General features: G+C 44.4%; 2 protein-coding genes across 4 annotated transcripts in view; both read left to right on the plus strand.

Annotated features, from left to right (window-relative positions):
- Nucleotides 1-1,260, plus strand: part of LOC132405706 (magnesium transporter NIPA4-like) — a 32,958-nt gene extending 31,698 nt beyond the window's left edge. For both annotated transcript variants that reach the window (XM_059990736.1, XM_059990737.1), the window contains one exon: nucleotides 1-1,260. This exon is cut by the window's left edge and continues 1,213 nt beyond it. The gene's annotated coding sequence lies outside the window, so the exon portion shown is untranslated.
- Nucleotides 1,261-17,181: 15,921 nt separating this feature from the next.
- hmmr (hyaluronan-mediated motility receptor (RHAMM)) lies at nucleotides 17,182-117,642 on the plus strand. Of its 2 annotated transcripts, XM_059990742.1 has the most exons (22): nucleotides 17,182-17,262; nucleotides 19,012-19,110; nucleotides 27,088-27,161; nucleotides 30,122-30,178; nucleotides 32,158-32,346; nucleotides 34,046-34,132; nucleotides 41,367-41,478; nucleotides 43,958-44,023; nucleotides 48,284-48,357; nucleotides 49,863-49,949; nucleotides 53,387-53,487; nucleotides 55,637-55,723; nucleotides 65,301-65,479; nucleotides 66,360-66,496; nucleotides 67,678-67,892; nucleotides 76,334-76,450; nucleotides 79,101-79,259; nucleotides 79,923-80,060; nucleotides 98,805-98,907; nucleotides 104,456-104,632; nucleotides 115,009-115,162; nucleotides 116,406-117,642. In XM_059990742.1, the coding sequence occupies exons 1-22, from the start codon at nucleotides 17,217-17,219 to the stop codon at nucleotides 116,423-116,425; spliced, it is 2,478 nt and encodes an 825-aa protein (XP_059846725.1). In that variant the 5' UTR covers nucleotides 17,182-17,216; the 3' UTR covers nucleotides 116,426-117,642. The 2 variants fall into 2 exon arrangements, 1 of the variants encoding a protein (XP_059846725.1); XR_009515949.1 differs by lacking the exons at nucleotides 17,182-17,262; nucleotides 19,012-19,110; nucleotides 27,088-27,161; ... (16 more) ...; nucleotides 104,456-104,632; nucleotides 115,009-115,162 and adding an exon at nucleotides 115,208-115,346.
- The last annotated feature ends 11,127 nt before the right edge of the window (nucleotides 117,643-128,769 follow it).

Genomic DNA, 128,769 nt, shown 5'->3' on the forward strand with positions numbered 1-128,769 from the left:
ACAGTTTATTACCATTCAACCGTACACATGTACACCAAAGAACAACGTTCCTCTGGATCAGGGTGCACAACACCGTACATATAACTCACACACAACCGTACACATGTACCCCAAACGAAACAACGTTCCTCTGGACCAGGGTGCACAATACCGTACATATAACTCACACACAACCGTACACATGTACCCCAAACGAAACAACGTTCCTCTGGATCAGGGTGCACAACACTGTACATATAACTCACACACAACCGTACACATGTACACCAAAGAACAACGTTCCTCTGGATCAGGGTGCACAACACCGTACATATAACTCACACACAACCGTACACATGTACACCAAACGAAACAACGTTCCTCTGGACCAGGGTGCACAATACCGTACATATAACTCACACACAACCGTACACGTGTACACCAAAGAACAACGTTCCTCTGGATCAGGGTGCACAACACTGTACATATAACTCACACACAACCGTACACATGTACACCAAACGAAACAACGTTCCTCTGGATCAGGGTGCACAACACTGTACATATAACTCACACACAACCGTACACATGTACACCAAACGAAACAACGTTCCTCTGGACCAGGGTGCACAATACCGTACATATAACTCACACACAACCGTACACATGTACACCAAAGAACAACGTTCCTCTGGACCAGGGTGCACAACACTGTACATATAACTCACACACAACCGTACACATGTACACCAAAGAACAACGTTCCTCTGGATCAGGGTGCACAACACCGTACATATAACTCACACACAACCGTACACATGTACACCAAACGAAACAACGTTCCTCTGGATCAGGGTGCACAACACTGTACATATAACTCACACACAACCGAAAACGTGTACACCAAAGAACAACGTTCCTCTGGACCAGGGTGCACAACACTGTACATATAACTCACACACATAACACATAAAGTAATACAACCACAAATAAAGCAGATAATAATAAAGTCACACATCTTTGGAATGTGGGAGGAAACTGGAACCCACGCAGCCATAGGGAGAATGGACACTGACCTGGGGTTGCGGACTCGGTAACGTGTCGTACTGACTGCTGCACTAGGAGTGTGACGGATAGCCTGTCGTGACCTGGGTGGACACCGCTGTTGTGTGATGGAAGAGGTAGTCACTAAGACCAGGCAGAGTTTGCCAGTGGAGTGCTCCTCTGTCAAATGCCTTGCAGTTCTCCAGCACCCCCCCCCACCAAACCCTTCCCAACACCGTGAAGACCACCACCAGCAACAGGGAAAGTAGCAGCTGCTGGTGATGTCACCACACACAGGTTCAAGTTGAAGTTTATTGACGTCTGACTGTACATATATACAACCAAATGAAACGATGTTCCTCTGGACCACAGTGTACTGACAGTGTACACATGGCATATAAACCTAAATATTACCATAAACAAGTCACAGCATCAGAAAACAGTAAACAGCTTGCTGTCCTGGTAACAAAACCTTGGTGGTGACAGGGTATTTATTCACTGGTCTCACAGCCCGAGGGAAGAAGCTGTTCCCCAGTCTGGCAGTCCTAGTCCTGATGCTCCTTCCTGACGGTGATGGGTCAGAGAGATTGTGGGATGGGTGGGTGAGAGGCATTGTGCCCTTTGTCTGTAGAGCTCCCGGTAATCACAAAAAATACAGAGATCCTAGTTATCTGAGGGTGCGAGAATCTGCGACCAGTGAGGAGAGAGCAGGTTCATGACTGTTTGACATGGTTTCAGGTTCAAGAGTGTCTGGACGTGACTCTGGGCTCACGAGGGTCTGGACGTGACTCTGGGCTCGAGTCTGGACGTGACTCTGGGCTCACGAGGGTCTGGACGTGACTCTGGGCTCACGAGGGTCTGGATGTGACTCTGGGCTCGAGTGTGAACGTGACTCTGGGCTCACGAGGGTCTGGACGTGACTCTGGGCTCGAGTGTGGACGTGACTCTGGGCTCGAGTGTGGACGAGACTCTGGGCTCGTGTGTGGACGTGACACTGGGCTCACGAGGGTCTGGACGTGACTGGGCTCGAGTCTGGACGTGACTCTGGGCTCGAGTGTGGACGTGACTCTGGGCTCACGAGGGTCTGGACGTGACTCTGGGCTCACGAGGGTCTGGACGTGACTCTGGGCTCACGAGGGTCTGGACGAGACTCTGGGCTCACGAGGGTCTGGACGTGACTCTGGGCTCGAGTCTGGACGTGACTCTGGGCTCACGAGGGTCTGGACGTGACTCTGGGCTCGAGTCTGGACATGACTGGGCTCGAGTCTGGACGTGACTCTGGGCTCGAGTCTGGACGAGACTCTGGGCTCACGAGGGTCTGGACGTGACTCTGGGCTCGAGTCTGGACGTGACTCTGGGCTCACGAGGGTCTGGATGTGACTCTGGGCTCACGAGGGTCTGGACGAGACTCTGGGCTCACGAGGGTCTGGACGTGACTCTGGGCTCGAGTCTGGACGTGACTCTGGGCTCACGAGGGTCTGGACGTGACTCTGGGCTCGAGTCTGGACATGACTGGGCTCGAGTCTGGACGTGACTCTGGGCTCACGAGGGTCTGGACGTGACTCTGGGCTCGAGTCTGGACATGACTGGGCTCGAGTCTGGACGTGACTCTGGGCTCGAGTCTGGACGTGACTCTGGGCTCACGAGGGTCTGGACGTGACTCTGGGCTCGAGTCTGGACATGACTGGGCTCGAGTCTGGACGTGACTCTGGGCTCGAGTCTGGACGTGACTCTGGGCTCACGAGGGTCTGGACGTGACTCTGGGCTCGAGTCTGGACGTGACTCTGGGCTCACGAGGGTCTGGACGTGACTCTGGGCTCGAGTCTGGACATGACTGGGCTCGAGTCTGGACGTGACTCTGGGCTCACGAGGGTCTGGACGTGACTCTGGGCTCGAGTCTGGACGTGACTCTGGGCTCACGAGGGTCTGGACGTGACTCTGGGCTCGAGTCTGGACATGACTGGGCTCGAGTCTGGACGTGACTCTGGGCTCACGAGGGTCTGGACGTGACTCTGGGCTCGAGTCTGGACATGACTGGGCTCGAGTCTGGACGTGACTCTGGGCTCGAGTCTGGACGTGACTCTGGGCTCACGAGGGTCTGGACGTGACTCTGGGCTCGAGTCTGGACATGACTGGGCTCGAGTCTGGACGTGACTCTGGGCTCGAGTCTGGACGTGACTCTGGGCTCACGAGGGTCTGGACGTGACTCTGGGCTCGAGTCTGGACGTGACTCTGGGCTCACGAGGGTCTGGACGTGACTCTGGGCTCGAGTGTGGACGTGACTCTGGGCTCACGAGGGTCTGGACGTGACTTCTTGTACTGCAGCATTCCACCAGTTTCAGTACGCCAGATCTATGGATACTGACTTTGAAAAAGATGTTTAATCAGGTTTGTTATCACTAAAATACGCTGTGAATTTTTTTTTGTTTTGTGGCAGCAATGCAGTGCAATACATAAAAAATTACTGTTGGTTACAATATGAAGTATAAATTAAATAAGTATTGCAAAATAAAGAGAAAAAATAAAAAAACTTCAAACTACAAAATACATATAGAGTGCTGCAGAAAAGTGTCAGTGAGGTAGTGTACGTGGATTCATTGTTCATTCAGAAATCTGAGTGCGGGGGGGGGGGGCACGGAGGATGGAAAGAAGCTGTTCTTCACATGTCAGTGTTGTGTCTTCAACCCGTGCCTTACCCTCGAAGGTGGTATTAATGTCTTTCATGATGGATGTCACCGTTTTTGAATCATCAATTTAGAGAGAGGCCCTAGATCGGACTGATATAAATTGGTTTGTACTTTTCTATTGTAAATGTATTTTTATAATATATTTTTACTGACTTATCCTGTACCTACTTATGCATTGTGATTCCTTCAGTGCTGAGTGCATTTTAACAGTCAATTCTGTAGGACAGAGTCACACCATGAATGGAACAGTAACAATGAATGTCTCTGGCATGATGTTATTAAAATCTTTGGACAGCATAAAAATGTTCCTGGTTGTTAACTTAAAAATAAACGATTTGCTCTCGATGGCAGCCAGCAGGTCTCCAAGATGTCTGAACGTTGGCCATGGTTGGATGTTGCTGGGTTCTGCGGGATCCTCCATCACGGGGTTCGGGGTCCCTTTATCTGCCACTGCCCACTGCTCGTCATTTGTGGGTTCCCGGCGTAGCAACATCAGAATCAGCTTGATTAGCACTGACGTGCCATGAAGTGCAGCAATACATAGCACACTGTGGATTATAATAAGAAACATATAAATAATAATCAGTACTGCAAAAAGAGAAAAATATTGAGGAAGTGTTCACAGGTTCACTGTCCATTCAGAAATCTGATGATGGAGGGGAAGAAGCTGTTCCTGAAGCATTGAGTGTGTGTCTTCAGCATTCTGTTACACCTCCTTGATGGTAGTAATGAGAAGAAGGCATCTTCTGGCTTGAGGTATTGGGTTTGAAGATGTCCGCAGTGCTGGGGAGGGTTGGATCTGGAGCTGGCTGAATCTATAACCTGCAGTTTTTTCCGCTCCTGTGCAGTGGGCCCTCCAAACCAGTTGGAATGTTCTCCGACATACATCTGTAGAAATTTGCTGAGGTCTACGGCATTACCAAATCTCCTCCTAATGAAGTATAGCCACGGCTGTGCCTTCTCGTAATTGCATCGTAGGTATATAGGATAGATCTTCAGAGATTCTGTCACCTGGAACCTTGGAGCTGCTCACCCCTCGATGAGGACTGTAGTGTGTTCCCTCGACTTCGCCTTCCTCAAGCCCTTTGTCTTACTGATACTGGTTTAACAGACAGAGGTCATAGGGAGGGGCCAGTGATCTGGGGAGAAGGTGGGTCGGTGGGATAGCGTGTGGTTGGTTGGTGGGGATGGGGTTATGTGGGGTGAAGGTGGGTCAGAAATACAGGGATACAGGGGGGATATGGGGAGAAGGAGTTAAAGATTAAGGAGATTTTTAAAGATTAGCTTTACTTGTCACATGAGGCGGCACGGGGGCAAAGTGGTTCGTACAATACTACAGTGCCAGCGGCCCATGTTCAATTCCCATGCCTCCTGTACATTCTTGCCATGACTGTGTGGTTTCCTCAGGCGCTCCCGTTTCCAAAGACATATCGTTTGTTAGGTAAATTGTCCTGTGCTTAGGCTCAGGTTAAATAGGGTGTTTGCTGGGTGATGTGACACAAAGGGCCATTGGGCCTGTTCCGCACTGTATCTCAGTCAATTAATGCATAAATGCAAAGAAATCCAGCGTTTGCCTCAATGACCATCAGTGTGGGGATGTGCTGGGGAGCAGCCTGCAGCTGGCACTGTGTTTCCAGTGCCAAATGGCACTGCCCACAGCTCACTAATCCAAACCCAAACACCTTTGGAATGTGGGAAGAAAGCCACGTGGCCACAGAAAGCGTTGGGAATTGACTCTGAGATCACCGGTGCAGTGGATCATTATGTAAACTACATAATGTTGTTGGGAATGTGAGAAGGTAGGTCTATGGAGAGGTGGATGGGGTTATGGATGTTTGAAAAAAGAGCATCAGGGGAAAGTTTATGGCGGATTGTTGGGCCAACGGGAGCGAGGTGTTATGGAGCTCAAGGTAGTGGCTGAGGATGGGAGATATGGCAGGGGGTGTGGATGTGGCTGAAGGTGTGCTGGTGAGGATGGCAGAAATGGCAACTACACGAAATATGTTTGTTTGTGGGGACTGAGGGCACAGCCTCAGAATAGAGGGATGACCATTTAGAATGGAGATGAGGAAGGGTTCTAGCCAGAGGGTGGTGAATCTATAGCACTCACTGTCAGAGACGACTATAGAAGCTAAGATATTGGGTACTTTTAAAGTGGAGGTTGATAGGTTCTTGACTAGTCAGGGTGTCAAAGGTTACGGGGAGAGTGGCGTCAAGAGGGTTAATAAATGAGCCATGGTGGAATGGTGGAGCAGACCAGGTGGCCTGCATCTTTTGTCTTTATTATAGGCCTTCAGCATGGCTACTTATAATTTGTTTCACAACTAAACACGGAAGGTTATCCTGAGTGTGTGCAGGTCTGTGTGTATCCTGAATGCACCAACTCCCACAGGACTGTGACCTGCAGCAAGCACATCATAAACAACTATCTACACATACTAAATCTCCACGGGCCCCAATGATGATATTGTTTCCATCTTTACAAAATCCCATTTAAATAAACTTCTACACCTGGAGTTAGTGAGCTGTTGGCCCAAAGCATAGTGGCACTTGTTGGTTGCCCCAGTGCAATCTTCACTGACATGATTTGATGCAAATGATGCATTTCACTGCATGTTTTGTCATATGTGTGACAAATAAAACTAATCCTTAATCCTTCCAAACACATCAATTCACCATAGAACATAGAATAGTACAGCACAGTACAGGCCCTTCGGCCCACAATGTTGTGCTGACCCTCAATCCCTGCCTCCCACATAACCCCCCACCTTAAATTCCTCCATATACCTGTCTAGTAGTCTTAAACTTCACTAGTGTATCCGCCTCCATCACTGACTCAGGCAGTGCATTCCACGCACCAACCACTCTGAGTAAAAAACCTTCCTCTAATATCCCTCTTGAACGTCCCTCCCCTTACCTTAAAGCCATGTCCTCTTGTACTGAGCAGTGGTGCCCTGGGGAAGAGGCACTGGCTGTCCACTCTGTCTATTCCTCTTAATATCTTGTACACCTCTATCATGTCTCCTCTCATCCTCCTTCTCTCCAAAGAGTAAAGCCTTAGCTCCCTTCATCTCTGATCATAATCCATACTCTCTAAACCAGGCAGCATCCTGGTAAATCTCCTCTGTACCCTTTCCAATGCTTCCACATCCTTCCTATAGTGAGGCGACCAGAACTGGACACAGTACTCCAAGTGTGGCCTAACCAGAGTTTTATAGAGCTGCATCATTACATCGCGACTCTTAAACTCTATCCCTTGGCTTATGAAAGCTAACACTCCATAAGTTTTCTTAACTACCCTATCTACCTGTGAGGCAACTTCCAGGGATCTGTGGACATGTACCCCCAGATCCCTCTGCTCCTCCACACTACCAAGTATCCTGCCATTTACTTTGTACTCTGCCTTGGAGTTTGTCCTTCCAAAGTGTACCACCTCACACTTCTCCGGGTAGAACTCCATCTGCCACTTCTCAGCCCACTTCTGCATCCTGTCAATGTCTTTCTGCAATCTTTGAGAATCCTCTACACTATCCACAACACCACCAACCATTGTCATTTGCAAACTTGCCAACCCACCCTCCTACCCCCACATCCAGGTCGTTAATAAAAATCATGAAAAGTAGAGGTCCCAGAACAGATCCTTGTGGGACACCACTAGTCACAACCCTCCAATCTGAATGTACTCCCTCCACCACAACCCTCTGCTTTCCGCAGGCAAGTCAATTCTGAATCTACCTGGCCAAACTTCCCTGGATCCCATGCCTTCTGACTTTCTAAATAAGCCTACCGTGTGGTACCTTGCCAAATGCCTTACTAAAATCCATGTAGATCACATCCACTGCACTACCCTCATCTATATACCTGGTCACCTCCTCAAAGAACTCTATCAGGCTTGTTAGGCATGATCTTCCCCTCACAAAGCCATGCTGACTGTCCCTGATCAGACCATGATTCTCTAAATGCCCAAAGATCCTATCTCTAAAAATCTTTTCCAACAGCTTTCCCACCACAGGCGTAAGGCTCACTGGTCTATAATTACCTGGAATATCCCTACTACCTTTTTTGAACAAGGGGATAACATTCACCTCCCTCCAATCCTCCGGTACCATTCCCGTGGACAACAAGGGCATAAAGATCCTAACCAGAGGCTCAGCAATCTCTTCCCTTGCCTCGTGGAGCAGCCTGGGGAATATTCCGTCAGGCCCCGGGGACTTATCCATCCTAATGTATTTTAACAACTCCAACACCTCCTCTCCCTTAATATCAACATGCTTCAAAACATCAACCTCACTCATTTTGTCCTCACCATCATCAAGTTCCCTCTCAGTGGTGAATACCGAAGAGAAGTATTCATCGAGGACCTCGCTCACTTCCACAGCCTCCAGGCACATCTTCCCACTTTTATCTCTAATCGGTCCTACCTTCACTCCTGTCATCCTTTTGTTCTTCACATAATTGAAGAATGCCTTGTGGTTTTCCTTTACCCTACTCGCCAAGGCCTTCTCATGCCCCCTTCTTGCTCTCCTCAGCCCCTTCTTAAGCTCCTTTCTTGTTACCCTATATTCCTCAATAGACCCATCTGATCCTTGCTTCCTAAACCTCATGTATGCTGCCTTCTTCCACCAGACTAGATTTTCCACTTCACTTGTCACCCATGGTTCCTTCACCCTACCATTCTTTATCTTCCTCACCAGGACAAATTTATCCCTAACATCCTGCAAGAGGTCCTTAAACATTGACCACATGTCCATAGTACATTTCCCTGAAAAAACAGCATCCCAATTCACACCCCCAAGTTCTAGCCTTATATCATAATTTGCCCTTCCCCAAATAAATGTCCTCTCTGATTCTATCCTTTTCCATGATAATGCTAAAGGCCAGGGATCAGTGATCACTGTCCCCCAGATGCTCACCCACTGACGGATCTGTGACCTGACCCGGTTCGTTACCTAATACTAGATCTAATATGGCATTCCCCCTAGTCAGCCTGTCAACATACTGTGACAGGAATCCATCCTAGACACACTTAACAAACTCTGCCCCATCTAAACCTTGGAACTAATCAGGTGCCAATCAATATCAGGGAAGTTAAAGTCACCCATGATAACAACCCTGTTATTTTTGCACCTTTCCAAAATCTGCCTTCCAATCTGCTCCTCGGTATCTCTGCTGCTACCAGGGGGCCTATAGAATACCCCCAGTAGAGTAACTGCTCCCTTCCTGTTCCTGACTTCCACTCATACTGACTCAAAAGAGGATCCTGCTACATTACCCACCCTTTCTGTAGCTGTAATAGTATCCCTGACCAGTAATGCCACCCCTCCTCCCCCTTTCCCCCCCCCCTCCCTTTTAAAGCACTGAAATCCAGGAATATTGAGAATCCATTCCTGCCCTGGTGCCAGCCAAGTCTCCGTAATGGCCACTACATCATAATTCCATGTATGTATCCAAGCTCTCAGTTCATCATCTTTGTTCCTGGTGCTTCTTGCATTGAAGTACACACACTTTAGCCCTTCTACCTTACTACCTTTACACCCTTTATTCTGCTTCTCTTTCCTCAAAGTCTCTTTATATGTTAGATCTGGCTTTACTCCATGCACTATACTTGCAGCTCTCACATGACCTTTATCCTCCTCCACCTCACCATCTGCTCTAGCACTCTGGTCCCCCTCCCCCTGAAAATCTAGTTTAAACCCCCCCCAGAGCAGCACTAACAAACCTTCTCGCAAGGATGTTAGTCCCCCTCCAGTTCAGCTGCGACCTATCCCGTCGGAACAGGTCCCACCTTCCCTGGAACAAAGCCCGATTGTCCAGAAACATGAAGCCCTCCCTCCTGCACCATCTCCTTAACTGCGTATTTAGCTGCATTATCTTCCTATCTCTAGCCTCACTAGCACGTTTCACAGGTAGCAAACCTGAGATTGCAACCCTAGAGGTCCTGTCCTAACTCCAACTTTGCACCTAACTCCCTAAACTCTCTTTGCAGGACATCCTCCTGCTTCCTACCCACGTCATTGGTCCCTACCTGGACCACGACATCCGGCTGCTCACCCTCCCTCTTGAGAATACTGAGAACTCGATCCGAGATATCGCGGACCCTGGCACCAGGGAGGCAACAGACCATCCGGGATTCTGGATCTCTTCCAAAGAACCTCTTATCTGTCCCCCTAACTATCGAATCCCCTATCGCTACTGCTCTCCTCTTTTCCCTCCTTCCCTTCTGAGCTGAAGGTCCAGTCTCGGTGCCAGAGACGCAACCACCGCAACTTGTTCCTGGTAGGTCGTCCCCACCAACAGTATCCAAAACGGTATACTTATTGTTGATGGGAATGGCCACAGGGGTGCTCTGCTCTGTCTGTCTGCTCCCCCTGCCTCTCCTGACAGGAGTCAGGAGGCAGGTAACTGTGTGACTGTCAGATTCTCTGCCATTGCGTCTTACGGAATGAAGTTGGGATGGGGAGGTGAATTTGTTTTTACTGGGATATTTTCTGTGGGTCTTGGTGTTCAGTGCAGGCAGGAGCCACAAGCGACAGTGAGTGCTGGCTCCGGTAGTTGGTGAGACTGGAGTTTGATGCTGAGTGTCACGTCCTTATCCAGGGTGATCAGTTGCTGTCATCGGTGAGTCCTGGGGACATTAGTGAAGGTGCATTGTAAATCTGCAGTTTGATGCCGAGTGTCACTGCGAAGGCCGCAGTCTGATGTCTGTGAATCGGCGAGCCTGCTGGAGGCAGGTCTCGACCTGTCCTGGGGTTGGAACACTGTGTGGGTGGGAGGGGGCAGTAGGGCAAGCTTTGCTGTCATTCCCTCGTTGCGTAAGCTGCTGAACATTGTACAAAGGCTATGTGGCACCAGAGTGTGTGCTGACACTTGCACCCAGAGTATATTGGTTCTTCGTCCCAGGTAAGTATTCAGAAGGAACATGCGCAGTCCATGGCAACCGTAGAGGCATTCCGGGACGGTTGGGCTCCTGAGGGGTAATTGCCATCATTAATAGAGATGGAAACATTTTGGTTTAATGCGTATTGTCTGTTTGCAGCGAAGTAATTGTGTTAGTCGCTGTTTAAAGATATTTTGAATGGAAAAAAAGAGTGTATTGGTTGTCATTACGAATGTTCCGATGTGCGTGTGATGCATGCTATGTTTCTGCAGCTAGAGGCATTTCCGAGTTCAATTCCGGCAGATTTCTGTAAGGAGTCTTTGACACGCTCCATGTACAGTATCTGGGTGTTCCCTGACTGTTTCATAACGAGTGTCTGTACACCCCCTGTTGTGTAAGGAGTCTGTGTACACACTTCTGTTGTGTAAGGAGTCTCTGTACACACCCTGTTGTGTAAGGAGTCTGTGTACACACTTCTGTTGTGTAAGGAGTCTCTGTACACTCCCCAATTGTGTAAGGAGTCTCTGTACACTCCCCGTTGTGTAAGGAGTCTCTGTACATCACCCTGTTGTGTAAGGAGTCTCTGTACACCCCCCATTGTGTAAGGAGTCTCTGTACATCACCCTGTTGTGTAAGGAGTCTCTGTACACCCCCATTGTGTAAGGAGTCTCTGTACATCACCCTGTTGTGTAAGGAGTCTCTGTACACCCCCATTGTGTAAGGAGTCTCTGTACACCACCCTGTTGTGTAAGGAGTCTCTGTACACTCCCCAATTGTGTAAGGAGTCTCTGTACACTCCCCGTTGTGTAACGAGTCTCTGTACATCACCCTGTTGTGTAAGGAGTCTCTGTACACCCCCATTGTGTAAGGAGTCTCTGTACATCACCCTGTTGTGTAAGGAGTCTCTGTACACCCCCATTGTGTAAGGAGTCTCTGTACACCACCCTGTTGTGTAAGGAGTATCTGTACACTCCCCAATTGTGTAAGGAGTCTCTGTACACTCCCCGTTGTGTAACGAGTCTCTGTACACCACCCTGTTGTGTAAGGAGTCTCTGTACACCCCCATTGTGTTTAAGGAGTCTCTGTACACCCCCTGTTGTGTAAGGAGTCTCTGTACACTCCCCAATTGTGTAAGGAGTCTCTGTACACCCCCATTGTGTAAGGAGTCTCTGTACACCCCCCATTGTGTAAGGAGTCTCTGTACACCCCCCATTGTGTATGGAGTCTCTGTTCACCTGTTGTGTAAGGACTCTCTGTACACCCCCATTGTGTAAGGAGTCTCTGTACACTCCCATTGTGTAAGGAGTCTCTGTACACCCCCCATTGTGTAAGGAGTCTCTGTACACCACCCTGTTGTGTAAGGAGTCTCTGTACACTCCCATTGTGTAAGGAGTCTCTGTACACCCCCCATTGTGTAAGGAGTCTCTGTACACCCCCCATTGTGTATGGAGTCTCTGTACACCTGTTGTGTAAGGACTCTCTGTACACCCCCATTGTGTAAGGAGTCTCTGTACATCACCCTGTTGTGTAAGGAGTCTCTGTACACCCCCATTGTGTAAGGAGTCTCTGTACATCACCCTGTTGTGTAAGGAGTCTCTGTACACTCCCATTGTGTAAGGAGTCTCTGTACACCCCCATTGTGTAAGGAGTCTCTGTACATCACCCTGTTGTGTAAGGAGTCTCTGTACACCCCCATTGTGTAAGGAGTCTCTGTACACCACCCTGTTGTGTAAGGAGTCTCTGTACACTCCCCAATTGTGTAAGGAGTCTCTGTACACTCCCCGTTGTGTAACGAGTCTCTGTACACCACCCTGTTGTGTAAGGAGTCTCTGTACAACCCCATTGTGTAATGAGTCTGTGTACACCCCCTTGTTGTGTAAGGAGTCTCTGTACACCCCCCAGTGTGTGAGGAGTCTCTGTACACCGTTCTGTTGAGTAGGGAGTCACTGTACACCCCCATTATGTACTTAGCCTCTGTCCACCCTTCTGTTGTGTAAGGAGTCTCTGTACACCCCCCTGTTGTGTAAGGAGTCTCTGTACACTCCCCAATTGTGTAAGGAGTCTCTGTACACCCCCGTTGTGTAAGGAGTCTCTGTACACTCCCCAATTGTGTAAGGAGTCTCTGTACACCCCCCATTGTGTAAGGAGTCTCTGTACACCCCCATTGTGTAAGGAGTCTCTGTACACTCCCATTGTGTAAGGAGTCTCTGTACACCCCCGTTGTGTAAGGAGTCTCTGTACACTCCCCAATTGTGTAAGGAGTCTCTGTACACCCCCCATTGTGTAAGGAGTCTCTGTACACTCCCCAATTGTGTAAGGAGTCTCTGTACACCCCCCATTGTGTAAGGAGTCTCTGTACACCCCCCATTGTGTATGGAGTCTCTGTACACCTGTTGTGTAAGGACTCTCTGTACACCCCCATTGTGTAAGGAGTCTCTGTACACCACCCTGTTGTGTAAGGAGTCTCTGTACACCCTCATTGTGTAAGGAGTCTCTGTACACTCCCATTGTGTAAGGAGTCTCTGTACACTCCCATTGTGTAAGGAGTCTCTGTACACCCCCCATTGTGTAAGGAGTCTCTGTACACCCCCCATTGTGTATGGAGTCTCTGTACACCTGTTGTGTAAGGACTCTCTGTACACCCCCATTGTGTAAGGAGTCTCTGTACACCACCCTGTTGTGTAAGGAGTCTCTGTACATCCCCGTTGTGTAAGGAGTCTCTGTACACCCCCATTGTGTAAGGAGTCTCTGTACACCACCCTGTTGTGTAAGGAGTCTCTGTACACTCCCATTGTGTCTGGAGTCTCTGTACACTCACCAATTGTGTAAGGAGTCTCTGTACACCCCCCAGTGTGTAAGGAGTCTCTGTACACCGTCCTGTTGTGTAGGGAGTCTCTGTACACCCTCCTGTTGTTTACAGGGTCTCTATACACCCCCCATTGTGTATGGAGTCTCTGTACATCCCCATTGTGTAATGAGTCTGTGTACACCCCCCTGTTGTGTAAGGAGTCTCTGTACACCCCCCAATTGTGTAAGGAGTCTCTGTACACCCTCATTGTGTAAGGAGTCTCTGTACATCCCCGTTGTGTAAGGAGTCTCTGTACACCCCCATTGTGTAAGGAGTCTCTGTACACTCTTCTGTTGTGTAAGGAATCTCTGTACACCCCCATTGTGTAAGGAGTCTCTGTACACCCCCGTTGTGTAAGGAGTCTGTGTACACCCTCATTGTGTAAGGAGTCTCTGTACACCCCTGTTGTGTAAGGAGTCTCTGTACACCCCCATTGTGTAAGGAGTCTCTGTACACTCTTCTGTTGTGTAAGGAGTCTCTGTACACCCTCATTGTGTAAGGAGTCTCTGTACACCCCCGTTGTGTAAGGAGTCTCTGTACATCCCCCGTTGTGTAAGGAGTCTCTGTGCATCCTCATTGTGTAAGGAGTCTCTGTATATCCCCCGTTGTGTAAGGAGTCTGTGTACATTACCCCCCCCCACCCCCGTGCTGTGTCTGGGTGTTGCTATGTGCTCCGGTTTCCTCCTTCATTCCCGAAATGTACTGGTTAGGTTAATTGGTCATTGTGCAGTTAATCGAGTTAGTCTTAATCAGAGCTGGGGCAGTGTGACTTCTCGGGCAGGGAAGGTCTACTCCATGCTGTAGCAATCAAGCTGAAATCTGACAAAACAAAGTGGTGGAAGAACTCAGCCAGTCAGCCCACATCTGTGGAGACTTTAACCCTGATGAATGGTCGTATCCCAAGTGCCCACCATCCCTCTGCCTCCACCATCCAGACCACGTCCTCTTCTCACCGATGTCACCAGGGAGATGGTACAGGAGCCTCAGGACTCAAACCAGCAGATTCAGGAACAGTTAATACTCTTCAAACAGAGGGGATAACTTCACTCATCCCATCACTGAAATGTTCCCTGAACTTATGGACTCACTTTCAAGGACTTTTCATCTCATGTTCTCAATATTTATTATTATTTGTTCCTTATATTTACTGTGAATGCCTGCAAGAAAGTGACTTTCAGTAGTGTATATATGTCCTTTGATAATAAATTTGCTTTGAACAGATGCTGCCCAACCTGCAGAGTTTCCCTGGCTGATTGTTATTTCTGTGGATCACAACAGCTGAGATCCCTGGAGTCTCAGCCTGCTCTACATGAACGCAAACTCACTGCCACAGACACCCGCTGACTTCTTCATAGCCACCGAGCTGAGCTACGAGTCATTTGGCTGTGGTAAAAGCACTCCTCTGCAGGAGTGCTTCTAAAGAGGAAAACCCATCGTTGCACTATCTTCAGAGCTGACAAATGTGGGTCTGGTGGTACGAGTAGTTATCACAGCTCAGGTCTTCCTTTGGTGCAGTAGATAACGATGACTTCTGTGCCCTGGCATGGCCTTTGCTCTCCACAGAGCTTTACAGTACCCCCTTCCCGGGCAGTGCATCTCACTATTGATCTCATCCGTCCAGTCACCAGACATGACTTCACATGCGAGGACAGGCATGTCCCTCGCTCAGTGCAGAATGACCTACTCTCACCCAGTTTAGCCCACCTGTCAAGGTGGTACCCGGGAGTGGCCACCATCACGTGCAAACAGCTACAAGGAGTCTCAAAGGAGAACTGTGTCTGGTGGGGAGCTGGATAGATACATCCCAAAGAGGAAGACATACTCTAAATACAGCGAGTCCCAACTGTGCCTGACAAGGGAAGTTAAAGCAAACGTAAAAGCCAAAGAGAGGGCATATAATAGAGCAAAAATTAGTGGGAAGTTAGTGAATTGTGAAGCTTTTAAAAACCAACAGAAGGCAACTAAAAACATTCATTAAAGATGAAATACGAAAGTAATACCAAAATATTTTTTTCAGATGTATAAAGGGTAGATGAGAGGTGAGAGTTGATACCAGACCCCTGGAAAATGATGCTGGAGTGGTAGTAATGTGGGGATAATGAAATAGGAAGTGAATTGAACATTATCAGTCTTCACTGTGGAAGACTGGATCGTGATGTCAGGGGGCATGAAGTGTGTGAAATTACCATTACTACAGAGAAGGTTCTTGGGAAACTGTAAAGTCTGAAGGTAGATAAATCACCTGGACCAGATGGTGTACACCCCAGAGTTCTGAAAGAGGTGGCTGAAGAGATTGTGGAGGCATTAGTAATGATCTTTCAAGAATCTCTAGGTTCTGACATTGTTCCGGAAGAATGGAAAATTGCAAATGTCACTGCATTCTTCAAGAAGGGAGTGAAGCAAAAGAAAGGAAACTACAGGCCAGTCTGGCTGCAGCGGCTGGGAAGATGTTGGTTTCGATTATTAAGGATGTGGTTTTGGGGTATTTGGGGACATGTGGTAAAATAAGCCAGCACGGTTTCTTCAAGGGAAAATAATTTCAAGAGGACTAGAATATAAAAGCAAGGATGTAAATTTGAAACTTTATGAAACACTGGTGTGGAGCAATGTGAGCAGTTTTGGGCCCCGTATCTGGGAAAGGATGTGCTGAAACTGGAGACGGTACACAGGAGGTTCTCAAAAACGATTCTGAATTGAACGTCTTGTCATATGAAGAGCATCTGACGGCTCTCAGCCCGTATTCACCAGAGTCCAGAAGAATGGGAAGAATGGACGATTGAAACCCATCGATTGGTGAAGGGCCTTAATAGAGTGGATGTGAAGAGGATGTTTCCTCTGGTGGGAGAGTCTAAGACCAGAGGACACAGCCTCAGAATAGGAGGGTGTCCTTTTAGAAAGGAGATGAGGAGGAATTTCTCTAGCCAGGGAGTGATGAATTTGTGGAATTCATTGCTACAGGCAACTGTGGAGGCCAAGTCTTTATGTATAATTTTAAGGCAGAGGCTGATGGATTCTTGATTGGTCAGGGTATGAAGGGATACAAGGAGAAGGCAGAAGATTGGGGCTGAGAGGAAGAATGGATCAGCCATTTGGAATTGGAGGAGCAGTCTCGATGGGTCAGATGGCCTAATTCTGCTCCTATATCTTATGGTCTTAATAGCGGAGTTTAAGACCAGAAGGTACAGTTTCAGAATAGAGAGACTTTGAATTGAATTTATTTAAATCTTACATCTGTCCCACAACGTGAGGGCGTAAAAATCTTTTGATATGACTCCTTCGCATTGTACAGGTATGTAAATCTATAAGTCTGATGGCTTGCAGAAAGAAGCTGTCTTGTAGCCTGTTGGTCCTGGCTTTAATGCTGTGGTACTGTTTGTCAGACTGAAGCAGCCAAAACAGTTTATGGTTGGGGTGATTGGTGTCCCAGATGACCTTCCAGGCCTTGAAATAAGGACGAATCTCATTAGCCAGAAGGTGGTGAATCTGTGGAATTTGTTGCCACAGACGACTGTGGAGGCCAAGTCATTTAAAGTGGCTTGATTGGTCTTGATTAATCAGGGTGTCGAAAGTTGAGAGCTTCTGCTGTACTGTTCCGTTCTGGACGGCAGGGGGCAACAGAGAGCGCGGGCTGGGGCGGGGCCACGGTCTTCCCAGGTATGTGGGAGGACCCTTAACACCACGTGACGAAAAGCAGCTCCTCTGATTGATCAATAGAATCACGCGAGAGAAATTCAAAGTGACGGCGGTTGGCTCCGGCAGAATCGCCACCGGGACTGGTACAATGTCGTTCCCCAGAGCGGCGCTGAGACGGTTCAACGAGAGCGTGGGTGAGTCCGGGGCCACCTGAATGCATTTGCCGCTACCAACACTTCCCCCTGATTGCTGTGAACAGGTGCTGGTCGTTGCCGCTCATGCTGGACAATATTTTAAAAAACCACAATGTCGAGGTGTAGGAGATGATGAGAGACATAACCCCAGACTTCTTCCCAGGGTGGCAATGGCTAATTCAGGAGGGCGTGATTTTAAGGTGATTTGGAGGAAAGTAGGGGTATGTCAGGATAGGTAGTTTTACAGGGACTTGTGGGTGTGTGGAACACAGTCAGGGCTGGTGGTAGAGGCAGGTACATTGAAACATTTAAGAAACTTCTGTTGGCACATAGATGATAGAAAAAGGAGGGTTATGTATGAGGGAAGGGTTGGATTGATCCCGAGTAGGTTTAAAGGTTGACACAACATGGTGGGCTGAATGGCCTATAAAGTTCGTCCATCTTCATTGATGAAGACCTCAACACCGTTAGTACTTTTTACAAGATCAAGTTGCTAGCTTGACACTGAACCCACAAGGGAACTGGCCAGATTTGAACTCTGGACCCTTTGCCCTGAAGTCCAGCGCTGATGCATTACACCACCAGCTGCTTATGATGGTGTCAAGACTAGCGTGTGATTTGGATTTAGGTGAGGGAGAACTGTGCAGTGTCAGTCTCACTCTTTCTGCCCAATTCCCATCTGGATCCAGTGGCAAGACTAGAGTGGAGATGAGACTAGGCATCTTCTGTCGTTCTCTACACGTTCCATGACGCTTGAAGAGACCGCCTTCTTGACCGTTGGACCTTCCATTGGTCTTGTCCATTCAATCCACCTTCACATGCTGGGATAGGCAACTCCCTTTCTCACTGAGGGTTTGAGACCCGTTGGCTACCCTCATCTGGTTCAGCTGTCGAAGCCGCTGCCTGGGGTGTGGCCGCTGTTGCATGCAAACGGCTATGAAGAGCCACAGGTGAGAGCTGAGTGCCAGGTGGAGACCAAAGGTGGACAAACCATCTAAAAAGGACGTGACATGTTTCCCTCCCCCCCCCCCCCCACCAGAGGTGCTACCCCAAAATGGCCTATGCTGTGATAGTCAATGTCAAGTTTTTCAGTGTACAGTGATGGTATTAAGCAGCTGGCTGACCCCATCAATAGTTTTGTACAGATTGGCTGAGTACATGCTGCCGGACCTCTGTGTTTGGATGTGCTTCTTGGCATGTGTGTTTATCCGGAGGGCCATGTGTCTCCTGGCTGGTGTGGCAGTGTGATGGAGGGTTATGCAGAATGTACTGTACATTGGCCAAGCCTACATGTAAGGTGCTGGAAAACGCCATCTGGACCTATGAGAGACAACAGTTAGTGATGCTATGCTGTGACAGGGTGTGATGCAGGTCCTCCCCCTGTTTTCATTCTGACTCCCTACTTGCCCATTCCCTTCCCTTCTCCTGCCTGTCACCTCCCTGTGGTGCACCCACTTCCCTTTCTCCCACAGTCCACTCTCCTTTCAGACTCCTTGCCCTTTATCTTTTCCATTCATCACCTCCCACCTTCTCACTTCTTCCTCCCTGGCACCCTTTCCCCTTCACTTGGTCTCAGCGTCAGCTAGCTTGTCCTCCTCTGCACCCCCCCAATCATTTTATTTTGGTGCTTGGAGTCTCTCCCCTTCCTTTCCAGTGCTGACAAAGGGTCTCAGCCTGCAACATAATTCTGCAGTTTTGATGCGGGTTGTGTGAGCTCTTGCTGATGTGGATGTCCTTTCCCTGTTTCAGGTTGTGCCCCTGCACCAGGCCATTATGATGTTAAACAGCTGGAGACTTCCAAAGGTCCTGTATCCTTTGACAAAGCAAACCGTTTTAAAAAGGAAAAAGGTAGGTGTGTATTTTATTGAGTTCATTGTGAGTACCCTTTGAGTGATTGTGTGCAAATGGCTTGATAAAGGAGATCTGTCTGCAATAGTGTACTGGTTAGTCATAGAGTAATAGGTTACTACAGCACAGAAACAGGCTCTTCAGCCCGTCTAGTCCATGCCAAACTATTAGCCTGCCTAGTCCCATCGACCTTCACTCCATGCTCCACCCATCCATGTACCAATCCAATCTTCATTTGAAGATAGGCAGCTAGAAGAGTAGTCAGAGTGAAAGTGGGATGGGGGAAGGGAGAGGGAGGGAATTACTGGAAGTTGGAGAATTCGATTTTCATACCAAAGAGCTGGAGACTACCCAGACGGTAGATGAGGTGTTGCTCCTCCAACCTGAGTTTGGCCTCATCATGGCAGGCCGTGTATGGACATATCTGAATGGGAATGTGAAGCAGAGTTGAAGTGGGTAGCAACCGGGAGATCCTGTCTGTTGTTGCGGATGGAGCGGAGGTGCTCGACGAGGCAGACCCTCAATCTGCGTTGGTTCTCACCGATGTAGAGGAGGCCGCACTGGGAGCACTGAATGCAATAGATTACCCCAATAGACTCACAAGTGAAGTGTTGCCTCACCTGGAAGGACTGTTTGGGGCCCTGAATGGTGGTAAGAGAGGAGGTGTAGGGACAGGTGTAGCACTTACACTTGCAGGGATAAGTACCAGGTGGGAGATCTGTGGGGAGGGACGTCTGGACCAGGGAGTCGTGGAGGGAGCGATCCCTATGAAAAGCAGAGAGGGGTAGAGAGGGAAAGATGTCCTTAGTGGTGGGGTCCTGTTGAAGGTGGCAGAAGTTATGGAGGATAATATACTGGATCCGGAGGCCGGTGGGGTGATAGGTGAGGACAAGGGGAACACAGTCCCTGTTGTGGTGACGGGAGGATGGGGTGAGGGCCGAAGTGTGGGAAATGGAGGAGATGCGGGTGAGGGCATCATTGATGACGGCAGAAGGGAAACCATGATTCTTAAAGAAAGAAGACATTTGGGATGTCCTGGAACGGAAAGCCTCATCCTGGGAGCAGATGTGGCGGAGACGGAGGAACTGGGAATAGGGAATGGCATTTTTACATTTGGCAGGGTGGGAAGAGGTATAGTCAAGACAGTTATGGGAGTCAGTGGGTTTATAGAAGGTGTCAGTGGACACTCTATCTCCAGAGATGGAGACCCACTACCACCCCGCTATGGGAACCTTACGAACCAAAGATATTTTAATGCCATTAACTAAATGATCGCTGCTTAAAATCAACAAAAACAATGTTGATTGTGGCAATCTTCTTGCTGGATTCCCTGTAGGAATTGTGGTTGCAGGTCGGGGATACAATTGTGTTTAAGCAAACTGGATTTTCAACTCCCAAAACTGTCTATCTTGCTGGCAAATGCACAGTCTCTAGTAAATAAAATCGAAGAGCTAGGGTGATGTATTAGGGACAATAAGACTGTGTGCATCCTTTGTTTCATGGAACAAACTGCTGGTTAACCCCTTCTGTATGGAACGCAGCAATTCAGTTTGATGAGTTTATGATACACTGTCAAGATGGGTCTATTGAGTCTCTCAAAAGCAAAGGTTGCGGTGTGTGCCTCATGATCAACTTGGCGCACAAGTATCTGAGTAATGTCCTGATTCTACTCACCAGACCTGGAATATCTTGCAAATAAGTGCCATCCATTTTACCTGCTGCGGGAGATTTCTGTGATCAATTTGGTAGTGGTATACATTCCACATCAGGCCAACGCCAAGCAGGCTTTAGATGAACTGAGCAATGGGGTCAAAGTGCACAAAACAGCACACCCAGACACCTTCACTGTCATTTTGGGGTTTTAACCAAGTCACTAAACAATTACCATCAACAAGTCTCTTGCAGTACCAGAGGAGACAACACACTGGACCATTGCTACACCACCATCAAGAATGCCTTCCGTGCTGTTCCACACCCTCACTTCGGGAAGTCTGATCACCTGGCTGTACTTCTACTCCCTGACTGAAGACTCCGGTACCTGATGAGAGGACCAGGAACATATGGACGAGAGAAGTAGTAGACAACTTGCAGGGTTGCTTTGAATCAGTGCACTAGACTATTCAGGGGTCCATCTTTGAATCTGAATGAGTATGGTGTAGTTGTTACCAACTTCATTAAAACCTGTGTGGATGAGTTTGTGCCCACAAAGACTTGCTGTACCTTTCCAAACCAAAAGCTGTGGATGAACCAGGAGGTTTGTTGACTGTTGAGGGCTTGATCTGTGGCATTTAAGTCTGGTGACATAGGCCTGTACAGAAAACCAGATATGACTTGAGGGCTATTTCAAGAGTGAGGAGACAATTCTGAGAGCAGTTGGAAGCGACATCGAATGCAAGTCAACTCCAGCAGGGTTTGCAAGACACTATTTCCTGTAAAGCGAAACCCAATAGTATGGATATCAGTAATGCTTCACTACCAGATGAACTTATACGCCAGGAAGAATACAACTGCAGCTGTGAAGATCCCTGCTGCACCCAAAGGCACTGTGATCTCTGTCTCAGAGACCGATGTTAGACTGTCTTTAAGGAGGGTGAACCGATGGAGTACTTGGTAAGGCTCTGAAAACTTGTACTAAATAACTGGCGGGAGTATTCAAGGACGTTTTCACCTTATTCAAGGACAACCTTACACAATGTCAATAAGATGAAAGAACTGATTGTAGACTTCAGGAAGGGTAAGAAAAGGGAACACAAACTAATCCTCAGAGGAATCAGAAGTGAAGAGAGTAAGGAATTTCAAGTTTCTGACCATCAAGATCTCTGAAGATCTAACTTGGTCCTAATACCTCTATACAGCTATAAAGAAGGCAAGACGGTGGCTATATTTCATTAGGAGTTCAAAGAGATCTGGCTTGTCGATGAAAACTTCTGTAGATGGACTGTGGCGAGCATTCTGACAGGCTGCATCACTGTCTGGTATTCGGGGGGGGGGGGGAGGGCTACTGCACAGGACTGAAAGAAGCTACGAAAAGTTGTAAAATTAATCAGCTCCATCTAGGGAACCTGCCTCCATAGTACCCAAGATGTCTTCAAGCAGCAGTGCCTCAGAAAGGCAACATCCATTATTAAAGACATCTCTCATAGAAACAAGGTGCAGGAGTAGGCCATTCAGCCCTTTGAGCCTGCACCACCATTCAGTATGATCATGGCTGATCATCCAACTCAGAAGCCTGTACCTGCTTTCTCTCCATACCCCCTGATCCCTTTAGCCACAAGGGCCATATCTAACTTCCTCTTAAATATAGCCAATGAACCAGCCTCAACTGTTTCCTATGGCAGAGAATTCCACAGATTCACCACTCTCTGTGTGAAGTTTTTCCTCATCTCGGTCCTAAAAGGCTTCCCCTTTATCCTTAAATTGCGACCCTTCGTTCTGGACTTCCCCAACATCGGAAACAATCTTCCTGCATCTAGCTTGTCCAATCCCTTTAGAATTTTATACGTTTCAATAAGATCCCCCCTCAATCTTCTAAATTCCAGTGAGTATAAGCCTAGTTGATCCAGTCTTTCTTCATATGAAAGTCTTGCCATCCCAGGAATCAATCTGGTGAACCTTCTCTGTATCCCTCTATGGCAAGAATGTCTTTCCTCAGATTAGGGGACCAAAACTGCACATAATATTCTAGGTGCGGTCTCACCAAGACCTTGTACAACTGCAGTAGAACCTCCCTGCTCCTGTACTCAAATCCTTTTGCTATGAATGCCAACATACCATTTGTTTTTTTCACCGCCTGCTGTACCTGCATGCCCACCTTCAATGACTGGTGTACAATGACACCCAGGTCTCGTTGCATCTCCCCTTTTCCTAATCAGCCACCGTTCAGATAATAATCTGTTTTCCTGTTCTTGCAACCAAAGTGGATAACCTCCCATTTATCCACATTAAATTGCATCTGCCATGAACTTGCCCACTCACCTAACCTATCCAAGTCACCCTGCATCCTCTTAGCATCCTCCTCACAGCTAACACCACCGCCCAGCTTCGTGTCATCCGCAAACTTGGAGATGCTGCATTTAATTCCCTCATCTAAATCATTAATATATATTGTAACCAACTGGGGTCCCAGCACTGAGCCTTGCGGTACCCCACTAGTCACTGCCTGCCATTCTGAAAAGGTCCCGTTTACTCCCACTCTTTGCTTCCTGTCTGCCAACCAATTCTCTATCCACATCAATACCATACCCCCAATACCGTGTGCTTTAAGTTTGCACACTAATCTCCTGTGTAATCACCCTATGCTCTCTTCTCATCAGAAAGGAGGTACAGAGCTGTAATTCAGCAACAGCTTCTTCCCCTCGGCCATACGATTCCTAAATGGACATTGAACCCAATGAATACGACCTCACCTTTTTTAATGTATATCATTTCTGTTTTTAAATTATTTTTAATCTTCAATATGCATATATACATTGATTTATTTCTAATATTATCACGTATTGCATTGAACTGCTGCTGCTCAGTTAAATTTCCTGGCAAATGCCAGTGATAATAAATCCGATTCAATTTTATTGAGCAAACACGAGGAAATCTGCAGATGCTGGAAATTCAAACAACAACACACAAAATGCTGGTGGAACACAGCAGGCCAGGCAGCATCTATAGGGAGAAGCACTGTTGATGTCTCGGCCCGAAACATCGACAGTACTTCTTATAGATGCTGCCTGGCCTGCTGTGTTCCACCAGCATTTTGTGTCAATTTTATTGACATCTTTCCTGCAGGTAGATGACCAAAACTGCACACAACACTCCAAATTAGATCTCACCAATGTCTTATACAACTTCAACATAATGTCCCATCTCCTATACTCAGTACTTTGATTTATAAAGGCCAATGTGATAAAAGCTTTCCTTGTGACCCTATCTGTGTGTGTTGCCACTCCCAATGAATTCTGGAGCTGTATGCCTTTGTTCTATCGTACTCCTCAGTGCCCTACTGCACACTGTGTAAAACCTACCTTGGTTGGTCCTCCCAAAGTACAGCTGCTTGCACTTGTCTGCATTAAATTCCATCTGCTATTTCTGAGCTCATTTTTCCAGCTGCTCCAGATCATGCTGACATGGACTCTTTTTTACATTGTTTTTTTGAAGTTATTTCTTATTGCTACTGATGGTAATTTGAAAGTACTGTACTGCCACAAATAGCATATTTTACAATATTTGTCAGTGGTAATAAATCTGATTCCACTTATTGCTCATCCCCACTACCCATGAGAAGGGAGGGGGTGTTGAGTCTGATTCTGACCATTCTCCTGCCATTGTTACACAGTCCTTCACAAAGTCTGTGAGCAGCAGACTCATTGTGAGTACTGGGAATGTGGTCCTCTTTTGTGTGTCGCTAAGGATTTTCTCACTGTCAACAGGCAGACTTGAGTGAAGAATTCCAAATATTAAATGAGGAAAAAATGAAAAATAATTATTTCACACCATCCTCAGACTGCAAGTGTAAATAAGTGAAGTAAAATTCACCATTTACATTTTAATGATCAGTGTTCCCATTCATTAAGGCCATTGGCCCTGTGCTGGCTCTCTCTCAGGGCAACTTCCAGTCTGCTCAACCATCCCCTCTCAGCCGTTTCTCTATAACCTTTCACATTTTTCTCCAAAGCTCTCTTGGAGCCATTGTGGGATCTGCTTCTGCCATATCAAGGCAAGGATGTAATACTGAGGCTGTGTAAGGCCTTGGTGAGAGCACATTTGTGGTATTATGAGTTGTTATGGAGCATAAGATAACTCTTCATGCCTGACCAATCAGGAATCTATCAAATTCTGCCTGAGTATACCTCAAGACTTGTCCTCCACAGACACCTGTGGCAAAGGTATCTACAAATTCACTACTCTCTGGCTAGAGATGTTTCTCCTCATCTCCTATGCTGACCATGCCTGGAATTTCCCTACCACATAGCCCTCTATTTTTCTAAGCTCCATGTACCTATATAAGAGTCTCTTAGAAGACCCTATTGCATCCGCCTCCACCACCGGCAGTGCATTTCACACACCCACCACTCTGTGTTTTTAAAAAAAAACTTACCTCTGACATTTCCCTGTATGTAATTCCAAGCACCTTAAAACTATGCTCCCTCATGTAGGCCATTTCAGCCCTGGGGTGGGGGTGGAAAAGCCTCTGACTATCCACAAAATTAATGCCTCTCATCATCTTGTACACCTCTATCAGGTCACCTCTCATCCTCTGGCACTCCAAGGAGTAAAGGTTGTTCACTCAACCTATTCTCATCAGGCGCACTCTCCAATCCAGGCGACATCCTCGTAAATCTCTTTAGAACAGAGATGAGTAGAAATTTCTTTAGCTAGAAAGTGGTAAATCTATGGAATTTATTGCTGCAAATGGCTGTGGAGGGTATGTCATTGAGTATATTGAAAGTGGAGATTGATATGTTCTTGATTGGTCAGGGCACCAAAGGTCATGGGGATGAGGCAGGAGAATGGAGTTGAGAGGTATAAAACATCAGCTGTGTTGGAATGGCGCAGCGTGCTTAATGTGCTGAATGGCCTATTTCTGCTACTATGTCTTATGGCCTTATTTGCATTCAGTGGCTGCAAAGCCCAGCAACGTTGCATGACCAGGGTAGGAGCTAACCTGGAGCATTTTCCATTCCTCTGCACCACCCATGTGCAGAACTTTAGGATATGCTGGTGCTGTAATTGCTGACCCCGGCAGTCGTCAGCACCTTCTGGCCTGCTATCACAGCGCTGAACAAGGCAGTGTGTTTCCAGTCCTATGCAATTTAACTTGATAGGTAATCTGACCTCAGTGATTCTTGCCATTGCTAAACACATAATGGATTTAAATGAAGTGATTATCTGACATGGGTGGTTATCCTGGAGTTAGATGCAGCAAAAAGGCCTTTTAGTCCATGAAAGCTGTGTTGACTATTAGTCAATTATTAACATTAATCTTGATTGTTTTGTTGGCATCTATTGTCTGAATGGGGAGTGTTCCACCAGGATGTCTGGTTAACATTTCTGTCCAGATTCTGCCATTCTTTGCAAAGTCATCAATTCCAACCTGACAACTGTCATCAGGATCCAATTTAAGAAGGTGACTAAGCCATTCGGTGTTATGAAAGTTCACAAATCTGCTGCTTTGCAATAATTTCAGTTCTAGGGAATTTGGTACATAGTGTTGGTTGATTGTTGTCTTGTGTATCCAGATAGTGACAATCCTTTGCAAGCCATCCAAACAGTACATCAAGGTAGTTAAACGTTGCAGCTTACAATTGAAATGTAAAGGCGTAGAATGATTATTGTATAGAGGTGGACTTGCTGAGAGCGTCGTACAGACTGGCCACGCTCCAATACCAGCCTGCATCAATATTTACCCAATTGTTCAATTTTAGTAGGTTGCATCCTTTATTAGCGGCCCTCCCCATCTGGGACATGCCCTCTTCTCATTCTCGCCATCAGAGGGAAGGTACAGGAGCCAGAAGACCCACTCTAACATTTTTAGGAGCAGATTCTTCCCCTCTGAAGTCAGATTTCTGAATGGCCATTCAACATTACCGCCATATTCCTCTTTTTCACATATTTTACATTATGTAGTAATTTTATGTTTTGCCCTGTACTGCTGCCACATTTCATGAGGTATCAGTAGTAATAACACTGATTCTGATTAATTTATATCTGTACATTATGCTCGTTAATTGTGTTGGATGTGCATTTGTAGTGGCAAGTGTTAGTTCTTGAGCAGCAACATCTTTCCTCTTGCTTGCTCGATTGAACTATCTGTTCACCGTTCTGTCCTGAACAAGTGTGAGTTATGATGTCAGTTTGTGTGAGAGTTGGCTGTGTGCAGACTTGAAGAAGGAATTGTTCTGAATGGACGGAAAATGGAAATAAATGCAGCTACTTGGGCGTCATTGTTTTGCATTGCAGTCCTGATGAGCATTTTTCTGTTTCCAGATGCAGGAAACCAGGTGTCTGTTGAAGTTGAGAAAGGACTGATATCACCAGCAAGCTTGAGGAAGAATCTTGCAGTTAGTACAATGGATTAATTCAAATTAAATTTCATGAAAACTTGCTAACTTTGTGTTTCACAGGCTTTGGTGCTTTTGTTTAGCTTGTGACTGTTGAATGTTTAAACAAAATTAATTTTTCCAATTTGAATGTGGGAAGTGTGATTGTCATTTCATTCTAACCGTGCCCGCCCCTCTGCTGCTTAAGTGTGCAAAACAGGACAGGCACCTCCAGCAACGCTGTACCCATGTTGCGGGTACTGATGTTGTCACTTTGGCCTGATCCTGATGTCCTTGGTGTACCAGTAATTCTGGTCTGGCAGCTGTGGTGCTGGAGAAACTATCCACATTGTAATCTGAGACGTGAGTGGTTCTAATGATCACTTGTGTCACCTTACCTGTTCACAGTACAGTCGGCCCTCTTTATCCACGGGAGATTGGTTCTGGGACCCCCCGTGGATACCAAGAAACGCGGATGCTCAAGTCCCTTATTTAACCTGGCTCAATGCGGTGGTCTTTAGGACCCAGTGGAACCCCAGACCTTATTTAACCTCTATCATCAGTGTGGTGGACTTTAGGACCCAGTGCAGCTCTGAATCTGCAGGGTTTCTGTTCACGAAAATAATCACGATCATGATTGAAAATAAAGCAGAAGTAATAAAGCAATTGGAAAGAGGTGAAACGTCATTAGTCATTGGAAAAGCGTTAGACTACAGTCGGTCACCGATTGGAACAATTTTAATGGAGCATTTGAAAGGCCCTGCCCTGAGAAAGCTACAATTATTACTAAGCAAAGCAGTGGTTTAATTATTGAAGTACATATGTTTCTTAAGTGATTTATATGCATAGAAAGGTAAAATATATACAACATACTAAGACAAACGTTTTAATAGCAGGCTACGTAATATCGGATGTACCTGACCTGACTTCAAATCCGACTTAAAAGACAGACTCAGGAACGGAAGTCGTTCATAACCGAGGGACTGCCTGTACTTTTAAATCATCTCTAGATTACTTATAATACCTAATACAATGTAAATGCTATGTAAATAGTTGTTACACTGTATTGTTTAGGGAAAAATGACAAGAAAAAATTGTCTATACATGCTCAAACAATGAGTGCTGGAGAGAGAACTTCCGGGTTTTCCTGATCCGCGGTTGGTTGAATCCGCGGATAAGGAGGGCCGACTGTAGTTTCTATTTGTCGTTGGGATACGTGAAATAGCTCTTTATTCTTCCAGGAGGGACTATTTATTTATTTATTTATTTATTTAGTGGTACAGTGCAGCATAAGCCCTTCCATCTTTCGAGCCACGACGCCCCAACGGCTCCTGACAAGTTCGATTAACCCTAACCTAATCATGGGACAGTTTACAGTGACCACTTAAGCTATCTGGTACGTTTTTGGACTGTAGGAGGAAACTGGAGGAAAAACCACACATTTCATGGGGAAGATGTACAGACCAATGCCAGGATTGAATTCCAAAGTCCTTAGCACCCTCAGCTGTAATAATATCACACTAACTGCGATGCTGCAGTGAGATCCATGCAGAGATTTTCATGATCATTATGTACCATGTCATATGACGTGGCCCGTCGTGGTCTTTCCAAGACCATGATTGTTCTTGGCTGATTTTCCTACAGAACTGGTTTGCCATTGCCTTCTGGACGGTGTTTTTACAAGATGGGTGACCCCAGCCATTATCAGTACTCCTCAGAGATTTGCTGATAGAGATTCGTGGCAGCCGTGTTTGTATAATTAGGACTTGAGATATGCACTAGGTGCTTATGGCAGTCCACCACCTGCTCCCATGCTTCATGTGACCCTGGTTGGGGTGGGCGGGGGGGGGGAGTGTGGGTGCTAAGCAGACGCTACATCTTGCCCAAGGATACCATGCAGGCTAGTTGAGAGATGGAGTGTTGTATATTGCCACCCATTTCAAGGTACAGCATGGAAAAGGCCATTCCGGCCCAATGAGCTGTGCCACTGGGCTTATTCTGTCCTAATCGTGTGGCTCGTTGGGTTGGAATAGTCCTTTTTAACCCTAGCCTAATCATGGGACAATTTACAATGACCAATTAACCTACTAATTGGAGCATCTTTGGACGGTGGGAGGGAACTCGAGCTCTTGGAGGAAACCCGCACATTCCACGGAGAGGACGTACAGAGGCCAGAATTGACCACAATTACAGAGGATGCCAGAATTGATCTTAGAACCCTGACACCCAGAACTGTAATAGCGTCATGGTAACCACTACTCTACTGTGGCAATTTATAGAGCCTACGAATGTGTCTAGAAAGCCAGCATGCTAATGCAGCTGGGAGCTAGGTGAAGCATGCTGAAGCTGATGTGGGTAGCCACATTCCTTGCTTCTATTGTTCATGCAAACAACATATTTCACTGTACCTGTGATTAGTAAACAAATCTGAATCAGCCAGTTATTGTGGCCTCATGGTGCCTGCACATTGCAAGTGTAGGTCAGATCGACAATCCTTTATATTTGTCATGTTTGCTTCTCACGATGGCAAACCTCCAAGGCCCTCCCTTGTGGCAGTCATCTCCAAAGGGTGAGATTTAAAAATTAGCTTTATTTGTCACATGTACATCGAAATATGCAGTGAAATGCATCATTTGCGTCAAATCAATCCAGTGAGGATCATGCCTGGCAGCCCACAAGTGTTGCAAAGCTTCCAGCACTAACGTAGCATGTCTACAACTTACTAACCCTAATGTGCACATCTTTGGAATTTGGGAAGAAATGCCATGGTCACAGGGAGAACATAAAAACTTCTTACAATGGCGGAAAATGAACCCCTATTGGCGATCACTGGTGCTGTAAAGTGATTGCATGATGGTTACGCTGCTGTGCTGCCTATCTTGCCTACATGGGGTTAAGGTAGGTTTTGATTATCTGTTGTCTTTAAATGTAGATTGTCTATTCAATTTTAATAACTATTCTGCTCTTTGAATACCATCCAGGCCAAGGATGCGAACCTGGCTCTTGAACTTAAGAAGCAGAAGATGTTGGAACAGGAGGCAAGTCAAGCATTAATGACTATTAGAATTTACAGAAACGTGTAATATTGAATCCTCGTCTCTAATTACAGAGAGAGAGTAGTTGGAAATTTTTTAAAACAGTGCTGAAGCACAAATGGCTAACTTTAGTCCTTGGGCAGCTTGTAATACCAAACACCATACTGCAACAACAGCCAGTGTTCAGTAGTGTTTGATTTTGATGTTTTTTTTTAAATCAAAAGTTCTTTCTGAATTCAGGAAAGAGGCATAAAATTTGTTACTTCATGATCATTTTATTAAGTGTTAATAACACAAAGAAGTTGAAACCGACATTGCTTGAGGTTTAACAAAAGATGGTGCTGCCTTGCGGTCAGCTATTTTATACCCATAGATAAAAATTTCATTCCAATTTGTAGATAAGAGTCGACCATTAAGAAATCTTTTTCTTTCAAATAATGCAGCACCAAGAGAAGCTTCTAGATCATACCAGTGTAACCACGAGGGGATTGAGGCCTCTGGTCGAGGTTGACCATGGATGTTGTGTCCCAGCTGTCTATGTGATACACAAACCAGGGCAGTACAATATGGAGAGCAAATTGCTGGCCATGTTGCAGGCTCCCCCTTTCCACATAGCTGATAAATCCAAAGTATTAGCAGTGCCCAATAATGTTTTGGCTCCAGCAGCATCACAGGTCTCAGCTTTGATTTCAACATAAGACTGCCTTAGAGATTCTAGTTATGAATTTTTCCACTGGGTTTACTTCTGAAGCCTCTATGAGGAGGTATAATCACAAGGCAGTGGAGGTTTGGATCAGAAAGTTTATACTACGTACTCTTCCATAGATGTTGCCTGACCTGCTGAATTCTCCCCATCTTTTAAATCTACTCAGTTTTTTTCTCCAGTCCTGCTGAAGGGTTTCGGCCCAAAATGTCGACTGTACTCTTTTCCATAGATGCTGCCTGGCCTGCTGAGTTCCACCAGCATTTTGTGTTGAATTTACAATCCAAGCTCTTATAATCAAACTTCAATGTTCTTTAGTCTGTAGAAGGTGGTTTCTCATACATGGATCAGAATTGTATTTTGCTTCCAAAACTAACTTTGATGCAGTACCTCCTCGTATAATAAAATATCTTTTGGGGGAAGAAAGCTTCCAACTGTTTGATCAGAACTGTGTTCAGTTCTGGTTGCCTCTGGAAGACTACCAAATGTTAAAAGGAGTAGATGGTGGATGTGGAAAGAATGTTTCCTATGGTGGGGATATCCAGAACTCCAGAACTAGAAGACACAGCCTCAAAATTGAGGAGTGACCCTTTTGAACAGAGGAAAGAAGGAATTCTTTTGGCCAGAGAGTAGTAAATCTGTGGAATGCTCTGCCACAGACTGCAGTGGAAGTTATTCCTTTCCGTATTAGTCAGGGCGTCAAAGGATATGGGGAGAAGGGCACGTGAATGGGGTCGAGTGGGATATGAGATCAACCATGATGGAATGGTGGAGCAGACTTGATGGGTTGAATGGCCTAATTCTGCTCCTATCTATTATGGTCTTGCAGGAAGGATGTGGAAGCTTTAGATGGCTGCAGAGGTGATTTAGCAGGATGCTGCCTGGATTAGAGAGCATGTCTTATGAGGATAGGTTTAGTGAGCTAGGACTTTTCTCTTTGGACTGAAGGAAGATGAGAGGTGACTTGATAGAGGTGTACAAGATGATAAGAGGCATAGATTGAGTGGACAGCCAGAGACTTTCCCCCAGGGCTAATACGGCTAATATGAGGGGGCATAATTTTAAGTTGATTGGAGGAAAGTATGGGGGGTATGTCAGGTAAGATAGTGGGTGCATGAAGTGCCTTGCTGGGGATGGTGGTAGAGGCAGATACATTAGGGGCATATAAGAGCGTCTCAGATAGAAACATGAATGATAGAACTATGAGGGCTATGTGGCAGGGAAATGGTTGGGTCAAAAGGCCTGTACTATTCTGTAATGCCCTATGTTCTATCTGCAGATCCGGTGCCTACTGCAGCAGCGTGGGGAACAGGATAAAAGGCTCCATTCTCTGGAAGAGGAGTTGAAAAAAGTTGAAGGCAAGTTGGCTGCCGTTGTGAGAGAGAAAACATCGCTGACATCTAACGTTGCTTCTTTGGAGAGACAACTCTCCGAGCTCCAGAAAGCCAATGACTTGCTCAAAACTAAGGTATTGCTGTACTCAATGACTCTTCCTGTTCCAGTTTTAGTTCTATTGGCATGCACTCGAGGGGTTATGAGGACTCCAGTGCACTGCTCATCTGCAGTTCACATTTAAGGAATGTTGTGTCCAGTGCATCAGCACTTTGATTACATGATATTGCACCCTTGTATTTATCGTCAGATACAGTATGTTGGTCTTTATTTGTGTGTAGCCATCACCTTTTTTCCAGGGTGGAATTGGCTAATGTGAATGGGACATGTAGAGGAAATTATAAGGGAATGTCAGAGTTAGTTTTTTTACACAGAATTGTAGGTCTGTGGAACACACTGGCAGGGCTGTTGGTGGAGGCAGATGCATTAGGGACACTTAATAGATTCTTAGGTAGGTACATGGATGATAGAAAAATGGAGGGCTATGTAGAAGGGAAGGGTTAGATTGATCTTGAGTTATTTAAAAAGTTGGCACAATATTGTGGGTCAAAGGGTCTATTGTGCTGTACTGTTCTGTTTTCTTAGTCTTGGGTACAACTGAATGCTAAACCACTGTTGTCATAACTGAAAGCCTGAAATGAAACTTTCTGTTATCGTAGTGTCTGAGGTCTCAGTTTGAACTGTCCAAAGTGAGAGCTTCACCAGTGGAATAGGGTTCTGAGCTCTTCCCACACACAGATGGTCAGTGATAATTGGTCATTTGGTGATGTTTAAATCTGAGCACTACTGGTGTGTAATATAACCATATAACAATTACAGCACTGAAACAGGCCATTTGGGCCCTTCTAGTCCATGCCGAACACTTACTCTCACCTAGTCCCACTGACCCGCACTCAGCCCATAACCCTTCATTCCTTTCCTGTCCATATACCTATCCAATTTTACTTTAAATGACAATACCGAACCTGCCTCTACCACTTCTACTGGAAGCTCGTTCCACGCAGCTACCACTCTCTGAGTAAAGAAATTCCCCCTTGTGTTACCCTTCAACTTTTGCCCCCTCTCAACTCATGTTCTCTTGTTTGAATCTCCCCTACTCTCAATGGAAAAAGCCTATCCACATCAACTCTATCTATCCCCCTCATAACTTTAAATACCTCTATCAAGTCCCCCCTCAACTTTCAACGCTCCAAAGAATAAAGTCCTAACTTGTTCAACCTTTCCCTGTAACTTAGGTGCTGAAACCCAGGTAACATTCTAATAAATCTTCTCTGTACTCCCTCTATTTTGTTGACATCTTTCCTATAATTCGGTGACCAGAACTGTACACAATACTCCAAATTTGGCCTTCCCAATGCCTTGTACAATTTTAACGTTACATCCCAACTCTTATACTCAATGCTCTGATTTATAAAGGCCAACATGCCAAAAGCTTTCTTTACCACCCTATCCACAGGAGATTCCACCTTCAGGGAACTATGCACCATTATTCCTAGATCACTCTGTTCTACTGCATTCCTCAATGCCCTACCATTTATCATGTATGTCCTATTTGGATTATTCCTAGCAAAATGTAGCACCTCACACTTATCAGCATTAAACTCCATCTGCCATCGTTCAGCCCACTCTTCTAACTGGCCTAAATCTCTGCAAACTATGAAAACCTAATTCATTATCCACAATGCCACCTATCTTAGTATCATCTGCATACTTACTAATCCAATTTACCACCCCATCATCCAGATAATGTTCAGCTGTTACTTTTTTGCCTTCAGTTCTGTGATGACAGTACCAAGAAGAAGATCAATGCTCTGTGCTTGGAGTTGATCGAAGTGAAGAACAAGACTGATGCCAAGGACAAGGTAATAACATTCTGTTTGTCAAAGAGAAAATAAATCTAGAAATTCTACCTCACACTAAGGGAAATAGCAACTTGAATATTTTCTGCTAGAACCAAACCTTTGAGGTGCAAAACAGCCATAGCCTCTCTCGTTGCTGTCTCTGATACTGAGCTTTCTGAAGGTTGCCTTGGTCTGATGTGTGATATGGGTGGGCAACAGCTGAAGTTAATTTCCTGAACTGATTGTTGCTTTCTGCACTAAAGTGAGTCGAACTATTGAGTCTTTGTCCTGAACTCTCTGAGTTCTTGCTAAACTCGGAGGGTAGACCGTGCTCAGAAATCTTGCAAAGTATTCCAAAGTTGTGATGTATTTGTAAATCTCTTTTCTAATTCCCCAGGAAGAAGTCCTGAAGGTATGAGTGATCTGGATGTGTATACTAACACCACTCTCAAATGATTTAGAACTTTTTTCACTTGACCTTAGAGTATCTGTAAAATCTTTCACAGATTTATTACACTTTTTACAATAACCTCCACTTTGGCCTTCCCACCACTGCTTGCTGTATTTTCCAACTTCTATTGATGTACGGTCTCTAATGTTACACAAGGTAATTCATTGATCACATGTCTGCAAAAGGTTTAAAATATCATCCTGTCAAATTAATGACTAAATGGGAGACCACTTATTGTTTCAACTGAAGTATAACTATATAGAATTATTGGGCATGGGAAAGAGGGAATTTAACCCATTGAGCCTATTTGCTCAAACAGTAGATCCAGCTCATAAACACACAAGATTCTGCAGATGCTGAAAATCCACATCAAAACACAAAATTCTGGAGGAACTCAGCAGGTCAGGTAGCATCTAATGAGAGGAATAAAGAGCTGATATATTGGGTTGACAGGTGAAGGATCTCAGCCTGAAATGTCCCCCCTCCACAGATACTGAGCTCCTCCAGCATTCTGTGTGTCTTCCTCAGAAGATCCAACTGCCCCATTCCTCTTGCTCTTTTCCCAGAGCAATGCAGTTCTGTTGTTGAGTGCCATTAACTAAGAGGTTTTTCTCCTCTCCCTTGTACAGCAACTCGAGGTGAGGGATTGGAGCCTCTGTTTATCGATGTGTTGCTCTGACAGTAACTATAGCCATTGTTTTGCTGTGTACGGTGACAGGCCTGGAGTAATGTAGCAACAATAGCATTGCTTGCCCTCCAGAAAATCTTCAGATTTTATTTCGTTCATTCAGTTCACATTTTCTGCACTGACTGTTCTGAAACCTGGGTGATTGAAATTTGTTCTGGGTTTTTTTTGGTTGCTATTGAGATTTGGGTTTAGAGTTTTATTTATTTATTTATTTATAGCAATGACAACTGCCCAATGGGCAAAAAGATCTCAAAGTATGTATATGTTAACATATACTACCTAGAAAATTATTTTCTTAAAGGCACTTAAAGGAAAATAAAGAAATACAATATATTTTTTGTAGCCTGGGGAAAAGTACACACTCAGGACAACAAATACTTTTTTGGGTTTTAATTCCTTATCTGTTTTAGATGTCTAAGTGCCAGGAGAGGGTCTTAAAACAAAACGAACGACTTTACAATCAGGTCCTGCCATTACAATCTCCGTTTAACCTTCGATCCACACACTTGTGTATCGACGGCTTGCATATGCAGTATAAAAATACATGAAGAAAACCGCACCAAACTAATACAGTACTAATACGGTAGTGGCAATTCTGAAGGAACACAATACAAACAACATTAGAATCCCACCAACCCTGTACCTTATAAACAGCAGAGTGAAAATGTAAGCGACTACATCTCATCTAAGACATCTACTGCTTAACTTTCAAACAGACTAAACATTCACGTTATGCTGTTACATTCACAGTCAGTCATGATACAATAAAGTTAGATAAAAGGTACACTTCAGCACAACTTTACAAGATATTGCCTGGTAGTTAAATTACAGGAAGACTGACCTGCTTGGCCGGTGAGGAACTTTGCACAAGTCACGCTATCTAGCGTCGAGTCCTTTACTCGTGAAAATCTAAAGCATCCACATGTAAAACATGTCAAATTACCGATATTCTCGATTCACCAACAAGCATAAACGAATTCACATGGATATTGTAAATTAATGCTCACCTTTCCTCACCAAGCCCAGTATCTCTGGGAGGAACTCAATTCCAATGCCCCACCAGCTTCAGCAGAAAACAAAATGGTCTCCCCACTATCCCGCGCGTGCGTAATGATGTCACCGCTTCCACTTAAAGGCACAGACAACTATTCTAGCATTACCCAGATGGATGCCTGAGTAAACACTTTCTAACGATAATGAATAGCATTCGATGGTCACCCAGTTACATAATTTATGAAAAACTGTACTTAGACTGACAAACAAAAATGGGTAAGTGTAAGTAAACAAAATACTGAGAAAATAAGTTATAGAGTACTTGAAAGTGAATTTGTAAGACTGTGGAATCAGTTCAGTGTTGAGTGAAGTCGTCCACGCTGGTTCAGGAGCCTCTTGGTTGAAGAGCAATAACAGTAACTGAACCTGATGGTGGGGGACCTAAGGCTCCTGTATGTTCTTCCCAATGGAAGTAGCAAGAATAGAGCATGGCCTGTGTGGGGAGGGTCCTTGCTGATGGAATGTAGAGCCAACTGCATTTCAAAGAGAACCATGAATTATCAGTGGGTCGTTTCCACCCAAACAGGTGTCAAATGGAATTGTCTGGAGAAGTGAGATAGGATATTTGAGGAGGAGATTGTTTCCAAAGGTTTCAATAAGACCTTGTCCAAATGCCTGAAAAATGACAGGGAAGTAGATGATGGTTAAAAATGTCACAAGTTATTTGTTGTCTTCATTGGCCATAGCACAAAATACGAGGAGTGAGGCCATACTTGTCATGTGTTAAACATTATTTAAGCCACAGGTAGGAAGCTATGGTTCTGCTCTCCCGATTGAAAGGTGGATGTGATGGTGCTGAATGCAGAGGTGCAAAGATGTTACCAGAGTTGATATATATATATATGTCTGGATTGGGATGGTTTACTTCATATTTAGAATTGCTTTGTAGATTGTTAAGGGAACCTTTCCTTTCATTGAGTGGTCAGTAAATGGGGGCTATTGATTTCCATAGTATAAAGGAATTAAGATGAGAGTTTGCCTTCATTGTCATAGTGTGAGATACGTAATAGGACTTATCCATGGTGTGTCTTCATTGTCTTCATGGTGTGTGGGGCATAACGAGACTTATCCTGTGGTGTGACCTTCATTGTCTTTGAGTATGTATGGCAAAATGGGACTTGACCCTTGAATTGACTTTATTTCCTACATCCTTCACATACATGAGTAAAATTCTTTGTTATGCCTCTGCCTGGAGCTGGAACAAGCACCCTCTTGGCATCTGATCTGCACACAGCTCTGTCTCCCTATGACTGGTAGCTGTTGGACCTACTGAGTTCCTCTGGCATTGCAGCATCTGCGGTGTTCTGTGTCTCTTCAGAACTGATAGTTTTAAGTAATGAATACTTGAGTTTGCGCCTATCAGAGAGATTCTCTCTGCTCTCGTCATCCTTACCAGTAATCTACCGTGTGCAGTTAGATTCCCTGATTTAGAATTCTGATGGTGTTCTCGACCTGAAGCGTCAAATCTCAGCACTTGCTGTTTAGCAACCTGAATGTAGATTCTCTTACTTTGGCTCTCTGAGGTTCCCTTTCACTCAAATTATTATTTGTTATATCTGTGTTATAGATTCTCCTTTATGACTTGTTACTACCAATTGTGTTTAATAAGCAGAGAACCCTTTTGGACAGCCTCGTTCAGCTCCGCTGTGAAAATCTTTTCTATGAAATGCAATAAGCATATATAGCAGTTTATCTCTGACAGGAGAGCACACATCAGAGTACAACAGTCTGTTTTATTATTTCATACACTGTTACGAACTCCGTAACTGGGTGTCTTACCAGCAGATAGAAGTGTCCATTGGACTCTGGTGATACTATTTTCAACAGTATTTATTAGTAAAAATACACAAAAATAATACCAATGCAAATATACAGATAATATACGTCATCAATACTAAACCTAAAAGTGCAGGTATAATAATAATCAATAAGAAATAAGCTATCATTGTCTAGGGGATAATGAATTGTCAGATGGAAATATAAAGTTCAGTTCATGCAGGCTGCGGTAGTTGTTGGTCACGGTGTTTCAATTGTTAGAGAGAGAGAACAGTAACAATGTTATGAATGTACCACAGCTCTGAGGGGCTAAAGGGTGCGGGGTAGCCCCCTCCTTTGTGAGAATCGCAAGATCACTATTGATTAGGATCAGGAGACCCAGGAAATGAGAGAGAGAGACGCGCGGAATGTCTCGTTCCCTGGCGATATAAAGCTATGGGACACGGCCATTGTCTCTTGGAGACGAACTTGTGTATTGCAGTACTGTGCTACATGGAAGCCCTCGGGCAAAGTGGGCTGGTTGAGGGAGGGATTGCATCACCCCCAACCTGATTGACATCTGCGACCCTGTGAGTCAGGATAAAAGAGGGTCTGTGAGAACAGCCCCTCAGACGCACCAGAAGAAACGCTAGCGTCCCGTAATAGCGGAAGCCAGTAGGGAGGAGGCCATGTGCGTTCGTTTCCATTTGCTCCGGAACCGGTGGCTCTTATCACGGGAGACTGGCTTTTAGCTAACAACGGGGAAACCAACTCCCAAAAGACTCGAAGGATTGGCATCATAAAAGAACTGGGCAAGTTTAACCCGCCTCTCTCTCCAACCCAAAACGCTGCAGCTTGAATGAACTAACAGTGACTTTTATATTTCCATCGGACAATACATTATCTCCTAGACAACGATAGAGCTATTTCTTATTGATTATTATTATACCCGCGCTTTTAGATTTAGTATTGACGACGTATATTATCTGTATGTTTGCATTGATCTTATTTTTGTGCCTCTTTATCAATAAATACTGTTAAAAATAGTGCCATCAGACTTCAACGGACCTCTCTATATTTGCTGGTTACCCAGTTACGGGGTTCGTAACAACAGCTATTGACTTGCCAACTTTTCTTTACGATTTTGATCTGTCGATGCGTTGTTGTTGTGGTCATTCATGTATGACCCCTCCGTTCTTTAACTGGACCATTCTTCCGTGGCGGACTCGTCACCCAGGCAAGGGTGGACACACACACAAGCCCCCACCGGTCTCGCTAAAAACACTGTGAGTTAAAATTTACCGACCCTCCGTTCGGTTTCCGGTCTCCCACCCTGTCTTGTGGGGGTTCTGATGCTCACTAGCGTTTCTCCTGGTGCGTCTGAGGGGTGTTCCCCAGACCTCACTTTTATCCCCACTCATGGGGTCTCCGGTGTCAATCAGGTTGAGATGATGTAACCCATCAAACCAGCCCACTCTGGTTGCCCCCTGAGGGGTTTCAATGAATAGAACAGTACCAAGTACACAAACCTTCTCCAAAAGACAATAGCAGTAATCAATGGTTCCGTCCCTTGTTTGTTAGGAGGAGACATTCCACCTTAGCTGTGCCTCTGTCTCATTAATTTTCATGAGCTGTTATCAATAACAACTGCCCTGGCAGAGTCCTGTGTCTCTCTCACTTCCTTGATAACAGCACTGGAGTAGTAACGATTTGAGATTCTCCAAAAGGGGGGGGGGCATTGGCAGTTCTGTACCCTTCTGCCCATCAGAGTTGTGTATCATTCGTAACAGCACTATTATTGCACAATGGTAAATTATTGTGTATATTCTGTTCTTTATTACTAGTTATTATATTTATTATTGCTAAATGTGTTTTTAAATATTGTTGCTGTAATGAAATAACTTTCCACTCAGGATCAATAAAGTATTTATTATTATTATCATTATAATGTTGAATAATTCCCTGCCACAGTGAAATGGGCTCTTGCCCTCACAATCTACCTCATTATGATCTTGTACCTTATTGTCTGTCTGCACTGCACTTTCTCTTTAGCTGCATTCTGTTACTGTTTTTCCTTGTTCTATCTCAATACAGTGTAATGATCTGATCTACATGAACAGTGTGCAACACAAGCTTCTCACTGTATCTCACTGCATGTGACAATAAACTAATTTACCAATTTATTGGGCAATCACTTATTTCAGCTAACACACAAAATTCGAGCATAAGCCCATAAAAATAGGAGCAGAATTAAGCCATTCAGTCCATCAAACCTTGTTCCATCATTCAATCATAGCTGAATTTTGTGAAACCTATATTCCCATCTTCTCCTATTACCTTAACTGCCTTACCAATACACCCAATGACTTGGCCTCCTAGCCTTCCATAGCAACGAATTACAGACCCATCATCATCTGGTGGAAGAAATTCCTCCTCACCTCAGTTCTAAAGAGACATCCCTTTATTCAGAGACAGAGTCCTTAGAACTCAGACTCTATGATAATGGAAACATTCTCTCCCATCCACTCTATCCAGGCTTTTCAGTATTCAGTACGTTTCAGTAAGACCACCTGAAAGCTTCTGAACTCCAGGTCCAGAGACATCAAGCACTTTATTAGTGCGTAGTAAATGTTTGTTATACCGGGCTACTTGTCCTGGCTCTGAGTAGCAACAATACACAGTTTATTATATGGCATCTGCTCTGCCTGTAACCCCAGGAAACTACAGACAGTGGTGGACACAGCTCAGCACAGCATCACAGAAACCAGCCTCCTCTCCATGGACTCTGTCTGTATCTCCTGTTGGCCCAGTAAAGCAGCCAGCATTGTCAGACTCCACCCCTTCTCGGGTAAAGTCTTTTTTTTTCTTTCTTCGGGTAGAAGATGCAAAAGTCTGAAAGCACATACCACATGCACCATCAGGCTCAAAGACAGCTTCCACCTCACTGTTATCAGAACATGGAATGGACCTCTTCTATGATAAGATGGACTCCTGACCTCTCAATCTACCTTGTGATCTTGTATCCTAATGTCTGCCTACACTGCACTTTTGCTGTAGCTCTGGCATTTTATTCTGCATTCTATTACTGTTTTCCTTCGTGGTACCTCAATGCATTGTGTAATGAATTGATGTGTATGAACGATAAGCAGGACATACTTTGCATCATATCTTGGTACATGTGACAATAATAACCCAGTTTGTCCTGGGATGCCCCTCTTTCCTTGCTCTTCCTGGTTTTGTTGCATTTTATCTGTAGCTTTGTTATGTTTATTAACTTAAATACATTGATATTTCAATCCTATGCACAGGAGATCAGCTACCTTCAGATCAGTTTGGAAAGTCAAGTGAAACTCTTGCAGGCTGATCTGGAAGCCTCCAAAGCCACAGCGGCTGCATTGCAGGAAAGAAACCGATCAGTGGGCAAGTACTCAATCCTGTGTTACTCGTGTTCTTCAGTACAAAGGTTTTGAACTGAGTGGTCTCTTCCCCCAGATAAAGTGCTTATAGCCAGAGTTTAAAACTGTTCTTTAGCTTATATTTTGTTTTGGAAGATCCTCTCCAATCCAGCCAAACCCGAGATTGAGATGGCTCTCCCACCTGAAACCCTGGTTTGTGTGATGCTGTGCAATTTGCTCCCCTGTTACAACTCAGTGTCATGAGATAGCAGAACATACACTGCATACCATTAAAAGTAAGATATAGGAGCAGAATAGGCCATTTGGCCCATCAAGTCTGCTCTGCCAATCAATCATGGCTGATCCTTTTTTCCTCCTCATCCCCACTTCTCTCCGCAGCCTTTGATGCCGTGTCTAATCAAGAACCTGTCCACAGCTGCCTGTGGTAATAAACTTCACAAGTTCACCACCCTCTGGCTAAAGAAATTTCGCTGCATCTCTGTTTTAAATGGATACTCTTGTACTGTGAAGCTGTACTGATTGTGGATGATCAGCCATGATCACATTGAATGGTGGTGCTGGCTCGAAGGGCTGAACGGCCTACTCCTGCACCTATTGTCTATTGTCCTAGACTCCATCACCATGAGAAACATCCTTTCCACATCTACCATGTCTAGGCATTTCAACATTCAAAAGGTTTCAATTAAATCACCCCACATCCTTCTAAATTCCAGTGAGTACAATCCCAGAGCTATCAAACGTTCCTCGTATGATGACACTTTCATTCTTGGAATCATCCTTGTGAATCTCCTCTGAACCCTCTCTAATGTCAGTACGAGCCCAAAACTGTTCACAATACTCAAGGTGAGGCTTCACTAGTGTAACACATCCCTGCTCTTGTATTCTAGACCTCTTGAAGCAAATGGTAATATTGCATTTGCCTTCCTCACCACCGGCTCTATCTGCAAGTTACCCTTTGGTTGTTCTGCACAAGGTTTCCCAACTCTCTTTGCATCTTAGATTTCAGGATTTTTCTCCCTGTTTAGAAGATAGTCTGCACATTTATTTCCATAACCATGCATTTTCCAACCTTATATTTCATTTACCACTTTATTGCCCATTCTCCTAATTTGTTTTCTGCAGTCTTGCCTGTTTCCGCAACACTACCTGCCCCTCCACCAATCTTTGTATCATTTGCAAACTTGGCAACAAAGCCATCGATTTCATCATCTAAATCATTTAGAACCAGCCTAAAAAGAAGCGGTCCCAACACCAGCCCCTGTGGAACACCACTAGTCACTGGCAGCAAACCAGAAAGGGATCCTTTTATTCCCACTCGCTGTCTCCTACCAATCAGCCAAAGCTCTAACCATGCTAGAATCTTTCCTGTAATACAATGGGCTCTTAACTTGGTAAGCAGCCTCATGTGAGGCACCTTGTCAAAGGCCTTCTGAAAGTCCAAATATACAATATCCACAGCATCCCCTTTATCTATCCTACTTGTAATTTCCTCAAAGAATTACTACAGGTTTGTTGGGCAGGATTTTCCCTGAAGGAAACCATGTTGACTGTGCTATCTTGTCCTGTGTCACCAAGTACTCTGTAACCTCTTCCATAACAATTAACTCTAACATCTTTCCTAACTAACTGATCTATAATTTCCCTTCTGCTTTCCTCCTTTCTTAAGAGTGGCACCATGCCAGAGTCCAATGATTTTTGAAAGGTCATTACTAATACCTCTGTCTGATGCTACCTCTTTCAGAGCCCCAGGGTGCAACTCATCTTGCCTGGCTGACTCATGTACCCTTGTGTCTTTTAGCTTTTTGATCACCTTCTCCCTTGTAATAGTAACTGAACTTGTTTCTTTTCCCTCACATCTTTCAACATCTTGCACACTGCTGGTGTCTTCCACAGTGAAGACTGATACAAAATACTCATTTAGTTCATTAGCCACCCCCTTGTCCCATGTTATTATTTCTCCGGCCTTATCTTCTAGTGGCCTTGTATCCACTCTCATCTCTTTTTTTTTTTACATACCTGAAAAAGCTTTTACTATCCACTTTGATATTGTTTGCTTCCTTTCCCTCCTAATGACTCTTAGTTGCTCTCTGTAGGGTTTTAAAAGCTTCCCAGTCCTGTCTTGCTTGTAGCTTTTGCTTTGTTGTGTATCCTCTTTTGCTTTTACATTAGCTTTGACTCCCCTTGACAGCCGTGTTTGTACTATTTTGCCATTTGATTATTTCTTCATTTTTGGAATACATCTATCCTGCACCTTCTAATTTTTCCCAGAAAATCTTCGTTTGAGGTCCATTCCAGTGGGTTGAAGAGGCTGTGATTTAAATCCTAGTTTGTGGTTTATTTCAGTGGGTAGGTGATGCTGAGATCGAAATTCTAGTTTGTGTGTCTATTCTAGTGGGGAGCAGAGGCTGTGATTAAAATCCTCATTGTATCCTCACTCTGTGTAGTTATGTCAATTAACTGTACACTCTTCATTCTTCCTGTAGAAGAGATGCACCAGGCAACAAAATTCCACAATGATGACCTAGAAAAGGAAATGGACAAATTCCATGGTAAGTAAAGTCATAGAGCATGAAAACACAGCAGCAGGCCTTTTGGCCCTTCAAGTCCATGTCAGACTGTAATTCTGCATGGTCCCATTGCCTTGCATGTGGCCCATAGCCCTCCCATCCATGTGCTTGTACAAGCCTAATGCTTGAGATGCTCTGATTCCATCTGCTTTAACCACTTTTCCCAGCATTGTTTTTTCCAGTTGATGTATGAGAAGCTTCCCTATCTACCCAAACTTGCGTTTCTTGTCTGTTCTGGCATGTGCTTTTTGTGAACAACTACAGCTTGGTCTTTAATCACCGGAAGGGTGGTCTTTGTGAGTAAAGGTACTTCACTGATGTCGATGCTTCTCCAGTCTTGGGCCTGCTGACATTATAAGCAAGAGCGATCTACTTCCATGTACCAGCTATCCTTGTCCTCTTTCAGATGGCACCATGAAGAAGGCTGGTGAGTATCAGGCAGAGACTGAGAAGATTGATCCTGGCCACAGTACCATCTTCCTCTGCCTACGTGACTTCTGAGAGTGAAGAGTTTTCCCAGCATTCAGTCAAGTTGTTTTGAGCTCTGAGACAGTTTCTCTCGTGTACTCTTCTACCTTCTGACCTTGTAACTTATTGTCTGCTTTTCATGCACTGTCTGATAGCTAACACTGTGCGCTCATTATTTTAGCTGGTCCTACCTCAATGCATTGCTGTAATGAATTGGGCTGTATGGATGACAAGTTCTTCACCTTGGTACATGTGAAAATAATAAACCAGTTTTATCCACATTTGACTGGAAATTCAGTGACAGTGTTTTGATCAGCATATTCAGACAGAACTGTCAGTTTCTTCCTGTTTTCATGTGGTTATGTTGAAGAACTTAAGCAAGCAATTAGGGCTGAAGGAGCCATGAAATATAATTGCAAGCAGGATCACGAAGAGCTCATGGGCATTTTACTTCTATATTGGAAACCGAGGGGAAGTTGTGTGTGGAGCTAGAGAAAATGGCTGCAATCTTTCCTGCGTACCTTGTCAATGAGAAGGACATGCATGATGGTGAGAATGTTGATCTTCTCGAGCAGGGGTTCCTGAGCTTTTTTGTGCTGTGGACCAATATCTAGCAGTTAAGTGCCTTCCTTTTTACCTACTGCGGGAGATTTCTGGGATAATTTTGGTAGCAGTATCTATTCCGCCTCAGACTTTAGATGATCTGAGCAATGGGTGTGCATGAAACAGCACACCCTAACACCTTCTCTATAGTTTTGGGAGATTTTAACCAGGCCAGTCTGAAAAAAAAATCACTGAGCAATTACCATCAACAGATCACTTGCGCTCCTAGAGGAAATAACACACTACACCACCATCAAGAATGCCTACTGTGCTATTCCACGCCCTCACTTCAGGAAGTCTGATCACCTGGCTGTACTTCTACTCCCCGAGTACAGGCAGAGACTGAAGACTGCAGCACCAGCAGTGAGGACCAAGAAGGTATGGACAAGGAAAGCACAGGAGCACCTACAGGACTGCTTTGAATCAGTTGATTGGACTATATTCAGGGATTCATTTTTGAATCTGGATGAGTGCTGCAGTTGTTACCAACTTCATTAAAACCTGTGTCGATGAGTGTGTGCCTACAAAGCCATGGATGAATCAGGAGGTACGTTGTCTGCTGAAGGCTACATCTGTGACATTCAAGTCTGTAACAGGAAACCCGGTATGATTCACGGGGGGCTATCTCAAAGGCAAAGAAACAATTTCAAACAAGGTTGGAGGAGACATCAGACGCACGACAACTCTGGCAGGGTTTGCAAGACAATACTTCCTACAAAGTGAAACCCAGTAGCATGAATGCAGTGATGTTTCACTACCAGATGAACTCAATGTCTTCTATGCCTGCTTTGAAAGGGAGAATATAACTACAGCTGTGAAGATCCCTGTGAAGATCTGTCTCAGAGGCCGATGTTAGACTGTCTTTAAAGAGAGTGAACCCTTGCAAGGCAGAAGGCCATGATGGAGTACCTGGTAAGGCTCTGAAAATCAGTGCCAACTATCTGGTGGGAGTATTCAACGACATTTTCAACCTCTTACTGCTACGGGTGGAAGTTTCCACTTGCTTCAAAAGGCAACAATTATACTAGTGCCAAAGAAGAATAGTGTGAGCTGCCTTAAGACTATCACTTGGTAGCACTCATATCTACAGTGACAAAATGCTTTGAGAGGTTGGTCGTGACTAGACTGAACTCCTGCCTCAGTAAGGACCTGAACCCATTGCAATTTGCCTCTCAACGCAATAGGTCAACGGCAGATAAAATCTCAATGGCTCTTCACACAGCTTTAGACCACCTGAACAACACAGACCTCTACACCAAGATGCTGTTCATCGACTATAGCTCAGAATTTAAAACCATCATTCCCACAATCCTGATTGAGAAGTTGCTGAACCTGGGCCTTTGTACCTCCCTCTGCAATTGGATCCTCTATTTCCTAACTGGAAGATCACAGTCTGTGATGACATCTCGCTGACAATCAACTATAGTTTCCAAGTCCTTCCTGTAGTGAGGCGACCAGTGTCGAGCACAGTACTCCAAGTGGGGTCTGACTAGAGTCCTATTTAGCTGCAACATTACCTCTTGGCTCCTAAATTCATTTCCACGATTGATGAAGGCCAATGCACTGTATGCTGCCTTAAGCACAGAGTCAACCTGCTCAGCTGCTTTGATCATTCTATGACTTGGATCCCAAGATCCCTCTGATCCTCCACACTGCCAAGAGTCTTACCATTAATGCTATATTCTGCTGTCATGTTTGACCTAATAAAATGAACCACCTCACACTTATCTGGGTTGAGCTCCATCTGCCACTTCTCAGCCCAGTTTTGCATCCTATCAATGTTCTGTTGTAACCTCTGGTAGCCCTGCACACTACCCACAACCCCCCCCCCCCAACCTTTGTGTCATATATTTATTCCCATTCGGGAAAGACTAGATTCTCTCAGAATGGCTTTGTGCAGGGGAGGTCCTGTCTCTAGTTTGATTTCATTTTCTTGGGGAAGTAACAGATGACTGAAGATAGAGCAGTGAATATTGTCAATATAGACTTGGTCAAATGCTTTACTGAAGTCCTTTGTGGCCAACCGGTTCAGAAGACGAAGTTCCATGGGATGCAGGTAAATTGGCTTGATCATACACAGGTTGTGGCTGAGGGTAGATGTTCCTGACTGGGGGTGGGGGAGGGTGGTGTGCTGTGAGCAGTCCTGTTATGCAAAGGTTCTGGAGTCCCTGATCTGTATACAAATGATGAAACTTGATTGTCAAAGTTTTCAGATGACATGACAATTAGAGTTGTAGGTAGTGAGAAAGGTTGTCAACAGATACCATCAACAGGGTGTTGACCCTTTGGGAATGAGGGCAGAGAAATGGCAGATGCAGTTGAATCCAGATAGATGTGAGGTGATACACTCTGGAACGTCAAATACAACAGAAAAAACAAGGTATATGCTTAATGGAAGGACCCTTTAGCACTGTTGATGTACAAAGGGTCTTTGGTGCCTGTCCGTGGCTCCCTGGCAGTGGCAACACCAGAGGATAGGGTGGTAATGAAGTAATAAACTTCTGATTAAGCCTCATCTGGAGTATTGTGTGCCATTCTGGTCACCTCATTACAGGAACAATGTGGCAGCTTTGGAGAAGGTGCAGAAGAGGTTCACCAAGATGCCAGCTGGACTGGAGCTGTAAGGAGAGGTTGGACAACTTGGATGAGGAGCAACCTAATAAGTGAACTCATTTTCAAGAACTCTATCTCTTGTTATCAAAATTTATTGCTTGTTTTTGTTTTCTATTTGCACAGTTTGTCTAATGCACATTGTTTCTCTGTTTTCCTATGTGCTGTCTTTCATTGATTCGATTGAGTTTCTTGCGTTTACTGTGAATATTTGTAAGAAAATGAATCTCAAGTTTGTATATGGTGACATGTTTGTATTTTGATAACACATTGATTGGTTGATAGTAATCCCATTTCTTAGGATACAAGTGTCAAATGCCATAGTGCACAGGTTAAGCTGAGAGAAGGAGTTGTTTTTAAATTGGTGTGGTACATGCCTGGAGCACGGTGCTGAGGTAAGTGGGGAAGCAGATGTGATAGTGTGGAGGTGGTTAGACATGTGAAGAGAAAGGATGTAGATGATACACCAATGGGGTTGTTAGATTGACGTGATGGTGAGCACGGACAGTAGGCTGAGGGGCCTATTCCTCTATCCTACCATTATGTTTTCTTTTTGTACAGCTCTGACTGAAGAATTACGTGAAGAGAATAAAGTCCTGCAAGAATATTTGGAGAAAGCCAATGAAAAAATTCAGGTACTTGAAGCAGATTATTATGTAAATGGTATAAAATTGCAGCATGCTGCTGCAGAGGGACTTGGGAGTGTTTGTGCATGAATCACCAACGGTTATTTTGCAGGTGCAGCGTGCTATCAAGAAGGCAAATGGCATGTTGGCATTCATTGCTAGAGGGATTGAACTTAAGAGCAGGGAGGTTATGCTGCATCTGTACAGGGTACTGGTTACGCTGTACCTGGAGTACTGCGTGCAGTTCTGGTCTCCTTACTTGAAGGAAGGATATACTGGCTTTGTTTGTGGTGCAGAGGAGGTTCACCAAGTTGATTCCAGAGATAAAGGGATTAGACTATGAGGAGAGTTTGAGTCACCTGGGACTGTACTCGCTGGAATTCAGAAGAATGAGAGGAGATCTTATAGAAACGAGTAAAATTATGAAAGGGATAGATAAAATAGAAGCAGGAAAGTTGTTTCCACTGGTACGTGAGACTAGAACTATGGAACATTGCCTCAGAATTCGAGGGAGTAGATTTAGGATGGAGATGAGGAACTGCTTTTCCCAGAGAGTGGTGAATCTGTGGAATTCCCTGCCTGATGAAACAGTAGAGGCTACCTCAGTAAATATATTTAAGACAAGGTTGGATAGATTTTTTGCATAGTAGAGGAATTAAGGGTTATGGGGCATAGGCAGGCAGGTGGAGGTGAGTCTATGGCCAGATCAGCCATGATCTTATTGAATGGCAAAGCAGGCTTGACAGGCCAGATGGCTGACTCCTGCTCCTATTTCTTACGTTCTTATGTTGGACAATTCATGGATAGGAAGTGTTTGGAGAAAGATGGTCCCAGTGTAAGAAAGTGAGGCTACCTCAGGAAAGGACCTAGTTTAGCAATGGGACTCTCTCGGGATCTCTCAGTATTATACTGCCCTATGTATTATGTAGATAGTTGGGATGCAATATCCACGGTCAACCCTGACCAATGGAGGGTCTCAGGGTGTGTATCTTTTTGAGATAGGATATTGATTTCTTTGCTTGAGGCATAATTTCATAGGACTAAATTGGGATTTACCCTCGGTCGTGCACTTACTGAAACAACAAGTGCACCTGAGGATAACTGAGGAACTATGGAAAAGGACAGGAATGAAAGTCTAAATGATGCAGAGGGTTCAGAACATGTCCCTGTGAGTAAGGATTTTATTACATGGATGGATTGGCGGTGTTGGATTGCTCATGGAATAGGGAGATAGGCAGTGTATTTAAAGTCGTGGAGATGGAGGTCGTTCCCATTTGAGGAAGAGTATCACTAATGTCCAGTGAAGGCAAACAGAAAAAGGTCCAAAATGATGTGAACACTCTTCAGCTGGCACATGGTTTTATAAACATTCACAAGGGAAATGGATGAGTGTAGGAAAGGAAAACATTTCCAAAGTTGAAGAGAGGTCAGGGGATGCGATTATTGATTAGAGTCAGAACTTTCTTAACGTACCTGAAAGCGGCTATGTTGTGATTCTTTGCTTAAACCTACAGGATCTTCAAATAGAACTGAGTTCCAAAGTGAGTGACTATGAGAATAAATTACAACTGCTGTCCACTGACATGGAAGAAAAGTGCTCGGTAAGGTTATCCTGTTAACAGTCTTGCAGTCTGTAACTTGAGGGTACTGTAGCTGAGACCTGTGGAATGTGCTGCTTCTATTTGTTATTTAGAGATATAGTGCAGAACAGTGAGTCGTCCAATGAGTCACGCTGCCCAGCAACCCACCTATTTAACCCTAGCCTAATCACGGGGCAGTGTACAATAACCAGTTAACCCTCTAATTAGTGTGTCTGGACTGTGGTCATGGGGAGGATATACAAACTCTTTACTGGGACATGGGGATTGAACTCAAAACTCCAGAAAGCTGAAATGGCATTGCGTTAATCGCTACTCTAGCATGGTGCCTGGTGATTAATAAACCAGGAGGTTGCTTGTTAAATGACCAAGTAGATTATTGCTGTAGTCATTCTGTAACCATGTTAGCACAGAGCACACAGGCTTTATGCAACTTGGGGGAAAATTCCAGTCAGCTAACTGGAGTTGTTAAAATTCTTTATCTCACCCTACCTGGTATCCGGGTTCAGTGGCTGAATTTACAGTTTTTGTAATGAACCCCAAAGGCCCTTGGTGTGTTGAAACGCTGGACACTTCCTCTGTTGACAGTTCTTCACCTGTGTAGGATTCTGATGTTTTTAATTCAAAGTCATTTTAGAAGTGAGCGAAGAGGCACAAAAGCTGTTGCCTCAGTCATTTTATGAAGATTTAGTAGAACAAAGAGAAATTGAAATGGACAGTGATAGAGGGCTACTCAGTGAAGGGAAAAACAAAAAGACAAGATAGCACTGGCTTATGGTCAGCTATTTTCATGCCCGTAGATAAGGGAAAATTCCGTTCAGATTCACAGATAAGATTGTCAGATCTCAGTTGTTTTTGATTCCTGAGTTCTTTTAGGAGTTCAGGAATAAGCAAGAAACTTTGATTCTTTATGATTATTTATTTTAAAGTTTAAACAAAGATAGAGAGCATGTGAGGAGCTGTGAAGCAAAACAGATTCAAAAGATTGAATAAGGTGCTTTTGAAAACTCTTATCACGTTTATAATTAAAATATAGATAAGAAAATCCAATGAATGACTACACAGTTATAACATGAATAATCACACAAGGATTGGAGCGCTTACCTCATGAGAATAGGTTGAACAAACTTGGCCTTTTCTCCTTGGAGCGACGGAGGATGAGAGGTGACCTGTTAGAGGCATTTAAGATGATGAGGGGCATTGATAGTGTAGATACCCAGGGCAGAAATGGCTAACACAAAGGGACATAATTTTAAGGTGCTTGGAAATGTGTACCGAGGGGTAAGTTTTTCACACAGGGTGGTAGAATGCACTGCAGGAGGCAGTGATGGAAGCAGATACAATAGGGTCTTTTAAGAGCCTCTTGGATGGGTATATGGAGCTTAGAAAAATAGAGGGCTATGCACTAGGGAAATTCTAGGCAGTTTCTAGAGTAGGTTATGGTCAGCACAACATTGCGGGCCGAAGGGCCTGTTATGTGCTGCAGATTTCTATGTCCTGTGAAAATATGTGAACATTTAGCTAATTACAAATGAAAAGGAGTGATGAGCCATTATGTGACTGCTATACAGCCTTCTGTCAGTAAGTGGAGAGGAACTGCCAAATACAGTGAAAAATACTCAAGTTTGCTGTAAAAATACAAATTATATCAGTAAGAAAGAAACTGTGATAAAAGCTAAATTTTAGTCTTGCATTAATTCAACTAATATAAAGAGTATTTAAAAAAAACACAGCAGATTCCAACAGTTGACCAATGAGATATCAACCATTAAATATAATGCAATACCAAGAGATGCTTCCAGAATCATACCAAATAGCAACAAGGGGACAGATTGAGCAATTGCACGTATATACTGTCACCACTAGGGAGCATAGTAGGCAGTTAATTATATTGTTACATGATTATGTAAAATAAAAGTAAACAATTGTAGACCATAAGGCATAGGAGCAGAATAGGCCACTTAGTCCAAAGTCTGCTCTGCCATTCAACCATGCCTGATCCTTTTTTTTAAAACCCCTTGCTCAGCCCCACTCCTAGGCCGCCTTCTCTTGGTAACTTCCGATGCTCTGGCCGATCAAGAACCTATCAACTTCTGCCTTAAATGCACCCAATGACCTGGCCTCCACAGCTGCTTGTGGTATAAAATTGCACAAAGTCAACTCCCTCTGGTGAAAGAAATTTCCCCGCATCTGTCTTAAATGGACACCCCTCCATCCTGAGGTTGTGTCCCCTTGTCCTAGACTCTCCCACCATGGGGAAACATCTTTTCCACATCTACTCTGTCTAGGCCTTTCAACATTTGAAAGGTTTCAATGAGATCTTCTTTCCCCCACCCCACCCAATCCTTCTAAATTCCAGCAAGTACAGGTCCAGAGCCATCAAATGTTCCTCATATGGTAACCCTTTCATTCCTGAAATCATCCTTGTGAACCTCTGAACCCTCTCCAATGCCAGCACTCTTTTCTTAGATGAATCTAAACCCGTTTACAATACTCATGATGAGCCTTCACCAGTGCCTTAGAAAGCTTCAGCATCACATCCCTGCTCTTTTATGCTAAACCTCTTGAACTAAATGCTATGTTTGCATTTTCCTTCCTCGCCACCGACTCTACCTGCAAGTTAACCTTTAGGTTGTTCTGTACAAGGTCTCCCGAGTCCATTTGCGTATCAGATTTTTGGATTTTTCACCCCTTTTAGAAAATAGTCTGCACATTTATTTCTACTACCAAAGTGCATGACCATGCATTTTCCAACATTATATTTCATTTGCCCATTCTCCCATTCTTCCTTCTGCAGCCTACCTGTTTCCCAACACTACCTGCCCCTCCACCAATCTGCTATCATCTGCAAACCTCTTAACAAAGCCATCTATTCCATCATCTAAATCATTGATATACAGCATAAAAAGAAGCAATCCCAATACCAGCCCCTGTGGAACACCACTAGTCACTGGCAGCCAAGCAGGCAAGGATCCTTTTATTCCCACTCGCTGCCTCCTACCAATCAGCCAGTGCTCTAACCATGCCAGTAACTTTCCTGTTAATGCCATGGGCTCTTAACTTGGTAAGTAGTCTTATGTGGCACCTTGTCAAAGGCCTTCTGAAAGTCCAAATATACAACATCCACTGTATCCCCTTTATCTATCTTTCTTGTAATCTGCTACTAAATGAATTTCCCTACAGCATTAGGAATAAAAGTCTTAACCAGGGCATTACAATTGTTAAACTGTAAAGAAAATAACAATTAAAAAGTTTAATCTAAGAATTAAACAAACTAATCTGAGACCAAGGAATGTTTAATGATTCAGTTTACTGACCAAGTAATCTCTGCTAGCAGCTGAGTATTCTGCAGTGGGCTAATTGCTTGATCAGAAAGGCCTTTGTTCATGTGGGGAGTCCATGCATACCGGTGTGTTATAAATTAATAATTTGACTTTCAGACCTTAACAGACAAACAGCAGCAGACTGAGAGGGATCACATGGCAGTACAGAAGCTTCTTGAACAATCAGTAGAAGATATCGCAGATCTTCAGGAGAAACTGTATGTACCAATCGATTGATGTTGTGAAATTGACCAACCACAGAACAGTACATCCATTCAGTCCACGATGTTGTGCTGACCTTTGAACCTACCCTTAAGACCAATCTAACCCTTCTCTCCCACTTAGCCTTCCATTTTTCTATGATCCATTTGCCTCTTTAAGAGCTTCTTATATGCCTCTTTTGCCACCCTATCATTACCTCCAAAGAGCAGTGTTTTCCACATATCCAACACACTGTATATTTTTTAAAAACTACCTGAACCTCTGACATCTCCTCCCAACCCCCCCACATGCTTTTCTCCCAGCACTTTAAAATTATGCCCCCTTATATTGGCCACTTCTGCCCTGGGAAAAAGTTTCTGGCTGTCCACTCGATCTATGCATGTTTCTTATCATGTACACCTCCAAGTCACTGCCTCATCTTCTTTCACTCCAAAGAGAAAAGTCCTAGCTCACTCAACTTGTCCTCAAAACATGCTCTCTAATCTAGGCAGCATCCTGGCAAATCTCCTCTGCAGCCTCTCTAAAGCTTCCACATCCTTTCTCTAATGATGAGACTCTGTTAGTGATGCTGACAATGATCGTATGTGTGTACAGACCTGTTCTTTAACACGACTGCAAAACGTTTGTTGGGCTTCTTGCTCACCCTGTGAGGGGCTGAACAGAAAGCTGCTGGGTTGCTCTCTAGGCTGTTTGAGTTTCAATTGGGACAGGTGGTTGAGGGAGAAAATCATAAACAAATCAGATTCTGCAGATGCAAGAAATCCAGGGCAACACGTACACAAAATTCCCCCTCTGCTGGTGGAGGGTGGTTTCCCCTTGGTGGAATGGTCAGACTTTGAGGTGTGTGTGTCGTTACCCCAAAGGAGTGGAGGTGGGGGGGAAGAGAGAGTTTGTAATGCTGCAGTGGAATGGTCTGAGAGCTGTTGAGGTGCGTGTGTATGTTTTACCTCAGAGGAGTGGAGGTAGACAATAGACAGTAGGTGCAGAAGTAAACCATTCGGCCCTTCGAGCCTGCACCGCCATTTTGAGATCATGGCTGATCAATTACTATCAATACCCTGTTCCTGCCTTGTCCCCATATCCCTTGATTCCCCTATCCATAAGATACCTATCTAGCTCCTTCTTGAAAGCATCCAGAGAATTGGCCTCCACTACCTTCCGAGGCAGTGCATTCCAGACCCCCACAACTCTCTGGGAGAAGAAGTTTTTCCTTAACTCTGTCCTAAATGACCTACCCCTTATTCTCAAACCATGCCCTCTGGTACTGGACTCTCCCAGCATCTGGAACATATTTCCTGCCTCTGTCTTGTCCAATCCCTTAATAACCTTATATGGTTCAATCAGATCCCCTCTCAATCTCCTTAATTCCAGCGTGTACAAGCCCAGTCTCTCTAACCTTTCTGCGTAAGACAGTCCAGACATCCCAGGAATTAACCTCGTGAATCTACGCTGCACTTCCTCTACAGCCAGGATGTCCTTCCTTAACCCTGGAGACCAAAACTGTACACAATACTCCAGGTGTGGTCTCACCAGGGCCCTGTACAAATGCAAGAGGATTTCCTTGCTCTTGTACTCAATTCCCTTTGTAATAAAGGCCAACATTTCATTAGCCTTCTTCACTGCCTGCTGCACTTGCTCATTCACCTTCAGTGACTGATGAACAAGGACTCCGAGATCTCTTTGTATTTCTCCCTTACCCAACTCTACACCGTTCAGATAATACCATTCAGGTGGGTTTGTAATACTGTCAGTGGAAAGGGCTGAGAGCTGTTGGTATCTCTGTCATTACCCCAGAGGAGTGGGTGCTCGTGAGTGAGGGGCTGCCAGTAAATGAAAGCGTCAGGTGCTAAACTGTAATTCCCAGCTTTCCAGCAATACTTACAGTACACATCTCAGTGTAGTGTTGCGTCACACTACAGTAAACTTCACACTGTAAAAATCATAGTTGTGACTATGACAGTAATAATCCTTTCAAATAAATCAAAGGATACCCTCTAAATGCAAGTTATTTTGTGCCTACTGCAGTTTCCACAAACTTTAAAAGGTGTGAAATTGTCTGTGATGCTGAATGAACTAGCACAGTATGTGCTGCTTGTGCATGGTAAATGACTTGTTTTAAATCAGTACTGTTTTAACTTGACCCAGAGCTGTGACTGAGCAAGACAAACAAAAACTAGAGAAAGTCAAAGCTGAAGTTGAACTGAAACTCTCCTGCTGTTTGGAAGAACTCAGGTACTTGGGCTTTTTGAATATGTCAAAACTTCAATTCATTTACATAGCAATCTGAAAATAATGCTGAGCAAACTTTATATTGCCTTCAGTTTCCTTAAGGTTTTATGACTATGATTGAACCTACTGATGGCAGGCATATTTGTTCATATGATTTTACATCTCCATCTCCATTTAATTTTGTATGAAGTGAACAGACCTGAGATGGGTTCTTGGATCATTGGGATCTCTTCGGGGGGGGGGGGGGGGAGGTAAGACCTGTACAAAAGTCAGGGGTTAAACTAATTTGGCAGGGTGGTGGAACCGAAGTGAAGGGACTCAGGATAGGACAGATCGAATGAAAGCAAAGATAGCATGCAGTCAGACTGTCAGGAAGAGCAGGCAGATGCTAGGACAGAATTGCAGCCAGCATGGTGAGTATCAATTCATTAGGGATGCTTAATCAAAAGGGGTAGCAAATACAGTACTCAGTGTTATATTTCAATGCACAGAGTATAAGAAATAAGGTGAATGATCTTGTTACACTATTACAGATTGTCTGGTATGCTGTGTTGACCATCACAGAGTCGTGGCTTAAGGATGGTTGTAGTTGGGAGCTGAATGCCCAAGGTTACACATTGTATCAGAGGGTTAGAATGGCAGGCAGAGGGGGTGGTGTGGTTCTGCTTGTAAAACATGCCATCAAATCAGTAGAAGGATGTGACAAGGATTGGAAGATGTTGAATCCTTGTGGATTAAGAAACTGCAAGGGTAAAAGATCCTTGATGGCAGTTTTATACAAGCCTCCCAACAGTAGCTGCGAGGTGGACCACAGATTACAACAGGAAATAGAAAAAGCATGTCAAAAGGACAAGGTTATGATAGTCGTGGGCGATTTTAACATGCGGGTTGATTGGGGGAGAAAAGGTTGGTAATGGATCTCAAGTCCTGACGAAGGGTCTTGGCCTGAAACATCGACAGTGCTTCTTCCTAAAGATGCTGCCTGGCCTGCTGCGTTCCACCAGCATTTTGTGTGTGTTGTAGGCAGAAAATAAAGTCTGATGTAGCAGGATTTCAATGGAGTAAAGGAAACTACAGTGGTATGAGAGAGGAGTTGGCCAAAGTAAGTTGGAAGGAGATGCTGGTAGGAATGACAGCAGAGCAGCAATAGTTTGAGTTTCTGGGAAAAATGAGGAAGGTGCAGGATAGATGTAATCCAAACAATGAAGAAATAATCAAATAGCAAAGTAGTACAACGGTGACTGACAAGAGAAGTCAAAACTAATGTAAAAGCAAAATAGAGGGCATACAACAAAGCAAAAATTCATGGAAAAATAGAGGATTTAGGAGGATTTTAAAAACCTACAGAGAGCAACTGAAAGAATCATTAGGAGGGAAAAGATGAAATATGAAAGCAAGCTCACAAATAATATCAAGGTAGATAGTAAAAGCTTTTTCAAGTATGTAAAAAAAGATGAGAGTGGATATAGGACTGCTAGAAAATGAGGCTGGAGAAGTAATAACTGGTGACAAGGAGAGGGCAGATGAACTAAATGAGTATTTTGCATCAGTCTTCAGTGTGAAAGATATTAGCAGTGTGCCAGATGTTGAAGGGTGTGAGGGAAGAGAAATGAGTGCAGTTACTATTACAAGGGAGAAGATGCTCAAAAAGCTGAAAGACCTAAGGCACCCGGACCAGATGAACTGTGCTCTAGGGTTCTGAAAGAGGTAGTAGTAGAGATTGTGGTGGCATTAGAAATGATCTTCAAGAATCATTGGACTCTGGCAAATAAATGTCACTCCACTCTTTAAGAAAGGAGGAAGGCAGCAAAAGGGGAATTATAGACCAGTTAGCCTGACCTCTGGTTAGAGAGATGATGGAGTCAATAGTTAAGGATGAGGTTATGGAGTACTTGGTGACACTGGATGAATCTGTTGGAGATGTTTGAGGAGATTACACGTAGGATAGATAAAAGGGATGCAGTAGAAGTTGTATATTAAACTTTCAGAAGGCCTTTGACAAGGTGCCACACATAAGGCTGCTTACCAAGTTAAGATCCAGGTATTACAGGGAAGATTCTAACATGGTTAGAGCTTTGGCTGATTGGTAGGAGGCAGTGAGTGGGAATAAAAGGATCCTTTTCTGGTTTGCTGCCAGTGGCTAGTGTTCTGCAGGGGTTGGTGGTGGGACCGCTCCTTTTGGGCTATATTAATGAAATAGATTAATGATGAAATAGATGGCTTTGTTGCCAAGTTTGCAGATGATACGAAGGTTGGTGGAGGGGCAGGTAGTGTTGAGGAAACAGGTAGGATGCAGAAGGACTGAGACAGATTAGGAGAATGGGCAAGAAAGTGGCAAATGAAATACAATATTGGAAAATGCATGTTTATGCACTTTGGTAGAAATAAATGTGCAAAATATTTTCTAAATGGGGGAAAATCCAAAAATATGAGATGCAAAGCGACTTGGGAGTCCTTGTGCTGAACACTCTATAGATGAACTTGCAGGCAGAGTCAGCAGTGAGGAAGGCAAATGCAATGTTAACATTCATTTCAAGAGGTCTAGAATGCAACAGCAAGGAGGTGATGCAGAGGCTTTGTAAGTCACTGGTGAGGCCTCATCTTGAGTATTGTGAACAGTTTTGGGCTCCTCATCTAAGAAAAGGTGTGCTGGCATTGGCAAGGGTTCAGAGGAGGTTTGCAAAGATGATTCCAGGAATGAACTATTTATCATACGAGGAATGTTTGATGGCTGTGTGTCTGCACTCACTGAAATTTAGGATGGGTGGGGCGGGGGGGGTGAATATCATTGAAACCTTTGAAAGGCCTAGACAGAGTAGATGTGGAAAGGATGTTTCCCATGGTGGGGGAGTCTAGGACAAGAAGGCACGGCCTTGGGATAGAGAGGGATGTCCATTTAAAACAGATGTGGGGAAATTTCTTTAGTCCAGGGGGTGGTGAATTTGTGGAATTTATTTTTACAGGCATCTGTGGAAGCCAGGTTGTTGGGTGTATTTAAGGCAAAGCCTTAACTGGCCATTGTTCCTTGATTGTCTATGTTTCAAAGGTTATGGAGAGAAGGCTTGAGAGGGGGAAGAAATGATCAGCCATGATTGAATGGTGGAACAGACCCAATGGGCCAAATGGCCTAATTCTGCTCCTATGGTTGTGATTATCTGGGGGGGAAATGTATAAGCTCCTAACAGACAGAGGCAGGCATTGAACGCTGATCAGTGATTACTGGCACTGTGGTGTTATTGTGCTAAATGTTAAGCTGCTCTGCCACCCTGCTAAAATTCACTAAAAGACCTGTCACATGTGAAAGTATCTGACAAGGCATTGACTGAAATGTGCTCAGAAAGACCATTCTGTCAGCAATGGCTGTCTGCTCCTATGTACATTTTTAGTAGGCTAGTGAGAACAAATTTTTCAGCTCCAGTCGCTATTTTTTTGTAACTATCATATTCCTCATTTGAAGCTCAATGCCAGCTATGAGCAACTGATTAGATGTTTAATGGACAATTGGTCATTACTGTAATGGCATTGACTATGTACTGGGTGATGGCAATGTGTATACTGTGGATTCTAGTTCATTGGGACTGATTAGGCAAATCCCACTGCCCTAATTAGCTGAAGTTTCATGGTAATAATTATGGCATAAAAAGACAGATTATATGTTTAAATAAAACACAGAACAAATTAGAATACTGTGGCGACCCATTTCCTGGCACATCCGAACCGGCTCATAATTAGATAGCCTACGGGGGTTTGCGAGCACAGAGCTTTGGAGCCTCTGCGCCACGGGGGGCAGGTTGAGGGAGGCTTAAAAGTGAGGCTGAAGATTTCGAATAAAGTTTTTCCTTCGACTGCAGTTACCGACTCCGTGTCGTAATTTTAGCGCTGCGTGTAGCACACCGCTACAATTGGTGACCCCGACAGTCCAAACGATTTTTGGACCAGAAATGACCGAAGCCGCCTCTGTTCATGCTGTTTCGTTGAAACTGCCGGGTTTCTGGACACAGCAACCGAACCTATGGTTCCAGCAAGCCGAAGCCCAATTCCACGTTCGCCAGATCACCTCAGAAGACACCCGCTACTACTACGTGGTGAGCTCCCTCGACCAGGACACAGCGGCCCAGGTCGCGGAGTTCGTACAGTCGCCCCCGGCAGACGGCAAGTACATGGAATTCAAAGCCCTGCTCCTCAGGACTTTCGGACTCTCATGGCGCGAGCGGGCTGCCCGTTTACTGCACCTGGATGGCTTGGGCGACAGACCCCCATCGGCTTTAATGAATGAGATGTTGTCTCTGGCCGGAGGACACAAGCCCTCCCTCATGTTTGAGCAGGCATTCCTGGAGCAGCTGCCCGAGGACATACGCCTGCTGCTGTCCGACGCAGATTTCAGTGACCCCCGGAAGGTGGCAGCCCGGGCGGACTTGCTGTGGAACGCCAAAAAGGTGAGCGGGGCGTCCATCGCACGGATCTCCCAGCCACGCTCCCAGCAGCAAACCAGTCCAGGCCCGGCCGCAGAGCCCGCCAACCCCTGGCCCAATGAACACTGGTGCATCTACCACCAGCGGTGGGGCGCAGAAGTCCGCCGTTGTCGCCCGCCCTGCAAATTCCCGGGAAATGCCAGGGCCAGCCACCGCTGATGGCTACGGCGGCTGGCCATCGGGATAGCCTCCTGTATGTGTGGGATAGAAGGTCGGGACGCCGGTTTTTGGTCGATACTGGTGCCGAGATCAGCGTTTTACCTCCGACAAGTTACGACACCCGCAGCAGGGCACCGGGTCCCCCCCCGAGGGCCGTGAACGGCAGCATAGTAAGGATCTATAGCACCCGTCAGGTGCAGCTACAGTTTGGCTCCAGCCAGTTCACGTGGGACTTTACACTGGCCGCCGTAGCCCAACTGCTTCTGGGTGCGGATTTTTTTGCGGGCTCACAGCCTACTGGTCGACCTGCCCAGGAAGAGACTGGTACACACCAAGACCTTTCAGACGTTCTCCCTGGGTGCAGCCCAGTTGCCAGCCCCTCACCTCGGCTCCATCATGCTGTCCGACAACAACTTCACCAGGGTCCTGGCGGATTTCCCATCGGTTCTGGCACCGCAGTTCACAACGGCCATGCCCCGACATGGCGTACAGCACCACATCCCGACCCAGGGACCACCCCTCCACGCCCGCGCTTGGCGGCTTCCCCCGGACAAGCTCCGACTGGCGAAGGAGGAGTTCCAGAGGATGGAGGAATTGGGGATCATCCGGCGTTCCGACAGCCCATGGACCTCCCCCCTGCACATGGTGCCCAAAGCGACGGGAGGCTGGAGACCGTGCGGCGACTACCGCAGGCTGAACTAGGCTACCACACCGGACCGCTACCCTGTGCCGCACATTCAGGACTTTGCAGCAAACCTGCACGGTGCACGGATCTTCTCCAAGGTAGACTTCGTCCGAGGGTACCATCAAATCCTGATGCATCCTGACGACGTCCCCAAAACGGCTCTCATCACCCCGTTTGGCCTTTTCGAGTTCCTCCGCATGCCGTTCGGCCTGAAGAATGCCGCACAGACGTTCCAGCGGCTAATGGACGCGGTGGGACGGGACCTGGGCTTCGCGTTCATCTATTTGGACGACATCCTCATAGCCAGCAGCAGTCGTCAGGAGCATCTGTCCCACCTCCGTCAACTCTGCGCCCGACTGAGTGAGTACGGTCTTACAATCAACCCCGCCAAATGCCAGTTCGGACTCGATGCCATTGACTTCCTGGGCCACAGGATTACTAAAGACGGAGCAACCCCTCTGCCCGCTAAGGTAGGTGCGGTCCGCCACTTCCCCCGACCCACCACGATCAAAGGCCTTCAGGAATTCGTAGGTATGGTCAATTTTACCACCGCTTCCTCCCTTCAGCTGCCCGGATCATGTGCCCCCGTTCGCCCTGATGTCGGGTCCGAGCAAGGACATTACCTGGGACGAGGAGTCCGCCGCCGCTTTCGTTCAAACGGAGGAAGCTTTGGCGAACGCCGCAATGCTAGTACATCCCAGAATGGACGCCCCTACCGCCCTCACAGTGGACGCATCTAACACGGCAGTCGGTGGGGTGCTGGAGCAACTCATTGCAGGTCACTGGCAACCCCTGGCATTTTTCAGCAAACACCTGCGGCCACCCGAGCTCAAGTACAGTGCTTTCGACCGGGAACTGTTGGCGCTCTACCTGGCAAACCGGCATTTCAGGTACTTCCTAGAAGGTCGGCACTTCACCGTGTTCACAGACCACAAACCGCTTACCTTTGCGTTTACAAAAGCATCCGACCCTTAGTCGTCCCGCCAGCAACGCCACCTGTCCTACATCTCTGAATACACGACGGATGTCCGGCACGTCTCGGGTAAGGACAATGTCGTGGCTGATGCGCTCTCTCGCCCTACCATTCGTGCCCTTTCCCAAGGGGTAGACTTTGAGGCACTGGCAGAGGCACAGCAGGCAGATGAGGAGATTCCGAGTTACAGAACCGCAGTCTCCGGTTTGCAGCTCCAGGACCTCCCCGTGGGCCCGGGTGAGAGGACCCTACTCTGTGACGTCGCCACTGGCCAGCCCCGTCCCGTCGTCCCAACAGCCTGGCGGCACCGTGTTTTCGACTCCATTCATAACTTGGCGCATCCCTCCATCTGGATGACTGTCCGGATGGTTTCCAGCAGGTTCGTTTGGCACGGACTCCGCAAACAGGTCAGTGAATGGGCCAAAACGTGCATGCTCTGCCAGACGGCCAAGGTGCAGCAGCACACCAAAGCCCCACCGCAGCAGTTCCATCCCGCCCACCGGCATTTCGACCACATTCATGTGGATATCGTGGGCCCCCTGCCAGTGTCGCGCGGAGCGCGGCACCTCATGACTAACGTGGACCGGTTCACAAGATGGCCAGAGGCGGTCCCGCTCACTGACACCACCTCCGAATCTTGCATCCGAGCCCTGATCACCACCTGGATATCTCGCTTTGGTGTACCGGCCCACATTACCTCCGACAGAGGCGCCCAATTCACCTCCGGCCTGTGGTCAGCTATGGCCAGCCTTTTGGGGACTCAGCTGCACCACACAACTGCCTACCACCCACAGTCGAACGGGCTAGTGGAGCGTTTCCACCGTCACCTGAAGTCGGCCCTCATGGCCCGCCTGCGAGGAGCCAACTGGGCGGACGAGCTTCCCTGGGTCCTACTCGGCATCCGCACAGTGCCCAAGGACGACCTGCACGCCTTGTCGGCCGAGTTGATATACAACGCGCTCCTGGTCGTCCCCGGGGCGTTCCTACCAGCCCCACGGGGGCAAGAGGAAAATCCCGCAGCAGTCCTGGGCAGACTACGCGAGAAGCTCGGTAACCTGGTCCCCATACCCACTTCACAGCACGGGCGGAACCCGACCTGCGTACCCAAAGACCTGCAGAACTGTAAGATTGTGTTTGTACGAAGGGGCGGGCATCGGCCACCGCTGCAGCGGCCATACGAGGGGCCGTTTATGGTGCTCCAGAACAACGGGTCCATGTTCGTGCTGGATGTTGGGGGGAAAGAGGAGGTTTTCACGGTGGACCGCCTCAAACCGGCCCATGTGGACCTGGCGCAACCGGCCGAGTTTCCGGCACCTCGGCTCAGAGGCCGACCTCCTAAGCAGGTTCCGGCCCAGACTGTGGACATTGGGGGGTGTATCGCCGGTTCTGTGGGGGGGGGGGGTTATGTGGCGACCCATTTCCTGGCACATCCGAACCGGCTCACAATTAGATAGCTTACGGGGGTTTGCGAGCACAGAGCTTTGGAGCCTCGGCGCCACGGGGGGCAGGTTGAGGGAGGCTTAAAAATGAGGCTGAAGATTTCGAATAAAGTTTTTCCTTCGACTGCAGTTACCGACTCCGTGTCGTAATTTTAGCGCTGCATGTAGCACACCACTACAATACTACCAATACTACTAAAGGATTATAAAACTGTATTAGTTCCCATTTATTGATGGAGCAATTCATCCTGTGGCTGTTTCAGGCATCTCCAAGCCTGAATGCTTCAAACTACAGCGATTTTGGGGGGATGCGGGGGGGAAGTTCTGAAATGTCTTGCTGCTTATTTCTCGTCCACTGTCAGTGACAAAAATCATCGCTTTGTGAACAGAAACACATGCAGTTGAAACAATTTAAAAAACAAACATGCTGTTGCTCCAAGCATGGTATAGTGTCTAACAGCTGCACAAGTCTGATGCTGGTCTCCTGACCCAATTCATCAGCATGGTGTCCCAAATAGGCAAAGGGAATCCTGGCTATTTGCTCAATTCTTGTTCTTTAAGAGTTGTCCCAAATAAGTGGCTGCCCTGGTTAACTGATGGCCCAGTTAACCAGAACCACTGTACTTGCAGGGAAGGGGTGAGATCAAAGCACTCCATGTGCTAGTGTAAGGATCAATGTTCGTAATCATGGCGAGTCCAATCTTATCTTACTTAGCCTCAATTGACTCGAGTTCCATTCAGCAAGTTTCAATTAGATGTGTCTTGTCCAATACCCCATTATACATACAAAAATGCATGTATTTACAAATCCCTTTTTAATGTGAATTGAGCAATTTGATATGAAATTAGTTCAAAGAAAATTTATTGTCAAAGTAACAATGTTTTCTCTAGGTGTGCATGCACAGATCTTTTGCTGCTAGCACCCAAAGGAATTTAAACTGCACACGAAAGGTTGTCACCTTCTCCCTCAGTGGCATGTTAAGTATATTTCACGATCATACGCAATCACCTTTCCTTTTCTGGTTTCTGATGTGGGTGCTGTTGATAACGTGGAGCTTGCAATGATTTGTCTACAGATTTTAGAACTGGCTTATATGTTGGTTTATTGAAGAATTTTTTCAGTGCATACGTGTCATCAGGCAAAAAATTGCACAGCTCAAGATTTTCATGCACACTACCATTACAAATTAGAGAGAACATTGCAAATTACACGTCACCATATACTATCCTGAGATTCATTTTCATGCAAACATTCCCAGTAACTACAAAGAAACAAAAAAAAGCAAAATTAAATAAACAATACAAAATAAACAATAAATATTGAGATCAAGAGATGAAGCGTCACTGAAAGTGAATCCATTGGTTGTTGGAATGTTGGGGTGAGTGAATTTATCCCCTCTGGTTCAAGAGCCTGATGGTTGAGGGGTAATAACTGTTTCTGAACCTAGTGGTGTGGGTTCTGGGGCTTCTGTACCACCTGCCTGATGGCAGCAGCAAGAACAGAGCATAGTCTGGATGGTGGGGGTTTCTGACGATGGACCCTTTACTGCGACGGCACTCTGCGTGGATGTGCTCAATGTTGGTGACAGTTTCACCTGTGTTAGACTGGTCCGTATCTACTGCTTTACTGCGACAGTGCTCTGTGTAGATGTGCGGAAAGGTGGTGAGTTTCACCTGTGATGCATTGTGCAGTATCCACTATAGCCTGGAGGGTGGGGTCCTTGATGATGGATACACTACCAGTGTTCTGTGTAGATGTACTCAGTGGTGGGGAGGGATTTCCCTGTGAGTTTGGAGTGTCTGTGATCCAGATGCCTATGTAAAAGTGCTTAAAAAATTATCATTTCTTTAGTCAGATAAAGGTACAGTTCGAACGAGCAAAAGAACAAGTCACCTTGTCAGCAGAGCAGCTTGTTCTGAAGGAAAGGGAAGCTACAGATCTCCAGAACCATCTACAGGAGAGCAAGGCAGTCCACTCTGAGCAGATTCAACAAGTGAATGAGAAATGTCAGCATCTTCAACAGGAGAAAGGTATGAGACGGCCTGTGCAGTGAGCATTCTGTCCTCCTCGCAAGATCGATGCCTTTAGGAATAGAACACAGAAAATGCACCATATTAAGAAACCATTGTGATCATTCTCTGACAGTGCAAACTCAATAGTGGGTCTCTGGCTAATGACTAGTTAGTAATTTCATCAACTCTCATCCATTAAAATGGAATTCCATTCTCATTGCACTTGGAGAGTAGACATTTATTATTAGTGATGTGTATCTACTGCTGAGTGAATTTGCAGATGCCAGAAATTGAAGCCACTCACGCAAAGTGCTGGAGGAACTCAACATGCCAGGCAACATCTATGGAAGAAAAGTACAGTCGACATTTCAGGTTGAGATCCTTCATCAGCATGAAGGGTCAGCAGTCCTGCCGAAAGGTTTAGGCTCAAATCACCCACTGTACACTTTACCATTGATGCTGTCTGGCCTGCTGAGTTCCTCCAGCATCTTGTGTGTGTGTTACTGAATGAATCTGGCTGGTGTGTCAGGAGCTGTCCAGTGTCAATTACTAATGTTTGCACCTGAATTCTTTAGAATGCCAGTTTATTAATCTTGCCACTGTTCAAATTGAGGTGGGCGTGTTGTCCCACTGTCCTGGTGGAGGTGGGTGCATTGGTCTGTGAATGCGATCAGTCTGCACTGGCACTTAATAGAGAATGCTCAGACACTGGTTTGAGCATTGAGCCAATAAGCCATTCTTTGATTGGAGCAGGCTTTGTGATTCTTCAGATATTAATTGCTACTGGTCTCTCAAACAGTAAGTAGAACTGTCAAATTAATGTTAGCATGTTTTTCATAAAGGACTTAACCATAACTACTTGATGTCTTTGTTGGAATTAACGTTTCTCCCTCTGCAGAAAAAGTGGAGGCAGAATGCCGTGAACTGGAGCAATGTTTCACTGGAGAGCTGGCTCTACTGAAGGAAAAGCTGTGTACCACAGAACACGAGCTACAGCAGAAAGAAGAGCAGCTCTGTTCCACTAAACAAGAAAAGGTTTTTAAAAAATTATACATCTGCTTCTGAAATCTATTTGTATACTTTTGTTCATTCTGTTAGCATGTAGCTGCTTGGCTGCCTTACCTGAGTGTTTGTGTGTACGTGTTGCTTTGTGCCAGGTGAATAAAGGAGGTTTGCTCATTCAGTGGCAGCAGCTCTGGTTCCATTGGGGAAGGGTGTGGTGGGACTGAACAAAACCCTGACTAACTCTCTCTCTCTAGCCTCCAACACCCTTTGGTATCAAATTACAGAGATTCTCCATCACTGGTGCTGGATCCAAGGCGAGGTGACAGAGGGCAGTGGGGGGTGGGTGCCCTCCTGATCAGATATCTATGACTAGTGGTGTACTGCAGGGAATTGTACTGAGATCTTCGCAGTTTGTCATTTTACATGTGGATTTGAATGTAGGAGAAATGGTGAACAAGTCTGCAGATGACACAAACCTTTGCAAAAGTGAAGGGGATAGATCAGATGAAACGTTGGACAGAGGGGTGTTCTTGATTAGTCTGGGTATCAAATGTTATGGGGAGAAGGTACGAGGATGGGGTTGAGAGGAAAAATATATCAGCCATGGTGGAATGGCAGAACAGACTCGAAAGGCCGAGTGGCCTAATTCTGTTACTGTCCTATGGTCATATAGTCCTGATGAGAGTGAAGTGACACACTGGGAAGTAAAATAGGCGTTGCACAATACAGTAAATGGTTGGGCACTGAGGAATGATGATAAGCAGAGACAACTTGGTGGTTCAAGTTCATTGCTCTCTGAAAGATGCAACACCGCTGAGTAAAGTGGTGAAGAGACACATGGCAACCTGCACAGCAAGTAGCTCTTTCTCTTACAAACAATTTCATTTAAAGTAAACCTTTCCTCTCAACTATACCCTGTCAGCTTGTCCTCCTCCTCCTCTTTCTCCCCCAGCCTTCTTATTTTGGCTTTTTCCTTTTCCTGTCCAGTTCTGATGAAGGGTCTCAGCCCAAAACATCAACTGTTTATCCAGATGCTGCCTCACCTGTTTTGTGTTATGTGGATGGCTGCACTCTGGCATGGAAAGAGCAGCCACGTTCCTGGGGTAAAATCTCTGGTTCCAGATTTTCTGTTGTTTTCTCACAGTCGGGTCACCCTGCTGTGATTGGTTTGCATTTCTTCATTGACTTGGCCCTCGTGCTGTGTTTTGCAGGAACTTTCAGATTCTGAGCTTGAGCAGCTACATGCCGTTCATGAGGCCCTGAACCAGGAGAAGCGAGAGTTTGAGGAGTTGCTACAAGGGGCACTGTCTGAGCTGGAGCTCTTACAGGTGAAAGAGGTGCAGGTCGAGGACTTGTTTAAACAGGTGCAGCAGGAGTGCGAGCTGAAAGCAAGACAGCTCGATAAACTGCAGGAAGAATTGGACAGGTCGGTATCTGATCTGTGCTGAAATGAAACACCACATTCACTGGAGGAGCAGCGTGGGCAGGAGAGTCTGATGGTTTATTAATCAAATAAATAGGCATTATGCAGTATCTCAGCTGTGAAATTTGCCATGGAAGCACGTCGGGTGTCTGTTTCAGGGCAGCCCTGGACCTCAATGCCATCCATTCACAAGATCGCTTCAACAGCGTAGTGCAGATGTAGTCATTTACAGCTGTTTGTTGAAACACATGCAGATTAGAACATGGAACATGACAGCATAGCATGATAATATGCTGACCTTTATAAACTACCTCTGTAATCTAACACTTCTCTCCCATGTAGCCCGCTATTTTCCTTCTATCATTGTGCCTATTTTAATGTCTACCATCAAAACCACTTTTTGTTTTAAACAGATGGTGGTGGGTGAGTGTTCTATGCAACTACAAGCCTCCATGTTTTAAAAAGAAATTACCTCCAACATCCTCCTCCCCCACCCCCAATACTTCCTTCCAATCACCATAACCTTATTCCCCTTCATATTAGTCATTTCTGCTGTGGGGGAAGAGAGTCTCGGTATCCATTTTATCTGTGTCTCTCATCTTGTCAGGTTCAGGAGACAGCTGAGTGCATCCCCTTCGAATCATTATTCTGTTCTAATTGGGGATTTATTTGGGAGAGCCAGGCCAGAGCCCAGGCCACATGTACCATGGAAACAGCTGGGGAAACGGAATGAGAGCTTGCTGACTGCTCTGCATGTGGAGCGTTTAAGAAGGAAGATGTGAACAACAGTAATCTCTGTATTATACAAGCCCCTTGTGTCAGAAATGGGAAAAGTTGCAGAGCAATGTGGGGGAGGGTTTTAGATCTCTGCAGCAAGAGATGCTGTAGGAAAAGGGGCTGCTGACTAGTTACACCCAACCACAGCTGAGGTCAGGACCACTGGCTGCTGTGAGTTTTGAGCTCGTTTGGCGGGCTGATCAGACCAAGCAACAATGTTTCTACAGAGTGGTGGGTACCGAGAATTCATGGCCTGGGGTGGTGATGGAGGCAGATTCATTTAAGATAGACGTGACTGTGAGGAAAATGGAAACATAGAAAACCTACAGCACAATATAGGCCCTTCAGCCCACAAAGTTATGCCGAACATGTCCCAACCTCAGAAATTACTAGGCTTACCTGTAGCCCTCTATTTTACTAAGCTCCATGTACCTAAAGGTCTCTTAAAAGACCCTATCGTATCCGCCTCCACCACCGTTGCTGGCAGCCCATTTCACGCATTCACCACTCTCTGTAAAAAAAAAACTTAGCCCTGACATTTCCTCTGTATCTACTCCCCAGCATCTTAAACCTGTGTCCTCTTGTGGCAACCATTTCAGCCCTGGGAAAAAGCCTCTGACTATCCACACAATCAATGCCTCTCATCATCTTATACACCTCTATCAGGTCACCTCATCCTTCGTCGCTCCAAGGAGAAAAGGCTGAGTTCAATCAACCTATTCTCATAAGGCATGCTCCCCAATTCAGGCACCATCCTTGTCAATCTCCTCTGCACCCTTTCTATGGCTTCCAATCTTTCCTGTAGTGAGGCAACCAGAACAGAGCACAGTACTCCAAGTGGAGTCTGACCAGGGTCCTACATAACAGCAATATTATCTCTCGGCTCCTAAATTCAATTCCACAATTGATGAAGGCCAATACACCATATGCCGCCTTAACCACAGAGTCAACCTACGCAGCAGCTTTGAGTGTCCTATGGACTTGGACTCCAAGATCCCTCTGATCCTCAACAGTGCCAAGAGTCTTACCATTAATACCATACTCTGCCATCATATTTGACCTACCAAAATGAACCACTTCACACTTACCTGGGTTGACCTCCATCTGCCACTTTTCAGCCCAGTTTTGCATCCTATCAATGTTCTGTTGTAACCTCTGACAGCCCTCCACACTATCCACAACACCTCCAACCTTTGTGTCATCAGCAAACTTACTAACCCATCCCTGCACTTCCTGATCCAGGTCATTTATAAAAATCACAAAGAGTAAGGTTCCCAGAACAGAGCCCTGAGGCATTCCACTGGTGACTGATCTCCATGCAGAATATGACCCGTCTACAACCACTCTTTGCTTTCTGTGGGCAAGCCAGTTCTGGATCTAGAAAGCAATGTCCCCTTGGATCCCATGCCTCCTTACTTTCTCAATAAACCTTGCATGGGGTACCTTATCAAATGCCTTGCTGAAATCCATATACACTACATCTACTGCTCTTCCTTCATCAATGTGTTTAGTCACATCCTCAAAAAATTAAATCAGGCTCGTAAGGCACGACCTGCCCTTGACTGAGCTGTGCTAACAATTTCTAATCATATTATTCCTCTCCAAATGTTCATAAATCCTACCTGTCAGGATCTTCTCCATCAACTTAGCAACCACTGAGGTAAGACTCACTGGTCTATATTTTCCTAGGCTATCTCTACTCCCTTTCTTGAATAAAGGAACAACATCCGCAACCCTCCAATCCTCCAGAATCTCTCCCGTCCCCATTGATGATGCAAAGATCATCGCCAGATGCTCAGCAATCTCTTCCCTCACCTCCCACAGTAGCCTGGGGTACATCTCGTCTGGTCCCAGTGACTTATCCAACTTGATGCTTTCTAAAAGCTCCAGCACATCCTCTTTCTTAATATCTACATGCTCAAGCTTTTCAGTCTGCTGCAAGTCATCACTACAATCACTAAGATCCTTTTCCATAGTGAATACTGAAGTAAAGTATTCATTAAGTACCTCTGCTATTTCCTCCGGTTCCGTACACACTTTCCCTCTGTCACATTTGATAGGTCCTATTCTCTCATGTCTTATCCTCTTGCTCTTCACATATTTGTAGAATGCCTTGGGGTTTTCCTTAATCCTGTCTGCCAATGCCTTCTCATGGCCCCTTCTGGCTCTCCTAATTTCCTTTCTAAGCTCCTTCCTGTTAGTCTTATAATTTTCTAGATATCTAACATTACCTAGCTCTCTGAACCTTTTGTAAGCTTTTTTTTTTCTTTTTACACCCACCGAGACTCAGTAGACAATCCCTCCATGACTTCCTCCTTTTCTGCAGCTGTGACACTATCTCTGATCAACAGTGCCACACCTCACCTCTGTCCTTCCTGAAACCTGGCATTTGAAGTAACCATTCCTGTCCCTGAGCCATCCAAGTCTCTGTAATGGCCACCACATCATATCTCCAAGTACTGATCCATGCTCTAAGCTCATCTGCTTTGTTCACAACACTCCTTGCATTAAAATAGACACATCTCAAATCTTAGGTCTGAGCAAGTCCCTTCTCTATCACCTGCCGATCCTCCCTCTCGCACTGTCTCTATTTCTCTATTTGTGAGCTAACTTCCCCTTCCCCAGTCTCTTCAGTTTGGTTCCCACCCTCCAACAATTCTATTTTAAACTCTCCCCAGAAGCCTTAGCAAACCTCCCCGTAAGGATATTGGTCCCCCGGGGATTCAAGTGCAACCAGTTCTTTTTGTACAGGTCACACCTTCCTCAAAAGAGGTCCGAATGATCCAGAAATCTGAATCCCTGCCCCCTGTTCCAATCCCTCAGCCACGCATTTATCCTCCATCTCATTCTATTCCTATACTCACTGTCGCGTGGCACAGGCAGTAATCCTGTGGTTACTACCTTTGCTGTCCTGCTTCTCAACTTCCTTCCTAACTCCCTGTAGTCTTTTTTCAGGACCTCTTCCCTTTTTCTACTTATGTCATTGGTACCAATATGTACCAGAACTTCTGGCTGTTCTCCGTCCCACTGAAGGATATCTTGGATGCGATCCGAAACATCCCTGACCCTGGCACCTGGGAGGCAAACTACCATCCCAGCATCCAAAGAGTCGCCTGCCTGTCTGACCTGCTAACTATAGAGTCCCCTATCACTACTGCCTTCCTCTTCCCTTCCCTACCCTTCTGAGCCACCGGGCCAGACTCGGTGCCAGAGGCACAGCCCCAGTTCCACAGTTGCTTCCCCCAGGTAGGCTGTTCTTCTCTCCCCCCCCCCCCCCCCCCCCCACAGTACTCAAACAGGAGTACTTATTGTCAAGGGGTACAGCCACAGGGGTACTTTCTAGTACTTGACTCTTCCCCTTCCCCCCCTGACTGTGACCCATTTGTCCATCTCTGGTGGCCCCAGTGTGACCACCTGCTTAAAACTCCTTTCTATCACCTCCTTGCTCTCCCAGACCAGGCGAAGGTCATCGAGCTGCATCTCCAATTCCCTAACTCGGTCCTTTAGGAGCTGCAGCTCGACACACATGGTGCAGAATTGGCCGTCTGGGTGGCTGGGAGACTCCAGGAGCCCCCACATCTGACACCGAGTGCAGAAAACTGGCCTCACACACATGGTTCCTCCTTTTCACAAATAACAGAGTTAAACCTGCCTTGCCTTGTCCAGTTACCACTTAAGCCCATTGAGCCAAAGCGCTACCACTCTGCTGCTGTCTGCTGGATACGGCGGTCTTTTTAAACTTCTCGCGCTCTTCTGGCTGACGTCACGTGCCTGCGCAGTATTCAACATAGAATAGTACAGCACATTACAGGCCCTTCGGCCCACAATATTGTGCTGACCCTCAAACCCTGCTCCCCATATAAACCCTCCCACCTTAAATTCCTCCATATATCTGTCTAGTAGTCTCTTAAACTTCACTAGTGTATCTGCCTCCACCACTGACTCAGGTAGTGCATTCCACGCACCAACCACTCTCTGAGTGAAAAACCTTCCTCTGATATCCCCCCTGAACTTCCCTCCTCTTACCTTAAAGCCATGTCCTCTTGTACTGAGCAGTGGTGCCCTGGGTGAAGAGGCGCTGGCTGTCCACTCTGTCTATTCTTAATATCTTGTACACCTCTATCATGTCTCCTCTCATCCTCCTTCTTTCCAAAGAGTAAAGCCCTAGCTCCCTTAATCTCTGATCATAATCCATACTCTCTAAACCAGGCAGCATCCTGGTAAATCTCCTCTGTACCCTTTCCAATGCTTCCACATCCTTCCTATAGTGAGGTGACCAGAACTGGACACAGTACTCCAAGTGTGGCCTAACTAGAGTTTTATAGAGCTGCATCATTACATCGCATCTCTTGAACTCTATCCCTCAACTTATGAAAGCTAACACCTCATAAGCTTTCTTAACTACCCTATCTACCTGTGAGGCAACTTTCAGGGATCTGTGGGCATGTACCCCCAGATCCCTCTGTTCCTCCACACTACCAAGTATCTTGTCATTTACTTTGTACTTTGCCTTGGAGTTTGTCCTTCCAAAGTGTCCCTCCTCAGACTTCTTCAGGTTGAACTCCATCTGCCACTTCTCAGCCCACTTCTGCATCCTATCAATGTCTCTCTGCAATCTTCGACAATCCTCTACACTATCTACAACACCACCAACCTTTGCGTTGTCTGCAAATTTGCCAATCCACCCTTCAACCCCCACATCCAGGTCGTTAATAAAAATCACAAGAAGTAGAGGTCCCAGAACAGATTCTTGTGGGACACCACTAGTCACAACCCTCCAATCTGAATGTACTCCCTCCACCACAACCCTCTGCCTTCTGCAGGCAAGCCAATTCTGAATCCACCTGGCCAAACTTCCCTGGATCCCATGCCTTCTGACTTTCTGAATAAGCCTACTGTGTGGAACCTTGTCAAGTGCCTTACTAAAATCCATGTAGATCACATCCACTGCACTACCCTCATCTATATGCCTGGTCACCTCCTCAAAGAAATCTATCAGGCTTGTTAGACGCGATCTGCCCTTCACAAAGCCAGGCTGACAGTCCCTGATCAGACCATGATTCTCTAAATGCCCATAGATCCTATCTCTAAGAATCTTTTCCAACATCTTTCCTACCACAGACGTAAGGCTCACTGGTCTATAGTTACTTGGACAATCCCTACTACCTTTTTTGAACAAGGGGACAACATTCGCCTCCCTCCAATCCTTGGTACCATTCCTGTGGACAACGAGGACATAAAGATTCAAGCCAGTGGTTCAGCAATCTCTTCCCTTACTTCATGGAGCAGCCTGGGGAATATTCCGTCAGGCCGCGGGGACTTATCCATCCTAATGTATTTTAACAACTCCAACACCACCTCTCCCTTAATATCCACATGCTCCAGAACATCAACCTCAATCATCTTGTCCTCACCGTCATCAAGTTCCCTCTCAGTGGTGAATACCGAAGAGAAGTATTCATTGAGGACCTCGCTCACTTCCACAACCTCCAGGCACATCTTCCCACTTTTATCTCTAATCGGTCCTACCTTCACTCCTTTCATCCTTTTGTTTCACATAATTGAAGAATGCCTTGGGGTTTTCCTTTGCCCTACTCACCAAGGCCTTCTCATGCCTCCTTCTTCCTCTTCTCAGCCTCATAATTTGCCCTTCCCCAAATAAAAATTTTCTTGTCCTCTCTGATTCTATCTTTTTCCATGATAATGCTAAAGGCCAGAGAGTGGTGGTCACTGTTCCCCAGATGCTCACCCACTGACAGATCTGTGACCTGACCCGGTTCGTTACCTAATACTAGATCTGGTATGGCATTCCCCCTAGTCGGCTTGTCAACATACTGTGAAAGGAATCCATCCTGGACACACTTAACAAACTCGGCCCCATCTAAACCCTTGGAACTATTCAAGTGCCAATCAATATTAGGGAAGTTAAAGTCACCCATGATAACAACCCTGTTATTTTTGCACCTTTCCAAAATCTGCCTCCCAGTCTTCTCGGTATCTCTGCTGCTATCAGGGGGCCTATAGAATACCCCCAGTAGAGTAACTGCTCCCTTCCTGTTCCTGACTTCCACCCATACTGACTCAAAAGAGAATCCTGCTACATTACCCACCCTTTCTGCAGCTGTAATAGTATCCCTGACCAGTAATGCCACCCCTCCTCCCCTTTTCCCCCCTCTCTATCCTTTTTAAAGCATTGAAATCCAGGAATATTGAGAATCCATTCCTGCCCTGGTACCAGCCAAGTCTCCGTAATGGCCACGACATCATAATTCCATGTATGTATCCAAGCTCTCAGTTCATCACCTTTGTTCCTGATGCTTCTTGCATTGAAGTACACACACTTTTAGCCCTTCTACCTTACTACCTTTATACCCTTTATTCTGCTTCTCTTTCCTCAAAGCCTCTCTATATGTTAGATCTGGCTTTACTCCATGCACTTCTTTCACTGCTCTATCACTCCGGGTCCCATCCCCCTTGCAAATTAGTTTAAACCCTCCCGAACCACGCTCACCTTTCTTTTTCCCCGAGTAGTAAAAAAAAACACCCTTCGCTCCAAAAGAATCAGCCGTTCACTCGCAGCTGCCTTGTTCCGAATCAAAAACCGTTGAAGATTCCTTGCCTTTTTAAACCGTTCGCGCTCTACTTGCTGATGTCATGCGCCTGTGCAGTCTCGCCTCTCTTTAACCTGAGTAGCAAAAAACTTACTTTGCTCTGAAAAATCAGCTGTTCACTGGCAGCTGCTTTGCTCTGAAGGATCTGGATTTTGTGTAGGCAGAAAGAATCGGAATCAGGTTTAATATCAGTGGCAGTAGGACAATGCAATATAGAAAAGTCAATTACAGTAAATACATGTATATTAAATCGTGAAATTAGTGCATAAACAGAAATCGTTTGTATTTTAAAAAGAAAAGTGAGGTAGTGTTCATGGGTTCAATATCCTTTTAGGAATTGGATGGCAGAGGGGAAGAAGTTGTTCCTGAATCGCTGAGTGTGTGCCTTCAGGCTTCTGTATCTCCCACCTGATGGTAACAGTGAGAAAAGGGCATGTCCTGGGTCATGGAGGTCCCTTAATAATGGACGCTGCCTTTCTGAAGCATCACTCCTTGAAGATGTCTTGGATATGATAGAGGCTAGTTCCCAAGATGGAGATGACTAATTTTACAACTTTCTGTAGTTGCTTTTGGTCCCGTGCAGGACCCCTCCCATACCAGACAGTGGTGCAGCCTATTAGAATGCTCTCCATGGTACATACGGGGAGAAGGCAGGAGAGATTGGGCTAAGAAAAAATTGGATCAGTCATGATGAAATGGTGGAACAGACTCAATGGATAAAGTGGCCTGATTCTGCTCCTATGTCTTATGATCTTATCTGTAGAAGGTTTTGAATGTTCTAGGTGATAAACCAAATCTCCTCAAACCCCTTATGAAATATCGCCAAATAGTTCAGTTGACTAATTGATTGGTGCAGCACAATGTTATGGGCTGAATGGTCTTTTCTTGTGCTGTACTGTTCTATGTTAATGCAGGTCATTTATATTCACCTCCTTAGAAGCTGCCTGACCTATTGACTTCCTGGAATATTTTGTGTGTATTTCGGCAGAATCCCTTGTGTTTCTTAATGTTTCATTTAGAGTTGTGTTCAGTTACTTTCTCCTTCCTTTTCAATAGGAGAAATGCAGAACTGGCAACAATCAATGATCTGCACACTCAAACAGTGGATGGGCTCCGTGAAGAGAACAGCAAATCGCTCAGAAAGCTAGGAGATGTTGAAGCACAATTTGAAAGGTATATAAACATCAGTGGTATCTGAAGGCATCCAGTGTAGCAACACACTATGTGGTTCTAGTTGTTCAATTCAGCAAACTGAAGAAAATCCCAAGGACCTTTACAGATATATTAATAGTAAAAGGATGGCAAGGAACAAAATTGGTTCTCTTAAAAGATTAGAGTAGTCTTCTTTGTATGGAAATGAAAGAGTTGGGGAGATCTTAAATGAATTTTTTTACATCTATATTTACGTAGGAGGTGGATACAGAGCCTATGGAAATGAGGCAAAGCAGCATCGACTTCATGGACTCTACAGATTACAGAGGAGGAGTTGTTAACTGTCTTGAGGCAAATTAAGGGTGGATTAATCCCCAGGGCCTGACAATGTGTCCCTTGGACCCCATGCGATGCTAGTCCAGAGATATTTAAATCATTCATAGCCATGGATGAAGTGCTGGAGGATAGCTAATGTTGTTCCATTGTTTAAGAAAGGCTGTAACAATATAGTAGACTGGTGAGTCTGAAGTCAGTAGTGGGTAAATTATTGGAAGGTATTCTGAGGCACAGGATATACAAGTATTTGGAAAGACAAGGTTTGTTTGGGGTTAGTCAATATGGCTCTGCATAGAAGGAGATGTCTAACCAAACTTATTTTTCAAGTACACACATTATGCTGGAGGAACACAGCAGATTGCACCTAAACATCTATTGTTTATTCATTTCCATAGATGCTGCCAGATCTGAGTTTCTCCAGCACTTTGTGTGTGCTGCTCTAGATTTCCAGCATCTGCAGAATCTTGTTTATTTTTTGAGGTTACCAAGAAGAAAATGAAGATGATGGGTGTTTGTCAAAGGTCTTGCTAATGTCCACGTAGACAAAGTCTTGCATGAAAAGCTGGTCTGGGAAGTTCACTTACTTGGCATTAAGGTGGAAGTTGTCAACTGGCTTCAATGTTGGTTTCATGGGATAAAGCAGACAGTGGTAATAGATGGTTGTCTCTCTGGCTGGAGGCCTGAGACTTGGGGTGTGCCGCAGGGATCGGTGCTGGGACTGTTGTTTGAACTGGATTCAATGTTGGTTTCATGGGATAAAGCAGACAGTGGTAATAGATGGTTGTCTCTCTGGCTGGAGGCCTGTGACTTGGGGTGTGCCGCAGGGATCAGTGCTGGGACTGTTGTTTGAACTGGATGATAATGCAATAAACTGGATCAGCAAATATGCAGATGACACCCAAGAATGGGGGTGTAGTGGACAGCGAGGAAGACTATCAAAGCTGCAGTGGGATCTGGACGAGCTGGAAAAATAGACTGAAAAATGGCTGATGGAATTTAATGCAGACAAGTGTGATGTGCTGCACTTTGGGAGGACAAACCTGGTTGAATTTGCAAGGTGAAGATGGGGCACAGAAGAGTGCGGTAGAGCCGAGGGATCTGGGAATACAGATCTATAATTTTTTGAAATGGCATCATAGGTAGGTAGGGTCATAAAGAAAGCTTTTGACACATTGGTCTTCATAAATCAATGTGTTGAGTACTGGAGTTGGGATATTATGTTGAATTTATTTAAGACGTTGGTGAGTACTTAGAGTATTGTGTGCATTTCTGGTCACCTATCTACAGGAAAGATATCAATAATATTGGAAGAGTGCAGAGAAAATGTACAAGGATATTGCTGGGACTTCAGGAGCTGAGTTTTTGGGAAATGTTGAACAAGCTGGGACTTTATTCCTAGGTTAGGATAAGCTGCAGTGGAAGAACTGGATGCAGGTTTGATTTCAGCATTGAAGTGAAATTTGGCAGGTACATGGATGAGAGGGGTGTGGAGGATCATAGTCCAGGTACAGTTCAATGGGATTAATATTTCAGCATGAACTAGATGGGCCAAAGGGGCTGTTTCTATGCCATAGTGCTTTGTGTCTGTGATGTTGGTGGAACTTGAAAACCTGTTATAGGGAAAGATTGAATAAGGTTCACTTTATTCACTCAAGCGTAGGAGAATGTAGAGAGATCTTACACTGTGGAGGTGTACAGTATTGTGAGTATAGATAAGGTAAATACATTCACACTTCTCAAAGTTGGGTGAGACTAGAACTAGAAGTCATAGTTAAACATAAAAGATGAAATATTTAAGTAGATCCTGGTAGGTAGGAGGGAGCTTCTTCACTCAAGGTAGTGAGAATGTGGAATGAGCTGCCAGCAGAAGTGGTGGATACAGATACAGTTGTAACATTTAAGAGAAGTTTGAATCGGGACATGAATGGGATGGGTATGACGGAACGCAGTCCAGATGGAAATCTAGGTTGGCATGGACTAGATGGGCTGAAGGGTCTGTCTGCATTGTCATGCTCTGACTTGAAATGTCATGTTTAAAAACTGGTCAGGCAGCATTTCTGGAGAAGTGAATGTGTTTCAGGTTGACATTTAATATACTTCATTGTTGTATACACAGCTAGTGTCTGGTCGTTTGAGTGTTTGCTGTTTACATTATGTCCAGCATCAGTCGTATCATTTAAAACATTTTTGTCCCAATGTTGCAGTTCTCCTTTGTGTAGCATTTCTAATTGCTGTGAATGTATGCTTTACCCATGATTTGTCTAGTGTTGCAAGCGTCTGTTTGTGACCTGGTCTTCCCTCTGTAAATGTTAATCAATGTCTGACACTGATTCAGTTACAGAGTCTCTGTAAATGTGGAGCTGAAATCTCTACAGGAGAGCAATATCTTATTGTCCAATGAACTGGCGAAGTTGCATGATCAAACCAAGGAACAGCAGCAGCAGCTGGCAGAGTGTCAGCTGTCGAATGACAAAGCGAAAGAAGAGTACGCTAGGTATGTGGATAACTGTTGCCCAGGCGGTGATTCAGCTCTAAATGGGTTCAACTACACTGAACTATTTTAGCTCCAGTCCAAAAACAGCAAAAAGTTTCAACAAATCCCAGCGTGCAGATAATAATTTGAGCATAGTTATCACTGAACAAGTTTAACTTTGCTTGCTTCTAAGTTTAAAGTAATTTTATTATCAAGTACGTATGTCACCCATATACTGCAGTCATTTTCTTGCCAGTATTCACAGTTGAACAAATAAATGTAATAGAACCCTAACCCTAACCAATGTAAAACAACACACAAAGACTGATAAAAACCAAAATTTGCAAAAGACAAACTGTGCAAATACAAAAAGAATAACGATAAATAAATAATACTGAGATATTGAGAACAAGAGCTGTAGCATATGCAGGCGTGGGTCGTGGGGTACGGATTGTGTGAAGAATGATGTGATTAGTTCAGAAAGACATCATGGTCAACACAGATATTGTGGGTGCAAGGGTCTGTTCCTGTGTTGTGCTGTTCTGTTTTAATGGGAAGCACATGGCCTAAGAAACCCCTCACATGCAGAAATGCAGAGAAAGTCTACAGTGATGCCATCTGAAATTCTTCTCTGATGCCAACTGGAACGTTAACGGGTTTCTGTCCCTCCTCCCTTCTTTAAAGGATGCTTTTGGAAGCACAGATGAAGTTAGCTCAGAAGGAGCCAGAACTTAGAAAATTGGAAGAAACTTATACCCTGAAAGTAAAGGAACTGCAGAGAGAGCTGGATCAGGCTGCGGCACTCCAAGTAGAGAAAGAGAGGTATGAATAAGTAACTCATGATTGGTGGTGTTGCGTCTCTAAGCCATGAAAGGAATTGCTTCATCTCTGGTTAGCTCTCTGACTTCAGTATGAATGGTTAACTTGAACAGACAATATAAGACCATGAGATATAAGAGCTATTCAGCCCATCTAACATGCTCTACCATTCCATTATGGCTAATTTACTATGGCAAAAAAGTGCTCCCTGTACCCCTCATAATTTTGTATAGCTCTATCGAATCTTCTTCATTCAAGGGAATGAAATCCTAACTGATTCAACCTTTCCCGATAACTCTGGCTCTCAAGTCCCAGCAACATAATTATATGTTTTCTCTGCACCCTTTAAATCTTATTTACAACTTTCTTGCAGGTAGGTGATCAAAACTGCACACAATACTCCAAATTAGGCCTCACCTACGTCTTATACAACTTCAACATAACATTCCAACTCCTGCACTCAGTTCCCCCCCTCGTCCCCCCCCCCCCATAGTCAGAGGCTTTCTCCAAGGGCTGAAATGGCTAACACGTGGGGACTTAGTTTTAAGATGTTTGGAAGTAGGTACAGAGGGGATGTCAGAGGTAAGCTTTTCACATGAGAGTGATGGGTGTGTGGATGCACTGCTGGTGATGGTAGTGGAGGCAGATACAATAGGGTCTTTTAAGAGCCTCTTAGATAGGTACATGGAGCTTAGAAAATAGAGGTCTATTCGACAGGGAAATTCTTGGCAGTTTCTAGAGTAGGTTACATGGTCAGCACAACATTGTGGGCCAAAGGGCCTGTAATGTGCTGTAGATTTATATGTTCTATGTTATTAGCAAATCTACTGATCCAGTTAACCACGTTATCATCCAGATTGTTGATATATATGACAGACAAAAATGGACCCAACTTTGATCTCTACAGCACACCACAAGTCACAGGCCACCAGTCAGAGAGGCAACCATCTACAGTCGGCCCTCCTTATCTGCGGGCGATCAGTTCCAGGATACCCCTGCGGATACCAAAATTCGCGGATGCACAAGTCCCTTATTTGACATGTATCAGTGCGGTAGTCTTTAGGACCCAGAGGAACCCTGGACTTTATTTAACATGTCTCCGTGCGGTTGACATTAGCACCTGGTGGTGCAGCTCTGAATCCGCAGTGTTTTTGTTCACGAAAATAATCACGATCGCGATTGAAAATAAGGTGGAAGTAATAAAGCGATCGGAAAGAGGTGAAACGCCATCAGTCATTGGGAAAGCATTAGGCTACATTCGGTCAACAATCGGAACAATTTTAATGGAGAATGTGAAAGGTCCTGCCCCGATGAAAGCTACAATTATTACTAAGCAACGCAGTGGTTAAATTGTTGAAATACATATGTTTCTTAAGTGTTTTATATGCATAGAAAGGTAAAATATGTACTGTATACTAAGAAAAACGTTTGACTAACTGACGCTAAATAATACCGAATGTACCTGTTCCGACTTCAAATCCAACTTAAAGACGGACTCAGGAATGGAACTCATTCATAACTGGGGACTGCCTGTACTTTTAAGTCATTTCTAGATTACTTGCAATACCTAATACAATGTAAATGCTATGTAAATAGTTGCTATACTGTATTGTTTAGGGAATAATGACAGGAAAAAATAGTCTGTATATATGCTCAAACAACGAGTGCTGGAGAGAGAACTTCTGGGTTTTCCTGATCTGCGGTTGGTTGAATCTGCGCATACAGAATCCGCGGATAAGGAGGGGCAACTGTACTTCCTTTCTATATCTTCTCCCACAAAACCAACGTCTAATCCAATTTACTGCCTCGTCTTGAATGCCAAGTGACTGAATCTTTGTGAACAACCTCCGATGCAGGATCTTGTCAAAGGCCTTGCCTTCATCAATTTTCCTGGTAATTTCCTTGAAAAACTCTCTAATATTGGTTAGATATGACCCGCCATACTGATTTGGTTTGAACGACACAAGTCTTTGTACAGACTTCATCCAGAGAGATGCTTCATAGATCAACCTTATCCATCCACTCAATGCCAAGGGCACTCAGATGTGTCTGGTGTGTCGGGTAATACACTGTTGACTTGGTTACTGCTTTTCCATTCAGTGCAGTTTGCCAGACAGCTGGAGGGTTCCACCTGATATACTGCAGGCAGACTGATGAGTTGATTTGACTGATAGGGACTCATGCCTGCCATATGCACTTGCTGTTGTCCAATGCTGTATCAAGTTGTAGCTTAACCAACTGATTGTTGATAATTCCGGTGACATACATTCTCCTGGTGGCAAAGTCAACTTTGAATGTGACCATTAAATTCCTTGTGGGTTTAGGTGGCTTTTGTTTCAGGTTAATCAAGTGCTGACATTCTTGAGTGATAGCTTGTGAAGTGAAACCAGGGTCTGGCCAGGAACCTTTTGCAAATGTCTGCATTGCCAGATGCCTGAACTCTGTAGACTTGAACTGTGAGCAATCATGTTACCCAGCTTGAAATTTTCACATTTGCGATTGACAACACTGGTATACAGTTTGTGTTGAAGTCATTGGTGTCATGTTTAATGAGTTTTAGGTAATGGTAGTGAACACTGAAGAGAAATTATTGTTCTCCAAAAGTGTTTGTCAGCTGTTGGACAGTTTAGTCAAATGACAGGTCACAAGCGGAAGTTGGTTATGGCCCCAACAACTGACTCTCATGAGTTCTGTTTAGTGTTTGACACCAACATCGTTGGAGTCACTGATAACCTACTGGTCAAAGTTTCGATTAACTTCAGATGTGCTGCTTCAAAATGAGCTTGTAGGATTTTGCGTAAGTCTTCTTTGCCATATCAATATAATACAGCACCTCATTGCCAAGTTGTTATTTTGCTCAATGACAATGACTGGTGGGACCTGAAGCCAGGGGAAAGATCAAAACCAGAACTTGAAACACTCAGTCAGTAAAACTGTGCAAGTACTAAACCTCAAACTCACAATGCCAGCAGTACATTCCAAAACATGACTATTTGAGACCATAAGATATAGGAACAGAATTAAGCCATGTGGCCAATTGAGTCTCCTCTGCCATTTCATCACGGCTGATAGAATTTTCCTCTTGGCTTCAATCTCCTGCCTTCTCATATCCCTTCATGCCTTTCCAAACAAGAATCTATCTGCCTCTGCCTTAACTATACATAAAGACTTGGCCTCCACAGCTGCCTGTGGCAAAGAATTCCACAGATTCACCACTCTCTAGCTAAAGAAATTCCTCCTAATTTCTGTTCTAAGGCTGTGTCTCTGACTCTCCCACCCTGGGAAACATCCTCTCCACATCCACTCTATCAAGGCCTTTTATATGTAGTCCTCTTGAAATTAATGCAATTTATTATAAATTACTATGATTGCACATGACACATTATGCTACCCTAATGTAACAAAGATTTTTACTCTTGTGTGAAGGATATAAGAAATAAAATCAATTCAATTGAACATTGCATTTACCTTTCCCACCACAGACTCAACTTGCAAATTAACCTTTCAGGAAACCTGCACAAGGACTCGCAGGTCTCTTTGCACCTCAGATCTTTGTATTTTCCCTCCATTTAGAACCCTTTCATTTCTTCTATTAAAGTGCATGACCATACACTTCTCAACATTGTATTCCATCTGCCATTTCTTTGCCCATTCTCTAAATTTGTTTGTCCTTCTGTAGCCTCGCTACTTCATCAAAACTACCTGCCTCTTCACCCATCTTCATATCATTTGCATACTTTGTAACAAAACCATCAATTCCGTTATCCAAATCATTGACATATAACATAAAAAGACTTGGTCCCAAAACACCCTAGTCACCAGCAGCCAACCAGAAAAAGCTCTCTTTATTCCCACTTCTTGCCTCCAGCCAATCAGCCACTGCTTTATCCATGCTAGAATCTGTTATGTTACTTCTATTTAAACGTACCAAGGGTTAACAATGAAGAATTGTATTCTGGAAGAATCAGAGAACATTTTACAGTAATAAACAAGTTTTAAGCCTGCCACATGCTGAAACATTCTGACAAACCCCACGCATGTTCAATGCTCTCCAATCAGGTACTGGCACATCATTGCATGTGATTTCACTACATCTTCCCTTCCTTAAAAAGGAAAAATAAATAACATTAACCAATAAACAAATCTATATCAACTAACTGAAACTCTGAAGTTCACTCTGTTATCTGGGCCATGACTCTTCTTGTGCTTTTTCTTCTTATCTGCTTTAAGCTTTTCTTTATGTATCTCAACTAAACGTTTTGGTATACTCTCACGTCTCCTGATTAGAATCAGAATTTCAGGTAAGCAGTTCACGCTATCCTCCTCAGCAATCTGTTTCCTTGCTTTTTGGACTGTATTTTTCCTAATTCCTTCCACTTCCATTTGTAATGAAATATGTATCTTCTTTTCTTCATCTAATTCATTCATTAACTGTGTAATCTCTTTCTTATGCTGAGACTGCATCATTTCAATAAAACTTCTCAATTCCTTCACTTCCTTGTACTGTGCCCACTGAGTGTTCTTGTTCTAGACGGTGATTAGATTGAATCTCATATTCTCTCAGTGTGTCTCTTTCATTATTGCTTGCATTGAAGCAACCTCTTCCTGTCATTGCTTTTTCACATCATCAATTGCCTCCTGTTTGGTCGTCTCAGACACTGCAGCTACTGCTTTTATATTCTCAATGTCAGCATTTTCATAAAGCGCATCTATATAAAATTTGTCAAGTTCATCTTCAATCACTGTATTTACTAGTTTCATTTTATTTTCCTTCTTTCTACTTCTACAACAGCGTGAAAAATGATTAATCTTACCACAGTTGTAGCAAAGTTTGCCAAATGCGAAACACTGATTTGGACTGTGTTCCCGTGCACAGCAATCACATGACTTTTTATCAAATGTTGTCTTGCTCTCTGTCGGTTTTGTCAACGTATTATATTTCTTGATATATTTGCGTTTTTTTTTACGGCATTTACATTGCAGTTTTCAACAAAAAGTTCTCAGCCTGCGACATTATGGTCTCAGAAGCTTTGCAGAGCGCGAAAGCTTTTTCAAAATTTAAATCTTCCTCATGCAAAAGCCTTTCTCTCAGTGCATTCTCGAATGCCACAAACCAGTCTATCTTTAATAAGGGAGTCTGTGAGCAATCCAAATTTGCATGTTCTACTACGCTTTCTGAACATTAACATACTGATCAATTGTTTCAGCAGCTATCTGCGCACATGTAAAAAATTTATATCGCTCAAACGTTAAATTACGTTTAGGTATAGAAAATACTTCAAATTTGTCCATTATTGACTTTAAATTGAAATTCAAGTGAAGTCACTTTTTATTGTCATTTTGACCATAACTGCTGGTACAGTACACAGTAAAAATGAGACAACGTTTTTCAGGGCCATGGTGCTACATGAAATGATCCAAAAACTACACTGAACTACGTTTAAAAAAAAAAGCACGGAAAAAAAACTACACTAGACTACAGACCCAGGACTGCATAAAGTGCACAAAACAGTGCAGGCATCACAATAAATAATAAACAAAACAATAGGCACAGTAAGTTGGTGACAGTCCAGACTTGGGTATTGAGAAGTCTGATGGCCTGGGGGAAGAAACTGTTACACAGTCTGGTCGTGAGAGCCCGAATGCTTTGGTGTCTTTTCCCAGATGGCAGGAGGGAGAAGAGTTTGTATGAGGGGTGTGTGTGGTCCTTTTATAACGCTGTTTGCTTTGTGGATGCAGCACATGTGGATGTAAGTGTAAATGTCCATGATGGCATGAAGAGAAACCCTGATGATCTTCTCAGCTGACCTCACTATCTGCTGCAGGGTCTTGCGATCCGAGATGGTGCAATTTCCGTACCGGGCAGTGATGCAGCTGCTCAGGATGCTCTCAATACAACCCCTGTAGAGTGTGATGAGGATTATCTCCCATCTTCAAAGATAAAATTATTGTATACCTCTACTGTGTCATTCCCAATTACACGGAGCAGAATTGCAGCTTTAGTTTTGTCCACTTTTCTATTAGCTCTGATCACTGATAAATATATTTCAAACTGTTGCTTGAAGATCCTGCTGTTCTCCGCTACATTCCCAGTCAGCTGATGTTTTGGTGGGGGTAGTAAACCTTCCATATTACCTTTCTTTTTCAATTTTTTATTAAGGTTCCAATAGATCAGGAGTACATTAATAACGGTTAACAGGTAAAAACACATATTCCAAGTAACAAATGGACTCTAACCTCCCAATCTCTTAGTAATTAACCATGAAAAATATAATTAAAAAAAAAATTGAGAAAAAAAAACCCAAACTAAAACAAACTTAACTTAAAAAAAAACACAAAGATTGGGCTGCCGTAATTCATTGGTCAAAATGATATTGTCGTTTAACTCCGCTCCTCTATCCGTTTAAAATAAAATACTCAAAAAAGGATTCAGAAAGGGTCAACTTACATTATATGAAAATATTGAATAAATGGCCTCCAAGTTCCTTCAAATTTAACCGAGGGGTCCATAGTACTGCCCCTAATCTTTTCCAAATTTAAACATGCGATCATTTGGGAAAACCATTGAAATGTGGTAGGTGGGTTGGAATCTTTCCATTTAAATAAAATGGATCTTCTGGCTATTAATGTCACGAAAGCAATTAAATGACAAGCTGATGAGGATAAAGGACTAGAGTCTATCACTGGTAGTCCAAAGATTGCAGTAATAGGATGAGGTTTTAAATCAACACACAGAACTGCTGAAATAATATCAAAAATATCTTTACAATATTTTCTTAACAGAGGGCACGACCAGAACATATGTGTCAAAGAAGCTACTTCAGAATTACATCTATCACAAACAAGGTTTATATGACAGTAAAAATGTGCTAACTTATCCTTGGACATGTGAGCCCTATGAACCACCTTAAACCACATCAAAGCATGTCTGGCACACATTGATGAATTATTAACTAGTTTAAGAATTTTCTCCCATTCCTCTGTCGATAAAGATATTTGAAGTTCTCTTTCCCACTGATTCTTAATTTTATTAGAAGTACCTAGACGTATTTTCATAATCAAATCATAAATAATTGCTATTAAACTCTTCTGAAAGGGGTCTAAACCCAAATTTTTTTCTGTAGCTTCGATTGGATGTGATATCGGAAAGGTAGATAAAGTAGCATTCAGAAAGTTTCTAATCTGTAGATATCTGAAAAAGTGTGATCTAGGCAAATTATATTTATTAGACAACTGTTCAAAAGACATAAAACAATCATCCATAAATAAATCACAAAAATATGTTATTCCTTTTGTTTTCCAAAACAAATTTGATCAATTCTCGATGGTTGGGAAAAAATTGTCAGATATAATAGAGCTTGACAGGATAAATTTATTCAATCCAAAAAATTTATGAAATTGAAACCATATTTGTATTGTATGTTTAACTATTGGATTTATCATTTGTTTATTCAGTTTAGTAAATACAAAGGGAAGTGCAGCTCCTAGAATCGAAGCCAGTGAAAACCCCTGTACAGACTCCCGCTCGATATTAATAGCAAATATTAATTGCCCAGTAATAAAATCTAAGATTCGGCAGAGCCAAATCACCTTCCTTTTTTGATTTCTGTAAATATTTCTTACTTAACCTGGGATTTCTATATTGTCATATATATGAAGAAATTTTGGAATCGAAAGTATCAAAAAAAGATTTAGGAATAAAAATTGATACTGCCTGAAATAGATACAGAAATTTAGGTAAAATAGACATCTTAATTCTATTGATCGAAGATAATGACAGTGGGGACCATTTAGTAAACAATTGTTTAACATGATCAATTAAAGGTAAAAATTAACTTTAAATATATCCTTATACTTCTTAGTAATTTTAACTCCCAAATAAGTAAAATAATCAGTAGCCAATCTAAATGGTGATTGTCTATAAATAGGGATTTGCATATATAATAGGAAAAAGCACACTCTTATCAAGATTCAACTTATACCCAGAAAAACTACTAAACTGGTCAAGTAGAGTTATTACTGCAGGAATGGATTTCTCTGGGTTAGAAATGTATAATGCCATCATCTGCATATAATGATATTTTATGCGTCCCATTCTCACAAATAATACCAAATATATTAGGTGAATCACGAATAGCAATTGCCAAGGGCTCCAGGGCAATATCAAATAATAAAGGACTTAAAGGAAAATCCTGTCTAGTACCTCGAAAAAGCCTTTTTTTTTAAAAAAAAGGGATCTCTGATTATTGCTAAATACGGCAACCAAGGGTGTACGATATAACAGTTTAATCCACGATATAAATTTTGAATGGAGATTAAATTTCTCAAGTATATTAAATAAATATTCCCATTTAAGCCTAACAAACACCTTCTCGGCGTCAAGCAAAATTACACATTCTGAAGTATTAAATGAAGTAGTGTATACAATGTTTATTAACCTCCTAATGTTAAAATGTGAATAATGATTTTTAAAAAATCCTGTCTGATCCTCAGAAATAATCTGAGGCAACACCTTCTCTAATCTAATTGATAATATTTTGGAAGATTTTAGAATCCACATTCAACAAAGATATAGGCCTATATGATGTACATTCAGTGGGATCTTTAACTTTTTTAGGGATGCTTTTTTTTTGGAAGAGGACAGCGAGGCTTTGTGAGGAAGTGTTGCGGTGGCCATTTTCAAATTGTCCAATTGCAGCTCAGATCGGAGTTCTGAGAGGCGGGACTGTGCAGGCGCGTGAAGGAGACCTGGGAAGGAGGGAAGATATAAAAAGGAGAGACTGAGTGAGGTAGTTCTCTTTTGGAAGAGGACAGCGAGGCTTTGTGAGGAAGTGTGGCGGCGGCCATTTTCAAATTGTCCAATTGCGGCTCAGATTGGAGTTCTGAGAGGCGGGAGTGCGCAGGCGCGTGAAGGAGACCTGGGAAGGAGGGAAGATATAAAAAGAACGCAGCCTTAAGAAGCGGGCAGCGGAGTGCGCCGGGAGCAGAGTGTAGGGCTTGGGCTCAGGGGGCTTAGGTGGAAGAGGGCACAGTAGGCTTATCTTTTAGTTCTTGTTATTGTCAGTTATTCGGGAAGTATGAGTGTGAGGGCAGCTTGTTGTTCTCGGTGTCGGATGTGGGAGGTCCTGGAGTCTCTGAGCCTCCCGGACGTCCACATCTGCGCCAGGTGCGCCGAACTGCAGCTCCTGAAGGACCGTGTTAGGGAACTGGAGCTGCAGCTCGATGACCTTCGCCTGGTCAGGGAAACTGAGGAGGTGATAGAGAGGACTTACAGGCAGGTGGTCACTCCGGGGCCACGGGAGGCAGATAGGTGGGTCACGGTCAGGAAGGGGAAGAGGCAGGTACTAGAGAGTACCCCAGTGGCTGTACCCCTTGACAATAAGTACTCATGTTTGAGTACTGTTGGGGGGGGGGGGGGGGGGACAGCCTACCTGGTGGAAGTGACAGTGGCCGGGCCTCCGGCACAGAGGACGGCCCTGTAGCTCAGAAGGGTAGGGATAGAAGAAAGAGGACCATAGTAATAGGGGATTCGATAGTCAGGGGTTCAGACAGGCGGTTCTGTGGAGATGATCGGGAGTCCCGGATGGTAATTTGCCTCCCTGGTGCCAGGGTTCAGGATGTTTCTGATCGCGTCCAAGATATCCTGAAGTGGGAGGGTGAGGAGCCAGAGGTCGTGGTACATGTAGGTACCAATGACATAGGTAGGAAAGGTGAAGAGGTCCTGAAACGAGAGTATAGGGAGTTAGGAAGGCAGTTAAGAAGAAGGACCGCAAAGGTAGTAATCTTGGGATTACTGCCTGTGCCACGCGACAGTGAGAGTAGGAATGGAATTAGGTGGAGGATGAATGCGTGGCTGTGGGATTGGAGCGGGGGGCAGGGATTCAAGTTTCTGGATCATTGGGACCTCTTCTGGGGCAGGCTTGACCTGTTCAAGAAGGACGGGTTACACTTGAATCCTGGGGGGACCAATATCCTAGCGGGGAGGTTTGCTAGGGCTACAGGGTAGACTTTAAACTAGTAAGATGGGTGGGGGGCGGGAATCAATTTGAGGAAACCATGGGAGAGGAGGTTAGTTCACCAGTAGAGCAAGTAAATAGACAGTGTGTGAGGGAGGAAAGGCAGGTGATGGAGAAGGGATGCGCTCAGCCCGAATATGTAGGGGAGAAGAAAGAAAAGGATAATAAATTTGAATGCATTGTTAGGGATGAAAAGAGAGGAGGAGGTGGAGAGTATCTTAAATGTATCTATTTTAATGCTAGGAGCATTGTAAGAAAGGTGGATGAGCTTAAAGCGTGGATTGATACCTGGAATTATGATGTTGTAGCTATTAGTGAAACATGGTTGCAGGAAGGGTGTGATTGGCAACTAAATATTCCTGAATTTAGTTGCTTCAGGTGTGATAGAGTAGGAGGGGCCAGAGGAGGAGGTGTTGCATTGCTTGTCCGAGAAAATCTTATGGCGGTGCTTTGGAAGGATAGATTAGAGAGCTCCTCTAGGGAGGCTATTTGGATGGAATTGAAGAATGGGAAGGGTGTAGTAACACTGATAGGAGTGTATTATAGGCCACCTAATGAGGAGCGTGAGTTGGAAGAGCAAATGTGTAAGGAGATAGCAGATATTTGTAGTAAACACAAGGTGGTGATTGTGGGAGATTTTAATTTTCCACACGTAGACTGGGAAGCTCATTCTGTAAAAGGGCTGGATGGTTTAGAGTTTGTGAAATGTGTGCAGGATAGTTTTTTGCAACAATACATAGAAGTACTGACTAGAGATGGGGCAGTGTTGGATCTCCTGTTAGGGAATGCGATAGGTCAGCTGACAGATGTATGTGTTGGGGAGCACTTCGGGTCCAGTGATCACAATAGCATTAGCTTCAATATAATTATGGAGAAGGACAGGACAGGACCTAGAGTTGAGATTTTTGATTGGAGAAAGGCTAACTTTGAGGAGATGCGAAGGGATTTAGAGAGAGTGGATTGGGTCAAGTTGTTTTATGGGAAGGATGTAATAGAGAAATGGAGGTCATTTAAGGGTGAAATTATGAGGGTACAGAATCTTTATGTTCCTGTTAGGTTGAAAGGAAAGGTTAAAGGTTTGAAAGCACCATGGTTTTCAAGGGATGTTAGAAATTTGGTTCAGAAAAAGAGGGATGTCTACAATAGATATAGGCAGCATGGAGTAAAGGAATTGCTCGAGGAATATAAAGAATGTAAAAGGAATCTTAAGAAAGAGATTAGAAAAGCTAAAAGAAGATACGAGGTTGGTTTGGCAAATAAGGTGTAAGTAAATCCGAAAAGTTTCTAGTTATATTAAAAGCAAGAGGATAGTGAGGGATAAAATTGGCCCCTTAGAGAATCAGAGTGGTCAGCTATGTGTGGAGCCGAGGGAGATGGGAGAGATTTTGAACGGTTTCTTCTCTTCGGTATTCATTAAGGAGAAGGATATTAAATTGTGTAAGGCGTGGGAAACAAATAAGGAAGTTATGGAACCTATGACAATTAAAGAGGTGGAAGTACTGGCGCTTTTAAGAAATATAAAAGTGGATAAATCTCTGGATCCTGACAGGATATTCCGCAGGACCTTGAGGGAAGTTTGTGTAGAAATAGCAGGAGCTCTGACGGAGATCTTTAATATGTCATTAGAAACGGGGATTATGCTGGAGGATTGGCGTATTGCTCATGTGGTTCCATTGTTTAAAAAGGGTACTAGAAGTAAGCCTAGCAATTATAGACCTGTCAGTTTGACATCAGTGGTGGGTAAATTAATGGAAAGTATTCTTAGAGATAGTATTAATAATTATCTGGATAGACAGGATCTGATTAGGAGTAGCCAGCATGGATTTGTGTGTGGAAGGTCATGTTTGACAAACCTTATTGAATTTTTTGAAGAAGTTACGAGGAATGTTGACGTGGGTAAGGCAGTGGATGTAGTCTATATGGACTTCAGCAAAGCCTTTGACAAAGTTCCACATAGAAGGTTAGTTAAGAAGGTTCAGTCGTTAGGTATTAATGCTGGAGTAATAAAATGGATTCAACAGTGGCTAGATGGGAGATGCCAGAGAGTAGTGGTGGATAATTGTTTATCGGGATGGAGGCCGGAGACTAGCGGGGTGCCTCAGGGATCTGTTTTGGGCCCAATGTTGTTTGTAATATACATAAATGATCTGGATGATGGGGTGGTAAATTGGATTAGTAAGTATGCCGATGATACTAAGGTAGGAGGTGTTGTGGATAAAGAGGTGGGTTTTCAAAGCTTGCAGGGAGATTTATGCCGGTTAGAAGAATGGGCTGAACGTTGGCAGATGGAGTTTAATGCTGAGAAGTGTGAGGTTCTACATTTTGGCAGGAATAATCCAAATAGAACATACAGGGTAAATGGTAGGGCATTGAGGAATGCAGAGGAACAGAGAGATCTAGGAATAACAGTGCATAGTTCCCTGAAGGTGGAGTCTCATGTAGATAGGGTAGTGAAGAAGGCTTTTGGAACGCTGGCCTTTATAAATCAAAGCATTGAGTACAGAAGTTGGAATGTAATGTTAAAATTGTACAAGGCATTGGTAAGGCCAAATTCAGAATATTGTGTGCAGTTCTGGTCACCGAATTATAGGAAAGATATCAATAAATTAGAGAGAGTGCAGAGACGATTTACTCGGATGTTACCTGGGTTTCAGCACTTAAGTTACAGAGAAAGGTTGAACAAGTTAGGTCTCTATTCATTGGAGCGTAGAAGGTTGAGGGGAGATTTGATCAAGGTATTTAAAATTTTGAGAGGGATAGATAGAGTTGACGTGAATAGGCTGTTTCCATTGAGAGTAGGGGAGATTCAAATGAGAGGACATGATTTGAGAGTTAGGGGGCAGAAGTTTAAGGGAAACACTAGGGGGTATTTTTTTACTCAGAGAGTGATAGCTGTGTGGAATGAGCTTCCTGTAGAAGTAGTAGAGGCCAGTTCAGTTGTGTCATTTAAGGTAAAATTGGATAGGTATATGGACAGGAAAGGAGTGGAGGGTTATGGGCTGAGTGCGGGTAGGTGGGACTAGGTGAGATTAAGAGTTCAGCACGGACTAGGAGGGCCGAGATGGCCTGTTTCCATGCTGTGATTGTTATATGGTTATATGGTTATAAAAGGATTGTGGTAATTTACCTACTAATAAAGCATGTTTCAAAACTTTACATAACCAGGGAGAGAGTAAATCTGAAAAAGCCTTAAAAAAAAATTCAGCCATGTAACCATCTGGATCAGGAGCTTTACCTGAGTTTATCGAAAAAATTGCCGCCTTTATTTCCTCTTCAGTAATGAGTGCACCTAATACTAAACATTCATCAACTGGTAATTCCGGAAAATTTGGTTTCCTTAAAAATTCATTTGTTATAGTAGTATCATCAGGAAATTCTGATTGTTATAAATTAGTATAAAATTCTTGAAAGGATTTCATTTCATCATGATTAACCGTCAAGACACCATCCCGTCTACGAACTTTATTAATCTGACGTTTCGCCAAAGCTGCTTTCAGTTGATTAGCCAACCATTTATTTGATTTATCACCATGTATATAGAATTGACTCCTAGATTTAAGTAATTGGTTTTCAATCGGTAATGTAATAACAAACTATGTTGCATCTGAAATTCAACTCTCTCTTTGTAAAGCTCCAAATTGGGAGCAATAGAATATTTTTTCATCATATCTTTAATCTTATCAGCTAATGCACGTATCTTATTATTAATTTGTTTTTTCAGTCCAGCAGAATATGAAATAATTTGTCCACAGATATATGCTTTAAAAGTATCCCATAATATCCCACCGGAAATTTCTTCGGTTGAATTAGATGAAAAGAAAAGTGCAATCTGTTCTTTAATAAAATTAACAAAATTTAAATCCTGAAGCAAAATAGAGCTGAACCGCCATTTTCTAGTACTAGAAGTTACATCACTATCTTTAATTGATAATTTCAGAGGCGCATGGTCAGAAATGGCGATTGCATCATACTCACAAGTAGTTACAGACAAAACTAAACGAGAGTCAATAAAAAAGTAATCGATTCTAGAGTAATAAACATGGGGGAAAAAAAGGAGAATTCTTTATCATTGGGATGTAGAAACCTCCAAATTTCTAAAATTCCCGTGTCAACTAAAAAGGAATTAAGAAAAGTTGCAGATTTATTTGGAGGTACCTGATTAGGTGCTGACCTATCCAACATAGGATTCAAACAACAATTAAAATCTCCGCCCATTATTAACCTATATTCATTTAGATTGGGAAAAGATATAAATAGCTGCCTAAAAAAATTCAGGGTGGTCTGTATTAGGTGCATAAACAATAACCAAAACTACTTTTTGGTTATAAAATAAACCAGTAATTAATAGAAATCTACCATATGGATCTGAAATTATGTCATAATGTATGAATGAGATCAAAGGGTCTATAAAAATGGAAATACTCTTCACTTTGGTCAAAGAATTAGTGAAACTTGGTCTTTCCAAAACCGAAAAAAACGCTGATTATCCTCCTTCCTCACATGAGTCTCCTGCGTAAATATAATCTGAGCATTTAATCTATGAAAAACCTTAAAAATCTTCTTCCGTTTAATTGGATGATTCAAGCCATTTGTGTTCCATGAAATAAAATTAATAATCCATTCTCCTTAAATAAACCATATGGTATGTAAAGGGTTAACCAAGTTGCATGGGAAACTCATGAACCAGGAAGAGGAAAAAAGTTTAAAGAGGAACCAGAAGTTACGACAATAGAGACATTTTTGTAGTTTCAAGGCTGCCCAAATGAAATGGAAAAACTAGAATAACAGAATACCCCGCCCACTCCCTCAAAGCCAAGAAACCTGGCAAATAGGCAGCCAGGAAGCTGTCTGAGACCCACACAACCCTCATCTCTCTTGATGGCAAGTCTCCAAATTTTAAGAGAAAGAAAACTAACTCCCCATAGCCAAAATATTATGAAAAGAATGCCAAACACAGACTGTGGGGGAGAAAAAACATTTACAAAAAAAATACAAGGTCTTAAAAATAAAACAGTACATTATTCATAGTAATTAATCACCATATAAAAATCTTAATAATTTCCTAAAATAAACAATTAAAAATAAGAGTAAAATAATAAAGGAAAAGGAAGAAATCTTTAATATAAAACAGACATGAACCCAAACAAAATATCCAAAACATCAGCCCAAGGACACAATTTCTTGAACATAAAATGTCCGACTCTATAAGCTAATTATTTACTAACAAACCCGATGTATGCAGATATATAGAAACGGAAGATTAATTAAATATCCCAGCTCTCTTCGAGAAATGTTTTGCATCTTCCGCTGATTTGAAGCATTTAAATGATTCATCGGGTAAGACCACTCTTAAGCAGGCGGGATGCAGCAGAGCCGGTCAAACATTCCTTTGATAACATTGCGACATGACTTCTTTAAAACGCACTCTTTCTTTCATTACCTCGGGGCAATAATCTTGAACCAAACGAAACTTGAGATTCGGATATTCAATAATTCCTTTACGGCGAGCAATTCGAATTAGGCGCTCCTTCGTACTCACATAGTGAAACCGCAGAATAACATGACATGGTGTTAATTCTTTCGGTGGTTTAGATTTTAATGATCTGTGCACTCTATTGAGTATCGGGGGTGAATTAGAAACCTCCGATCTGAAAACATCCATTAAGAATTTAGAGAAAAATTCAGTAAGGTCCCCGCTCTCGACGTCTTCATTGAGACCTATTATTGGCAAATTCTGTCTGCGACTGCGACTCTCCAAATCGATAACCTTAGCTTCACACTTCTCCAGTGTGCGAGTAATTTCTTTTCAAAAGAGTTCATTCTGGAATCCCTCTGTTTCCTAGCTTCAGTAAGCTCGGTAATTTGCCGACGTTGTATTGTGTTCTCTTCTTTGAGTGCTTTCAATTTGCCTTTATTCTCCTTCAGCATTATTTCCAATGCAGCGAATCTTTTATCAAGTTTTTCATCCAGTTTTTCATCTAACACAGCAAATCTTTTATCCAATAAGTTCAAAATAGCTTGTAAAGTAAGTTGAAGCTCTGTTGGTTGGTTTTTCTTCCCGTTTCCATTACTGGTTTCTTTGCCTTCGGCTAATGTCTGTCTTGTTCTGGAAGTCATTTCCATCAATTAAACTTCAAATTTCAAGCATATAAAGATGTTAAAGACACTTTGATACATATAATAAAGGGGAGATTAGTACATTGAGAAAGGATCGGAGCACAGCCAAAAATGTGACCTACTCCATTTAGAGCCACCAAGAGTCTCCTCACCTTCCCTATTACTGTTTGCAGTTTGAACATTTTTCTTTTTTTTTTCCGATTATCTTCGATTCTAGATTCTCCCGTAATGTTCTTCCAGAAGCACTTCTGACACCATGTTATGTTAGTTCTGTTTAAATGTACTGAGGGTTAACAATGAAGAATCATATTCTGGAAGAATTAGAGTACTTTTATTTACAGTAATAAACATGTTTTAACCTCACCACATGCTGAAACATTCTGGCAAACCCTGCGTATGCTCTGTGCTCTCCAGTCAGGTACTGGCACATCATTGCACGTGATATCCACAGGATCCTTCCTGTAATACCATGGGCTCGTAGTTTGTTAAGCTGCCTTGTGTGCGGCAACTTGTCAAAGGCCTCCTAAAAATCCAAATACGCAACTTTGTCTATCCTGCTTGTTATTTCTTCAAAGAATTCCAACAGATTTGTCAGGCAAGATTTCCCCTTGAGGAAACCATGCTGACTACTATCTTTTTTAATCATGTGCCTCCAAAGTCCTTGAGACCTCATCCTTAATACTTGACTCCATCATCTTCCCAACCACTGAGGTCAGATTATTTTGCCTATAGTTTCCTTTCTTCTGCCTCACCACAGTCTTGAAGAGTGGAGTGACATTTGCAGTTTTCTAGACTTCCAGAACCATTCCAGGATCTAGTGATTCTTGAAAGGTCATTACTATAGCCTCCTTGATCTTTTCAGACACCTCTTTCAGATCCCTGTGGTGTACACCATCTTGTACATTAAACTGTATAATCCTCCCAGTTCTGGCCTCACTCACATATGGCACGGGTAGCAATCCTGAGATCACAACCCTGGATGTCCTGCCCTTTAACTTAACACCTAACTCCCCGAACTCTCTGTGCTGAACATCGTCACTCGTCCTACTCATGTAATTGGTACAGGCAGTCCCCGGGTTACGGATGAGTTCCGTTCTCGAGTCCGTCTTTAAGTTGGATTTGTACGTAAGTCGGAACAAGCACATCTGGTGTTATTTAGTGCCAGTTAGTCAAACATTTGTCTTGGTATATAGTATATATTTTACCTTTCTATGCATATAAAACATTAAGAAATGTATGTATTCCAATAATTAAACCAGTGCGTTGCCTTGTAATAATTGTGGCTTTCATCGGGGCAGGGTCTTTCACATGCTCCATTATTCTCACTTTATCTTTTATCCTTTAAAATTGTTCCAATCGTTGACTGACTATAGCCCAATGCTTTTCCAATGACTGATGGCATTTCACTTCTTTCCAAATGCTTTATTATTTTCACTTTATTTTCAATTGCGATCGTTTCCCATCAGTGGAACAGAAACACTGCGGGCGGCAGGTCCTGAGCTGCGCCGGCTCCTGAGGTCTGCTGGGTCCTAAGGACCACCACACTGAATTCCCCGGGTCCTAAACTCCACTGCACTGAGCCAGGTTAAATGGGACAAGTGGAGGCTGTGCTCTGTTTGGGTATTTGATCCTCCACAATATTCCGCGTGGGAATTTAAACTGGAGGTGTCGGTGTTTTCTTTTACGAGGTCGAGTTGTGAGCTCAACATCAACCTGGCATGGATGGTATGAGAGTCACTGGATCGACATCAACCCAGCACGCTCGGGCGGGGGCGGTCTGTCTCGAGCCTGGTGCTGATTTCACTGCGCCACCAACCAACTGGAATGGGGGGGGGGGGGTGGCAGGGTCAGGGTGAATGTTGCTAAGAAAAACTTCAGGGAAATACAAAGTTACACACTCAACACTGTATCAACGGCATCAAAGGAAGAAATGAGATGTACATCAGTGCTGAGAAACCTCCCACCAGCTCGCCTGTCTCACCCCAGCACTTCTCTCCTCAGCCCATTAACTCCCTGCAGACTTGCCTGCACCAGTTGTCAAAAGCACACCTTCTGGGAATTGGGAGGAATCCAAAGCCAGCGTTGCCACTGGGAGAGCATGCAAACACCACATAGACAGTGGTTGAGTTCAGGATTGACCCTGTGGTGCTGGAGCCTTGAACATTGCACTGACGGTCACGTCACCCACAGTTCCTCCAAAGAATGCTGTACTTGTGTGTTGGTCAGCTGTGTTTGGCAGCTCTTCTAGGAGAAGGACAACTGATCTCAAACCTCCGCTCCTTTTGGCTATACCACTCATGGGGAAGATTGTGAGTAATCCCAAGGAACAATCCAGAGCTGGAGTCCCCATATCAGTCCCTTGCTGAATTCAATGCTGAATGGCAACTCCTGCAACACCGCTTGTGCCAAATTCTTTGGATTCATCAGCTGCTTGGAGAGGGGGAACTGGCTGCATGAGCAACAGCTTGCTCTCCATATTGTACAGCCCTGGCTTGTGTATGCCAGCTAAGGCACAATGTCTGTTGTTGACCCCAACTGGTAGAGGGGCTCTCACTCTCACTTTGTGTAGTGAGCAACACTGTCTTCATTTTCTGAAAAATGTTTATTGTTGCAGGGGTGATGCTGCGGACGAACGTGCACTCACAGAACTCTCAGGTGAGGTGCAGAAGTGGCAAGTTCTTTATGAAGAATTACTCAACAAGGTCAAACCTTTCCAAGTACGTGATTTATCAGCACTGACGATTGCAAGCCACTAGTGACTAAAGCTCCTGACGTACCAGATTAACCTGAGCATTTGATTGAAAGGTGATGCCAATTGTGATTTTTCAATTGATGAAGCTGATTTGAGGGTAGGGAAGTGGTTGTTGTCTCCCTGTACTCCACTGAAACATTTGGCGAGCGATAACACACTTGGAGTATTGTGTTCAGTTTGTGGTCCCCTCAGTTTTGGAGGGATGTATAAGCTTTAGAGAGGGTGCAGAGGAGATTTTCCAGGATGCTGCCTGGATTAGAAAACATGAAGCTAGGGCAGCATGGTGTAGTGGTTAGCACAATGCTTCACAGTACCAGTGTCCCAGGTATAATAACCACAGCTGCCTAGAAGGAGTTTGTACTTTCTCCTTGTGACTTCCAGTTTCCTTCCACAATCCAAGGATGTGCTGGTTGGGAGGTTAGTTGGTCAGTGTAAATTGCATTGTTGTAGCAGCCATCCTCAGAGTGGACTGAGGCAGAGTGGGACAGCTTTGGCTCAAATAGGCAGAGGTGAGGTTTGAACGGGGCACAACTGCGCAAGCGCATGAGGCAGCAGGAGAATTTAAATAGCGAGCAGAGGCTGAGTACGAGCTTCACTCCAGGTGAGGTAAGGCTGGGTAAACTCCTTTAATTAATCTAATTAGATTAGGAGTAGGTAATGGAGGCAGCAGTTAGGGCAGTTGAGTGCTCCGTTTGCAGTATGTGGGAAGTCAGGGTGAGCACTGTTGTCCCTGATGACTACACCTGTAAAATGTGCATCCAGCTGCAGCTCCTGACAAACCGTGTTAGGGAACTGGAGCTGGATGAACTTTGGATCATTCGGGGGGCAGAGGCAGAAATAGACAGGGGTTTCAGGGAGATGGTCACCCCTAGGAATCAGGGGACAGGTAGTTGGGTGACTGTCAGGAGAGGGAAGGGGAATAGACAGGAAGAGCAGAGCATCCCTGTGGCCGTTCCCATCAACAATAAGTATACCGTTTTGGATACTGTTGGTGGGGACGACCTACCAGGGACAAGTTGCAGTGGTTGTGTTTCTGGCACCGAGACTGGACCCTCAGCTCAGAAGGGAAGGAGGGAAAAGAGGAGAGCAGTAGCGATAGGGGATTCGATAGTTAGGGGGACAGATGAGAGGTTCTGTGGAAGAGATCGAGAATCCCAGATGGTCTGTTGCCTCCCTGGTGCGAGGGTCCACGATATCTCAGATCGAGTTCTCAGTATTCTCAAGAGAGAGGGTGAGCAGCCGGATGTCGTGGTCCATGTAGAGACCAATGACGTGGGTAGGAAGAGTGAGGAGGTCCTGAAAGGTGAGTTTAGGGAGTTAGGCGCCAAGTTAAAGGACAGGACCTCCAGGATAGCAATCTCAGGATTGCTACCAGTGCCATGTGCAGGTTGGTTTAGAAATAGTAAGATAGTGCAGATCAACACGTGGCTGAGGACACGGTGCAGGAGGGAGGGCTTCAGATTTGTAGATAATTGGGCAGTTTTCCAGGGAAAGTGGGACCTGTTGTGGCGGTACGGTTTACATCTGAACTGGAGGGGGACAAATATTCTTGCAGGTAGGTTTGCTAGAGAGGCTGCAGTGGATTTAAACTAAATATGACAGGGGAGGGGAACCAGAGTGTAGGAACAGATGTATGGGAGAAGGAAGAAAAAGAAGACAGTAAAGTTCTTTGTACTGTTAGAGATAAACAGAGAGGAAGAGGTGGAGAATTTCTTAAATGCATCTATTTTAATGCTAGGAGCATTGTAAGAAAGGTGGATGAGCTTAGAGCATGGATTGATACCTGGAAATATGATGTTGTAGCTATTAGTGAAACATGGTTGCAGGAGGGGTGTGATTGGCAACTAAATATTCCTGGATTTCGTTGCTTCAGGTGTGATAGAATCGGAGGGACAAGAGGAGGAGGTGTTGCATTGCTTGTCAGAGAAAATATTACACCGGTGCTTTGGCAGGATAGATTAGAGGACTCGTCCAGGGAGGCTATTTGGGTGGAATTGAGGAATGGGAAAGGTGTAGTAACATTTATAGGGGTGTATTATAGACCACCTAATGGGGAGCAAGAATTGGAGGAGCAAATTTGCAAGGAGATAGCAGATATTTGTAGTAAGGACAGGGTTGTGATTGTGAGAGATTTTAATTTTCCACACATAGACTGGGAAGCCCATACTGTAAAAGGGATGGATGGTTTGGAGTTTGTAAAAATGTGTGCAGGATAGTTTTTTGCAGCAATACATAGAGGTACTGACTAGAGAAGGGGCAGTGTTGGATCTTCTGTTAGGGAATGAAATAAGTCAGGTGACAGAGGTATGTGTTGGGGAGTACTTCGGGTCCATTGATCACAATGCCATTAGTTTCAATATAAATATGGAGAAGGGTAGCACTGGACCCAGGGTTGAGATTTTTGTTTGGAGAAAGGCTAACTTTGAGGAGATGTGAAAAGATTTAGGAGTGGATAGGGACAATTTGTTTTATGGGAAGGACGTAATAGAGAAATGGAGGTCACTTAAAGGTGAAATTTTCAGGGCACAGAATCTTTGTTCCTGTTAGATTGAAAGGAAAGGTTAAAAGTTTGAGAGAGCCATGATTTTCAAGGGATATTGGAAACTCGGTTCAGAAAAAGAGAAAGATCTACAATAAATATAGACAGCATGGAATAAATGAGGTGCTCGAGGAATATAAAGAATGTAAAAAGAATCTTAAAGAAATTAGAAAAGCTAAAAGAAGATATGAAGTTGCTTTGGCAAGTAAGGTGAAACTAAATCCGAAGGATTTCTACGGTTATATTAATAGCAAAAAGATAGTGAGGGATAAATTTGGTCCCTTAGAGAATCAGAGTGGACAGCTATGTGTGGAGCCGAAAGAGATGGGGGAGATTTTGAACAATTTCTTTTCTTTGGTATTCACTAAGGAGAAGGATATTGAATTGTGTAAGGTAGGGAAGTTATGGAAACTATGACGATTAGAGGAGGAAGTACTGGAGTACTGGCGCTTTTAAGGAATGTAAAAGTGGATACATCTCCGGGTCCTGACAGGATATTCCCTAGGACCTTGAGGGAAGTTAGTGTAGAATTAGCAGGGGCTCTGACAGAAATATTTCAAATGTCATTAGAAACTGGGATGGTGCCGGAGGATTGGCGTATTGCTCATGTGGTTCCATTGTTTAAAAAGGGTTCTAGGAGTAAACCTAGCAATTATAGGCCTGTCAGTTTGACGTCAGTGGTGGGTAAATTAATAGAACATAATCTTAGATGGTATATATAATTATCTGGATAGACAGAGTCTGATTAGGAACAGTCAATGTAGATTTGTGTGTGGAAAGTCATGTTTGACAAATCTTACTGAATTTTTGAAGAGGTTACTAGGAAAGTTGACAAGGGTAAAGCAGTGGATGTTGTCTATATGGACTTCAGTAAGGTCTTTGACAAGGTTTTGCATGGAAGGTGAGTTCGGAAGGTTCAATTGTTAGGTATTAATATTGAAGTAGTAAAATGGATTCAACAGTGGCTGGATGGGAGACGCCAGAGGGTAGTGGTGGATAACTGTTTGTCAGGTTGGAGGCCAGTGACTAGTGGTGTGCTTCAGGGATCTGTACTGGGTCCAATGTTTGTCACATACATTAATGATCTGGATGATGGGGTGGTAAATTGGATTAGTAAGTACGCAGATGATACTAAGATAGGTGGTGTTGTGGATAATGAAGTAGGTTTTCAAAGCTTGCAGAGAGATTTAGGCCAGTTAGAAGAGTGGGCTGAACGATGGCAGATGGAGTTTAATGCTGATAAATGTGAGGTGCTATATTTTGGTAGGAATAATCCAAATAGGACACACATGGTAAATGGTAGGGCATTGAAGAATGCAGTAAAACAGTGATCTCGGAATAATGGTGCATAGTTCCTTGAAGGTGGAATCTCATGTGGATAGGGTGATGAAGAAAACTTTTGGTATGTTGGCCTTTATAAATCAGAGCATTGATTGTCGGAGTTGGGACGTAATGTTAAAATTGTACAAGGTATGGGTAAGGCCGAATTTGGAGTATTTTGTACAGTTCTGGTCACCGAATTATTGGAAAAATGTCAACAACATAGAATACAGAGAAGATTTACTGGAATGTTACCTGGGTTTCAGCACCTAAGTTACAGGGAAAGGTTGAACAAGTTAGGTCTTTATTCTTTGGAGCGTAGAAGGTTGAGGAGGGTCTTGATAGAGGTATTTAAAATTATGAGGGGGATAGATCGAGTTGACGTGGATAGGCTTTTTCCATTGAGAGTAGGGGGGATTCAAACAAGAGGACATGAGTTGAGAGTTACGGAGCAAAAGTTTAAGGGTAACACGAGGGGGAATTTCTTCACTTAGAGAGTGGTAGCTGTGTGGAACGAGCTTCCAGTAGAAGTGGTAGAGGCAGGTTTGGTATTGTCATTTAAAGTAAAATTGGATAGGTATATGGACAGGAAGGGATTGGAGGGTTATGGACTGAGTGCGGGTCAGTGGGACTAGGTGAGAGTAAGCGTTCGGCACGGACTAGAAGGGCTGAGATGGCCTATTTCCGTGCTGTAATTGTTAGATGGTATCATGATTAGGCTTGTGTTAAATCAGGATTGCTGGGTGGTATAGCTTGAAGAGCGGGCGGTGCATGTCCCATGCTGTATCTCAATCAATAGATGGGTTGAGTGAGCTCGTTCTTTCCTTTCTGGAGTGAAAGAGGATGAGAGGCAATGTGTTCGAGTGGACAGCCAGATACTTTTTCCCAGGGTGTAAATGGCTAATACAAAGGGGCATAATTTTAAGGTGGTTGGAAGAAGGCATGGGGATGTCAGAAATGAGAAGAGTAGTGGGTGTGTGAAATGCCCTGCCAGGGGTGGTGGTAGAGGTAGATACATTTAAGAGACTCTTAAGAGAGACACATGCATGATAGAAAAATGAAAGGGTATATGGGAAGGAAGCTTTCGATTGACCTTGGAGTAAGTTAAAAGGTTGGCCAATATCGTCACAAGTTTGAGTCGCTGCATTTGGAGATGCAAGAGAAAAGTGTACAGTTAATGGCAGGAGCATTGATGTACAGGGGGATCATGGGGTGCAAGTCCATATCTCCTGAAAGTGGAATGCAAGTTGATAGTGTGAGAAAGGTGGCATAGGACATGCTTGTTGTCAGTCATGGCAGTGTATTAAAGTTGGGAAGTTGTGTCGTAGGTGTATAATGCTGTTGAAGCCACATCTGGAGTATTATGTGCAATTGTGGTTGCCCTATTACAGGAAGGGTGTAGAGCTGGTTCACCAGGGTGCTGCCAGGATTGGAGTGTATTTGTTATAAAGCAAGGTCAAATTTGAGTTAATTTTGATGGAGCAAGATGCAATATAGAATCCTCGTGTATTGTATCCCAAGTTGTTTACTGGGTCTGTGGAGAGTTGGTCAAGTTTGTGCTGGCTCCATGAAGAGTTGGTTATGTTTGTAAATCTTAACTTGACACTTAGTTTGTTATGAGTTGGAAACACTGATTGTACATCCCTGTGAGCAGGACCAGCTGGACGCATATGAAAACGAGAAGAATGCCCTACTGAGTGAGCATGGAGCAACCCAGGAGCAGCTAAACAAACTGAGCACGGATTACGCAAAGCTGCTGGGTCACCAAAACCAGAAGCAGAAGATCAAACATGTCATGAAATTGAAGCAAGAGAACGTGCAGCTGAAACAGGTAAAGCATCCTTCAACCGAAACACAAGAGAGTCTGCAGAGCCACACACAAAATGCTGGAGGAACTCAACAGGTCAGGCGACATCTATGGAGGGGAATAAGCAAGTTGATGTTTTAGGCCGAGATCCCGAGGAAGGAGGCAGAAGGGAGGGGGAGGAGAACAAGCTGGTGGGTGATGAGTGAGATCAGGTGAGGGGGACAGTGGGTGGAGGAGTGGTGTGAAGAGGTTGGGAGGTGATAGGGCTGAATAAGAAGGAATCTAGTCGGAGAGGAGAGTGGACCATGGGAAGAAGGGAAGGAGGAGGGCCATGAGAGGTAGGTAATAGATGAAGAGAAAAAGGGGTAAGAGAGGAATCAGTATGGGGAATGGAAAACCAAGGACTGAAGATGGGTAGAAATTGGTTAGAGAGATCAATGTTCATGCTATGCAAACAATAACGTGTTGTTTCTGTAACCTGAGAGAGGCCTCATCACGGCAACAGAGGAGGCCATGAAAATGGGAAGTGGAATTAAAATGGTAGGCCATCAGATAATCCTGCCTGTTGTGGAGGAGTGAAGGTGCTTGATGAAGCAGCTCACCAATCTATGTCGGGTCTCACTGATATAGATTAGGCTGTACTGGGAGCATTGGATATGGTAGACAAGCTCAACAGACTCGCAGCTGAAGGTATTGCCTCACCAGGAAGGACAGTTTTGGACCTGAATAATGATGAGGGAGGTGGTGTAGGGGCAGGGGTAGTATTTGCCCTGCTTACAGGGGTAAGTGCTGGGAGGGAGATTGGCAGAGAGTGATGAGTTCTGCTTCATATTACCCATCTTCTACCAGTGATGCTGCGAGCTGTGCGTTCCTCTGGTTTCAGAGCATCCATTGAATGAAAGTACTTGTGCTCGGTGTGGCTGCTCCCTTTTACGGTATTGTACAGGAATGAGGGTGTTAACCCTGATGGCATTCTTCAGCACCTACTTGAACTACTTCTTCCTGAAGCTAGTTGACGGAATTTGACAGGTGCAAAATGCTGGTGGAACACAGCAGGCCAGGCAGCATCTATAAAGAGAAGTACTGTCGACGTTTCGGGCCGAGACCCTTCGTCAGGACTAACCAAAAGGAAAGATAGTAAGAGATTTGAAAGTAGTGAGGGGAGGGGGGGAATGTGAAATGATAGGAGAAGACCGGAGGGGGGTGGGATGAAGCTAAGAGCTGGAAAGGTGATTGGCGAAAGTGATACAGAGCTGGAGAAGGGAAAGGATCATGGGACGGGAGGCCTCGGGAGAAAGAAGTTGGGGGAGCACCAGAAGGAGATGGAGAACAGGCAAACAACTAAATATGTCAAGGATGGGGTAAGAAGGGGAGGAGGGACATTAACGGAAGTTAGAGAAGTTAATGTTCATGCCATCAGGTTGGAGGCTACCCAGCCGGTATATAAGGTGTTGTTCCTCCAACCTGAGTTTGTATTCATTTTGACAGTAGAGGAGGCCATGGATAGACATAGAATGGGATGTGGAATTAAAATGTGTGGCCACTGGGAGATCCTGCTTTCTCTGGCGTAGGTGTTCAGTGAAATGGTCTCCCAGTCTGTGTTGAGTCTCACCAATTTATAAAAGGCCACACCAGGAACACCGGACGCAGTATACCACACCAGCTGACTCACAGGTGAAGTTTTGCCTCACCTGGAAGGACTGCCTGGGGCCCTGAATGGTGGTGAGGGAGGAAGTGTAAGGGCAGGTGTAGCACTTGTTCCGCTTACAAGGATAAGTGCCAGGAGGGAGATCAGTGGGAAGGGATGGGGGGTATGAGTGGACAAGGGAGTCGCATAGGGAGCGATCCCTGCGGAAAGCGGAAAGATGGGGGGAGGGAAAGATGTGCGATCCCGTGGGATCCCGTTGGAGGTGTCGGAAGTTACGGAGAATTATACGTTGGACCTGGAGGCTGGTGGGGTGGTAGGTGAAGACAAAAGGAACCCTATCCCAAGTGGGGTGGTGGGTGGATCGGGTGAGAGCAGATGCGGCGGAGACAGAGGAATTGTGAGAAGGGGATGGCATTTTTGCAAGAGACAGGGTGGGAAGAGGAATAGTCCAGGTAGCTGTGAGAGTCTTTAGGCTTATAGTAGGTATCAGTAGATAGGCCGTCTCCCGAGATGGAGACAGAAAGATCAAGAAAGGGGAGGGAGGTGTCGGAACTGGACCAGGTAAGTTTGAGGGCAGGGTGAAAGTTGGAGGAAAAGTTAATGAAATCCTTCAGACCAAATCCAAAAATACCATCCCCTTCTCACAATTCCTCCGTCTCCGCCGCATCTGCTCTCAGGGTGAGGCTTTTCATTCCAGGACGAAGGAGATGTCTTTTTTTAAACAAGGGGGCTTCCCTTCTTCCACCATCAACTCTGCTCTCAAACGTATCTCTCCCATTTCCCGCACATCTGTCCTCACCCCATCCGCCCACCACCCCACTCGGGATAGGGTTCCCCTGTCCTTCTTGAAACATCTAAAACCCGGCACGCAAAGTAACCGGTCATGTCCCTAAGCCATCCAAGTCTCTGTAATGGCCACCACATCATAGCTGCAAGTACTGATCCACTCTAATCTCATCTGCTTCGTTCATAACACTCCTTACATTAAAATAGATATGTCTCAAACCTGAGTCATGAGTATGTCCCTTCTCTATCACCTACCTATCCTCTCTCTCGCACTTACAAGCTTTCTCTATTTGTGAGCTAATCTCTTCCCCAGTCTCTTCAGTTCGGTTTCCACCCCCCCCAATAATTCTAGTTTAAACTCTCCCCTGTAGCCTTAGCAAGCCTCCCCACCAAGATATTGCTCCCCCTTGGATTCAACTGCAACCCATCCTTTTTGTACAGGTCATATCTGCCCCAAAAGAGGTCCCAATGATCCAGGATCTGTACTAATTACTTACAAATTGGGACTCCCTAAACACTGAGCGAGCTTTGGGTATTCCATCTGGAGCGAAGGAGCATGAGAGATTGATGGAGGTGTGTAAAATCTTGAGGCAGTAGAGCGAGTGGACAGTCAGAGGCTTATACAGAGGGCATAAATTTAAGGTGATAGGAGGAAGGTGATAATTGAGTTTTTCACACAGTGAGGAAGGTCGATACTGTGCTATGCTGATCTATGTTTATACATGGTTGGTATTGGAACGAAGCAGCTCGTGGTTGATGCTCGTCACCCGGATGGTTTAGTCTGTACCACCTATAGCAACTTGAGCTTTCTCTGCGTCTTACAGACTTGACCTCTGCTGTGTCGATTGACAACAGGGATCAGGTATGATATAATTCGTCATGATTCATAGCAGCAGTATTTGCAATACAATATGAAAAACTATAAATTACAATAAGAAATTATATATACTGTATATATTAAATATAAATTAATGTTATTTATATTAAGTAAGTAGTACAGAAAGAGCAAAGTAGTGAGGAGGTGTTCATGGGTTCATTGACCATTCAGGAATCTGACAGCAGAGGGGAAGAAGCTGTCCCTGAGCTGTTAATTGTGTGTCTTGAGGCTCCTGTACCACCTCCCTGATGGTAGCAATGAGAAGGGGGGTCTTCAGGCTCCTGTACCCCCTCCCTAATGGTGGCAATGAGAAGAGGGGTCTTGAGGCTCCTGTACCACCTCCCTGATGGTAGCAATGAGAAGAGGGTATGTCCCTGGAGATCTTAATGATGGATGTGTTTTTGAGGCCCTTTGAATGTGCCCGTACTGGACCTGGCTGAGTTTACAAATTTCTGCAGCTTTTTCTGATCCTGTGCAATGACCTCTTAGAATTTGTGAGAGTCTTTAGTGCCATCAATATGTTGGGTCCAGGGTAGAACTTGAGAGACATTGATACCCAGCAACTTGAAACTATAATGTCTATACCACTGTAGCTGCAGTATATTTGTTATTCAAACCGTTTTCTGTATCAAACTGAAAGGGAGAATGTGTTATGCTTGCTGATTTTATTAAACCTGTATCTTCACTCCTTAATGAACCAGAAACCACTGACACACTGCCTTTCATTTGGCTATTTTATTAACATATCAGCACACAGTTCAGCAAAGATGTGAGCCGTCTGTGGATGTGATTGCTGCAGCAGTGTTCTTACTAACTGGGTTTTTAAAAAAGCTGACAGTAACCATGAGACCATCACTGCAACTGTACTTGTGTAAGGAGCTGGATGGGTTAATTACCCAGTCACACACTCTCGTTTTCTCCTTTTTCTGAAACTTCTGCATGTTTTCCCTTTATGGAGGTCTTGGGTAATATAATCGGAGGTGGAGTGCACATCTGGGCCTTTGAGCCACGTCGCTCAGCAACCCCCGTCCTATTTATAATGATCAATTAACTTACCAACCAGTACATCTTGTGACTGAGAGGAAAGTGGATCATCTGAAGGAAGCTTGCACATTCCATGGGGAGGATGTGCAGTTTTGTCAGATACATAAAGTGTGAAAGAGAGGCCATATTTTGCACTGCTGAAAAACGATGCTAGGGAGATAGTAATGGGAGGACTGAAAAATGACAGATGAACTGAATAAGAATCTTGCATCAGTCTTCACTGTGAAAGACACGAGCAGTGTGGTGGAAGTTCCAGGTCTCAGGGGGCATGAAGTGTGTGAAGTTACCATAACTAGTGAGAAGGTTCTTTGGAAACTGAAGTCTGAAGGCTGGTAAGTCATCTGGACTAGATAAAAGAGGTGGCTGAAGAGACTGTGAAGAGTATTAGTAAGGATCTTTCAAGAATCTCTAGATTCTGGAGTGATTCCAGAAGACTGGGAAATTGCAAATGCCACTCCACTCTTCAAGAAGGGAGAGAGGCAGAAGAAAGGAAATTAGAGGCCAGTGGTTAGGAAGTTGTTAGTCGATTATTAAGGATGAGATCTCAGTGTACTTGGAGGCTCATGATGAAATAGGCCGTAGTCAGCATGGTTTCCTCAAGGGAAAATCTTGCCTGACAAATCTGTTGCAATTCTTTGAAGAAATAACAAGCAGGATAGACAAAGGAGAGTTGGTTGATGTTGTGTAGTTGGATTTCCAGAAGGCCTTTGACAAGGCTGTGTAACAAGCTACAAGCCCATGGTATTACATGAAATGTTATTGAATGGATAAAACAGTAGCTGATTGGCAGGAGGCAAAGAGTTGGAATGAAGGGGATCTTTTCTGACTGGCTGCCGGTGACTAGTGGTATTCCACAGAAGATGTATTAGAACCAATACTTTTTACATTGTATGTCAATGTTTTGGGTGATGGAATTGATGCCTTTGTTGCAAAGTTTGCAAATGATATGAAGATGGGTGGAGGGGCAGGTTGTTTTGAGGCTGCAGAAGGATTCGGACAGATTAAGAGAATGGGCAAAGAACTGGCAGGTGGAATACAGTGTTGGGAAGTGTATGGTTATGCACTTTGGTAGAAGAAATTAAATGGTAGACTATTTTCTAACTGGAGAAAAAATACTAAAAGCTGAGGGAAAGGGACTTGGAGTCTTTCTGAAGGATTCCCTAAAGATTAATTTGCAGGTTGAGTCTGGTGAGGGAGGTAAATGCAATGTGAGCATTAATTTCAACAACACAAGAATATGAAAACAAGGATATTGTGTTGAAACTTTATAAAGCAATGGTGGGGCCTCATTTGGAGTATTGCGAGCAGGTTTGGACCCCTTGTCTTATAAAGGATGTGCTGAAACTGGTGAGGGTACAAAGGAGGTTCATGAAAATTATTCCAGGATTGAATGGCCTGTCATACGAAAAGCATTTGATGGCTCTGGGCCTGTAGTTACTAGAGTTCAGGAGTCCCTATGATGGGAGAGTGTAAGTCCATTGGACACAGCTTCAGAATAGAAGGGCATCCTTTTAGAATGGAGATCAGGAATTTTGTTTGCCAGAGTGCCAAGTCTGGAGAATTGTTTGCCACAGGCAGCTGTGTATTTCTTTCTGTTGGAGTGATAGACAGTGAAAGAAGTGCATGGAGTAAAGCCAAATCTAACATATATAGAGGCTTTGAGGAAAGAGCAGCAGAATAAAGGGTATAAAGGTAGTAAGGTAGAAGGGCTAAAGTGTGTGTACTTCAATGCAAGAAGCACCAGGAACAAAGGTGATGAACTGACAGCTTAGATACATACATGGAATTATGATGTAGTGGCCATTACGGAGACTTGGCTGGCACCAGGGCAGGAATGGATTCTCAATATTCCTGGATTTCAATGCTTTAAAAGGGATAGAGAGGGGGGGAAAGGGGAGGAGGGGTGGCATTACTGGTCAGGGATGCTATTACAGCTGCAGAAAGGGTGGGTAATGTAGCAGGATCCTCTTTTGAGTCAGTATGGGTGGAAGTCAGGAACAGGAAGGGAGCAGTTACTCTACTGGGGGTATTCTATAGGCCCCCTGGTAGCAGCAGAGATACCAAGGAGCAGATTGGGAGGCAGATTTTGCAAAGGTGCAAAATTAACAGGGTTGTTATCATGGGTGACTTTAACTTCCCTAATATTGTTTGGCACCTGATTAGTTCAAAGGTTTAGATGGGGCAGAGTTTGTTAAGTGTGTCCAGGATGGATTCCTGTCACAGTATGTTGACAGGTCGACTAGGGGGAATACCATATTAGATCTAGTATTGGGTAACGAACCGGGTCAGGTCACAGATCTGTCAGTGGGTGAGCATCTGGGGGACAGTGATCACCGCTCCCTGGCCTTTAGTATTATCATGGAAAAGAATAGAATCAGAGAGGACAGGAAAATTTTTAATTGGGGAAGGGCAAATTATGAGGCTAAAAGGCCGGAACTTGCGGGTGTGAATTGGGATGATGTTTTTGCAGGGAAATGTACTTTGGACATGTGGTTGATGTTTAAGGATCTCTTGCAGGATGTTAGGGATAAATTTGTCCCGGTGAGGAAGATAAAGAATGGTAGGGTGAAGGAACCATGGGTGACAAGTGAGGTGGAAAATCTAGTCAGGTGGAAGAAGGCAGCATACATGAGGTTTAGGAAGCAAGGATCAGATGGGTCTTTTGAGGAATATAGGGTAGCAAGAAAGGAGCTTAAGGGGCTGAGAAGAGCAAGAAGGGGGCATGAGAAGGCCTTGGCGAGTAGGGTAAAAGAAAACCCCAAGGCATTCTTCAATTATGTGAAGAACAAAAGGATTTCAGGAGTGAATGTAGGACCGATTAGAGATAAAAGTGGGAAGATGTGCCTGGAGGCTGTGGAAGTGAGCGAGGTCCTCAATGAATACTTCTCTTCGGTATTCACCACTGAGAGGGAACTTGATGGTGAGGACAAGATGAGTGAGGCTGATGTTCTGGAGCATGTTGATATTAAGGGAGAGGAGGTGTTGGAGTTGTTAAAATACATTAGGATGGATAAGTCCCCCAGGCCTGACGGAATATTCCCCAGGCTGCTCCACGAAGTAAGGGAAGAGATTGCTGAACCTCTGGCTTAAATCTTTATGTCCTCGTTGTCCACAGAAATGGTACCAAGGATTGGAGGGAGGTGAATGTTGTCCCTTTGTTCAAAAAAGGTAGTAGGGATTGTCCAGGTAACTATAGACCAGTGAGCCTTCCGTCTGTGGTAGGAAAGCTGTTGGAAAAGATTCTTAGAGATAGGATCTATGGGCATTTAGAGAATCATGGTCTGATCAGGGACAGTCAGCATGGCTTTGTGAAGGGCAGATCATGCCTAACAAGCCTGATAGAATTCTTTGAGGAGGTGACCAGGCATATAGATGAGGGTGGTGCAGTGGATGTGATCTACATGGATTTCGGTAAGACATTCGACAAGGTTCCACACGGAAGGCTTATTCAAAAAGTCAGAAGGCATGGGATCCAGGGATGTTTGGCCAGGTGGATTCAGAATTGGCTTGCCTGCAGAAGGCAGAGGGTCATGGTGGAGGGAATACATTCAGATTGGAGGGTTGTGACTAGTGGTATCTCACAAGGATCTGTTCTGGGACCTCTACTTTTTGTGATTTTTATTAACGACCTGGATGTGGGGGTAGAAGGGTGCATTGGCAAGTTTGCAGATGACCAACAAAGGTTGGTGGTGTTGTAGACAGTGTAGAGGATTGTCAAAGATTGCAGAGAGACATTGATTTGATGCAGAAGTGGACTGAGAAGTGGCAGATGGAGTTCAACCCGGACAAACTCCAAGGCAGAGTAGAAAGTAAATGGCAGGATACTTGGTAGTGTGTAGGAGCAGAGGGATCTGGGGGTACATGTCCACAGATCCCTGAAAGTTGCCTCACAGGTAGATAGGGTAGTTAAGAAAGCTTATGGGGTGTTAGCTTTCATAAGTCGAGGGATAGAGTTTAAGAGATGCGATGTAATGATGCAGCTCTATAAAACTCTGGTTAGGCCACACTTGAAGTACTGTGTCCGGTTCTGGTCGCCTCACTATAGGAAGGATGTGGAAGCATTGGAAAGGGTACAGAGGAGATTTAGCAGGATACTGCCTGGTTTGGAGAGTATGGATTATGATCAGAGATTAAGGGAGCTAGGGTTTTACTTTTTGGAGAGAAGGAGGATGAGAGGAGACATGATAGAGGTGTACAAGATATTAAGAGGAATAGACAGAGTGGACAGCCAACACCTCTTCCCCAGGGCACCACTGCTCAGTACAAGAGGACATGGCTTTAAGGTAAGGGGAGGGAAGTTTAAGGGGGATATTAGAGGAAGGTTTTTCACTCAGAGAGTGGTTGGTGCGTGGAATGCACTGCCTGAGTCAGTGGTGGAGGCAGATACACTAGTGAAATTTAAGAGACTACTAGACAGGTATATGGAGGAATTTAAGGTGGGGGGGTTATATGGGAGGCAGGGTTTGAGGGTCGGCACAACATTGTGGGCCGAAGGGCCTGTAATGTGCTGTACTGTTCTATGTTCTTTCTGTACACTTAAGGCAGAGGTTAATGGATTCTTGGTTGGTCAGGGTATGAAGGAATATGGGGAAGAAGGCAAGAAATTGGGGCTGAGAAGAAAATTAGATCAGCCATAATGAATTGGCAGAGCAGATGTGATGGTCCAAATGGCCAAATTCTGTCCTATATCTTCTGTTCTTATGATGTTGGAACTGAATTCTGCATGAACTGGTGTCCCAATGTGGTGACAGTATTTAATGGCCAAGGTACCGAGTGTGGGGATGAGTGTCTGAATTTCATATACAGTGGTGCCATAAAGTTTGAGAGCGCTGCAGAATTTTCTCTACTTCTGCATAAATATGACTTAAATGTGATCAGATACTTATCTAAGTCCCAAAATTTGAGAAATAGAACCCAATTAAATAAGTAACACAAATTACATAATACTCGTTCATTTATTTAAAGAGAAAAATGATCCAATTTCACGTGTCCGTTGGAAAAAGTATGTGAACCTTTAATTTCAGTAACTGGTGTGATCCCCTTGAACAGCAATAACATCAACTAAATGCTCAGGTAGCTACTGATCTGTCCTACACTGGCTTGGAGGAATTTTTGGCTATCGCTCCTTATAAAACCAAGGAGAAAGCCCCAAACCATGATGCTCCTTCCACCATGCTTCACAGTCGGGATGAGGTTTTGGTGTTGGTGCTTCCTCCAAACTTAGCAATGTGCATTTCTGCTAAAAAGCTCAACTTTTGTCTCATCTGTCCACAGAACATTGTCTCAGAAGTGCATTTTGGAGAGCAGTGGTGTCCTTCCATGACCACCATTCTTGTTAGTGTTTTTCTTGTAGTGGACACATGAATAGAGACTTCAGCAGGTTCGAGAGATTTCTGCAGCTCTTTTGCTCTCACCCTTCGTTTTCTTTTTCACATTGCATGTTGTGCTCTTGGTGTGATCTTTGCAGGATACCCACTCCTAGGGAGAGTAGCAACAGTACAGAGTTTCATTCATTTTAAGGCTATTTATTGTACTGAGGACTGATGAACACTCAGCTCTTTAGAAATACTTTTGTAGCCTTTTCCAGCTTCATGCTTCTCTACAATTCTTTTAAGGCCCTCTGAAAGTTGTTTTGATCTAGGGATGTTGTACATAAACAGATCTATCTTGAGAAGAGCAGGCTCCGTCAGCAACCTGACTTTGTGTAGAGCACCGCTGCACCCCACACCTCCATTCTCATCTCATTGATTGGAACACCTGACTCCAAATAGCTTCCATGCCTTTTTCACATACTTCTTCCAACAAATGCATGTAATATTGGATCATTTTTCTCAATAGATTAATGAACAAGTATAATATTTTTGTATTTAATTAGGTTCTCTGTCTATTTTTGGGACTTGTGTAAAGATCTGATCACACTTAGGACATATTTATGCGGAAATATAAAACATTCCACAGGGTACACAAACTTTCTAGCACCACCATATATGTTCTGGCCATGGTGCTGAGAGTGGGGATAAGTGTTTGCTCTGGTCATCCAAACAGGAGGTGACAAAACTGCGAGGTCAGTTGTCCAAGGAGAAGGCTGAGCAGAAGAACCAGGAGAATCGTTGCCAAGGTACCAAGCGCTTTGAACTGGCAAAAGGTTTCAAAGACATAGCAAAGGAAAATGTTGTTCCCACCACGCCACTGAGAGAAGGTAAATCATTCTCATGTTTCAACTTTGTGATGCTACAGACTAGTTGTTCATGTGATCTTTGGCCGAGGTTGCTACGTGACAGCTGGCTGAGATGATTCCTGGATACAGGACAAAGTCCTTGGATAACAATCTAGCAGCTTTGTGGCTGGGTAGTGTTGCTGTAAGGAATGGGTGCGGCGAGCAGGTAACTAATGGTGCAGTCCCTGTGCTGAAGTGCCTCTGTGTGAATGGGGATGGTCTGGAAGTATTGGGGTAGGGATCAGGCAGCTGAACTGGTGTACCCCTGTGCTGAAGTGCCCCTGTGTGGGTGGGGGTGGTCTGGAAGTGTTGGGGTAGGGATCAGGCAGCTGAACTGGTGCAGTCCCTGTGCTGAAGTGCCCCTGTGTGGGTGGGGGTGGTCTGGAAGTATTGGGGTAGGGATCAGGCAGCTGAACTGGTGTACCCCTGTGCTGAAGTGCCCCTGTGTGGGTGGGGGTGGTCTGGAAGTATTGGGGTAGGGATCAGGCAGCTGAACTGGTGTAGCCCCTGTGCTGAAGCACTCCACCCTGTGCTATTACAAAGGCTATTACAGGATCTTTACCAATCAGGACTCACTAAGTACACTATACTAATTGGAATGAAGCAGCCTGTGTGGTTGGTATCTGTTACCCCGAAGGTTCACAGCATGCAGCAACTTGATCAGCTCTAAATCTCTGCTGGTGTACAAATCCAAGGCAGGCAGCACATGGGGTAGAGTGGTGTGGGCGCAGGGTCGAGGCAGGGTGGTACGTGTGGAAGGGGGTTGGGGCAGGGTGGTACGTGTGGGGGGGGGGGTCAGGGCAGAGTGGCGCGTGGGGGGGTCGGGGCAGGGTGGCGTGCGTGTTTGGGGGAGTCGGGGCAGGGTGGCGTGCGTGTTTGGGGGAGTCGGGGCAGGGTGGCGTACGGGTGTGTGGGGGAGTCGGAGCAGGGTGGCGTGCGTGTGTGGGGGGGTCGGGTCAGGGTGGTGTGCGTGGGTAGGGGGAAGGTCGGGGCAATGCATGGGCTGGGGGTGGACGGGGGCGGGCGACACACTGTCACGGTCAAGCTCTCCTTTGTGGGATGCTGGCTAGGGAATTATCTCTGTTCCATCACTGGAGTTCTGACACTGACTTGTGGTCTCTGGTGGGAGTCTCATGGCATTGCGGGGTGGGTTCAGAAATGTTTAAAGTTTAGCCAAGTGCTGTCAATATACATTGACCCTACTGCATGAATTTTGATTTTACAGCAAACAGAAACACATCTTGAACACTGCACTTCAGATGACCTGAGGTCTGATTCCTATGCTGAGATCTTCAACTGGACTGAGACTCTGGTAATATGTTGGAGACGAAAAATGGATTGTGCGCACAACAGGAAAAAACTTTGTTACACACAGTTGCTATTTTTCCAAATGAATTGAGCTTTGACTTTTTAAATACATATTTAAACATAAATCCCCTTTGGATGACTTTCATTGGGAATTTTCTCATTATTGCAGTCATATTTGTGAGTAGTTTGTAAAGGACTGAAATGTGTACATTTTTTTTGAAGGGTTTTCGGTTGCCATTTATGTCTGGGACAGATAATGGTGCTGCTTTCACAAGGACTTAATTTGCAAGGTGTTGTTAATGAAGATGGTAGCTGATTTAAAAACTGTAAATTATTTCAAAAGTGTCTCCCTCAACAGTTGGTTATTTTGCTTGGAGATACTTACAAAATGTATACAGTATATCTAAATTACTGAGTAATAAACTGATTCTCAGATTGAAAACAGCCACTTAACAGTTCTGGGATTCTCTCATCACAAAAGTCGAGTGACGAGCATTGGGTTTGTTGAGACACTGTGTTCAAAGGTCACCTACCGAAACCCAGGATCTATGGTCAGCAGTTGGCAAAATATCAGTCCTTTAACAATCCTTTTATTGTGTTAGGGAAAACTTGGGACAAATGGTGAGGCTTGGAGTGAGTTCTTGTTCAATTCTGCTCAAATGTGGGTTTTCAAGAAAATCTGTCAGTGGATTTTTTTTTGGTGAATAATTCAGCCACTTTAATGGTGGTAACTTGGTGTTGACCCTTAGCCTAATGTAATCCTTTTCACTATCATCAACTATACATGTACATGCTTGTTAGTCTAGGTTGTCAACCTGGGATTCATGGACCTCTCAGTTAATAGTAGGGGTCCATGGCATAAAAAAGGTTGGGAACCCCTGGTTGAGGGTATGAACTACCTGAAACTGCTTCACCCTTTCTGTTTTACAGTGACTATGTAACATTTTAAACAATATCCTGTGGTCTGAATGGTGCAAGGTATTAACATGAGGGGTTACAGCCCAGTTTTATCCTGGTTAAAGTGGACATATGTATGGCAATGTATAAACTTCACAAGAATAATTATTCAAAGTCCTGTAATAAGGAAATGACAGTGAAATTTGACAGCTATAATTAAGGTTTAAAACATCAATAAAAGTGCTCTTGAGTTTTGAGTATGATTGTTTATTTTCGATGGAGCAAATTGGATATCATGTGGAGAGAACAGTTTACATTTTCAAATAGACCTTCATTGGAACTCCTGATGAAAAGCCCTGTCTGTGCATCTCCATGTGTTTTATCGCAGATTCCAGGAGAGGTCATGTTTCACTGTTTGGATAAACTTCCTGGTCCCATTAAAACCTGACAGTGTGCAGAACTGGGGAACCTGCATCCCCAAAAAGGGACTATTAGATCACAATGAATGATGCTCTCATTGTCCTCCTATGGTTCTATAGGACACAGGAGCAGAATTAGGCCATTCTAATGAGTGCTTCTATGTGGCTGATACATTATCCTTCTCAACCCCATTCTCTTGTCTTCACCCCATAACTTTTGATGCCCTGATTAATCATGAATCTATCAGCCTCTGCTTTAAATATTCCAGATAACTTGGCTTCCACAGTCATCTGTGGCACTGAATTCCACTGATGCACTACTTTCTGGCTAAAGAAATTCCTCCTCATATCTATCCTAAATGGACGTCCCTCTATTCTGTGGCTGTGTCCTCTGGTTGTAGACACCCCCACTAATGGACACATTCTCTCAACATCCACCCTATCCAGGCCTTTCAATATTTGTTAACTTTCATCTGTTCTAAATAAGTACTACTTGCTCTAAATAAGTACTCCTGTTTGAGTACTGTTGGGGGGGGGGGGGGGGGGGACAGCCTGCCTGGGGGAAACAACAGTGGCCGGGCCTCCGGCACAGAGTCTGGCCCTGTAGCTCAGAAGGGAAGGGAAAGGAAGAGGCAGGCAGTAGTAATAGGGGACTCCATAGTTAGGGGGTCAGATAGGCGATTCTGTGGATGCAATCAGGAGACTCGGATGAAAGTTTGCCTCCCTGGTGCCAGGGTTCGGGATGTTTCTGATTGCGTCCAAAATATCCTGAAGTGGGAGGGAGAACAGCCAGAGGTCGTGGTACATATAGGTACCAATGACATAGGTAGGAAAAGGGAAGAGGTCCTGAAAGGAGAATATAGGGAGTTAGGAAGGCAGTTGAGAAGAAGGACCACAAAGGTAGTAATCTTGGGATTACTGCCTGTGCCACGTGACAGTGAGAGTAGGAATGGAATGAGGTGGAGGATAAATGTGTGGCTGAGGGATTGGAGCAGGGGGCAGGGATTCAAGTTTCTGGATCATTGGGACCTCTTTTGGGGCAGGTGTGACCTGTACAAAAAGGAAGGGTTACACTTGAATCCTAGGGGGACCAATATCCTGGCGGGAAGATTTGCTAAGGCTACTGGGGAGACTTTAAACTAGAATGGTTGGGGGGTGGGAATCAATTTGAAGAGACTAGGGGAGAGGAGGTTAGCTCACAAATAGAGAAAGCTAGTAGACAGTGTGTGAGGGAGGATAGGCAGGTGACAGAGAAGGGGAGTGCTCAGACTGAAGATGTAGGGGAGAAGAAAGAAAAAGATAATAAAGTTGATCGCATTGTTAGGGATAAACAGAGGAAGAGGTGGAGAGTTTCTTAAATGCATCTATTTTAATGCTAGGAGTATTGTAAGAAAGGTGGAAGAGCTTAGAACATGGACTGATAACTGGAAATATGATGTAGCTATTAGTGAAACATGGTTGCAGGAGGGGTGTGATTGGCAACTAAATATTCCTGGATTTCATTGCTTCAGGTGTGTTAGAATCGGAGGGGCAAGAGGAGGAGGTGTTGCATTGCTTGTCCAAGAAAATATTACAGCAGTGGTTTGGCAGGGTAGATTAGAGGGCTCATCTAGGGAGACTATTTGGGTGGAATTGAGGAATGGGAAAAATGTAGTAACACTTATAGGGGTGTATTATAGACCACCTAATGGGGAGCAAGAATTGGAGGAGCAAATTTGCAAGGAGATAGCAGATATTTGTAGTAAGCACAAGGTTGTGATTGTGGGAGATTTTAATTTTCCACATATAGACTGGAAAGCCCATTCTGTAAAAGGGCTGGATAGTTTGGAGTTTGTAAAATGTGTGCAGGATAGTTTTTTGCAGCAATACATAGAGGTATTGACTAGAGAAGGGGCAGTATTGGATCTCCTGTTAGGGAATGAGATAGGTCAGGTGACGGAGATATGTGTTGGGGAGCACTTCGGGTCCAGTGATCACAATGCCATTAGTTCCAATATAATTATGGAGAAGGATAGGACTGGAACCAGGTTTGAGATTTTTGATTGGAGAAAGGCTAACTTTGAGGAGATGCGAAAGGATTTAGGAGGAGTGGATTTGGGACAATTTGTTTTATGGGAAGGATGTAATAGAGAAATGGCGGTCATTTAAAGGTGAAATTTTCAGGGTACAGAATCTTTATGTTCCTGTTAGGTTGAAAGGAAAGGTTAAAAGTTTGAGAGAGCCATGGTTTTCAAGGGATATTGGAAACTTGGTTCGGAAAAAGAGGGAGATCTATAATAAATATAGGCAGCATGGAGTAAATGAGGTGCTTGAGTAATATAAAGAATGTAAAAAGAATCTTAAGAAAGAAATTAGAAAAGCTAAAAGAAGATGAGGTTGCTTTGGCAAGTAAGTTGAAAATAAATCCGAAGGGTCTCTACAGTTATGTTAATATCAAAAGGATAGTGAGGGATAAAATTGGTCCCTTAGAGAATCAGAGTGGACAGCTAAATGTGGCGCCGAAAGAGATGGGGGAGATTTTGAACAATTTCTTTTCTTCGGTATTCACTAAGGAGAAGGATATTGAATTGTGTAAGGTAAGGGAAACAAGTAGGGAAGTTATGGAAACTATGATGATTAAAGAGGAGGAAGTACTGGCACTTTTAAGGAATATAAAAGTGGATGAGTCTCCGGGTCCCGACAGGATATTCCCTAGGACCTTGAGGGAAGTTAGTGTAGAATTAGCAGGGGCTCTGACAGAAATGTTTCAAATGTCATTAGAAACGGGGATGGTGCTGGAGGATTGACGTATTGCTCATGTGGCTCCATTGTTTAAAAAGGGTTCCACAAGTAAACCTAGCAATTATGGGTCTGTCAGACGTCAGTGGTGGGTAAATTAATAGAAAGTATTCTTAAATAGTATATATAATTATCTGGATAGATGGTCTGATTAGGAACAGTCAGCATGGATTTGTGCGTGGAAGGTCATGTTTGACAAATATTATTGAATTTTTTGAAGAGGTTACTAGGAAAGTTGACGAGGGTAAAGCAGTGGATGTTGTCTATATGGATTTCAGTGAGGCCTTTGACAAGGTTCCACACGGAAGGTTAGTTAGGAAGTTGTAAAATGGATTCAACAGTGGCTGGATGGGAGATGCCAGAGAGTAGTGGTGGATAACTTTGTCAGGTTGGAGGCTGGTGACTAGTGGTGTGCCTCAGGGATCTGTACTGGGTCCAATGTTGTTTGTCATATACATTAAAGATCTGGATGATGGTGTGGTAAATTGGATTAGTAAGTATGCAGATGATACTAAGATAGGTGGCATTGTGGATAATGAGGTAGGTTTTCAAAGCTTGCAGAGAGATTTAGGCCAGTTAGAAGAGTGGGCTGAACGATGGCAGATGGAGTTTAATGCTGATAAATGTGAGGTGCTACATTTTGGTAGGAATAATCCAAATATGACACACATGGTAAATGGTAGGGCGTTGAAGAATGCAGTAGAACAGAGTGATCTAGGAATAATGGTGCACAGTTCCCTGAAGGTGGAATCTCATGTGGATGGGGTGGTGAAGAAAGCCTTTCGTATGCTGGCCTTTATAATTCAGAGCATTGAGTATAGGAGTTGGGATGCAATGTTAAAATTGTATAAGCCATTGTTAAGACTGAATTTGGAGTATTGTGTACAGTTCTGGTCACTGAATTGTAGGAAAGATATCAACAAAATAGACAGTACAGAGAAGATTTACTAGAATGTTACCTGGGTTTCAGCACCTAAGTTGCAGGGAAAGGCTGAACAAGTTAGGTCTTTATTCTTTGGAGCGTAGAAGGTTGAGGGGGGACTTGATAGAGGTATTTAAAATAATGAGGGGGATAGATCGAGTTGACATGGATAGGCTTTTTCCATTGAGAGTAGGAGAGATTCAAACAAAAGGAAATGATTTGAGAGTTAGGGGGCAAAAGTTTAAGGGTAACATGAGGGGGAACTTCTTTACTCAGAGAGTGGTAGCTGTGTGGAATGAGCTTCCAGTAGAAGTGGTAGAGGCAGGTTCGGTTTTGTCATTTAAAGTAAAATTGGATAGGTATATGGACAGGAAGGGAATGGAGGGTTATGGGCTGAGTGTGGGCCAGTGGGACTGGGTGAGTGTAAGCGTCGGCACGGACTAGAAAGGCTGAGATGGCCTGTTTCCGTGCTGTAATTGTTATATGGTTATAAATGGACTGTGCCCTCTGGTCCTAGACTCCCAACATCCTTTCCACATCCACTCTATATGGGCCTTTGAATATTAAATAGATTTTAATGACACCTGCCCACATTCTTTTAAACTCCAGAAAATACAGGCCTAGAGTCATCAAATGCTCCTCATACATTAACCCTTCCATTCACAATCATTCTCATGGACCTCCTCTGGATCTTCTGGAATGCTAGCACATTTTTTTAGATAAGGTGCCCAAAACTGGTTACAAATCTCCCAACACTTTATAAAGCCTCAGCATTTCATTCTTGTTTTTAATATTCTAGTCCTTTTGAAATGAATGCTAACATTGCATTTGCTTTTCTCACCACTGACACAACCTGCAAATCAACCTTTTGGGTGTTCGGCACAAGGACTCCCAAGTCCATTTGTGTCTCAGATTTTTGGATTTTCTCCCCATTTAGAAAATAGTTTGCACCCTTATTTCTTCTACCAAACTGCATAACAATGCATTTTCCAACATTGTATTTTATTTGCCACTTTCTAGCCCATTCTCCTAATCTGTCCAAGTCCTTTGGCAGCCTTCCTGTTTCCTCAACATTACCTACCCCTCCATCAATCTTCGTATTATCTGTAACTTGGCAGCAAAGCCATCTATTCCATCATCTAAATCATTGATATACAACATAAAAAGAAGCGGTCCCAACACTGTCCCCTGTGGAACACCACTAGTCACTAGCAGCCAACCAGACAAGGATCCTTTTATTCCCACTCACTGCATCCTAGCAATCAGCCAATGCTCTAACCATCCTAGTAACTTTCCTGTGATATCATGAGCTGCTAACTTGGGAAGTAGTCTCATGTGCGGCACCTTGTCAAAGGCCTTCTGAAAGTCCAAAATTACAACATCCACTGCATCCCGTTTATTTATCCTACTTGTAATCTCCTCATAAAATTCTAACAGGTTTGTCAGGTTTGATTTTCTCTGAAGGAAGCCATGCTGACTTTGTCCTGCGTCACTGAGTACTCCATCACCTCATCCTTAACAATTGATTCCAGCATCTTCCCAACCACTGAGGACAGGCTGACTGGCCTATAATTTCTTTTCTGCTGCCTTCCTCCTCTCAAAGAGTGGAGTGACATTGGCATGGTGCCAAAGGGCTGGAAAATTGCAAGAGTCCAATGATTTTTGAAAGATCATTGAAAGAGCCGCAATCTCTACTGTTACCTAGGGTGCAGCTTTCCTGGTCCAGGTGACTTAAGTTCCCTTAGGTTTTTCAGCTTTGATTTCACGACACATGCCGGTGATAATAAACCTAATACTGTCTTTTTCCCTTATAATAGTAACTGCACTCACTTCTCTTCCCTCACCCTTCCAACATCTGACACAGTGAAGACTGATACGAAATACTCATTTAGTTCATCTGCCGTCTCCTTGTCCCCTGTTGTTATTTCTCTGGCCTCATCTTCTAGCAGTCCTATATCCACTCTCTCCTTTTTTTTAAATATTTGAAAAAGCTTTTACTATCCTCTTTGAGCAACACACACAAAAAGCTGGTGGAACACTTCAGGCCAGGCAGCATCTATAGGAAGAAGTACAGTTGATGTTTTGGGCCGAGACCCTTCGTCAGGAATAACTGAAGGAAAAGATGGTAAGATATTTGAAAGGGAGAGGGGGAGATCTGAAATGATAGAAGACAGGAGGGGGGGAGGATAAACTAAGAGCTGGAAAGTTGATTGGCAAAAGGGATTCACAGCTGGAGAGGGGAAACCTGACTGTACTCAGAGGATGTGCAGACAAGCTGGCAGATGTTCTCACTGACATCTTCAACATCTCCCTGAGCAGCACCACCGTTCCAACGTGCTTCAAGGCCGCCACCCTTTCTTTCTCCCTAGGCCTCCCGTCCCATGATCCTTTCCCTTCTCCAGCTCTGTACCACTTTTGTCAATCACCTTTCCAGCTCTTAGCTTCATCCCACCCCCTCCAGTCTTCTATCATTTTGCATTTCCCCCTCCCCCTCCACCTCCAACTTTCAAATCTCTTAGTATCTTCCATTTCAGTTAGTCCTGGCGAAAGGTCTCGGCCCGAAACGTCGACAGTGCTTCTCCCTATATATGCTGCCTGGCCTGCTGTGTTCCACCAGCATTTCGTGTGTGTTATTTGTACCAGCAGCCTTTTTCGACATGCCTCTAGTTACTGCGCCAGCAGGATAAACTTCAGAATCTACGGTTGGCTCCTCAGCAGCAGTAGGTTTGCTCGTTAGCTGAACCGCTGGATACATATCTCTACCTGCAAGGTCATTACCCAGTAAGACATCAACATTGTCCAGCAGTAATTCAGATCACACCCCTATTGTGACTCGTCTGGATACCAAGTCACACTTCAGAACTCCTTTTCCAAAACCTTTGATAATGTTCACTTCACCAGTCTCCGTCTCAGCACCAAATTCCAAAACACTCTTTAAAATTAATGACTGGAAAGCTCCAGTATCTCTCCAGATTCTCACTGGAACCGGGGTTGACCCCTCCTTTACAGACACCAACACCTTCGAAATAAATCCCTCGTGTCCTTCTTGAACTCGGCCTGACCCCTCCTTCCTCAGCGGTATTTTAACCAGCTGGACACAGGCATTTGGGGTTGTCGCCTTTCCTTTTCCCTTATCTCTTTTTGGAGCAAAACTCCCAGACGCTATGTGATGGGCTTCCCACAATGGAAACACATAAAACTGGGGAACTTTCCTCCCAACTGCTTCTCGTCCTCCTTGCCTTTCTTGTTAGTCCCCGGTTTATTTTCTGGTTTAGCTGGTAGGCTCTCTCTGCCATCCCTGTTACCCTTTTGATAGCTCTTGCTCCGGAAAAACTTTACCTTGTGGGTTAAAGCATACTCGTCTGCTAACTCAGCAGATTCTGACAGGGTCTTAGCCTCTTTCTCATTCAGGTATGTCCTTATCTTGTCAGGGACACAATTTTTAAATTCTTCAATCAATATCAGCTCCCTCAATTTGTCCATATATTCATCCACCTTTTCCGAAGCGCACTAACGATCAAAGTACACACATTTCTCGCGGGCAAACTCCACAAACGTTTGGTTCGACTGCTTCCTCAATTCTCTGAACTTTTGTTGATATGCCTCCAGAACCAACTCATAAGCCTTAAGTGTAGCATCTTTTGCTTCATCATAATCATTTGCGTCTGCCGTAGACAACGCCGAATATGCTCGTTGAGCCTTCCTCTCAAGTACTCATTGTAACAACACAACCCACGTATCTCTTGGCCACTTTTTCAAAATGTAGGAAGTACCTATCGCTTTCTGCTTCCTCAAATGGAGGTACCAACTTAATTTCTCGACGAACGTTAAACCTCTCCCCACGGTCTGCCACGCGATCCTCATGCTGCCATTTCTCTCTCTTGAACTGTCTGTCTTTCTGCTTCAGCCTCTAACTTCATTCTCTCTAGTCTCACCTTTTGCAGATGTATCTGGACCCACCCCCTTTCCTGAGGAAAGCCCTCCAATGCCTCCTCATCAAATTCCCCTGTGGAGGCATAATATTCAGCTATTTTCCTTTGAATTTCTGCCTTTGTCATACCCTTCTTGACCTCAGATTCAATGCATCAAATGCATCGACGGCTCCTCGGTACAGATCGTAAAGAGCACCAAATTTCTTGGTGTTCACCTGATGGAGAATCTCACCTGGTCCCTCAACACCAGCTCCATAGCAAAGAAATCCCAGCAGCGTCTCTACTTTCTGCAAAGGCTGAGGAAAGTCCATCTCCCACCCCCATCCTCATCACATTCTACAGGGGTTGTATTGAGAGCATCCTGAACAGCTGCATCACTGCCTGGTTTGGAAATTGCACCATCTCGGATTGCAAGACCCTGCAGCGGATAGTGAGGTCAGCTGAGAAGATCATCAGGGTCTCTCTTCCCGCCATCACGGACATTTACACTACACACTGCATCCTCAAAGGAAACAGCATTATGAAGGACCCCATGCACCCTTTGTACAATCTCTTCTCCCTCCAGCTGTCTGGGAAAAGGCACTGAAGCATTCGGGCTCTCACAACCAGACTATGTAACAGTTTCTTCCCCCAAGCTATCAGACTCCTCAATACCCGAAGCCTGGACTGACACCTTGTCCTACTGTCCTGTTTATTATTTATTGTAATGCCTGCACTGTTTTGTGCACTTTATGCAGTCCTGGGTAGGTCTATAGTCTAGTGCAGTTGTTTTTTTTATGTGGTTCAGTCTAGTTTTTGCACTGTGTCATGTAACACCATGGTCCTGAAAAACATTGTCTCATTTTTACTATGTACTGTACCAGCAGTTATGGTCAAAATGACAATAAGAGTGATGACTTGGTAAGGCATGCTCCCCAATCCAGGCAACATCCTTGTAAATCTCCTCTGCACCCTTTCTACAGCTTCCACATCCTTCCTGTAGTGAGGCGACCAGAACTGAGCACAGTACTCCAAGTGGGGTCTGACCAGGATCCTATATAGGTGCAACATTACCTCTCGGCTCCTAAACTTAATTCCACGATTGATGAAGGCCAATACACCATATGTCTTCTTAACCACAGAGTCAACCTGCACAGCTGCTTTGAGTGTCCTATGGACTCGGACCCCAAGATCCCTCTGATCCTCCACACTGCCAAGAGTCTTACCATTAATACTATATTCTGTCATCATATTTGACCTACCAAAATGAGCCACTTCACACTTAGAACATAGAATAGTACAGCACATTACAGGCCCTTCGGCCCACGATGTTGTGTCGACCCTCAAACCCTGCCTGCCGTATAATCCCCTACCTTAAATTCCTCCATATACCTGTCTAGTAGTCTCTTAAACTTCACTAGTGTGTCTGCCTCCACCACTGACTCAGGCAGTGCATTCCACATACCAACCACTCTCTGAGTGAAAAACCTTCCTCTAATATCCCCCTTGAATTTCCCTTACCTTAAAGCCATGTCTTCTTGTACTGAGCAGTGGTGCCCTGGGGAAGAGGCACTGGCTGTCCACTCTGTCTATTCCTCTTAATATCTTGTACACCTCTATCATGTCTCCTCTCATCCGCCTTCTCTCCAAAGAGTAAAGCCTTAGCTCCCTTAATCTCTGATCATAATCCATACTCTCCAAACCAGGGAGCATCCTGGTAAATCTCCTCTGTACCCTTTCCAATGCTTCCACATCCTTCCTGTACCGAGGCGACCAGAACTGGACACAGTACTCCAAGTGTGGCCTAACTAGAGTATTATAGAGCTGCATCATTACATCGCGTCTCTTAAACTCTATTCCTCAACTTATGAAAGCTAACACCCCATAAGCTTTCTTAACTACCTTATCTAGCTGTGAGGCAACTTTCAGGGATCTGTGGACATGTACCCCCAGATCCCTCTGCTCCTCCACACTACCAAGTATCCTGCCATTTACTTTCTAATCTGCCTTGGAGTTTGTCCTTCCAAAGTGTACCACCTCACACTTCTCCGGGTTGAACTCCATCTGCCACTTCTCAGCCCACTTCTGCATCCTATCAATGTCTCTCTGCAATCTTCGACAATCCTCTACACTATCTACACCACCACCTGGGTTGAAGTCCATCTGCCACTTCTACGCCCAGTTTTGCATCCTATCAATGTCCCGCTATAACCTCTGACAGCCCTCCACACTATCCACAACATCTCCAACCTCTGTGTCATCATCAAACTTACTAACCCATCCCTCCACTTCCTTATCCAGGTCATTTATAAAAATCACTAAGAGTAGGGGTCCCGGAACAGATCCTTGAGGCACTCCACTAGTCACCGGCCTCCATGCAGAATAAAACCCGTCTACAACCACTCTTTGCCTTCTGTGGGCAAACCAGTTCTGGATCCACAAAGCAATGTCCCCTTGGATGCCATGCCTCCTTACTTTCTCAATAAGCTTTGCATGGGGTACTTTATCAAATGTCTTGCTGAAATCTATATACACTACATCTATTGTTCTTCCTTCATCAATGTGTTTAGTCACATCCTCAAAAAATTCAATCAGGCTCGAAAAACGTTGTCTCATTTTTACTATGTACTGTACATAGCAGTTATGGTCGAAATGACAATTAAAATGACTTGACTTGAAAGGATCATGGGACGGGAGGCCTCGGGAGAAAGAAAGGGTGAGGGGAGCACAGAGGGAGATGGAGAACAGGCAAGGGGTGATTATGAGAGGGGCAGAGAGATTGAAAAAAGGGGATATAATAAACAATAAGGGATGTCATGTAAAAAAAAAGATAGTCATTTAAAAAAAATTGGGTAGGTACATTGACAGGAAAGGAATGAAGGGTTAGGGGTTCAGTGCAGGTCAGTGGGACTCGGTGAGAGTAAGCGTTTGGTACGGACTAGGAGGGCTGAGATGGCCTGTTTCCATGCTGTAGTTGTGGTTATATGGAAGGGGAGGAGGGGCATTAACGGAAGTTAGAGAAATCAATGTTCATGCCATCAGGTTGGAGGCTACCCAGATGGAATATAAGCTGTTGTTCCTCCAACGTAAGTGTGGCTTCATCTTGACAGTAGAGGAGGCCGTAGATAGACATATCAGAATGGGAATGGGACGTGGAATTAAAATGTGTGGCCACTGGGAGATCCTGCTTTCTCTGGCGGACAGAGCGTAGGTGTTCAGCAAAATGGTCTCCCAGTCTGCATTGGGTCTCACCGATATATAAAAGGCTGCACCGGGAGCACCAGACGCAGTATACCACACCAGCCGACTCACAGGTGAAGTGTCGCCTCACCTGGAAGGACTGTCTGGGGCCCT

Source organism: Hypanus sabinus, chromosome 15, assembly GCF_030144855.1.
Source record: "Hypanus sabinus isolate sHypSab1 chromosome 15, sHypSab1.hap1, whole genome shotgun sequence".
Classification (NCBI taxonomy): domain Eukaryota; kingdom Metazoa; phylum Chordata; class Chondrichthyes; order Myliobatiformes; family Dasyatidae; genus Hypanus; species Hypanus sabinus.

What these genes read in the sequence shown, in the direction of transcription:
- hmmr (XM_059990742.1), top strand. Translation starts at nt 17,217, where the DNA reads ATGTCGTTCCCCAGAGCGGCGCTGAGACGGTTCAACGAGAGCGTGG. An exon ending in ACATGGAAGAAAAGTGCTCG is followed by an intron (nt 49,950 to 53,386) that starts GTAAGGTTATCC and finishes TTTGACTTTCAG; the next exon opens with ACCTTAACAGACAAACAGCA. An exon ending in GCATCTTCAACAGGAGAAAG is followed by an intron (nt 65,480 to 66,359) that starts GTATGAGACGGC and finishes CTCCCTCTGCAG; the next exon opens with AAAAAGTGGAGGCAGAATGC.